This window comes from Rhinopithecus roxellana, chromosome 14 (assembly GCF_007565055.1).
Source record: "Rhinopithecus roxellana isolate Shanxi Qingling chromosome 14, ASM756505v1, whole genome shotgun sequence".
In the NCBI taxonomy this organism is placed as follows: Eukaryota; Metazoa; Chordata; class Mammalia; order Primates; family Cercopithecidae; genus Rhinopithecus; species Rhinopithecus roxellana.
The window spans coordinates 65,120,200-65,247,248 of record NC_044562.1 but is presented as its reverse complement, the minus strand read 5'-3'; the positions used below and the strand labels follow the sequence as shown (position 1 = coordinate 65,247,248).

General features: G+C 40.2%; 1 protein-coding gene across 1 annotated transcript; it reads right to left on the bottom strand.

Annotated features, from left to right (window-relative positions):
• Positions 1–5,892: 5,892 nt before the first annotated feature.
• Positions 5,893–106,723, bottom strand: USP40 (ubiquitin specific peptidase 40). Its single transcript, XM_030916697.1, has 32 exons — positions 106,566–106,723; positions 105,233–105,450; positions 102,582–102,649; positions 101,240–101,353; positions 98,311–98,475; positions 96,170–96,316; positions 87,046–87,189; positions 84,772–84,900; positions 77,746–77,841; positions 75,831–75,938; positions 68,324–68,624; positions 64,263–64,344; positions 61,963–62,134; positions 60,039–60,123; positions 59,044–59,114; positions 57,725–58,044; positions 55,290–55,413; positions 53,957–54,014; positions 47,101–47,154; positions 46,231–46,319; positions 44,256–44,342; positions 33,441–33,477; positions 30,322–30,386; positions 28,137–28,211; positions 24,510–24,636; positions 22,294–22,388; positions 20,520–20,638; positions 18,992–19,057; positions 15,909–16,119; positions 15,673–15,768; positions 11,077–11,171; positions 5,893–7,817 (listed from the first exon to the last, which is right to left on the bottom strand). Exons 2-32 carry the CDS (start codon positions 105,429–105,431, stop codon positions 7,706–7,708), a joined length of 3,711 nt encoding a protein of 1,236 aa, XP_030772557.1. The 5' UTR covers positions 105,432–105,450; positions 106,566–106,723; the 3' UTR covers positions 5,893–7,705.
• Between the last annotated feature and the right edge of the window lie 20,326 nt (positions 106,724–127,049).

The window sequence follows — 127,049 nt, the reverse complement described above, 5'->3', positions numbered from 1 at the left end:
CCACTTTTTGATGGGGTTGTTTTTTTCTTGTAAATTTGAGTTCTTTGTAGGTTCTGGATATCAGCCCTTTGTCAGATGAGTAGATTGCAAAAATTTTCTCCCATTCTGTAGGTTGCCTGTTCACTCTGATGGTAGTTTCTTTTGCTGTGCAGAAGCTCTTTAGTTTAATTAGATCCCATTTGTCAAGTTTGGCTTTTGCTGCCATTGCTTTTGGTGTTTTAGACATGAAGTCCTTGGCCATGTCTATGTCCTGAATGGTACTACCTAGGTTTTCTTCTAAGGTTTTTATGGTATTAGGTCTAACATTTAAGTCTCTAATCCATCTTGAGTTAATTTTTGTATAAGGAGTAAGGAAAGGATCCAGTTTCAGCTTTCTACTTATGGCTAGCCAATTTTCCCAGCACCATTTATTAAATAGGGAATCCTTTCCCCATTTCTTGTTTCTCTCAGGTTTGTCAAAGATCAGATGGCTGTAGATGTGTGGTATTATTTCTGAGGACTCTGTTCTGTTCCATTGGTCTATATCTCTGTTTTGGTACCAGTACCATGCTGTTTTGGTTACTGTAGCCTTGTAGTATAGTTTGAAGTCAGGCAGCGTGATGCCTCCAGCTTTGTTCTTTTGACTTAGGATTGTCTTGACAATGCGGGCTCTTTTTTGGTTCCATATTAACTTTAAAACAGTTTTTTCCAATTCTGTGAAGAAACTCATTGGTAGCTTGATGGGGATGGCATTGAATCTATAAATAACCTTGGGCAGTATGGTGAATCTGGCAATTATGTGTCTTGGAGTTGCTCTTCTCGAGGAGTATCTTTGTGGTGTTCTCTGTATTTCCTGAATTTGAATGTTGGCCTGCCCTACTAGGTTGGGGAAGTTCTCCTGGATGATATCCTGAAGAGTGTTTTCCAACTTGGTTCCATTTTCCCCCTCACTTTCAGGCACCCCAATCAGACGTAGATTTGGTCTTTTTACATAATCCCATACTTCTTGCAGGCTTTGTTCATTTCTTTTCCTTCTTTTTTCTTTTGGTTTCTCTTCTCGCTTCGTTTCATTCATTTGATCCTCAATCGCTGATACTCTTTCTTCCAGTTGATCGAGTCGGTTACTGAAGCTTGTGCATCTGTCACGTATTTCTCGTGTCATGGTTTTCATCTCTGTCATTTCGTTTATGACCTTCTCTGCATTAATTATTCTAGCTGTCAATTCTTCCACTCTTTTTTCAAGATTTTTAGTTTCTTTGCGCTGGGTATGTAATTCCTCCTTTAGCTCTGAGAAGTTTGATGGACTGAAGCCTTCTTCTCTCATCTCGTCAAAGTCATTCTCTGACCAGCTTTGATCCGTTGCTGGCGATGAGCTGCGCTTCTTTGCAGGGGGAGATGCGCTCTTATTTTTTGAATTTCCAGCTTTTCTGCCCTGCTTCTTCCCCATCTTTGTGGTTTTACCTGCCTCTGGTCGTTGATGATGGTGACGTACTGATGGGGTTTTGGTGTGGGTGTCCTTCCTGTTTGATAGTTTTCCTTCTAACAGTCAGGACCCTCAGCTGCAGGTCTGTTGGAGAGTGCTTGAGGTTCACTCCAGACCCTGTTTGCCTGGGTATCAGCAGCAGAGGCTGCAGAAGATAGAATATTGCTGAACAGCGAGTGTACCTGTCTGATTCTTACTTTGGAAGCTTCCTCTCAGGGGTGTACTCCACCCTGTGAGGTGTGGGGTGTCAGACTGCCCCTAGTGGGGGATGTCTCCCAGCTAGGCTACTCAGGGGTTAGGGACCTACTTGAGCAGGCAGTCTGTCCCTTCTCAGATCTCAACCTCCGTGTGGGGAGATCCACTGCTCCCTTCAAAGCTGTCAGACAGAGTCGTTTGCATCTGCAGAGGTTTCTGCTGCTTTTTTTGTTGTTGTTTAGCTGTGCCCTGTCCCCAGAGGTGGAGTCTACAGAGACAGGCAGGTTTCCTTGAGCTGCTGTGAGCTCCACCCAGTTCGAGCTTCCCAGCGGCTTTGTTTACCTACTTAAGCCTCAGCAATTGTGGGCGCCCCTCCCCCAGCCTCGCTGCTGCCTTGCGGTTAGGTCGCAGACTGCTGTGCTAGCAATGAGGGAGGCTCCGTGGCCGTGGGACCTTCCCGGCCAGGTGTGGGATATAATCTCCTGGTGTGCCCGTTTGCTTAAAGCGCAGTATCGGGGTGGGAGTTACCCGATTTTCCAGGTGTTGTGTGTCTCAGTTCCCCTGGCTAGGAAAAGGGATTCCCTTCCCCCTTGCCCTTCCCAGGTGAGGCGATGCCTCGCCCTGCTTCAGCTCTTGCTGGTCGGGCTGCAGCAGCTGACCAGCACCGATTGTCTGGCACTCCCTACTGAGATGACCCCAGTACCTCAATTGAAAATGCAGAAATCACCAGTCTTCTGTGTCGCTCGCGCTGGGAGTTGGAGACTGGAGCTGTACCTATTTTAATGAATATTTTAACTCTCTTAAATCTTTTCCATAGAACTGCAAACCTGAAGCTCTCCGACTTCTCTGCTTAGTCTTGGTACTTTTATTCCATGGGAACTAAGATCAGGGCCACTTGAACTGTTTTTCCCAGTTTCCTGGAATGAGGGACGGGGACTGGGTTCATGGAAGACGCACTTGGGCTGGTCGGGTACAGAAGGGCTGCATGTGCTCCGGGAGTGTTGGCTGCCTCCCTAGCAGCTCTTCCCTGCTCCTTCCATGCTAACAAATCCCAAATCCCCTCTTTTTTTTTTTTTCCTGGTGTGTTCTCTCTGGCCATTCAGGACCTCAGGCCTCATGGTTGCAGGATGGCCAGCACAGCTCCAGGCATCACACCAGTGTAAGGTGTTTGGAGACAGATGGCTGCCTCTTTAATGGGTCACTCGCTCTTTTTTTTTTTTTTTTTGGAAGATGTCTTGTTCTGCCTTCTGGGCTGGAGTACTGTGGCATAATCATAGATGACTGCAGCCTCCAACTCCTGGGCTCAAGTGATCCTCCCACCTCAGCCTCCCTAGTAGCTGAGAGCACAGATGCATGACAACACACCCAGCTAGTTTGTAAAATTTTTTGTAGAGACTGGGTCTTGCTTCCTAAGCTGGTTTTGAACTCCTGGCTTTAAGCAATCCTATGTGTCTCTTTTTAAGATAAAGAGAGACCTTTCCGAAGCCCTGGCTTCAGCTGGCCTCCTCTAATGTCTTGGCTAGAACTGCCTCACACGCTCATGACTAAACCAATCAGTGCGAGGGGTACGAGCTATGACGGTGATGGGGATGCTGATGGCTGACACTTTTTAATTTGTGCCAGGTGCTGGTCTAAGTGCCTTGCACGTACGAACTCCTCTCATTCCCCTGACAGCCTTACATGGGGGGTTATCTGCATTTCACAGGCGAGGGACAGGCTCAGAGAGGGGACATAACTTGCCCCATGAGGCACAGCCAGCACGTGGCTGACACGGGAGGCAGAGGGCATATCTTTTTGACAGCCGTGCTCTCCTGTGTCCCAAGCCTCATAGCAAGCCCAGCCTACATGACAGGTGAGGAAATTAGACCCAAGTGACAGGCATGATTTCCAGCACAGCAGCCGGGGCGTCTCACTTGCTGGGGGCACCAGATGTTGGGGCAGTGGCAGACCTCGGGGGGGAGGCTGGTGTGTGCTGCGCCTGTCTCACTCCTGCGCTCGCATGGCCCATCTCACATGGGGCATGGCTCCATTGTGTCCGAAAGCAGTGAGGAGGGGGCTTCTCACAGAGATGGCATCTGACAGTGGTGGGAGGCTGGACGGCGATCTGAAGTGGAGAGGGCTGCTCAGGTGTAGATGGCAAGACGGGACAGTAGAGTCGAGTGGAGAAAATGCAGCGGTCTATATTGTTTTTAAACTGATCCTCTTCAGAACTCCCCCACCAGTTAGAAAAACAAACTGGGTGCTTGGTCCAGTAATGTTAACTGACCCCTGGATTTGTGGCCTCTGTTGTTTGCCAGAACAGTTTTGCTGTGGTCCCTCCACTCCTTTGTGCCCTGGCTCCAGGTGGGCTCACACGCATCCCTTGGCTGTAGGTTGCTAGACCCCACCCAGAGCTCTTAGACCTGGGCTAGGAGCAGATGCAACTCGGAGTCGCCCCTCTGGGGTGGGGGCGGCGTGGCTGGGAGGGAGGTGCAACAGCCACACCAACACTAGGTGCTACCATCTTTGAAGCACATGCGTGTGAAGGGCATGGGCACCTGGAAGCTCTGGACAACGCGCCTTCCCCTCTCCCCCAACTGTCATTCCATCCTGGAGTCCACGCACATCACCCACTTAGAGCCCAGGGCTTTCACTGGCTCATAGGAAGAGGCACTTGGTGGCTGCCTGGTGTGATGGAGCTGCTGGTGGCGTCTCAGCACCTGGGGAGGTGCCTGCGGAGACAGAACCACTTCGGAGAGAAGCACACTGGGGCCTGGCAGAGGCACCACTGTGCCCTGAGCACTGGCCTGGCCCTGCCCCGGCCTGGTGTGAGCCCATTGGTGGGCTCTTGTTTCGTGAACCGGGAGATTGCCATGTCTGCTCCTGCCACCCCGAGTGGGGGCAAGAACCTGCAGATGAAGGGCCCTGTCTGCCACTCTGCAGCCATTGCCACGGGGACCTGGACGCATGGCAGCGCACCTGCCACGTGTGGGCATGTGTGGTGGGGGTGGGGGAGGGCAGAGGCCGGAGGGAGCTGGAAGCAGTCTCTCTTTACTTGGATATTGAGGTCACCGCTTCACTTTCCTCTCAAGTGCAGTGAATCTCCAGAATGTAAATGCACCCAGAATGCGTTGGTTATGGACTTTATTGAAGCCTAGTATGGCCGTGCTTTGGGTGGGTGCATTAGCCAGAATGAAGGATGGCCTGTAGGGTGAAGGGGCTGTGGTAAGTTGGCCCCTCACTGGTGAGTCTGTTCTGCAGGTAAACTCACATAGATGGCGCCAAAATGATTTGCAAGATAATTCTTGCCCTTCCCTTTTTTTGCCTAGAAAAAGTCACTGTTGAATAAGTATGTTTTCTGCGATGCCACCACCATTACCTATTTCCATAGAAGGAAAATAAAACCAGATTACATCCAGTTTCTTCCAGTGCATTTTTTCCCATGAGTCTGAACTTTTTAAAACCAAAGCAAACTTCTGTTATTTCTAAAGCAGCACTGCTGCAGTATTTCTAAATAGAAACTCTGTTTATTTAGCATCCGAAGTAGGCTTGGGGAAAAGGGCCACAAAAGTGCCTTATTTTATTTATTTGTTTGTTTATTTGAAACGGAGTCTCGCTGTGTCGCCCAGGCTGGAGTGCAATGGCATGATCTTGGCGCACTGCAACCTCCACTTCCCAGGTTCAAACGATTGATTCTTGTGCCTCAGCCTCCCGAGTGACTAGGACTACAGGCGCCTGCCACCACACCCAGATAATTTTTTGTACTTTTAGTAGAGACAGGGTTTCACCATGTCAGCCAGGCTGGTTTCACACTCCTGACCTCAAATGATCCACCTGCCTTGGCCTCCCAAAGTGCTGGGATTACAGGCATGAGCCACTGAGCCCAGCCAGAAGTTCCTTTTCCTTTTTTTTTTTGAGCCAGAGTCTTACTCCGTCACCCAGGCTGGAGTGCAACGGTACGATCTTGGCTCACTGCAACCTCCAGCTCCCGGGTTCAAGCCATTCTGCCTCAGCCTCCCAAGTAGCTGGGATTACAGGCACGTGCTACCATGCTCAGCTTTTTTCTTTTTTTTTTTTTGGTAGAGACAGGGTTTCTCCATGTTGGTCAGCCTGGTCTCGAACTCCTGACCTCAGGTGATCCACCAACTTCGACCTCCCAGAGTGCTGGGATTACAGGTGTTGAGCCACTGTGCCCAGCCAAAAGTTCCTCTCTGAAGCAAGCTGGACATGAAGTAGCCAGCAACCAAAAGAAGCTAAGGGCTACAACTTTAAAAAATGGTTTATTTCTCCTTTAACAAAATCATACAGCTTTCTCAATCCCCAAATTAAAAAAACAGAAAACAGGAAGAAAGGGAAGAAGGCAAAGGCCAGACGCACCTGCTGGACTTAAAGGCACATCAACCCACAGGCGTCTTTGGACTTGCGAGACATTCTGCGAGGCTTCTGGCCTCTCAAAGGCAAAGCTTTCCAGCGATTTCGTTAGTATTTCATCATGTGGAGATGAGATGAAGGGAGATGCTACGGAAATGTGTCAGGTAGAGCCACAGCAACAGAACAGCTTAAGAAGGGCTGGACACCCAGCTCCAGTCACGACACTTGCGGCTCTGGTGTCATCAGAAGCCTCTATCTCCCTCTATAAAGACGCCGTCTACACCCAGGGTGAGTCTCCTGAGTGGGGTCAGTGTTTGGGAGTGGGAGGCAGCTTGCTAGTCAGAGTCCAGTCCTTACGGCACAGTGCTTCACAGAAACGCACAGACATCTATGGCAGACGCTCGGACACGTGTGGAAGCGACGCGGCTCCTGTCTGGTAGTGGTTTGGACTGTTGGGAGGAGGATGCGGGGCAGAGCGGGCCGCTGGCTCAGCGTCAGCTTGTTGGAAAAGGGTCACAGGCAGGGAGCGCCTGACTCCAATGGTGTCGTTTCTGCCCTCACACTTCAGTGCCGCTTCCCATCAGTGACGGGGCGACGAGAAACCGTGAGGCCCAGGTGACAAGCAGGCTCAGAACATGTGACACCGTCTTCGGGATGCTGCTTTCCGCTAAGTTGCTGTCTGGGAAAGTCAACCATCTGTGTCCCAAATCAACTCAGTGACACAGGTGCTATTATTTCTCACAAATGCCAATTAAATCCTTTAAGATGAATAGAAATCTGGGTTGGATTAAGTGGAAAAACGCTTCCTTAGTTTACTTTTTTTTCTCAGGTGTTTTCATTGAGGCTACTCAGGAACCCAGTCAGGCTGCCCAGGACACCTGGGACCTGGGCTATGCCAGGCCTGTCTGCCACGGCCCTGCCTGCCCCACTTCCACAAAGGAAGAGAGGATGAGGCGCTGTGGACGGCAGTGGCCGCAGTTCTCGGGATCCAAGGACATTCTCATCACAGAGCACCTAGGGGAGGCTGGGCCTGTGGGCTGATGCGCAGCGGCCGTCCTTGCTTAGCAGAGCGGCTCACCCTTGGAGGCCGCTCTGTCTGCTTCCTCCTCGTGGAAAGAGCTCACACTTTTCAGCATTGCAGTTTTAACTCAGACCAAAGGGCAGACATGGAGCATGTGGGGCCAGAACGAGTGGGGTAAATGAAGTCCTGAAAGCAGACCCCACTTCTGCTCAGCACCAGCGCAGTGGCGCAGTGGCCTGAGACACTGTGAGAACCCGGTCAGGGCGAGTTGAGAGTCATCTGAACATGGAGGAGAGCGGCCAGGCTGACCCCACGCACCTCCCACAGCAGAGTGACAGCATGCCGCTGCCTCCATACCTGCGGTTCATGCACACATTGTGTATTTTCTGGTTAAAAGGAAAGCCAGCTGGGGCCAGGTGCTGTGAGAGAGAGCCCAGCACCTACTGGCAGCTGGATGGGTGTCATCCAGGGCTGTGCCAACCCCCGAGGCTGCCATGTGTTGCAGAGCTAAGTGACTACGTGCACTGGCCAGGCTGCAGAGGAGCTGTCCCTGTGCTCAAAGGAAGCAGAGGATTTGGGATTGGAGGCACCAGGCAGCCAGTCCCCATGCCCAGGAAGCCCACGTTTGTGGCCTCAGCTGGAGCGTTCATCAGGAGCGGAGCCGTGCAGTGGCGGGGTTATCCGAAACTCCCCACGTGGATGGAGAGAGAAGTTTCCGGCGCTCGGGGCCGGGCAGGCGTCTCTGCACTGGAGAGGATGCAGCTGCTCTGTTCACGGAGGGCTTCTCGGCTGTGGAGACACAGAGACTGTCACTGACTCATGGATGCAGTGGATGCCAGGGTGAGGGGTTCACAGAGACTCCAAAATACACTCCAATTTTATAGGCCACAGGGATATGCATTTGCAATTGGACAGACAGATCTCAGCCACCTGCCAGAGGGCCTCATTCTGCCCTGCCACTAGCCCTGTGCCAGGCCGGCAGCTGCCTTTCCCTGCTTTGCCTTTGCAGCACGGCATGGTTCAGGCTCTGGGGCTTTCTGAATCTGCTCAGTGAAAATGCCTCGCAGCTGAGAAGCCTTCCTTTCCTTTTTAACTGGAAGAGTAACATGCAGAGTGCGCGCACACGGCACACACGCGGGAAACATACTGCTGCATGACTCATCGCAATCACACACACCCGTGTGACATGATGCAGAGGCTGCCTCTGCCCCTTCAGTTTTGTTCTGATAGAAAGGCTACTCAGCATCCCACTCAAGAGACTGGCTTTTGCTGTGACCCCCTGGCCCATGGCACCGTGTGGCAGGTGCTCTGCGGCCGGGTGCGCTGGCCCAGCCTGATGTGTGTGGCCTGCCCACGCTGCACAGTCCCTGGCAGGAAGCCTCCACAGCCCACCCGCCATCCCACTGCTCAGCAGCCTTTCCTTCAATACGGCCAGAATCTGGCCTTGGTGAATGAAGCTGCCGTGTATTTTTGGGGACATCCTGGTGGGCACATGTCCATGTTTCTGAGGAGTAGAAGGCTGGGTACCGGGAAATGCACAGGAGGTGCAGCACGAGGCACTCCTGAGTTGCAAAGCGTCTGTGCCAAGTCCACACCCACACCCATGGGATGAGAGCCCCAGTGACTGAGTCCTCAACACACGGGTCTTTCCCGCTTTAGCGTTGCCGATGGGCGTGTGGCACTGTCTCGGGGTAGCTTGAATTTACATCTGTTTTATCATGAGTGAATGGCTGAGCATGTTTTTATATGTTGGCAAGCGAGCTGCAGTTCCTTTTCTATGGACTGTTCATATCCTCACCTCTATTTTTATTGGATTGGTTTTTTCTTATTTGCAGATAATGTTTACAGCCATACCCTCTGACCTAGCAATTCCACTTGCAGAAATCTGTCCTACAGATATATCCACATCTGTTCTGCAAAATGGGGAATATACAAGGTTATTCACTGTGATGCTGACAGATTGGCGACAACCTGGAAGTGTGTGAGGTGGGCATATGTCACCTAAGCTGTGGTCTACCCATGCATCAGGACACCATGCTCCCAGCATGAGATGGGGCAGCTGGGTACACACTGGTACATGAAAACAGCAAGGTTACCAAGAAAGTTCTGGCCAAAAGAGAAGGGAAAGCTCCTCTACCCCTATACACAGGTCTCTGAGAGGACACGCAGGTGGCCGCCATGCTGGCCCGTCTGGGAGAGGCTGTGTACCTGGGGATGGGGCTGCAGAGATTTCTCAGTGAACCTCTTTGATGGCTTTTGAAAGCATGTGACTCTATTAACTCCAAAAAATAGATCAATGAAAAACAATATGGTAAGTGGTTCCATCACGGTGTTCAGAAGACACCAGTGGTCTACTGTTGTGCAAACAGCACGCATGAGGCTTCAGATGAGGTTTTCAGTGACAGCAACACGAATCTTTAAAATGTGCTATCTCAAACACCACAGATGAAAATGGAGATACCAGGGCCTGGGAAACTGTTGGATGTCTCCAAATAACAGCCCTGGTGACAACTAAGGCTTTGACAGAGAGGATGCGTGGAGAAGTCTGACAAAGTCAGTGGCATCACATTTAAATGTGGAAAACAGGGCCAGGCGTGGTGGCTCATGCCTGTAATTCCAGTACTTTGGGAGGCCAAGGCAGGTGGATCACGAGGTCAAGAGATCGAGACCATCCTGGCCAACATGGTGAAACCCCGTCTCTACTAAAAATACAAAAATTAGCTGGGCGTGGTGGTGCACGCCTGTAGTATCAGCTACTTGGAAGGCTGAGTCAGGAGAATCACTTGAACCTGGGAGGTGGAGGTTGAAGTGGGTTGAGATCGTGCCACTGCACTCTAGCCTGGTGACAAAGTGGGACTCTGTCTCAAAAAAAAAAAAATGTGGAAAACAATATTTTAGTGTCTATGTATTAGACACGTATAGAATTTTGTGTGTGTGTGTGTGTATGTCTGGCCTTTAAATAGGAAAACCCTGGAGCAGCCAGCGCTGCAGACCCGCTCCCATATCCCCAGGTCTCTGAGGGCACCAGGACCTGAGGGCTACAGAACTGCTAATGGGGGTGAGGCTGGGCACAGGTCCTTTGCCATCCTGGGGCTCCCGGGGCCCTTAGGGAGTCAGGAAAGGCCACGGGACAGTGCTGTCCGGAAAGCAGCTCAGACCCTGGAGAACAGAGAGGAAGAGGAAGGCCCCCAGGTCCAGGGGCTATGCTGCTTGCGGAGCTCACACAGTCCCTACCCGCCGTCATCTTCACTCAGGGAGTCTCCTCCCTTGGCTCCCTGATTCTACTTCTACCTCCCAGAATCCACTCACCACAAAGCAGCCAGCGATCATGTCAACGCGTCCCCCTTCATACCCTCCAGCAGCTTCTAATCACGCTTGAACCCTCACCTCTGCCACGGTCACAAGGTCACGCCCGCCTGCCCTGCCACCTCCACCTGGGACCTCTCTTCCCCAGACACCCCCAGCGGCAGAGGGCATGCAGTCCCTGGCATACAGGCAGCCAAGATACTGAGGGGTGGGAGGAGAGGGGGATTAGGGTAAGCGGGGCCAGATCAAGCTCCTGCAGTCATTTGGGCAGGAAAAGAAAAGATGAAATCCACCAGGGCAGAAGCAGTCAGAACAGGATGAAAGGCAGATTTAGGAGAGACCCAGAGTCCCTGAGTCGGGGAGTGGGGGAAGATGAGGGTGCCTGGGGGCCTCTGGTGCGGCCTGCTCGGAGCTGATGCCATGGGCAGGTCCCAAGACTTGTGGTGGTGGTGAGCTGAGCATCGGGAACTGAGCCTCACACCGCAGTTCCGGGTGTGACCGTGGATCGCAGGCTCCTCATCGCGCCTCTGCAGTCCACGTGGACTTCACCTGTTCCATAGAAAGCTCCAGGAGGCACTCAAGGAGAGGAAAGAACTCGGGGGGCGGAGAAGGACCTGCCACACTGGCGTGCTTTATGTGCACCCTGAATGAACAAGAGTTTCCGGTCCCTATCAGTTTCCAAGCGGGAGTGAGTCAGAGAGGGCTCTGTCAGCTGCACGTCTGTGCAGACCCCAGCAATTACCTTTGCCTCCTCCCCAGGGCCCGTTGTTTCTGCTTTTCTTTTCCAATGTCATCTCTGATTGTACTGAAATCATCGTTGTCATCAACCAGGAGATTCTACATTTCAAAAGAAGTAATGAGCAGTGTTTTCTGACATCTTTTTAGCCTATATTTAAAAGAAGCATGTTTAAAAAACTACCTATATTGACAAAAGGACAGATTCAAATTTACATAAACTAGGTGAATAACTGATTTTAAAAAATCCTCTTGCTCGACGAAAACAAACTCGAGGGTGGCAAGAAGAGCTCCACAAGGGAAATTAATTTCCAGCCATCTGACCTTTCCCTTCAGCTCCAGAAGCTTCCACTGGGAGTGGCCACACAGGGGCGCTTTAAAGGGCTACCAGGCAAGAACATGAAGCACAGAGATCATCCGCATTGGCACACGGATCTCTCACCCATTGCTACGCCAGAAGCACTGCTGTTTGCTTTGTAGACACTGTCAGTCTGTTCTCGCCTCTATTTCTATAGTCAGCCCCAGCTTCTGAGAGGCATGAACTTGGCTTGACTTCCTTGGCATCTCCTGCAAGCCTTCACTGCAGGGTTTCACAAACACAGGCCGCTCCATGGGTTCTCGTGACTGGGCAAGCCTCCTCCCTTCCCAGGACTTGCAGGTCACTTTCCACACGCATGTTATTTCCATAAATGCGGCCCACAGGGAGGATGCTTCAGGGCGCACCCAGGAAGGGAAGTGCGTGCCAGGAAAGACGCAGTGCAGGGCCTGCGGGATTCGTGCTTGGGGTTGCCCAGGTTGCTGGCTGCATTCTCAGGTGTGGAGGTGGGGAGCTGGCTCTGGCTACACATCACAGTTAAACTCTTCAATGACTGAGATAGGAACCAAGCTCTGCAGGAGGGTCTGGCTACTTCTCAGTGCCCCACCTCTGCTAGGAACATGTTGTGTCAAATATGATAATCTCTATTCTAATACACTGATAAGCAAATATTATAATTTCTGTTCCAGCAAATTGCACATGACACAAGTTTTAAAAACTGTGGGGAGGCTGAGGCTGGGGAATGGGAGACTGAGGCAGGAGAATCGCTTGAACTCGGGAGGTGGAGGTTGCAGTGAGTCAAGATCACGCCACTGCACTCCAGCCTGGGCGACAGAGTGAGTCTCTGTCTCAAAAACAAACAAACAAACAGCAACAAAAAAACCATCAATTTCTTTCCACTTCATTCTATTCCTGTAATGCTTCAGTGAGCATAGCCACGTGTCTCCATATACCTATGGGTGAGTTTTTCTAGGGAATATAGCTAGGAGTGGGACTCCTTGGTTGTATCAATGGGCATCTGTGTATGAAAATAACACCAAACTGCTCTCCAGAGTAGCTGTACCAACTTGTGCTCCCACGGGAGTTTTTTTTTTTTTGACACAGGGTCTGACTCTGCCACCCTGGCTGGAGTGCAGTGGCATGATCTCAGCTCACTACAACCTCCACCTCCTGGGGTCAAGTGATCCTCCTGCCTTAGCCACTCAAGAAGTTGGGTTTTGCCACGTTGCCCTGGCTGGTCTCAAACTTCTGAGTGCAAGTGATCTGCCTGCCTTGGCTTCCAAGAGTGCTGGGATTACAGGCGTGAGCCACTGCGCCCGGCCATGTGTGTGGGAGTTTCCATGGTCTCATTAGCAAGGGCAGCTCCCTGCTGGATTCTGCAGTTCCCTGCTCACTTGGCAAGCTGATTCTCTTTTCATGTGTTTCCTGGCCATTCTGTTCTCCTCTGTGAACTGCCAGGTGATAACCTTGGCCCACTTCTCTATTGGGTTATTTTTTGATAACAGATTTACAGAAGATCTGCTGTCTATGCTGGAGAATAACCCTCTGCTGTCTTACTGCGTATGTCTCTCTCCCATTTGTGACTTCCCTTTTCACTGTTTTTTATGGTTTCCTTTGATGAACAAAAGTTCTCACTTCTAATGTAATGAAATTTATTGATTCTCTTATGGTTTGCACTTTTTGTTTTAAGAAATCCTTCTTGCCAGGAGTGGTGGCTCACGCCTGTAATCCCAGCTCTTTGGGAGGCTGAGGCAGGTGAACTGCCTGAACTCAGGAGTTCAAGACCAGCTTGGGCAACACTGCATAACCCTGTCTCTACCAAAAATACAAAAAATTAGCTGGGCGTAATGGCACGTGCCTGTGGTCCCAGCTATTTGGGAGGCTGAGGTGGGAGGATCGCTGGAGCCCATAAGGCAGACGTTACAGTGAGTGGAAATCGCGCTACTGCACTCCAACCTGGGTGACAGAGTGACACCCCATCTCAAAACATAAAAAATAGAAGACAAGATCGAAAATGAGTACTTTTCACATTTAAGTCTTCAACTGGATTGCCTGTTGACTATGGTGTGAGCAGAGGTAAGTACAGGTTTTATGGGGCCTGACGCTGATTCAAGTCAAGCATCCATCATCCAGAAATCCGAAACTCAATGGAGCATTAAAATAGATTTCAGTGTTTGGGATTAGGGAGGCTCAACCGTTAAGTATAATGCAAATATTCCAAAACCTGAAAAAACCTGAAATCTGAAACAGTTCTGGTCCCAAGCGTCTTGAATCATAGATACTCAACTTGTATAAAATTTATTTGATGGTTATGAAAATTCATGAATATGATTTTCCTACATAGATAACTAATTTTCCCAGCACCATTCATTGAATAACCCATTTTTAAATGTTGCCTCAAGTATCTGTCACGTTTCCTTACATCTGGGATTCTGTTTCTGGGCTTTCCACCCTGTCCATGAGCCTGCTTGTCTACCCGTGCCTGCCTGCTACACCGTCGTCACAGCTGTGACCGTCAACACTTGGTAAGGCAAGGACCCTGTCCTTTTCTTCTCACAGTGAGCCGAGATCATGCCCCTGCACTCCAGCCTGGGCAACAGAGCGAGATGCTGTCTCAAAAAAATAAAAATAAAATCTTAGCTCTTTGGTCCTTTGCTCTCATGTATGAATTTATGCTATTAGTTTTATTTGATCTAACCTATGTGGATTTTCGTTGGAATCTCAGTGAATTTACAGACTTGGGAAGAACTGATACCTTTACTATTGTGAGCTTTCCCTTCCAAGAACATGGCGTGGCTTAACAGAAGCTTCCTTTAACACTGCGAAGGAAGGTTTTGTATATTCTCCAGAAGGTTTAAACTCATCTTGGAACCTTTTGAACTCCTCTCTCAGATCTAATCATTTATCTGTGTAGTCTCTTGAGTTTCCTTTTTTTTCTCCTTTTTTTGGAGACAGGATCTCTGTTGCCTGGACTGCAGTGCAGTGGCACGATCTCGGCTCACTGCAACATCCACCTCCCTAGCTCAAGTGATCCTCCTAGCTCAGCCTCCCGAGTAACTGGGACTACAGGTGTGTGCTAACACGCCCGGCTAATTTTTGTATTTTTTTGTAGAGACCAGGTTTCACCACGTTGTCCAGGCTGGTCTTGAACTCCTGGGCTCAAGTGATTCACCCACCTCGGCCTCCCAGTGTTGGGATTACAGGCATGAGCCACTGTGCCCAGCCTTGAATCTTCTTTGTAAGAACAGTTTTATATTTTCCTTTTCACATTTCTTTTACTGCTCTTTCAATTTTTATTTACTTCTCTTTTGGCGAGGAGGGAGGTAACTCATTGCCTGTGTTGTTTAGTACAGTGTGAAACAGAAGGGGCGGCTAGGGGATCCTTACTTTGGGCCCCACTTTCATGAAAATGGAAGCTTCTGAAGCTGTCACAGTGCTGCTGCTAGAGGTTTTGGGTAGATCAGTGCATCCGGTTAAGGCATTTCCTTCTATTCCTAGTTTGCTCTAGTTCTTTTTTAAAGTCATGAACGAACATCGGGTTTTTAATAATAAATTTTATTTTATGCTTTTTCTGCATCTCTTGAGTCTGGCAGGATTATTTCTTACACAATCTATTCTTCATGCTGCCCTCCTCACATTCCTTGGATGACCTACTCTGACATCATGTCACACAGTAGCATTTATTTATTTATTTATTTTGAGACGCAGTCTCGCTCTGTCGCCCAGGCTGAGTGCAGTGGCGCCATCTCGGCTCATTGCAAGCTCCACCTCCCGGGTTCACGCAGTTCTCCTGCCTCAGGCTCCGGAGTACCTACAGGCGCCGCCACCACACCTGGCTAATTTTTTGTATTTTTAGTAGAGACGGGGTTTCACCATGTTAGCCAGGATGGTCTCAATCTCCTGACCTTGTGATCCGCCTGCTTTGGCCTCCCAAAGTGCTGGGATTACAGGCATGAGCCACCGTGCCTGGCCACACACAGTAAGTAGTTTTTTTAAAAACATACTTGCAGGGCTGAACTTGGTAGTATTTTACTTAGAATTTTATATTTATGGACAGACGTGAAACTGGTCTGTATCATATTTTACTGTCCTTGGCAGTTTGGATGCTGAGGCCCCAGTGGCCTTGGAAAGTCAGCTGTCCAGTTTTCCCTCTTTTTTATGCATTCTCTGAAACAATTTGTATAAAATGGGATTATCTGTGTCTTAAAGATTCAATAAAACATCTCTATAAAATCATGTGACCCTCGTGTCTTGTCAAAGTGGTAAATTTGCTGTTAAACAACTTACCTTAACACCAATAGTATCTCCGTCTTTCAAGTAATATGGTGCCCCTTGCAAATAATCTTGTTTTTTTTTCTTTTTCCTCTTGGTTATTTGTTGGTTCTATGGGAAAATCAAACATCTTAAATAAGCAAAACTCAACCTCAAGTTCTCACTCAATTCTCCATCACCGTAAAAAATTGCATAACCTCATTGCCAGGCCAGTAAGCCCCAATTTCTCTGAGTCAGCCCCACAACTTTACCCAGCTAGATATCGGAAGCCACTCGAACTTTTCGGGAAAGTATTTGGCAATTTCAATCTTCTCCACGGGAAGACAATAGAAATCTGCGACTCTCTGCCTCAGGGAGCCGGCAGTCCCGCCCTGGGCCGCATTCCACACCAGGTCCAGGGCAGGGGTGTAGGTCCTCTCACCAGGGATGCGCACCTGTGTCCTCAGCAGCACGTCCTGGGGGCTGCACCAGAAAACCGTCAAGTGCCAGATCCAAACAAACAAACAAACAAAACCACTTGAGGCATAGTGGGCAAAGCTTCCCCTCCAGCTTTTCTGGTTTTTATAAGGAGATATTTTTCCCTAATGCTGGATGCTAGTGGCAAACTCTTATTTCACAGTTCAATTTCCTTCAACCTTGATGAAGAGCGGAAGTGAAGATCCCACTCTTGGTCCACAGCAGAGCCCCCCAGACAGGGTAGGGAAACTTCCTCAGTGCGAGAGAAAAGGAAAGAGGCGGCGGCCTGAGCAGGGACGATGTGGCGGAGAGGAACAGGGTGAGAGGGGCCTGGCCTGATAGCCCGGCAGCCGGCAGGAGGAGAGCAGGCTCGAAGTAAGCAGTGATGCCCTTGACTTTGGGGGCTGTAAATGTGAGCTGCCGTGAGGTAGCCAGGGAGAAGAACCTGAGGGTTGGAATTGGGAAGAGAGACATGGGGCGGGTGAGAGACAAGACTGCCGCTGTGGGAGATGGGAAATCTTAGGAGGAGGAGCAGAAAGAACAACACTCAGCAAGGCAGGAGGAACAGAGACGTGCAGAGGTCAGCACAGGCCATGGAGGAAAAGCTATAGATAAGAACTGGAAGGCAGCAAGGGGAAATGAAGACTGGTTCTTAGGATGCTGAGACAATGAGTGGTTTCTCGATACTTCTGTTAAGTGTTTTTACCATCAAAAGAGGTGACACAATGAGAGAAATGAAATGACTGTAAGAAAGAGAGCTCATGGGAAGATGTGGGCCCATGGAATCAGGGGAGCGCAGAGTGCAAGAGCAGAGGCTGCACAGCCCCATGTCCCCATGGGGGAGGGGGCTGCTGACCACGGAGTGAGGCCGGAGCCCGGAGTCCAGCACAGTGCAGCCAGAGGACGGAAAGGGCATCGGCACAGATGCTGAAGTTGCCAAGAAGACAGAGGCTGCTGGAGAGAAACAGGAGGGACTAGAGGCCTCCTTGAGGCCTCCTTAAATATTAGACCTAAAACCATCAAAACCCTAGAAGAAAATGTAGGTAATACCATTCAGGACATAGGCATAGGCAAGGACTTCATGTCTAAAACACCAAAAGCAATGGCAACAAAAGCCAGAATCGACAAATGGAATCTAACTAAAATAAAGAGCTTCTGCACAGCAAAAGAAACTACCATCAGAGTGAACAGGCAACCTACAGAATGGGAGAAAATTTTTGCAATCTACTCATCTGACAAAGGGCTAATATCCAGAACCTATAAAGAACTCAATCAAATTTATAAGAAAACAAAAACAACCCCATCAAAAAGTGGGCAAAGGATATGAACAGACATTTCTCAAAAGAAGACATTCATACAGCCAACAGACACATGAAAAAATGCTCATCATCACTGGCCATCAAAGAAATGCAAATCAAAACCACAATGAGATACCATCTCACACCAGTTAGAATAGCAATCATTAAAATCAGGAAACAATAGGTGCTGGAGAGGATGTGGAGAAATAGGAACACTTTTACACTGTTGGTGGGACCGTAAACTAGTTCAACCATTGTGGAAAACAGTGTGGCGATTCCTCAAGGATCTAGAACTAGAAATACCATTTGACCCAGCCATCCCATTACTGGGGATATACCCAAAGGATTATAAGTCATGCTGCTATAAAGACACATGCACACGTATGTTTATTGTGGCACTATTCACAATAGCAAAGACTTGGAATCAACCCAAATGGCCATCAGTGACAGACTGGATTAAGAAAATGTGGCACATATACACCATGGAATACTATGTAGCCATAAAAAAAGGATGAGTTCGTGTCCTTTGTAGGGACATGGATGCAGCTGGAAACCATCATTCTCAGCAAACTATCACAAGAACAGAAAACCAAACACCGCATGTTCTCATTCATAGGTAGGAATTGAACAATGAGATCACCTGGACACAGGAAGGGGATCATCACACAGCGGGTCCTGTTGTTGGGGGGGTGGGGAGGGATAGCATTAGGAGATATACCTAATGTAAATGACGAGTTAATGGGTGCAGCACACCAACATGGCACATGTATACACATATGTAACAAACCTGCATGTTGTGCACGTGTACCCTAGAACTTCAAGTATAACAACAACAACAAAAAGAATGCATTTTATAGAAACACTAAAAGTAAACACAGGTTAGACATGGTTGAAAGAGAACTTTCTCATGTCACAAGCAGACCAAAAGAAGGATATTCACATCATAACAGGTAGAGCAAATCTTAATAGTTCATGATATTTACAAAAGGACTTGCAAAATATTTTCCTACAGCGAAAAAAGAACAAGATGGTTTGATTGTAGACAATTTTGGGTGCATCTTTACTTAATAAATAATTACTGACTATGACATGGGCACGATTACTATTCTAGGTATTGAGGATATAGCAATTAATAAATTAAGTTCTTATATTCTAGTAGTGGAAGACAGATACTAACAAATAAATCAATAAGTAGAGATACGTCAGGTGATACTAGGATGAAGAAAGTAGAATAAGGGGGCAGAGTGACGGGACGATGATAAATCTGTTGGACGGTGGACTGTCTGAGACACTGATGACAGCTGCGGGTGGGTCTCTTGCTGACACTTCAGGGTCATCATTGGCCAACATGCACCTGGTGGTTACTGAAAAATTAATTCTCCCTTACTGTTTTTATGGGAGAATAAGTTCCAAGTTTTACACGCCAGACATATATATTTCTAGAACACGCTCTGTTTGAAGTTGCTAGGCTACTTAGAAGCAGTGAAAAAATACTACACTATTAAGTTGTTAAACCTTAAAAAGGCAAACTATGTTAAGATATGTGTGTATCACTTTAGATGCAAAGTAGACTTTCTTACCCCAAGTTTTCTCCTTTCTGAAGGGGCTCTAAGCAGATCTCAATTCTCCGTCCTAGTTTATATTCCCTGATAATAAGTGAAACAAGATAGTATTGAGTGATATAACATTTAATTTTCTTGAATTTTTTTCCCCCAATTTTAAGCTTTGTTCTTTTTTTTTTTTTTTTTTTTTGAGACAGAGTCTTGCTCTGTCGCCCGGGCTAGAGTGCAGTGGCCGGATCTCAGCTCACTGCAAGCTCCGCCTCCCAAGTTTACGCCATTCTCCTGCCTCAGCCTCCGGAGTAGCTGGGACTACAGGCGCTCGCCACCTCGCCTGGCTAGTTTTTTTGTATTTTTAGTAGAGACAGGGTTTCACCGTATTAGCCAGGATGGTCTCGATCTCCTGACCTCGTGATCCGCCCGTCTAGGCCTCCCAAAGTGCTGGGATTACAGGCTTGAGCCACCGCGCCCGGCCTTAAGCTTTTTTCTTAAGCAAAGGATTGTTTTCTGAGTACTTATAAGAACGCCCAAACTTTTGGAAAAGAGAAAAAAATGAGAATCCTTGCTGTGGTGATTATTTAGATACTTGAGTCATTTCTTACTAAACATATAGGTCTGGCTCTGGGAAGATGGCCAGACTGCCAAAGAAATTTCCCTCTGTTCAGCCGGGGTTAAGATTCTCATGCCAGTCACTTTGGGGTGGTAATCAGAGCTGATTAAAAGCAGCCTTGGCCAGGCACAGTGGCTCATGCCAGTAGCCCCAGCACTTTGGGAGGCCGAGGTGGAAGGATTGCTTGAGGTTAGGAGTTCACGACCAGACTGGGCACACAGGGAGACCTCGTCATAATAAAAAATTAGCCTGGTGTCGTGGCACATGCCTGAGGTCCCAGTTACACAGGAGGTTGAGGTGGGAGCATCACTTGAGCCCAGGAAGTTGAGGCTGTAGTTGAGCCATGATCACGCCACGGCATTCCAGCCCAGGTGACAGAGCCAGACCCTGTCTATTAAAAAAAAGAAAGAAAAGGAAAGAAAAGGGAGAGAGAGATATAGAGAGAGAGAGAGAAAGAGAAAGAGAGGGAAGGAAGGGAGGGGAGAGAGAGAGAAAGAGAGAGAAAGAGGGAAAGAATAGAAAGAGAGAAAGAATAGAAAGAATAGAAAGAAAGCCTCAGGGCTGCTTTTTGCAAAGGAAATGACCCAAACCTGCTCTTTAAGTTCAAAGTTTCGGAAGGAGATCAGCTGAATCCAACATTTCTCAGTGAGAATCAGCTGCTCCTCCTTTCCATCTCACTCCAAATGCTTTTAAGTTATATAATGTCACAGTCACTGGAGCATAGAAAAAATACACAACACTACATTTATGCTTAACATGGAAAACTGAAGTCTTGCTGGAGTTTATGATGAAAAGTGCCACCCAAGTCATAAGCACGGTATGACCAGGAATGGGCTTTGTGTTCACTCAGCTCAGAAGACGGATTCCTCCTCCATCTCTTGCACCAGCCAGTGCGGCAGCAGCAGAGAGGGACGGTGTTGCATCCAGCAAGGAACCTACCTGAGCGGCTGCCGGTCAGTTCGTAAAAGCCTGCCTGGGCGCTTCCTCTCCACCACCCAGGCTCTGAGGTGGGCTGGGGACGGGACACCTAACTCCAGGAATGGGGGCAAGGTCATGGCCTAGAAAAAGAAACAGACATTTCTCCAGTGGTTTTAAAAAGCACTCTTCAAAACATACTGTTTTAGAAAAAAAAAGAAGCACTACACAGTGACATCTCAGGGAAAGAGTATCTCAAGTAATGAGAACATCATTTAAAAAGTCACAGGAATCTCTCTCTCTTAAATGACACTAACCCTGAGAGGTCTTCATATTCCTCTGCACTGAAATCAGCTTGAGAAAGAAGTGAGTTCCCTATCTCTAAAGCTGAGTCAAAAGGGTCTTTTTAATCATCATGTTTAAACAATGAAACTTTGGAATTAACTTCCATGTGAGTAGAATTCACCAGGGCAGAGCTAATAGTATAGCGAGGGACTCATCAGCCTTCCGTGCCAGTGCAGTTCTCCACCAGTGTTTGCCGATGACTCAGCTTCTGATTTTGAAATACTTCACAATCTTTGGCTGCAATCAGTAGGCCCAAACTGCTTGTTCTAATTCTGAAGGGATCACTTTAAGCCCCTACTGATATATTTAGGTTGGAGCCTCTAAAATTACCAATATTCATCCATTTTTTGACCTAAAAACAGCAACTTTATATCTTTCAACTTAATATGAGGAAAAAAAGTATCTTCCCACTTGTTCTCATGAGAATAAGGCTGTCTGCTTTTTCTTTTCTCCTTTCTTTTTTTTTTTTGAGACGGAGTCTCACTCTGTCACCCAACCTGAAGTGCAGTGGCGCCATCTCTGCTCACTGCAACCTCCCCCCACCCCCGGTTCAAGTGATTCTCCTGCTTCAGCCTCCCAAGTAGCTGGGATTACAGGTGCCTGCCACCATGCCAGGCTAATTTTTTTTTTGTACTTTTAGTAGAGATGGGGTTTTACCATGTTGGCCAGGTTAGTCCCAAACTCCTGACCTCAAGTAATCCACCTGTCTCAGACTCCTAAAGTGCTGGGATTACAGGCATGAGCCACCACACCCAGCCAATGTATGCTTTTTCTTGAGGAAGGGTATTTCATATACTGAGGGCGCACAAAAGCCAAACATCAACAACCACTAGTCATATACAGGCCCCTACATTTTCTCCTCTAAGAGAAGAAAGGAATGCTCATTTCAGTCCAATAGTAGGTGGATGCTTCTTCAACACTGCGTGGTACTTAATCCAGCCTTTCCATTTGGGTAAAACCCTCCTTGTCTGTGAATGTTAATGCATAAGAAACAACACAATATCTAGAATATCTAGTTTAGTATCCTAACATAAAAGCTGGGGTTCTAACCTCCTGGAAAACTGGTAACACAGCTTTTCGTAACAACATTTAACATATGGGTCACAATGGTACACAAACAATGTAAATAAAGGGATAAAGTGAATGCTTTACAAATGTTCCAAGAAACCATGTTTCCCTAAAAAAATAAAAATGAACAAAAGCCGCAAGTCACTGAGGACAGATTGAAACGAAAGCACAGCATGCCTGTCAGAGGAGGGACCAGTGAGGCCACGAGGAGCCGTCTGCACCACAGGCATGTGTTGCCTGCGGGTACTTACCACTGAACATGGCATATGACAAATGCCATATCAGAACCGACTGTAATTGAGGGAAAAGGAGATAGAGAATAGATTAATATCTCACTGGAAGAAGCCACATTACCACTCAGTTATGGTGCAGGGAGAAGTCTGACCTGAGACTTCAGCTCCGCCAGCGTGGCATCTTCTGAGATCTCCACATCTCCCAAGTAGAGGAGAGAAACTTGCGCAGGCTCGTTCACAGAAGCACCTAACAAAGGACACAGCGGGATGTTTACAAGGAACTTGAAACTTATTTTGTGTTTCTGAAATACGTCGCCATGTTTTGATGTCGTAAATAGGTTATTAAAATTCCACTCAAAAGCCTCTGCATCCAAGTCTTGTGAGGAGGCCCTGTCTGGCAGGTGAGCAGGCAGGGACATGTTGTCGGCAGAATCCCATGAAGTATTTGACACTTATGCTCCTACCTCGAATGTACTTTTCCACATTCTCTCCTTCCTCAAAAAGGACTTTTTGGGTAGGATACGCTGCCTGCATTCTGTATGTTAGCTTCCTGTTTCCCTCTCATAACACTCATCCCAACTTGTTCCTCGTGTGTGTGTCTGTCTATGTGCAAGTGTTTAATCTGCCCCCTCAAAACAACAGAATTTTCAAGAGGAGGCAGGCCATCTATCTTGTCTCCCCAGTTCCTGGTACAATGGATGTCACATAGTAAGTGTCCAATAAGTGTTCACTTATAAGGAAATTTTGACAATAAGAAGGCCTTTCCAAGTTTGTTAAAAAAAAAAAAAAGGGAAAAACACAATGCTTTCTCATCAAAAACAATATGAAAGCTGACAACTAAATTTAGACTGTCTTCACTTATTTTTGCTTTAATTGTCTTTACTGCTGAGCATGCCACTAATGCATGGCAAGAAATTACAGAGAGATTAGAAGTCAACTAAGTGCATGAGAAGTTCTTCTTGTGTCTTCAGGAAATTACAGGCTGACACTACCGGAAAGACAATTTTAGGAAATTCTAAAGAATGAAATATATAATCACATGCTACACAATGATTTGGTCAAAGACCACACATGTGATGTGATCCTATAAGATTATAATACCATATTTTCACTGTACCTTTTTCTGTTTAGATACATAAACACTTGCCACTGTGTTATGACTGTCTTCAGTATTCAGTACAATAAGCTGCTGTACAGGTCTGCAGCCTACGAGCAATAGGCTACACTACATAGCCTAGGTGTGTAGGAGGCTCTACCATCTAGGTTTGTGTAAATCACTCTACCACGTTCACACAATGAAGAAATCGTCTGACGATGCATTTCTCAAAACATATTCATGTTGTTAAGTGACACGAGTGTATTTCCCATGTGTTGTGTACAGATGTATTACCAAAAAAAAAAACTTTTATTTACTTTCATGTAGAAACATACTGATTAAACATGCTTTTACAATCTATATCCAATTCTATATGTAACTAGAATTCTATCACCAAAGCATTTTTAGCATTAACATGAACTAGTGTAACCCAACTAAAAAGTAACTTTATGCCAATTTTATAGCTCATTCAACATTACTCTATACATATAATCCTAACTTCAAAGCCAGGAGATAAGAATTTGACTCATTTATATTAATTTTATTACTGAGGCTGAAAAGATTAAAAAGAAATATAAGTAATATACTTCAAGGCACAGAAAAACTAAGTAAGCATGATAAAAAGAAAAACATAGCTAAAGAGTTGGGCCTATTAAAAACATACTCGCTCCATTTCTTTATAATGAAGTGGAACTCTTCTTTGTACAAGGGCAACTGAACTCACTGATAGTGACTTCTGCCCATCGTGATGTGTGTGGCTGAACGCTGAGTAAGACAACGTGCTTGTACTTGTCTGTGTTCCTTCTCAGAAGTCAGTGAGATGACGTCAAATGCCCTAGAAGCAGTTCCTGAGGGTTTTGAGGCAGAAAGATGGGAAGACATGTAGGATGTGGACTCCTGGTCTCTGCCCCTGTGGGCTAAAATGACATCACTAGAATTGGTTGAAGACTCAATATTCTGGTACATGGTGATAAATGGGGCCCCTGTTGCCCTGAGAATCTTGAGAGATGATATATAAAAGTCTTTGGAAAGTGTAATATATTGATATAATAATAAACAAGATATATAGTGCTTTACAGAGGTTACAGAGCATGTATAGAAATAGCCCGGTGTTATTGTGTGATGTCTGGAATGACTTATGAAATTAATAGGCCTTGATTTTCAAGACCTTACATTTTAAAAATAAATATTTCAATTGACTCTCAGAACACAGGCAGTCAATTTACTTCTCTTTATGATGCACTGGCTGCTGAAATCCCATTCTGTTCTCACCTTGGCTGAAAGCGGCTCTCCAAACTCCACCCCGAGAGGAAGTACAGTTGGTCTGGTCCTGATGACTCTTGCAGTGTCCTGAGGGACCCTGAAGCTGGTACCACCAGATGGGCACCTTCAGGAAACCCTGAAGAATGGAGCATGTTTAACTGCTGTGATTACAGAGATTAAGTGAAACTCCACTTTTACTTCCATAGAAAGAAACATCTTGATGACCTAAGATGTTCTTGAACTTACCATTTTTCCTCTTAGATTTATGAACTGTCATAAATTATACTTGCTGTTTTTACAATCAAAAATTTAAAATCATAAAAATCAGACTTTGGGATGACTGGACTAAATGTCCCTTGCTTAGAAGTATCTTAGTAGATAAAATAAATGAGAAGCATAAACAAGAACAATGCATTTGCTTGAACACACTATACCAGTGTTTCCAGTGCTGTCCAAGCACTGCTGACCCAGGATACCAATCCCAGCAGTGCCATTTATCACACAGATGCAAGAGCCCATTGATCTAAGTTTGGTTTCTGATATAAACTAAAGGAAATAAACCCATGGTCTTACACATACCCTGTAATTTCAGTTTTACTTATTGAGCTAGTTCTTCCCACCTCATTTTTTGTTAGTGAAGAATTTTAACAGGTTTATTAAGAGATAAAAGGTGCTATTGTTGCAGCACTTCATTTCCAACAACAGAAGATGAGAATGAAAATTAACCACCTAAAACATTTAAAATAGATAGTTCAAGAAATGTGCATTAGAATATTTTTCTGTTTATCAGATTAGTGAAGATTAACAAATATTTGACCTTCACTCGATTAAATAAATGTAAATCAGAACAACAAAATTCCATTTTTTTTCACCTAGCAGACTATCAAAAACCAGACAATTATGTGTGTGAAAATATGGGTAAACTTGAACACTTGTAAGTTGGTAGCAGGAATATAAACTGCTGAGAAGTTTCTGTAGAATAATTTGCCTATACCTGTCCCTGTCATATTTTAAAATGTACAAGTTCTTTGACCCAGCCATTCCATGTTTAGGAATTTACATTCTGATACACTAGTGCATGCATAGAAAGCCATATATGCAAGAATATTCTTGCAAATTATTTATGGGACCAAAAACCATGAACCAACTTCAAGGACCCTCTTTAAAACATTTTTTGCTGGGCTTGGTGGCTCACACCTGTAACCCCAGTACTTTGGGGAGGCTGAGGTGGGAGGACCGATTAAGCCCAGGAGTTCAAGACCAGTGTGGGCAACAAAGTGAGACAAAAATTTAAAAATGTTTAAAAACTAGCCAGGCACAGTGTGCCTGTATTCCTAGCGACTTAGGGGCTATGGTGGGAAGATCACTTTGAGCCCAGGGGATCGAGCTTGCAGGGAGCTGTGATCATGCCACTGTACTTCAGCCTGGGTGACAGAGTCAGACCCTGTTTAAAAAAAAAAAAAGACTGTGCAATTTCAGTTCTAGGAATTTATCCTGTAGATATACTCATATATACAAGCAAAATGGTGCATATATATATTATACATATGTGTATTATATATATGTATTTTATATATATTTTATATATTTTTTTACATTGTTACTTGCATCAACAAAAGACTGGAAACAGCCTAAATATTCTTCAAAAAGAGACTGGTTAAATAAATTATAGTCCTCCAAACAATGGAATATTATAAAGCTACTAAATTGAATGAGATAGCTTTACAGCATATACTTGGAGATAAAATATTAATGGAAAAAATCTAGGTAGAGAATAGGTTGCCTAGCAAATAATCTTTTGTGCAAATAAAAAGGAATAAATATATGTATGTGTGGATGTATATGCTATGTATATACACAGTGAACTATGTATTTAAAATATTTTACATGGTTAGTCTTCACATTCTCATTGTTTATTGTTTGAAATTAAGTGTTGTAACAATAACACCTTTTATCTCTCTTTTTGTTTTTTTTTTTTTTACTTTTTAAATCTTTATTGAAAAGAGACAGGGTTTCACCATGTTGCCCAGGCTGGTCTTGAACTTCTGAACTCAAGCGATTTGCCTGCCTTGGCCTCCCAAAGTACTGGAATTAGAGGCATGAGGCACCGCGCCTTGCCTACCTTTTATCTCTTAATAAACCTATTAAAAATCTTTAGTAACAAAAAAATGAGGTAGGAAAAGCTAGTACACTTCAGTGTGTGCAAGTATATGTGTATATCAAAAAGCACAGTCCTTTGGAAGGATGCAGAGAAAAGCAGCTGCCTGTTGGGGAGAGGATGCTGGGTGGCTGGAGCCAGAGACAGTAGGGACACTTTCTTTTCCTGGCCCAGCTTTTCTTTTTTTTTTTTTTTTTTTTTTTTGAGATGGAGTCTAGCTCTGTCGCCCAGGCTGGAGTGCAGTGGCCGGATCTCAGCTCACTGCAAGCTCCGCCTCCCGGGTCCACGCCATTCTCCTGCCTCAGCCTCCCGAGTAGCTGGGACTACAGGCGCCCGCCATCTTGCCCGGCTAGTTTTTTGTATTTTTTAGTAGAGACGGGGTTTCACCGTGTAGACCAGGATGGTCTCGATCTCCTGACCTCGTGATCCACCCGTCTCGGCCTCCCAAAGTGCTGGGATTACAGGCTTGAGCCACCGCGCCCGGCCCCAGCTTTTCATAACACTTGGAATTTTGTATCATGAGTACTGCCTATTCAAAAATTAACTTTAAAGACCACTGAACAAAATATAATAGAATTCTACAAAGTTGTGAAAAATAATAAGGTAGGTGTGTATGTGCTGTGAGGAGCTTCGCAAGATACAGTAAGTGAATAAAAGCAAACAAAACAAGTGTAAAACAATGTAGAGAATACTTAAAAAGGATATGCACATATTTGCCTTCAGCAAACAAATACGTGTATTTATGTTTTTCTCAGAAGAATACACGAGGAAAAATCAGCTAACTGTGGCTCTCTCTGGAGAGAAAAGGTGTAGGACTGATTTCTGCTTTTCATTTCATAGCCTTCTGTACTGTCTGAATTTTCTAATCATAAGCAAATAGTTATCTGAGTCTTGCAATTTGGGGCCATTTGTTTCTCTTTTGGGTTCACCTTTGTGTTCATCCTCAGTTTAAAAGAAACGATACAGGTTTTAGAAAGTAGTGCTATGCAATGCTTACTAAATGGCAGTGAAATGAGCCTTCTCATATGCTACTGCATATAACATCAAGGCTTTAAAGAGGTCACACCTCTGGACTTAGGAATTCTACATTTAGAACTCTTTTCAGAAGGACTTATTTCAGTACTATTTATAAAAACAAAGTATTAAAAACAAAGTTTCCAACAATGAGGATATAGATGAATTAAATTAGTAAAACATTACCTTGGATATGATGATTATTTTTGGATTTTATGAGAAGGTTAAAATGTCAAACATAAAAAGCAGGAAATAAAAATGTTATATATAATTGATTTTAATTTTGTGTGAGAATATTTATAAGTTAGGAAACATATCTGATTGACAGCATTTGGGGAAAGTTCTCTATTCTCTTTATGACTGTCTGAATTTCCCCGTTTTCCCTAAATGAGGCAATATCATCTCTGTAATCAGGTAACAATAATTATTACTTATGAGATGTCTATGCAGAAGTAAAATCTTACCGGAGGAGGAAGTTGTCCTTCAATTAAAAGCAAAGTATCTCCAGAACATATCAGAAGTTCTTTCAGTGTTGCATCCTGGGAAGACAGAAATGCTTTTTTGTCACTTACGACTTCTGAAAGGAACAGATCATTGGATCTGTTTAAAACCCCATGCCTCTATTATATTTTCAAAAATTAAATGAATAATAAAGCAGATATTGAAGACACAGGAAATAAGCTAAGACTATAACATCAGTACAGCACTATTTGTTAAACTGTGGGGCATAAGCTGTAAGTATGACAAAAGATCTGAGGTGAGGAAGCTAGATGAGATGAGAAATGAGAGGCTGATTTACAGAAGATGAAATTTTAATTAATCCTAAAAAGATGGGTTGGATTTGGAAAGCTAGAGAAAATAAGAAAAGGAATTTCTCATTAAAAAAAGGACAAGGGCCAAGTTAAGGTTGATAGTAAATATGGCTTGTTTTGGTAAAGCGCTGAGGCCACACTGATTCGAGTGGAAAGTACCAGGAGGTCACACCGGACTGGAAGGGCAGGCACTAACTACAGGACACGGAATAGAAATAAAGGAGCCACACAAGATTTCTGAGGAGATTTTCCAGATCCATTTGGCAGAAATATGCATGACACTGAAGAGGGAATACCTGGGCCCAGGAAAGCCATAATAATTTAGGTGAGAGGCATACGAACGCTTGGACCTGGAGCCAAGCATGGGAATGGTCAAGGAAGGGGTGCAAAAGATGACAGTTTGGAGGCTGAGAGGAAACATGAAGAACGAAAGATAAGGAGGGTAAACCATATTTTACTCTTAAAGATTAGGATGGGAAAGATACCTGGCAAGGCTGGAATGAGAAGCCAGTTCCAAGGGTAATGAGTTGGCTTCTGGCTGAATTCTTTGATGCCAATTTGGGAATTAATAGAGAAGAACCTGCTGAAGCTATTTGGGTAAATATATTCTTCTGACATCCAAATTTTATGTCCTAAAGATGCTTTGAGGTCCACTTCTTACTCCAGGCAGTCAAACTCTTGGCCAGGCCCCAAGAGGGGCCTCTCGCTATTGACTTACTGACTGCTAAACAGCAAAGGGCATTCCAGTGCAAGGACCCAGCATACCTGCCTAAATCAACCTTCTGCTGGCATTCCGTGGCCCTTCTTACAGAACAGGAAGCAGGCAGCTGAAGACTGGGGATAGGGCGGCTGACCACAGCTCCCGAAGACTCGCCAGAGAGCTTTATTTTGGGTCTACTTCTAAGGCTACGCGTTTGAACCGGGAAATATAATGCTATGTGGACCAACAAGATGACTAACCAGATTCCAACTATCCTGTGATAAAATTATTCCTAAGCCTACCCTAAGAGTTTGGCTGGATCAAGAATTTGGACCAAAGCCTAACTTAGGAATGGTTGGTAAGACAAATTCTGCCACCATTACCTTACAGAGAAACTCTGAGATCAAAACATTCAGGGGCCAAAACTTCAGAGTGTATCTATAAAACTCCTTCATGAACTCAAATGTCATTTGTTCTGTGGCGTTCTCTGCCTTCTCATGAACTACGCCTCCTAGAGGCGTACTCTCGTGGCAAGGGAGTTTACCACAGATCTGCCGTCTCATGAACTACGCCTCCTAGAGGCGTACTCTCGTGGCAAGGGAGTTTACCACAGATCTGCCGTCTCATGAACTACTCCTCCTAGAGGCGTACTCTCGTGGCAAGGGAGTTTACCACAGATCTGCCTTCTCATGAACTACTCCTCCTAGAGGCGTACTCTCGTGGCAAGGGAGTTTACCACAGATCTGCCGTCTCATGAAGTACTCCTCCTAGAGGCGTACTCTCGTGGCAAGGGAGTTTACCACAGATCTGCCGTCTCATGAACTACTCCTCCTAGAGGCGTACTCTCGTGGCAAGGGAGTTTACCACAGATCTGCCGTCTCATGAAGTACTCCTCCTAGAGGCGTACTCTCGTGGCAAGGGAGTTTACCATAGATGTCAGAAATGTTCCCACTGCACTGAGACTTCCCCTTTATCAAAAAACTACAGTAAGAAAAAAGTAAAATAGGCCCATTCATAGATAACTGTATCCTATAGAAAGTAACTAAAGCTTTCTCATGAGTGGAATGGGTACCTTGTACGAAAATATGACACAAATAGAATCATATGCAAGAGTACAATGTATAGAAATCATCTTACTTCTTCACATAAAGGCTCCCCAGCTTCATAGCACCAATCCATTTTTCGTAAATGCCAGGCATCTCCTATAAAGGAGTCAAAATTGGGATTAAAAAAATTCAGAATATGCTTTAAGAGTGTCAGGAATGGCCCTTCTGGAAAAGTGAATATCAAAAGGGGTTAATCTGCTGATAATTGTTCATTCGTTTTTAAGTAAATTGTCTCTTCCAGAGCATGAAAGAAATTACATTTCTTCAATCTGATTTTCTCTCTCTCCCACGAAGAACTGTATACTCATGAATAAAAACAACACTTGCTACTATTATATCAGGTTGGTGCAAAAGTAACTGTAGTTTCTGCCTTTATTTTATTTTATTTTATTTTTTTGAGACAGATTCTCACTCTTGTCACCCAGGCTGGAGTACGGTGGCGCCATCTCGGCTCACCACAACTTCCGCCTCCCGGGTTAAGGCGATTCTTCTGCCTGCCTCAGCCTCCTGAGTAGCTGAGACCACAGGCACACACCACCATGCCCGGCCAATTTTTTTGTATTTTTAGTAGAGACAGGGTTTCATCATGTTGGCCAGGCTGGTCTCAAACTCCTGACTTCAGGTGATCTACCTGCCTCAGCCTCCCAAAGTGCTAGGATTACAGGCATGAGCCACCACGCCTGGCCTGCCTTTACTTTTGATGGCAAAAACTGCAATTACTTTTGCACCAGCTTAATACAATATTTACTTTATACCTTTATTTGTGTGTACCCACATACATACATCATGTATCAGTATACATATATGAACATACATACATAAGTATAGAATCCCTTCTCAAAGCATTATTGAGTTTTATTTCAGTGTCTTGGCTGAAAATAGATGCTAACATTGCCCAGCAACTGTTAATATGTACAAGAAAATTATTCCTATATACTTAGAAGTTAATCTAACGAAAACATAACGCTAGTGCTTTCTGAATAGCATTTTAATAGAGTTGGTATAAGTTAATATTTATACATGTTAAATTGACTTTAATCGAAGAGTTGTTTTTCAGTATACTTGCTGCACTAGTGAAATGAGAAGATAATTTTTTGCTTTTTTAATCCTAATAGGCAAGCCCAGAGACTTTTTTGGGGTTGGGAAGAAAGTTAAATGCAGTAAAAGAAAGAAATCCTGCTTATTAAAAATAATAGCAATGTTTATGAACACAAAACTCCCCCTACTCACCAAAAACATGAAATAGCCAAAGAATAAAACAGATCTCATATTTATCGGCACAGGCCACAGTTTTTGAATCCCTATACTCTTGTTTGCAGACCTTCTTTATCATTAGTTCTAGTTTTTTTCTTCTTTCTTTTTTTTTTTTCTGAGACAGGATTTTACTCCTGTCTGGAGTGCGATGATGCGATCTCAGCTCCCTGCAACCTCCGCCTTTCAGGCTCAAGTGATTCTCCTGTTTTAGCCTCCTGAGTAGCTGGGACTACAGGTGCACACCACTGTATCCTGCTAATTTTTGTATTTTTTGTAGAGGTGGGGTTTCGCCATGTTGCCCAAGCTGGTCTTGAACTCCTGGGCTCAAGTGATCCACCCTCCTCAGCCTCCCAAATTGTTGGGATTACAGGCATGAGCCACTGCGCCCAGCCAAGTTCTAGCTTTAAATACAGAAAAATTTACATTAATTAAAAAACTCAATTTAAGTACCTTTAAGAAGCCACCAGTAAGTTAAAAGTGAACACTATTACTTCACGGTACAGCATGGTAAAAAGAACTTGGGTTGTGAAAGCAGAATGACCTAGATACTTGCTGTACAACTCTGGGGAAACCATTTCACCTTTCTTAGCCTTTGCTTCCTCATCTATAAAGTGGGCATGTGTGATAACCCCTGCATGGTAGGACTGTTGTCAAGGTTAAGTGAGACGTTGCGTGTAACTTCTAGAAGAATGTCCTGCGTCCAGAGCATCTTAACTTCCTTTCCAGATAACAAAGCTACGGGCCTCCAAGTTAATGAAGTCGGAGAACAGCAAAGTGCTCTACTGAAATCCGAATGAGGTCTCATCCAGCTCATTGACATGATATCACCTGGAAAGCTGCTTCAGTTATCTTAGGTTTATTTTTTTCGTTCATTTTACATTCCCTCACCTATACCACAAAAATACTGATATGAAACAGAATGCACTGAAATTTAGAATCAATGAAATTGAAAGGAATCAGTGGAAGACCTGTGTAGCTCCAGGTGGTATACATCTTAGTGTTATTTCTTTTTACTTTTTATTTTAAGTTCTGGGGTACATGTGCAGGATGTGCAGGTCTGTTACATAGGTAAACGTGTGCCATGGTGGTTTGCTGCACCTATCGACCCATCACCTAGGTATTAAGCCTAGAATGTATTAGCAATTTTTCCTGATGCTCTCCCTCCCCAACCCCCACACCCCCCCTACACCAGCAGGCGCCGATGTGTGTTATTCCCTTCCCTATGTCATTGTGTTCTCATTGTTTGGCTCCCACTTATAGTAAGTGAGAACATGTGGTGTCTAGTTTTCTGTTCCTTCATTAGTGTGCTGAGGATAATGGCTTCCAGCTCCATCCATGACCCTGCAAAGGACATGATCTCATTCCTTTCTATAGCTGCATAGTATTCCATGGTGTATATGTACTACATTTTCTTTATCCAGTCTATTATTGATGGGCATTTGTGTTGATTCCATGTCTTTGCTATTGTGAATAGTGCTGCAATGAACATACACGTGCATGTATCTTTATAATAGAATGATTTATATTCCTTTGGGTATATACCCAGTAATGGGATGGCTGGATCAATGGCATTTCTGGTTTTAGGTCTTTGAGGAGTTGCCACACTGTCTTCCACAATGGTTGGCCTAATTTACACTCCCACCAACACTGTAAAACATTCCTACTTTGTACCTTGGCTGGATCCTATCTAAGTTCTCTACTCAGGGCTATACCACTAGTTTTCTTTCAGCATGCCAGCAAGAACCAGGAGAATTCATTATGTACATATGGAAGTGTAAACTACTTTTCATTTCTCCACACCCTGTAAATTTTTTTTCCTATAACCCTGGAGAAAAAAATAGTCAAAAAATTTTTATCAGGCTTTTAAGTAATATGTCATCATGGTAAGTAACTTACCCTGTAAGCCAGATTTCTCCAGCATTAACTTTAAACACTGTAAAGAAAAACAATGTCCAATGTTAGTTTTCTGTTTCTGAATTACAGTTCTAGGACAAATACCCTTTTTGGACCCTAGATCTATTTAAGTCTGACTATATTTAATGATTCTTGAATAGGTAAAGATAGACATAGTTAAGAAGATAATACACGAGTCAGCTTTCCTTTCTAAGGGCTAGATGGGGCCAATTCAGGACGAGGAAAAAACAATTTCCAGTGTTTGCAAGCAGGACTTAGTTCAAAGTTTCATCCACCAACTCCCAGATTCGAACCATGACTTTCTTCCTATAAGGATTAACTGTGTGTCTTTGGCCAGATATGATTAATCAAGCTAATTTCATAGACATTAAACTCTGAATCCTATAAAAGTAGATTAGCCTTTATTTAGCATCCATGAAACACAACTGATCATAGCATCCATGACACACAACTGACCATATAAAAACTCACAAGAATCGTGCAAGCTGTGATGTCATGGCATAATGCAAAATTGAGACAATATTAACAAAAGTTTAACTGAAACAAAAATAGTAATTAAAACAATTTCTTGGCTGGGCGCGGTGGCTCAAGCTTGTAATCCCAGCACTTTGGGAGGCCGAGACGGGCGGATCTCGAGGTCAGGAGATCGAGACCATCCTGGCTAACATGGTGAAACCCTGTCTCTACTAAAAAATACAAAAAAAAAAAAAACCTAGCCAGGCGAGGTGGCGGGCACCTGTAGTCCCAGCTACTCGGGAGGCTGAGGCAGGAGAATGGCGTGAACCCGGGAGGCGGAGCTTGCAGTGAGCTGAGATCTGGCTACTGTACTCCAGCCCAGGTGACAGAGCGAGACTCCGTCTCAAAAAAAAAAAAAAAAACAATTTCTTGAGGGAAAAACATTGCTAGTTAAATCTCGGATTTAAGTGATAACAAGTGAGCAAATACAGTTTGATTTCTATTACACTAGAGCAAAAGAGAGCAAAAATAAGGATAGTCATTGCTGTACTGTTTGTAATAAGAGAAAATGGCAAAAAAAGAAAAAAACCCACCAAAATACTCATTAATGGGAGATTTTTTAAAAAGTAGGAAATGTCTTAAAGCAGTTCAAAGAAAAAACCAGATTCATATATATTGATCTTAAAAGATCTTGAAAATATTGTAAGTGAAACAAAGTTATAGTATAATACATGCAAAGTGAGCCCATTTATAATTTAAAAGAAATCACAGAAGCAAAGCACACTCCGCAATTCTGTATGTACGTATATAGACACATGCTGGTAAAGGCACAGCAAAGGTCTGGAGGGACACACACTCTACTGATGTGAATAAGATGATGTTATCTGATTGCAACAGTGACTTCTAGACAAAGGCCTAGAATAGAGTGGTAACCAAGGGGGACTGTTAATCCCCTAGAAGTTTAAAAAGTGAGAAGAAATCCATGATTACTTATATGATAAAAAATAAAAGAAGGCTTTAAAATGTAATTATAGATTGTTTAGAAAATGACAATAAAACACAGTATACTAAAATATGGTGGGTGAATGAAAGCAAGCTTATTATTCTAAGAAAACTGAAAGTCTTAAACATTGTATTTAAGAAAAACAATCAAATAATGGAGCAATCAACTTAATTGTGTTTTAGGAAGGGGAAACAGAGAGCATAAAGGCCTTATTTCAGAAACAGCAAGGAGGCCAGTGTGGCTGGAGCAGAGTAAGTAAGAGGGGGAAATGGTTGGAGGTTTGAAAATAAAACAAAAATGATACCAGAGAACCAGATGACACAGGCCCTTGTGCAGACATTCTCTTTCTTTCAGGTATGTTTCAGGGAGAAGAGGAGTTTTCCTGTGAATATGTTCTAGGTTTGGATGATTGTTAGACAATCAAGTGGCAGCTGGATGTTCTGGGGCGAGATCCAGTCTAAGAACTGGGCAGCAGAATGCTCAAAGATAGAGAAGGAGACAGCAAACTGAGAAGGGTAGGCCAGTGGGATATAAGAAAAACCTGGAGTTGTGGTCTTCTGGAGCCCAGTGACAAAAGTGTTTCAAAGAATACAGTCATCAGCTACATTGAATGTTGCTGAGAGAGCAAGTAAGATGAAGAGTAAAAACTGCTCACTGGACTATGTGGAGGCCACTAATGACCCTGACATAAGCTATTTCAGTGACATAGCAAGGAACAAGTCTGCCTGCAAGGGGTTCAACGGAGTACGGAAAGGAAGATATATAACTTTTGAAAAGTTTTGTGGCTTCTTTCCTTGAAATTAAAAAATGTAAAGTTAAAAATTCCAGTGAAAATCTGGGAAAATACCTGCAGAAAATAGTAAAATGATCCTCAAATACCCATCATCCAGTCCCAATTATAGGTTGAGTATCCCTTATTTGAAATACTTAGGACTAGAAGTGTTTCAAATTTTGGATTTAAAAATTTTTTTTGGAATATCTGCATTATACTTACCAGCTAAGCAAACTTAATCCAAAAATCTAAATCTGAAATGCTCCAATGAGCATTTTTTTTAAGTGTCATGTCAAAGGGTCAAAAAGTGCTCAAAAAGTTTTGGATTTTGCAATCTGGCAGTGGCCCTGCCTCCCCAGAGAGAGGGCTGCACAGCTGCCTGGCCCATACACGCCTGCACCCAGCCCAATAGCAAGCATGGCAGTATCCCCCTCCCCAGAGAGACCAACACACAGCTATGCTCAGGTTGTGCTAGGTCTCAGCACAAACCAGCACCCTTTCCTCCACCAAACCATGTCACCTCTTCCACAAACACCCATAACCTAAGCAATTGAGGCAATTGCACACATCATTAATGAGGATTACAGCTGAAGAACTGGTGTAGGGATCATGCTACTGACCCCACCAAGAACCAAAGCCAACAACACATCATTTCCAACAGACACCCTAGAATCCATCTATAGGAAAAAGCTCCTCCCCACAAAAGGTACTCTATAAAATTGGAAAAAATACATGCTCAAATAAATGTGAAGATATCAACATAAGACAAGAAACATGAAGGGCCAAGGAAAGATGATATTCTGAAAGGAACACAATAAGTCTCCAGTAACAAACCCTGAAGAAAAGTATATATGAAATGCCTGAAGAGCAATTCAAAACAATGATCTTAAGGAGATTCATAAACAAGAGAATACAAACAATCTAAAATTCCACAAAATCAGAAAAAATAATTAATAATCTGAATCAGAAATTCATCAGAGAAAGAATTTCTGAACTTCAAGACAGGTCTTTTAAAATGACCCAGTCAGAAGAATAAAAAGAATTAACAATTTAAAAAGAATGAAGGAAACCTACAGGACCAACAAGACACCATTAAATAAACAAATTTCCTCATCATAGAAGTGCCAGGGAGAGAATGACAAAAGACACAGAAAATCTATTTAATTAAATAATAGGTGAAAAATTCCCAAGTTCGGGAGAGATATGGACATCCAGATCCAGAAAACTCATAGGTTCCCCGATTAGATTCAGCACAAAAGGATCCACTTTGGGAACTTTATAATAAGACTCTCAAAAGTTAAAGACAAAAAGAAAATTCTGAAAGCTACAAGAGAAAAGTATTAAGTCACATATAAGGGAATCCCCAGTAGACCATCAGTGGATTTCTTAGCAGAAACCTTGCAGGCCAAAAGAAAATAGGGGTAATATAGGAAAGAAAAAACACCGTCAGCCAAGAATATTATATCCAGAAAAGCTATCCTTCAGAAATGAAGGTGAGATAAAAATCTCAGATAAGCAAAAGCTAAAGGAATTATCACCACTAGACCAATCTTACAAGAAAATACTTAAGGGAGTGCTACAACTGGAAACAAAAGGATGACAATTACTATCATGAAAAAACAAGAAAATATAAAACTCACAAGTATAGGTAAATTCATAATCATACTCAGAATACCCCAGTGTTGGCCGGGCGCGGTGGCTCAAGCCTGTAATCCCAGCACTTTGGGAGGCCGAGACGGGCGGATCACGAGGTCAGGAGATCGAGACCATCCTGGCTAACATGGTGAAACCTCGTCTCTACTAAAAATACAAAAAAACTAGCCGGGCGAGGTGGCAGGCGCCTGTAGTCCCAGCTACTCGGGAGGCTGAGGCAGGAGAATGGCGTAAACCCAGGAGGCGGAGCTTGCAGTGAGCTGAGATCCAGCCACTGCACTCCAGCCCGGGCGACAGAGTGAGACTCCGCCTCAAAAAAAAAAAAAAAAGAGTAACCCAGTGTTGCAATGGTGCTGTATAAATCGATCAATCCTCTTTCATGAAGGTTTAAAGTCAAAACAATCAACAACAACATCAGTTACAACTAGTGGCTAAGGACACAATAAAGATGTAAACTAAGGCAATAAAAATATAAATTGTAGAGGGAAGGGAAAAAATTCTAGAATATTTTTATAAGACCAAAGTTGAGTTGGATACAGCTTAAAATAGTCTTATTATAAGTACAAGACTGTTTATCTTAGCACCACAGTAACCACAAAGAAAGAAATGACAGCAAATACACAAATAAGAAAGAGAAAAGAAACAAAGCTTAGCACCATAGACAACCATCAAACCACAGAAGTAAACAACCAGAAAGGAAGAAAAAGATCTACAAAACAACCAGAAAACCATTAACAAAATGGCAGGAGTAAGTTCTTACTTATCAACAATAATCTTGATTAAATTCTTCAATTAAAAGATATACAGTAACAGAATGGGTTAAAAAAAAAGAAGACCCAACTATTTATGTTTCCTGAAAAAGACTCACACTGTTAAAGACAAACACAGACTGAAAGTGAAGGGATGGAAAAAGATAGTCCATGCAAATAGAAACCAAAAGTGACCAAGAGTAGCCACATTTATGTCAGATAAAATAGACTTTAACTCAAAAACTGTGAAAGGTCATTATAATTGATAATGGTCACTGTAGAAGAAGGTCATTATATAATAACTTACTATATAATCTATAATGAAAAAAGGGATTCAACAAGAGGATATAATAATTGTAAATATATATGCAAACACTACCAGAACACCCAAATATATAAAGCAAATATTATTAGACCTCTAGGGGGACAAGACTGCAATACAATAATAGTAGGGACTTCAACACCCCACTTTCAATAATGCAAAGATCATCGAGACAGAAAACCAACAAAGAAACATTAAACTTACACTGTACCATAGACCAAATGAAGCTAACAGATATTTATAGAACATTCCATCAACAGCTGCAGGATACACATTCTTGTCAACTGTACAGAGAATATTATCCATGACAGATCATACATTAGACCACAAAACAAGTCTTAATACATTTAAGAAGACAGAGATCATATCAAGTGTCTTCTCTAACCATAATGGTATAAAACTAGAAATCAAAAAGAAAAACTTTAAAACTTTAGAAATACATGGAAATTAAACATAACCAGTAATAATAATAATAACCAATGAGTCAATGAAGAAAGTAAAAGGGAAATTTTAAAATGCCTTGAGACTAAAATAGAAATGTATTATACCAAAACCTATGGGATACAGCAAAAACAGTTCTAAGAGGGAAGTTCACAGTAATAGATGCCTAGATCAAAAATGAAGAAAGATTTCTAATAAACAACCTAATCATGAACCTCAAGGAACTGAAAACATAAGAACAAGCTAAACCCAAAAGAAGTAGAAGGGAATAATAAAGCTCAGCGCAGAAATAAACAAAGTAGGAACTAATAAAACAATTCAAAAGAGCAACGAAATTAAAAACTGGTTCTTTTAATAGATAAGATTGGCAAACCTTTAGCTAGACTAAGAAAAAAAGAGTGAAGACTCAAAGTCAGAGATGAAAATCAGACATTACAATTGATACCATAGAAATACAAAGGATCATAAGACACTATTATGAACAACTACTTGCCAATAAATTTAAAAACATAGAAGAAATGGATAAATTCCTGGACATATACAATATACTAAGATTAAATGATGAAGAAATAGAAAATCTGAACAGGCCAACAAGTGAGAAAATGCTTTCAGTAATAAACTCTTTCACCAAAGAAAAGCTGAGGACCTAATGGCTTCACTGCTGAATTCTACCAAACATTTAAAGAATACCAATTCTCCTCAAACTACTCCAGAAAATTGAAAAGTTGTGGATATTTAAAAGTCATTTTACGAGGCCAGCATTATCCTGATTCCAAAACCAGATGTAGATTCAACAACAACAACAAAAAAGAAAACTATAGGCCAATATCCCTGATGAACACAGATGTAAAAACTGTCAACAAGATATTAGCAAACTGAATTTAACAAGCACATTAAAAAGACCATGCACAATCATCAAGTGGTATTCATCCCAAAGATGAAAAAATTCATATGGAACCATAAAAAAAACCCAAATAGTCAAAGCAATTCTGAGCAAAAAGAACAGAGCTGGAGGAACCATACTACCTTACTTCAAAATATACTACAAAGCAACAGTAACCAAAACAGCATGGTACTGGCAAAAAGTCTGACACATAGGACAATGCACCAGAATAAAGAGTCCAGAAATAAATTCACATACTTAACAGCCAACTGATTTTTGACAGATGTGCCAAGAACACACATTGGGAAAAGGATAGTCTCTTCAACAAATGGTTCTGGGAAAACTGGATCTCCATATCTAGAAAAATGAGACTAGATTCCCTAACTCTCACTAAATATAAAAATCAATTTAAATGATTTAAATACTTAAATGTAAAACCCCAAACAATGAAACTACTAAAGGAAAACATAGGAGGAACACTTTATGACGCTGGGTTAGGCAAGAATTTTTAAAATAAGCTTTTGTTGCCTCAAAAGCATAGGCAACAAAAGAACATAGACAAATGGGATTACATCAAACTAAAAAGCTTTTGTAGAGCAAAAGAAACAACAGAGTAAAGAGACAACCTACAGACTGGGAGAATATGTTTGCAAAGTATAAATCTAACAAAGGGGGCTAGGCATGGTGGCTCACACCTGTTATTCTAGCACTTTGGGAGGCCAAGACGGGCAGATCACTTGAGTTCAAGAGTTCAAGAACAGCCTGGGCGACATGGTGAGACACTATCTCTACTGAAAATACCAAAAAAAAAAAGAAAAAGAAAAAATAAAAAAAATAGCTGGGCATTGTGGCATATGCCTGCCATCCCAGCTACTTGGGAGGCTGAGATGGAAGGATCACTTGAGCCCTGGGGGTGGAGGTTGTAGTGAGCTGAGATCACACCACTGCATGCCAGCCTAGGTGACAGAGCAAGACTGTCTTAAAAAAAAAAAAATCTAGCAAAGAGTTAATATCCAGAATATATTATATAAGGAACTTAAACAATTAAACAGCAAAAAAAAAAAAAAAAAAAAAAAAAAAAAAAATTCTGATTTAAAAATTGGCAAAAGACTTTAGTAAACATTTCTCAAAAGACACACAAATGGCTAACAGGTAATCATGCAAAAAATGCTCAACATCACTAATCATAAAGGAAATATAAATCAAAACCACAATGAGGTACCATCTTGCTCCAGTTAGAATGGCTACTATCAAAAAGAAAAAAAAAAGAAAGAAAATATGTATTTACAAGAATCCGGTGAAAAGGGAACATTTATGCACTGTTGGTGAGACTGTAAATTAGTACGGCCATTATAGAAAACAGTACGGAGGTTCCTCACAGAATTAAACATAGAACTATCATGTGATTCACCAATCCCACTACTGGGTATGTATCCAAAGGGTATGAAATCAGTACGTCAGAGAGATATCTGCACTGCCATGTTTACTGGAGCATTATTTACAATTGCCAAGATACCGAATCAACCTAAGCATCCAACAATGGATGAATAGGTAAGGAAAATGTGGTATATATACACAAACTAATAGAGTACTATTCAGCCATAAAAAAGAATAAAATCCTGTTATTTGTGACAACATGGATGAACCTGGAAGACATCACATTAAGTGAAAGAAGCCAGGCACAGAAAGGCCTATCCGTAATATGACCTCACACATATGTGGAATCCTAAAAAAAAAAAAAGAGTTGACATTATAGAAGCAGAAAGTAAAACAGTAGTTACTAGAGACTGAGGGGGAGATGTAAGGGGAGGATGTGAGAGGGTGGTCAACAGGTACAAAGTTACAATCTAATAGGAGGAATAAGCTCTACTGTTCTATTGCACGGTAGGGTGATGATGGTTAACAGTAAGGATTGTATATTAAAAAATAGTTAGAAAAGCTCTTGAATGTTCTCACCACCAAGAAATGCTAAATGCATGAGGTAATGAGTATGCTAAATACCCTGATTTAATCATTACACAACACATATATGTACCAGAATATTAAAATGTGCCTCATAAATCTGTGTCAATTTAATTTTTTAAAAAATAGTTTCAGACTGTGGAGCATTTTGAATTTTGGATTTTGGGATCAGGGATGCTCAGCTTGTATTGCCATGGCCAGTTTTATGTGTCAGTAACCCACTCACTTCCCCTGCCCTTGCCCCAGAATTTTTTGAAGCAAATGCCAGATATATAATTTCATTTGTAAATATTTATTATGCATCTCTAAAAGACAAAGAGTTTTAAAAACCTACAATGATTATGACAGCTAAAAAATTAAGAATTCTTTAATATCAACAAATATCCAACTAATGTTCAAATTTCTCTACTTTCTCTTAAATTATTACTAAAATTCCTTTGGCTTGAATTAGGGTCCCAATAAAGTCCATACGTTGCAACTGGTTGCTATGTCTTTTAAGCCTCTTTTGACCTATAGGTTGTCCTCATCTCCTGCAATTTATCTGTTGTAGAAGAGTTTTCTGATCTACATTTGGCTAATTGCAGACCTGTGATGAATTTAACCTGTTCCTATGCCTCCTGTATTGCCTATAAATTGGTAGTTAGACCTAGAGGCTTATTCAGACTCAGGTCCAGTTGTTTGGTTTTTTTGCAATAAAGGCATGGGGTATTGTTCTGAATTTCTATGTTGCCTAAGTGTTGCTCTTTTTTGGGTTAGCAATCTTTGAGGATCATTGCCTAGGTTCATTAATTTATTAGGAGTTGAAAAAATGTAAAATTCTAAAATGTCTTCTTCATTTATTAGTTGGAATATGTTTATAAATAAAACTTATTATCTGCTTAGCTACCCTGGGACATAGTTTGCAAGGGAAAAACAGGAAAAAAAATGCTTTATTTTTTACCTTTATGGTTGCCTAGCATCCATTATAGGTAACAGTGCATATTTTTGTGTAGGATCATTATGAACTCACAGATTTTATGTACTTGTTTCAATTAATTTTTGTTATTTTTCTCACTGACATTCAAATTGTCTCATCTTTGACTAGTGAGCTCCTCAATCTCTTTGATAATTCCAATAGTCTTTGTTAGCGGCTTCACTGCTTTCTGTGATGGTAAGATGTTTCAGGCTCATCTTAGACATTTCCTGACCTAGATATATAACCAGCCATTATTCTAAGTTCGTAGAATTATTAGGTTCCTGTTCGTAGAAAATGGTATTTGGCAGCCATAATCTGGGCGCCAGGGGTACTCTGCTGCTACCAGGTTGGTCACTCTTTCTAACTTGTATCAACGGACAGAGCTGGAAAATTTTTTTTTTATTTATTTATTTATTTATTTATTTATTTATTTATTTATTTATTTATTTGAGACGGAGTCTCGCTCTGTCGCCCAGGCTGGAGTGCAGTGGCCGGATCTCAGCTCACTGCAAGCTCCGCCTCCCGGGTTCACGCCATTCTCCTGCCTCAGCCTCCCAAGTAGCTGGGACTACAGGCGCCCGCCACCTCGCCCGGCTAGTTTTTTGTATTTTTTAGTAGAGACGGGGTTTCACCATGTTAGCCAGGATGGTCTCGATCTCCTGACCTCATGATCCGCCCGTCTCGGCCTCCCAAAGTGCTGGGATTACAGGCTTGAGCCACCGCGCCTGGCTGAAAAAAAATTTTTTAAGAAAAAATATATGAAGTTCATTCAGACTTTTCTATTTCAAATTCAGGAGAACAGGTTTTTTTTTTAAACCACATTGATTTTATTTGTCTCTCTGTTTTCCAATACTAAAGTCTAAGTTCTCAATAACAGCAATATAATTATTCACTTTATCACATACACACATATATACAAACATTCATACCCCTGTGTGTGTATATAAATACTAGAAAAAATATGCCAACATGTTAATATTGGTAGCATAAAGGATAATGAGAGGTTTTCATTTTTTTCTTTTAATCAATTCCTGCATATTCAACATTTCTGTTAATAAAAGTATTATTGATAAAAAGAAAAAAATTATAATCATTTAAAATTTCCAGTAGAGGCTGAATGGAGTGGCTCACGCCTGTAATCACAGCACTTTGGGAGGCCGAGGCGGGTGGATCACTTGAGGTCGGGAGTTTGAGACCAGCCTGGCCAACATGGAGAAACTCCATCTCTGCTAAAAATACAAAAATTAGTCAAGTGTGGTAGCAGGTAACTGTAATCCCAGCTACTCAGGAGGCTGAGGCAGGAGAATCACTTGAACCCGGGAGGCAGAGGTTGCAGTGAGCTGAGATCATGCCACTGTACTACAGCCTGGGTGACAGAGTTCAAACTCTGTCTAACAACAACAACAAAAAATCCAGTTAGTTCACCAATTTTCAAGCCCCCAAAATAAAATAATTCCTCTAGTGAGTACATATAATTCTCTGAAGTATATCATATTAGGCCTAGTTTAGGACCTCCAAATCTTAACACAGGATACCACTGTTCCTCACAGCAAACATGCAAACACACACAGCCTCTGAAAACAAAAGGTAAAATTACTTACATCTCTCACAGATATTGTTTCTTCTACTATAATTTCCATTTCTGTCCCAGGTTGAACGTCACTCCCCATTGCAAAAAACAGGAACAACTAACATCAAGACAGACGTGTAAATGCAATTTAATCTGAACTTAAAAATCCAATAAATGTATTATTTACTTTCAAAAACGTAAAGCCAAGGGCCCATGAAACTTTAACAAAAAATCCCAATTTATATGAAAATATGACTATGATTAGTAACTTAATGTTACAATTTAAGCAATAATTTTGCCTTACCCAGAAGTATAAACTTGCTTCATCATCAATGTTTTTTACTCCTAATAAATGTCTCTCACATACACTACTTATTTTTCTTTCTTTTTTTTTTTGAGATGGAGTTTTGCTCTTGTTGCTCAGGCTGGAGTGCAGTGGAGTGATCTTGGCTCACTGCAACCTCTGCCTCCCAAGTTCAAGTGATTCTCCTGCCTCAGCCACCCATGTAGCTGGGATTCCGGGTGCGCGCCACTAGGCCTGGCTAATTTTTTGTATTTTTAGTAGAGGCAGGGTTTCACCATGTTGGCCAGGCTGGTCTTGAACTCCTGACTTCAGGTGATCCACCCGCCTCAGCCTCCCAAAGGGTTGGGATTACAGATGTGAGCCACCATGCCCAGCCAACATACACTATTTCTTCCACTATGATCTTCATCTCTGTCTTGATCACTCCCAAAAGGAATTTGTAATTACTATACACAATTAGCATTAATAAGCTTTTTCTGAGTCACTTGGTTATGATTTTATTTTCTGCCAAGCAATTCAAATATTACAAACCTCAAGACTCCAAAGGAAAAATACAAATCTGATCTCATTCCGTTCCTTATAGCCCTGCTTTTCCCTTCTAACTCAGCCTCACTTGTCATGTGTTCCCTCCTATCAGCCTGTCATGCACTACTATTTGCTAGAGTTCAGGGGAAAGCAAATTAAGGGGGAATTGGTTGGGAAAGTAATGAAGGGAATTTGGGAACCACAGACAACCTGATTTGAGTCCACATTACCCTGCTACAGGGTATTTACAATAAGAATATCCTTATGATTTCTGCACTGTAATAAGCTGATTAGCTTCTTACAAATGGCTTCTGGCAAAGGTCAAACCTGATGGTGTTTTATACTGAAAATGGACACTGATAAAGACAAGGGGAAAGGGAGGCTGCTCTCAGACTATTATATTAGTGCGGAGAGCAATTAAGTCCAAAATTAATAAACTGTGTTTCATTAAACCTAAAATGCTACTGACTGTTATACTTACTATTTTCTGTACCAGTGCTAGCTATAACTACAGAACGCCCCTGACTGTAAGATGCAACCTAATCTCACAGATGTTAAAACATGGGAAAAAGAAGGTGTATCTTAGAACTTAGGAAATATAATAGTTGAAAGTGGTGGCCACTCAACATTAAAGATTCCTTTTAACCACAAAATCTTCATAGAAAAAGAAACATGGCCGGGCGCGATGGCTCGAGCCTGTAATCCCAGCACTTTGCGAGGCCGAGACGGGCGGATCACGAGGTCAGGAGATCAAGACCATCCTGGCTAACACGGTGAAACCCCGTCTCTACTAAAAAAATACAAAAATCTAGCCGGGCGAGGAGGCGGGCGCCTGTAGTCCCAGCTACTCGGGAGGCTGAGGCAGGAGAATGGCTTAAACTCGGGAGGCGGAGCTTGCAGTGAGCTGAGATCCGGCCACTGCACTCCAGCCTGGGCGACAGAGTGAGACTTTGTCTCAAAAAAAAAAAAAAAAGAACAAGAAAAAGAAATAGGCTTTGGCGTAATATTTTATATTTAAACATCTAGAACTATAAGGATGTAATCCTAAAATAAAATGTATCATTTAAGGAAAAAAACTTTTAGAGAAAAACAATATTACTGGAGTAGTTAAGGTACTAGTTATAATTCTGGTTATGGAAGTGTTGATTTTGTTTTGAAACAGGTGACCTTATTTTACCTGACAGGAACTTGGTGCTTTTCCAAGACACAGTCCCAATGAACTTCCCATCTTCAATTCTGCTTCCTTCAAAGTATAGCTGTCCGGCACTTAAAAAAATTTTGATAACATGATGATAATTAGGAATTATTAATTCCTAGCTCTCTAAGAAAAATAAAATATTCAAATCAGTATTTCTCTGAAAATCAAGAATATCAAGAAAGAAGAAAAACGAGTTGCACTTCAGGCAAAAAGATTACATGCACTATGATTAGGTTTGATTTTCAATTTCCATACTCTAGGACATTTTGTTCCTGTTTTCTACATAACAATGCTAAAAGGAAGCTATAAATGTCTAGTTTCCTACTTATTAAAAATGACTTGCTCAAAGAGCTGTTGTTTATATGGATTAAAAGCCAGATAATCCAAATCAATCCATAAATGAAGAACCAGCTTCTTCGAAGTTTAAAGTTGAGATTGTTATTACCATCAATAATTAGGCTCATCCATGACTAAATTAAATCTAAGGTAAGAGCTGATAGAGATGAGAACTGAAGATTTTATTTCATAATTGGTATCACAATAAAATTAGCAAAGCAAATGGAAAAACTTTGAAAATAAAGCTGGAAAAAATATAACTAGATCAAACCCACGACTAAAATGAGAATCAGATAGTCAGAAAGAACAATGTTTCATTTAGAAAACACAAGTGTTTGTTTCTGGTTAAGATTTTCTGTAATACAAGGGTAAGATACCGGGATGAAAATACGTCCTATAAATCAGTTTCCAACAGGCAATTTTTAAATATTAGGTATTGGAGGCCACTATTTAAAGTATCAAGAAAGACAGATGAGTATAAGCCACCTTTTGAAAGTTATCAAAAAGATTTACCTGGACAAAGAAGTTTCCCATTTCTATCAATAGGTCTCAAACAGCTGTTGTCAGCTATAAATAAAAGGAATATTATTTTTCTTAGTATATTATTTTTCTTAGAGAGCTAGGAATTAATAACCTTCATCATGTTATCAAAATAAAAGGAAGCTGGTTACAGCATCAAATACAGAAAACAAAAGAGAGATGCTCTATTGTGTTAATTAGCAGAAAACTACAGAAAGCTAAAAACAAAAACAAACCAAAAACCCCCCAACAACCAAAGAAAAACCCCCAAAATAAGTACAGGCAGCCTTTGTTTTACACAGTAGTGCAAGACTAACAGTACCAGGTGAAACTGTGCAAAACAATCTTGATAATCAATGGAAAAATTATAATCGTTCCATGACACTTAAAAATTTTTGTTGTAACATTTAAAACCCTCTTTGTTGTTAATATTATACATATATTAGGAAAGGAAAAAACAGTAAAACCAATATTTATACTATAATTTAAAATACTAGAATCTTTGAGAATTAAAATGTTTTCTGTGTTTGTAAATTACATGTGAAGAGTAGTTTAAACAGGGCTTGGTTTCTTCTCATTGTATAGCTTATAACATGGAGTGACATCTTTCCTGTCCTGTAGCAAACTGTCATATTCCTTTCTAAGTTTGGATCAGCTTCTAATATCTAGAGTCGCTTGAATGACAGCAGGGTCAACATTCCCACAGGTTGCTGCTGCTTCTATAACTCCGTGTACTTTTGTTTCTTTGTGTACTTTCTTCTCTGTTGGCCAATTCCCTCTTTTGATTATGTATTCTTGTAAAATGTCATGGTGGGTTTAGCACTGGGAGAAAGGGAGGCAACACAACGACATGCTTTGCTGTCTGTGTAGTGACGTGAAGTGAAGCGTACATGCAGCGACAAACCACTAACAGACTTGAAAGAAGTGACCGGTTACTGCTTGTGGTGCACATGTGTTATTTATGTGATGAATTGTGCCCTGAAGAGCTGGCAGTCAAGTGTGTACTTTATTCAGTTACAGTTAACATACCATACACCATGGTTGCTGAAATTTTAACCATCTTGCTGGGAGACTGATGTTATCTAACTAAATGATAGCAAGGAAATTTCTGCATATCAGAACAGTACAAGCGGACTGCCTATATTTAAAATATGTTGGGTGATTTTATGCTTATTAAATGGGCCAGCATGCACTATGTTTGAGGACACAGATTCTTGCTTTAGAAGATCCCCTGGTGCTTGGAAGGGGCAAACCACGTTTTCAGTTCAAACAAAATTCTTAAAAAGTAGGGCGTACATTGGAGGGTGGGGGAAGGTTGAGTGTTCTGAAGAGACAACAGTGCGAGCCTTAGAAGTTCTAACTTTATTAGACCTCAGCAGAATCTCTTCCTGCGATTCCTGAGTTAAATATCTTGTATTCCAGTAATACGAGGCCAGCATACAATTCTCACATAAACCTCCTGTCAACGGAAACAATTTACTTAAAGAGTTCCCCAACTTAAAAAGTGCTTTTAAAATACTGTCTCTTTAAAATCTGTTGGTTTTCACTGAACAGGTACTTACCGTGTATTGTCTATGTGCCAGACACTGTACCAGAAACTGGAAATACAATGGTAAGCAAAGCAGTGTAAACTCAGCCCTCACAGAACCTTGTCTAATGGGGGAGGTGGATGTTAATAACAGAAATAAAAGGGCAGCTACAGTAATAAATGCTGTGAAGGTAAAGTACAGGGTGTTAGGAGAGTACATTAGCAAAATTAACCGGGATTGTGTGGTCAGGGATGGAAGGAGAAGGAACATTTCAGATGAGACCAAATAAATAGCTGAAGTTAAAAGCAAAGGGAACCGAGTGGAAAGAGAGACTGAGCACTAAGAAGTCTTGGGGGTCAAAGAGAGCTTGTGCACTGAGAAACGCAGAAAAGTCAGCATGGTAAGTGAGTTGTGAGTACGCATAAAAGCAGATCACAACAAAATTACAGTTAAGCAGGGGTCAAATTGTGCAGGTTCTTGTTAAGGACAAGGCTAGGTTAAGGAATTAACTTAAGTGCAATGGAAAGCACTAAAGGGCTTTGTGTGGAGGAGTGACAGGATCTAATTCACATGTATTGATGATGATCAAATGGTTTGGAGGGGGGCAAGAGTGGAAGAAGGGAGACAAGTTACAGGGGATGACAGTAAACTATGCATTTTAATAAACCAATGACTTTTAATAATGGACTTTACTGAGTTATAATTTTCTTATAATAAAATACATGTTTTAAGCATATAGTTAATAGTTTGGTAAGTACATAAACATCTGGTAACCATCAGCAAACTGAGGTATAATTTGCATCATCCTCCTTAAAACTCCCTGTGCCAATTTGCAGCCAATCCCTCTTCCTCTCTCCCAATCCTGATCTGCCTTCTGTAACTACAGCTTAGATTTTATTTGTCTCAAGTGTCTTATGTATGGAACCACACAATATGTACTCTTTTGCATCTACTTTCTTTCTCTTGGCATAATGACTTTGAGATTCATCCATGCGTTGCATGTGGTGGAACTAGCAGTGCCCTGCTCTTCAGTGATGAACAGTACCCCATTGCTTAAATACACCATCATTTGTCCGTCCCTTTACCTGCTCATGGGCATTAGGATTGCTTCCAGTTTGGGGCTAGGAACATTTATATCTTTATGAGGATATATGTTTTAACTCTTATTCAGTAAATACCTAGACGTAGAATTGGTAAGTGGATGTTTAAATTTATAAGAAATAAGCTAACTTTTCCAAAGTGGCTGTACCCATTTTATCCTCCCACCAGCAACATATGGGAGTTGCAGTTGCTCTACATCCTTGCTAACACGTGGTTGACTTAACATTTTAAGTTTTATTTATTCTGCAGGGTGCACAGTAGGATGTCATTATGGTTTTAATTTGATGGCTAACGATTCTGAGCATTTTTCCCTGTATTTACTGGTCATTCATAGATAGGTCTTCCTTTGTAAAGTGTCTGTTCAAGCTTCTAAACCTGGGTTAGGTTACACATTTTATTTTTTTAATATTCTGAATGTAAGTTGATCGTCAAATATGTGTTTCACAAATATTTTCTCCCAGTTTAAGGCTTGCCTTTTCAAATACCTTTTGAAGAGTAGAAGTTTTAAATTTTAATGTAAATTAATTAGGCTTTTCTTCCATGGTTTGTGCTTTTTGAGTCCCATTTTTAAGAATACAAAAACCTTTCCTTATGATAAAGTAACAAAGATTTCCTCGTATGTTTTCTCCCAGGAATTTTATAGTTTTAGGTTTTAACTTTTAGTTGTATGATCCATTTAATTTTTGTATCAGCCGAAGTAAAGCTTGAGGTTCATTTCTGCATATACAAATATCCAAATGGCCCAGCACTATTTGTTGAAAAAAATACTATCTCTCTGCTTGAAAAAATACTATCTCTCTGCATGAAAATACCTCAGCACCTTTGTTAAAAGTCAACTGACTATGCACCTATGTCTCGATTCTCTATTTAAGTTCCACTGTAAATATTTTAGGCTTCACGGGTCACGTGTGATCTCTGTTGCACATTCTTCTTCTTTAAAAAGCCCTTTACTAGTGCGAAAAACTATTCTTTGCCCACTGGCTGAGCAAAAACAGGTTGTAGGCCACAGTTTGCTGACCTCCTCTCTATATGTCTACCTGTATGCCAATATATACTGTCTACAGTGAGCCTGGACATCAGATACTATAATTCTTTCAACTTTGTTCTCTTGTTTTCAAATGTGTTACAGCTATTTTAAGTTCTTTGCATTTCCATAAAAATTGTAGAGTCAGCTTGTCAATTTCTTTAAAAAATGTTAAGATTCTGAGTAAGAATATATCAAATCCACAAACCAATTTGGGAAGAATTATCCTCTTAAGAATATTATATCATCTGGCCAGGTGCAGTGGCTCACACCTGTAAACCCAGCACTTTGGAAGGCCGAGGCAGGTGGATTATGTGATCAGGAGACAGAGACTATCCTGGCTAACACGGTGAAACCCCGTCTCCACTAACAATACAAAAAATTAGCCGGGCGTGGTGGTGGGCACCTGTAGTCCCAGGTACTCAGGAGGCTGAGGGAGAAGAATGGCGGGAACCTGGGAGGCGGAGGTTGCAGTGAGCCGAGATCACACCACTGTACTCTAGCCTAGGCAACAGAAATAAACAAATTAATTAATTAATTAATTAATTAGCTGGGCGTGGTGGCAGGTGCCCATAACCCAGATATTCATGGGGCTGAGGCAGGATAATCGTTTGAATCCAGGAGACAGACACTGCAGTGAGCCAAGATTGCCCCCCTGTACTCCAGCCTTGGGGACACAGCAAGACTCTGTCTCAAATTAAAAAAAAAAAAAAAAAAAAGAATATTGTGTTGTCCGATTCGTGAATGTGGTATATTGTTTTATTTATTCAGGTCTTCTTAAATATCACACAGCAATATTTTCTAGTTTTCAGTGTACAGGTCTTGTACATATTTTGTTCATTTATGTCTAAGTATTCCGTAATATTTTATGCTATTATAAACGTTTTCTTAATTTTGATGTCAATTTTGTTGTTGTTGTTGCTGGTAGGTAAAAAGGCAATGAATTTCTGTATATGACTTTGAGTTCTTGCTAAATTTGCATGCATTAAGATACTAATTCACATTCAGTAGAATGGCCATGTTGGTGTGGATATGGTGATTAGGGAACGCTTCTACACTCCTGGTGGTAATGTAAACTAGTACAGCCACTATGGAACACAGTGTGGAGATTTCTTAAGAACTAAAAGTAGAGCTACCATTTGATCCAGCAATCCCACTAGTTGGTATCTACCCAGAAGAAAAGAAGTCATTATATGAAAAAGATACTTGCACGTGCATGTTTATAGCAGCACAGTTTGCAACTGCAAAATCGTGGAACCAACCCAAATGCCCATCAATGAGTGAATAAAGAAACTGTGTGTGTGTATATATATACGTATATATATACGTGTATATATACCTATAGGTATATACGTATATATGTGTATATATAGGCATATGCATATATATGTGTGTGTATATATAGGTGTATATATATGATGGAATACTCCTCGGTCATGAAAGGGAATGAATGAATGGCATTTGCCGCGACCTGGATGAGATTGGAGACTATTATTATACGTGAAGTAACTCAGGAATGGAAAACCAAACACCGTATGTTCTCACTGATATGTGGGAGCTAAGCTGTGAAGACACAAAGGCATAAGAACGATACAGTGGACTTTGGGGACTTGCAGGGGAAGGGTGGGAGGGGGACGAGGGATAAAAGACTACAAATAGGGTGTAGTGTATACTGCTCGGGTGACTGGTGCACCAGAATCTCACAAAGCACCACTAAACAATGTACTCATGTAACCAAATACCACCTGTATCCAATAACCTATGGAAAAAATAATAATAAAAGCTGTGCTCAAAACATGTTAAAAAAAAAAAAAGTCAAAACCAAACCAGTAACAGCTGATTCTAAAAAAAAAAAAAAAAAAAAAAAAAAAAGATGGCTAGGCTTGGTGTCTCATGCCTGTAATCCCAGCACTTTGGGAGGTCAAGGCGAGCGGATTACCTGAGGTCAGGAGTTTCAGACCAGCCTGGCCAACATGGTGAAACCCTGTCTCTACTAAAAATACAAAAATTAGCCGGGCGTGGTAGCACACACTTGTAATCCCAGCTACTTGGGAGGCTGAGACAGGAAAATTGCTTGAGCCTGGGAGACGGAGGTTACAGCGAGCCGATTTCGTGCCACTGCACTCCAGCCTGGCTGACAGAGTAAGACTCTGTCTCCAAAAAAAAAAAAAAAAAAAAAAAAAGATAATCACAGTTAATCACAGATTGACAAGGACATGTAGAAACTGCAACCGTGACACATTGCTAGTGGGAATATAAATGGTTCAGTCACTTTGGAAAATAGCATGGCAGTTTCTTACAAAGTTAAACACAAATTTGCATATGACCCAGCAATTCCAATACTGTATATCTACCCAAGAGAAATGAAAACATATCTCCACATGAAGACTTACGTGTAAAAGTTTATAGTGGCATTATTCATAAAAGTACAAAAGTAGAAACAATCCAAATGTCTATGAACTCATGTTTGTCCAGGATAAACAAAATGTGATATTATCCATATAATAGAATACTAGACTAGTCAGCAATACAAAGGAACAAGCTATTGATACATGTGAAATCATGGATGAACCTCAAAAATGATATGCTACGTGAAAGAAGCCAGACACAAAAGACTGTATGTTTTATGATCCCAATTATATTAAATATTAAGAAAATAAAGTCTATAGAGACAGAAAGTAGATTAGTGGTTGCCAGGGGCTTCGACTACAAATGGGTACAGGGATCTTTTTGGAGTAATGGAAGTATTCTGAAACTGGATTGTGGTGATGGTTACAGAACTCTACACATTTACTGATGATTACTGAATTATACACTTAAACTGAGTGGATTTTATGGTATGTAGATTTTATCTTCATAAAGTTGTCACAGAAAGCCTAATGGTAAGTGAACAGTGAGTTTGCAGAATGTACATGCAGAATAGTTCAACATGAATACATGGTCTAGATACACATCCACATCAGATATACTCATTGTATCTGGGGAAGGAGAGAAAGAATAGGTCTGAGGAGGAGAACATAGGGGACTTTAACTTCATTTATAATGCTTCAAACAAAAACAAACATAAGACAAAAAGTTAACATTTGTCCATTTTGGGTGGTAGGTATATGAGTTTTCCCTAAATTATTTTTTGTATTCTCCTATATTTTCTTCAAGACCAAAATTAAAGAACCAAAAAGCAAATGTAAATGATTACCTAGTTCCTTCATTAATTTTAATTCCTTTATGGCTTTAATTCGAATATCAAATACCATCTGAAATAGAGAAATAAAATAATGACTAAGTTGTAAAAAATGGGAGGAGATGAAGATGAGGATTGTCACTGTGTGCATAAACAAATTATTTGAGATATTAATTACCTGACATTTAGTAGTTTTTGCCTACTTAAAATTTTTCCATCCCTGAAATTTTTTTATAAGATCAAAAGCAAAAACTTAGATCTTCACAGTTAAGTTTTTACCAAATGGATGTTAATTGGAACAGAAAGGACACCTACAGAAAACTAAAGAAACAATTGTAGCTGAAAGGCAATAAGCTGACAAACCACTAACTTTTCTCATGAAAGCAAACAAAATAAACTCAGGGCAATCACATTTCTCTATGTCAGGAATGATGAATGTGGGGCCAGTAAGCATAAATAAAAATGTATACTATCAGCCCGAGAGCACTATTTAAAATTGCTGTTTAAATGACTTTATTTTAGATTCTTTCCCTTTTTCAGTTTAACCTAATTTTCTCCAGGATATAAAATCTTGGAAATTTAGGAGTGAAACTGATGTCAGACAATCTATCCTCCCACAGTACCCCACATTGTAAAAAGAAGAAACAGAACGAGTCATAAAGGACTTCACCAAAGTCTCTCACTTAGGATCAAGGTACTAGATCTTCTGAACTTTAGTGTATTCATCTTAGTGTATAAATATTAACACACTTTAAGATATTATAATATTTATATAAAAGAAAACAATATTCTAGTAAGTTTCAACTTGTTATAGAAAAAAAACCCATAATGAATTGAGACTACATAAATATAAAAAGGTATTTCCTGAGATGATGTTTAAGGAAACTAGTCTTCAAATGGAGAACTAAAAGAGTTCCTTTTAAGAACACCTGGCTTTACAGAAAAACAGAGTATAATGTAAAACCATTTAAGATAAATTTTAAAAACAGAAGTCCACAACACAAAACCAAAACACATGTATACTTGGTTTAAAAAAATACAGAAAAGACCCTTGAAAATAGCATTTTCAAGGAAGCCAGAGAAGTCCATGAACTAACTAAATAAGTAACTCCCACATTCTAATTCTAGGCTTTGGAGGAAACTTTAAAAGGCACGTATTTTCTTGAAATATGCTAACAGCCAACTAACATAGGTAAACAAGCAATAATCAAATGTTAAATAAAAAGCTAACTTCCTACGATTTGAAGTCTCTTGAGACAACTGTTCTGAAAGAGTAAGGTATTGTTTTCTAAATAAAATTCTGTTAACTGAAAATCTATCAGCCAACCTTTAATTATATTCTACTCACTGTGTTAACAGTTGCTGATATTTTAACCTGCTTCTCTTCAGAGTCTAACTGGCATAAATTTTTAACATGGAGCCAGTCAATCTCATTCATACTAGTGACCCATTTCTCTTCCTTGGTCAACAAGCTGTAGGTAAAGAAAAGATCAGAAATTAATACCTTTCCTTAGGCATCACTTCCAAAGCTCTGCATGTGTCACTTAATGTGACTAATTAGAGGTGACCAGTTCTACTGAGTCGTCTCTATGGTAAGTGGGCTATCTTGGCAGGGTAATGTTAGGCAGTAGTCTACAGGGTCTATATTCATGACTCCATTTATTCTTGGATTTTCTCACATAATTTGTTGCCACATTTTTCCACAGAGAACTTCCATAAGTAAACAATCAGTTGCTGACTTCTGCCTGCACCCTGTAATCACTAGGGGAGCTTTAAAACAGCGCCTATGCCAGGAGCCTACCCCACCTGATCTAGATTTCGTTTAACAACAGGGCAGCCATGTGTAGTCTGTAGACTGACACTGCACAAAAGGGCCACGTCTAAGGAGTGTCACACATGGCACATACATCGTATACTGAATTTTTGAGAGTTTTGTTTTATAAAAGCAGCCGGCAGTAGAGTATCTTGTTCTAACATTTTCCTACAGATAGTAGTAAAGGGTCCTGAAGAGGTGCCTTCTTTCTAATTCACACAGAAGCACTAATGGGCTTGCAGAAGTCCTCTTCGGGAATGTGTCTCCGAGCTCTGAAACATAATTCTACTCTTTATTGCAGTTATTCCATTCTGAGCTCCCACCTTAAGCTAGCAATCCCAAATACAAAGTTTGAAGCACAAGATGTTCCATGAAGACTACCTTAAAAGAGTGAAAAACCGTATGATAATCATGACAATGACTGCATTAACTAAAAAACATTTAGCACTTACTGTGTGTACTTTGTAAGCACTTAACTCTTTCAATCCTCTCAACTCTATGAAGCTGGCACTAGTTATTATCCCCATTTTACAGACAAGAAGACTGAGCAGAGAAAGACGAAATACCTTGCCCAAGGTCCCATTACATCCTACTGACTTGCCTAGGAGCACAGTTAGGCAAACTACATAGATTACTATGTAGCCATTCAAGGCAGTTTATAAAGAGTCTACAAATCTCAAGGTTGGGCAGGGGGGATGGAAAGCAAGATACATCTACAAAATAATCATTATTAGGTTTAAAAAGAAAGGCACCCAAATGCTAACAGTGATTAACAGTGCATGGTGAGAAGAGGGATTTCCCCAGTCCCAGTAAATGTATACTGCCTTTTATAAAGGAAATACAGTTCTTATAAACAAGGTGGAGAATGTCTGAGAAACCCCTGTCCAAAAGAGTAACAGTGGTAAGTGCACTACGAAATAAACAGTCCGTAAGTGCTCTGCGTCAAAGCCACTATAAATAATGATACAGAGGTCCTGCAATCTAAGTAAATTTGTAGCACTGAGAAAACAGGGAACTTGAAATCTTCAATATATGGAAATATTGCAGCTACAGTGTATGACACATTGACTACAGCAAAGTACTATCACAGACACAGATGACAAAAAGACAGATGTAGCTTTAAATGTGACCGCAGGATTCATGGGGGTAATTCGCCAGGTAACTGCTCTATTTGGGCAACTGGGCTCTCAAGAGTCACAGAAGGGATTATAAGGAAACCATGAGGCCGGACGCGGTGGCTCAAGCCTGTAATCCCAGCACTTTGGGAGGCCGAGACGGGCGGATCACGAGGTCAGGAGATCGAGACCATCCTGGCTAACATGGTGAAACCCCATCTCTACTAAAAAATACAAAAAACTAGCCGGGTGAGGTGGCGGGCGCCTGTAGTCCCAGCTACTCGGGAGGCTGAGGCAGGAGAATGGCGTAAACCCGGGAGGCGGAGCTTGCAGGGAGCTGAGATCCAGCCACTGCACTCCAGCCTGGGCGACAGAGTGAGACTCCGTCTCAAAAAAAAAAAAAAAAAAAAAAAAAGGACACCGTGAGTCATCTTATGGGTCTCCTGAAACAAAATATCCAGAAACAATTTAGCCATAATGTTTATACCTTCTTCAGGAAGATTTTCAGGAATTTTCTCTGCGAGAATGTTCCTTCGGTTTTATAACCAGCGCTAATCAGAATTCACTTGATAACTTGCATTATAGCCAACTAATTGATACTCTATATAGTCTAGAAAATCAGGGATACTTACATTATTTTCTCACCACATTTACCGAAAGTCCCTTTACAAAACATCATTTTTTTCTCTAAGTTATATAACCTACAACATTCGTGTATACAGTATTTAGAACATAATGTCTAGAAATAAAGAAACATTCAACCCTTGTCACTAAAATAAAGCTTTAGAGTTCTGCTGGGTGGTATTGTAATTAAAATGACTTTTAGAAATCCTTTTTCTCCTGTTAGCGAGTTACCTGTTATCATCATGAGAATCCTGAATTAAAACTGAGCTTCCATTTCCGAGCCCTTGCTCCCTGAACGTCTTCCTCATGTCTTCCTTGGAGATGGCCATCCAACCCTCCCCACCTGGGCATCCAGCACTGTTGATGAAGATGACACCTGCTGGGATTGCTAAGGCTGTGAGGACAGTGCCCACTTCTGCATTAGATGGAAAGACATGTGGAGATTCTATCACCTGGCAACACTTTTCTCCTTCACTGCTTGTGTCCAGATGAAGAACATTTAAAAGCAGAGGTTCGCAGTCAATACCTGTTTGAATGTGGACTCCACCAACCTGCAATCATATCAAGAAAACCATTAGTACAGTTGATACTTGCCAACATTGTCAACATAACATGGTAAAAGATTACTCTTAGAGAACAACCCTCATTTTTTCCAAGTAAAATAAAATTTTCACAAATGTCTGTTAAGCATCAAAGGAACAACTTCAGATCTTTTGAAACTTTCTTATCTACCTTTTATTTTTTTAGAAGTAATCTATGATAGACTGGAGATAGAGATTTATGAGTTATCATGGGTGGTGATGAAGCCAGATTGGCCAAGGTCAGTTCACAGAGTGGCTGAAGTGTTCCTGACCGCCTCCTAGAGATGGAAAATTCACTGTCCACCTCCAAACCACCCCAACGACTCCCCAAGTCAGTATAGATCCTCACTCTTCTAAATTCCCATAGGCACTATGCACAGACCCCTACTCCAGCATGTATGGTGCAGTTCTTCACACAATGAGGGCCTAAAAGGACACAGATCAACTGACTGGCCTTTGACCTAGCATCTGACACACAACCTGGTTAACGGAGGCACTCAAGAAATGTCTCCTTGACGTACAACTAGCACTGATTGTCTAACATTTATCAAGCATTTCAGTAGTTTTCTAATATCTAATTGCCCTCACATAGGCTGAATAAAATTTCATTACAATGACTTTTTTTTTGAGATAGAGTCTTGCCCTGTCACCCAGGCTGGAGTCCAGTGGTATAATCTCAGCTCACTGCAACCTCTACTTTCCGGGTTCAAGCGATTCTCCTGCCTCAACCTCCCAAGTCACTGGGACTACAGGCATACGCCACCATGCCCGGCTAATTTTTGTATTTTTCGTAGAGATGGGGTTTCACCATGTTGGCCAGGCTGGTCTTGAATTCCTGACCTCAGGTGATCTGCCTGCCTCACCCTCCCAAAGTACTGGGATTACAGGCATGAGCCACTGTGCCCAGCCATTACAACTTTTAAAACATCCAAAATTATCACAAATATTTCTTCAGCAATTTTTTTTTACCTCCACCCCATTCCACACAAAGATGTCTTCTCCATCAGCAATTTCAGTTTCACACAGTGTCAGTTCATCCCCTAGAAAGAGATCACCAGTGAGACCATTCATCACGACCATCAGAAATGACTGAGCTAAAGAAAGAGCTGAGACAAATATTTGTTTGAAAAAATATTTTCACTAAGGAAAAATTTAAAAAGTAGTAATTATTTTTATTCTATTGATATGATTTCATTTCGTAATTTTTCTTTAAAATGTTGTTACAAAAGCTTTGTGAGCATGGTGGCAGGACAAAAGAGATAATCCAAAGGTCAAGTGTACTTGAGGCGCATGACACTGGAAACAGGAGTTAGGCTTAGGTATGGAATGGTCCCAGCTCCACTGATACGTCCATAACAACAAGCTGTATGTCTTTGTGAGCTTCAAGTCTCTCAGCTCAGTTTTTTCATTTATGAAATGGGGATAAAAGAATTTTATGAAAATCAAGTGAGATAATTAACATAAAACACTTATTACAGATTTTAGCCCAAATCAGACGTTACTGCCGCTACTGTTAATTCTCACTGTTTTGCTGCTATTTAAAGGAAGTAAATGCTTTCAAACTCCCAAAGTATTTCTTGTTTTACTACAAAATCTGAAGCTGAGAGTTGGGCAGAAAATCAAGTCATATAAATATGATTCAGATGGTTTGAAACCATGTTGCTCAACAATATGTGTCAATATAAAAATTCTAAAGCTTTTCAAGAAATTTTTAGTAGGGTAGCCTTAATTTGAGAAAAAATAAAATGTTTCCATGTTAGAAGAATTTCACACATTATATAAACTGTATACATTAAAACTCGGATATGTTATTTCTTTTGGAAAACTTACAGTGTGAAGATAATCTACTTAGTTAAGCAAGTAGTAGGTGGGGAAGGACTGACAAGGAACAGAAAATCACAGATGAGCCAGACAAAAATGTAGATATATAAGAGTGAGTTGCTATGTTTTCATATTTATCTTACCGCCAAGTGTCTGGTAAATGTGAAGTCCTGCTGGTACAAGCTTTGCAACACTAAGAACCATGTCTCCTTCCCAAAATTCTAACAGCTGAAGAATATTAATGAAAGAAAAGAGAACATTGAAAAGTGACACATACATATCACCTTTCCAGGTTACTGTATCAACTTACATAAGAAGATGACACAAAGAGCTAGCAAATGAATACTCTCACCCCCAGCCAACACCGCAAACTTGAAAAGAAGGCATCACTTGTTAAATTAGTCAAATCCAAAGATGGCTAATCTCCTCCATTCCTGAGTGAAGAATTCCGGCATACACAAAGGGCACAACCACCATCTAAACAATTCTGCTTAATATATATGAAGAGCACTTTTCTCAGAAAGCAAGTTGATGAGCATGCCAGCCTAGGAATTTTAACTCAAAAGAGCAAGACTAATTTGTGGAATTAGCAATGTTGAGGGAAATGCAGTCCTGACTCTAGCACACACTCATCTTCTAGTTGCTTGAAAGGAATGTCTCCCATTGCAAATTTATAAAGGTGCATTACCAGTTTACTTAATAGATCACCAGGGCTTTGTTCTTTACATTTCTAGATCTGAGAGTCTGAGCACTGTGGCAAGATCACCAAAATAATATCACCATAAAAATCATTCCTATCTAGTCATTCTCTACAATACTATAAGGTATTTTCTTAAAAAGAAATTTCTTATTTACAAGCTATTAGTTTGCTGTGAACTAAGTTTCCTAGCCTCTTGTCAGTAGCTTCCTTGTAAGAGAATAGTTAGTAGGGATATACATTTAAAACACCAAAAAGCACAGACTGGAGTGTACCTCACACTTACAAAGTAAATAAGATCCTTTCCATTTAAAATATCCCCCTAGATAGGTTCAGATTCCCACATCCACCTGTATCAACAATGCTAGAATTGGCTCAGAAATAAATTTCTAATGAAAAAGTTCAGAAAGATTAGACAATTTTAGAAATCCTGACACTGATCTCGTGTTTAAGTAACTTCAAATCAACTAAGGTTAAAAGGGAAATTGCTTTGCTTTTCTTAGCAGAAGAAAATTGAAAGAAAGCTAACAGTTTTGGTGAGTAATAGGATTTTTCAGAAAATTCATTAAACTAATTTCTGGGAAAAAACACAAAAAGCTAACATTTTCTATCTCCCTTTTCCTTGATCAGAAAGTAGTGTGGAGCAGGAGTGTGATTAGGAGGAAAACACCCTAGACGAAGAGTAAGGAGACCAGGGATGGAGTCCCAGCTCCATCAACTAGGTTTAGGACCATAGGCAAGACATCGAGTCTCTTTAAATCACACTGCCTCGTCTTCAAAATGGGGCTAATGTGTCTTCATGAGATTAAAGAACCAAATCACATAATTTATATGAAAGCAGTGTAAGTAAAATAAAGAACACTGCTGTTACTATTATCATCATTAAAACATACCTTGAAAATGACTTGGAGACTACAGCACTGTTTTTACTCTAGACTAATAGATACTTTCCTTCACTTAAGAGTATTATTAATAAATACTGTTCTACACTACAGGGTACAAAGTTAGTTGCTTTTACTTGTTCAGTAGTTCTCAGTTTTAAACAACATGCTCATCTTTCTTTTCGCTCTCTTTGAAAGGCAATTTGCTTTCACTTATTTTCTAAAAAAGAGACAACTTCATACTCTTTCTTCCCCTCAAATAAAATGTACCAGCCTGATGGTCCACCTGAAAAGCTGCTGGTAGGGGCTGTGGAGAAAAGCCTCCTAAAAGACTTAGAAGATCTGGGTCACCCCTCTGTGAAGTGGCAGATGTCAGGTCTTCCTAAGCAGCTTTGAAAAATAAAGTTGTATCCTAAACAGAATGAAATAGACAGTCTAGCTGGAAATGGTCCTTGATGTCTAAATTAAGAGGAAGTAAGGCTGTATTACCTGAAATATTGACTGCCGGAGATCTCCTAAAGTTTTTCTTTTATCAAAGGTCAAATCCCACACGCTTTCTGTTTGAGAGACTACTGGGTGCAGAGCCCCATTGAAGAAATGGTACTGAGGGCCCAGGTGAAGATGCAATTCCAAAGTATTGTTTGCAGAATCACATTCTGCCCTTTAAAGAGGCACAAAAATACATAAATACTGTGTTTTTGTAACAGACACTGTGTTTATCTCAAACCAAAGATATCTGGCTTACAATACAATTAAGTTCTCCATCCCACCTAAGTAACAATTTTTCTTCTATGAGCCACAATTAGTCACTTTAGTTTTTCAGTCAACAGCAAAAATTCAGTTCTGTCACCATGAATTCCAAGAGAAAACCGTTTTAACGTGGGCGGCAATGTTAAATCCATTTCTCTGAACAAAGGCTGACACCTGAAATCTTGTAATTCTGAGATTATATTATAGTTATGAACAAAATGCTAGAGACCTGCTTACATAATTGTGTTAAGTAGCAGATTTACTTCTATGTCATCTATCATCCTTATTTCCACTAGATTTTGCACACTTTTTTTTTAGACAGAGTCTCACTGTGTTACCCATGCTGGAGTGCAGTGGTGCCATCCTGGCTCACTGCAACCTCCACCTCCTAGGTTCAAGCAATTCTCCTGCCTCAGTCTCCTGAGTAGCTGGGATTACATGTGTGTGCCACCACACCTGGCTAATTTTTATATTTTTCGTAGAGATGGGGTTTCATCATGTTGACCAGGCTCGTCTTGAACTCCTGACCTCAGGTGATCCGCCTGCCTCAGCCTCCTAAAGTGCTGGGATTGCAGGTGTGAGGCACTACGACTGGTCCCACGACATATTTGAAGCCAGTAGCATGAACCTCCTGAGACCACGTTATCCAGGCTAAAAGTCCTTGGCAGCAGCCTGGTGTCGGCTGCTCTTCTCTGAATGCATTCAGCTGACTCGAAGCCAGCACAAAACACAGGTAGGGTCTGACCAATGTGGAGCTGGAACGAAGCTTATCACACAACTCAGGTACTTCAGGACACTTCAGTGAACATGGTCAGAGAGCACAACCACATGAAAGACCTTACTGCGGGCTGACGACAACCCCTCGGGCTTTTTTTTTTTTTTTTAAATAACAACTGCTGGCCGGGCGCGGTGGCTCAAGCCTGTAATCCCAGCACTTTGGGAGGCCGAGACGGGCGGATCATGAGGTCAGGAGTTTGAGACCATCCTGGCTAACACGGTGAAACCCCGTCTCTACTAAAAAATACAAAAAGCTAGCCGGGTGAGGTGGCGGGCACCTGTAGTCCCAGCTACTCGAGAGGCTGAGGCAGGAGAATGGCGTAAACCCAGGAGGTGGAGCTTGCAGTGAGCTGAGATCCGGCCACTGCACTCCAGCCCGGGCGACAGAGCAAGACTCCGTCTCAAAAAAAAAAAAAACCAAAAAAATACAAAAAAAAACAACTGCTAGTCCAGACCACAGACCACTCATGCAGGTTATTTTTTAGACTTACGATATTTCACTCTGTTAAGTTTTAATCTTTTTGGTATCTTGGTTTTTGTTGTTTCTTTGCTCTTGTGTCATTCACTGTACTTTTCTCCCCCCAGCTCCAAGCCAGTGATAAAAATGTCAAATATACCCTGTCATATAATTAGGCATTTGGGTCCACAAGGAGATCATGGGAACATCTATTTTCCTAACCCAATACCCAATTTACTCTAACAGAGCACAAATAAAGAAGCAGCTCTTCAGAGTCAAATGGTTCTCGCAAACCATCTCTTAAAGTAAGAATCCATTATAGGCTTTTCCCCAAGATCAGCATTCGATTCAATAGGTTATAGAATCCATATTTCCATCCTTTTGAAAATCTGCCCACCTCTGAGCCTCTCTCACTACATGCCAGTTCGCTACAACTACTTACCCATGAGGGGTGATTTTCATGGCAGGCTCTCTTTGGACCCAAGGAAATAATCTGGCCAGGCTAGGATACAATTCATTTAGCCCAACTATGTGCTCACTGATTTCTCTAGTCGTCTTAGGCTTCAATCCCTACCTAGCAATGGCCGTTTTATATGTCACTGTTTAATTCATTCTCACACATAAGGGATCATTTCAAAGTTAAAGCTACCCTCACTATAAAAATTCAGCAGCCAGCCAGACACTTGCATTAACTAGTTGACTATTTCTTTTTCTTGTTAATTTTCATTATTGAATGCTTAAGGCCTAAATTAGATCTTTATTCTCCAGAAATACTAGTCAAACTCTAAAAGCAATTTATAATTACCTTTTGGTTTGCAGTTCAATGTTAGCTGCATCCATTTCATTCAGTAAATGACATGGAACCCCGTATCTTGGATTAGCTCGAGCTGTGAACAAAATTTTTCATTAACTTGTGTTGGCTAAATGAAATCTGGTTGCTGGAAGAGGTAGCATGAAGACTAGAAAGGACTGTCCTGGGAGCTAGGAAAGTTGCTAATAATTTGCTGTGTGAGTACGAATTTTCTCAGGATCTCAGTTTTCCCATCTGAAACATGAAAAAGTTAGAACAAATGAAAAGTAAATAGTTCTTTAAGATAAGCTAGAAGAATTCAATTTTTTTTCAACTCTTTTAAGTATACTTTTCAAAAAGAACACCCAGATTTTCATCTTTTTCTTTTTTCTTCTTCTTTTCTTTATTTTTTTGAGACACAGTCTCACTTTGTCGCCCAGGCTGGAGGGCAGTGGCGTAATCTCAGCTCACTGCAACCTCTGCCTCCCAGGTTCAAGCAAGTCTCGTGCCTCAGCCTCCGAGTAGCTGTGATTACAGGCTTGTGCCACCATGCCTGGCTAATTTTTGTATTTTTAGCAGAGACAGGATTGCAGCATGTTGCCCTGGCTGGTTTTGAACTCCTGGCCTCAAGTGATCCGCCCGCCTCAGCCTCCCAATGTGCTGAGATTACAGGCGTGATCCACCATGCCTGGCCTCAGATTTTCATCTTGATTACAAATACAACAACTGACTACTGTAAAAATTCTGGAATTTTTTTAAGTGTAAAAGAAATAGATGCTGCTCATAATTTCACTCCCAAGACAGACAGACAGACACACACACACCCCCACACACAAACACAATTTCAAAAACTGGGATCATATTCAACAAATCTGTTTTCATTTCATACACTGTATTTTCCAAAGTCTTAAATAAATGATTGCATAGTAGTCCATTCAATAAGTAGCATAATTAACCTAACCAATCTTTTTCTGTTAGACATTAAGGTGATTTCCAATTAATCACTACTTTAAAATAGTAGGAACAATAAACATCTTTGAGCATCAATATTCATAGACAGTTCTGATTACTTCAAGACAAACTTGTGAAAGTAGATTACTAGTTTAAAGGGTATGACATTTTCTAGGCTTTTAAATACACGTACTCAAACTGATCATATTCCATACTTACCAACTCTGGAAGAAATGTCAACTATTGAGACCCAAGAGTCACGGAAATAGTATCTGACTTGGTGGGGCATCTCACTAATGTTCACCTCATTGCCATTCTTCTTCTTCTTCTTCTTTTTCGATTACAGGTTAAATTGAAAATTTTTGAAACATAGGAATCTTTCTTTTATAAATTACTTATTTATATTCTTTCCCCAACTTACTACTGAGCACAATGAAATATATGTAAGCGCACTCTACAGATAGGGGAAATTAATTTGTCATATATTTTACTGTTTTCCATTAGCTTGTCATTTGCCTTTTAATTCTGTTTAAGGGTTATATAGCATCACTTTTCCCTAGTTTTTTTCTTTCTTTGCTTTTATGCTCAGAAAGGTTTTCTTTACCTTAAAATATTTATATTTTACACATTTTACGATTCCTTAACATAAATATTAAAGGAACTATAATTTCATTTAAGTGATTTGTATAACAAAGAAAAATGGCTTAATTATTTCCCTAGCAAATAACCAACTTCCCAGTTGTATTTATCGAGTAATTCACGCCCTTCCTTCCCCAAAATATCTGAAGAGCTACCTTACCATGGATTAAAACACAAATATGCTTAGATCAACTCCTGGGTTTACTGCTCTTTTTCAATGATCTGTCTACCTTTTTGCATTACCACTACACTGTCTACATCGCTATAACTTTATAAATACGTTTTTACTGATACAGCAAATTCTCCCTCAGTCATCTCTTCTTCAGTTTTTATTACTTTATTTCTCTAGGTGAATTTTAGAATCATTTCATAAAGTTCTATCCCTTCATTCCCAAAAAAGTACATCGAGATCTTTGTTCAATTCCTAAGCTAACAAGAGAACTGTCACTGAGTACATATTCCAATTATGTACACACTAAAATTAAATTCTATGAAAAAGACTAATACTCCATTTGAAGATATTCTTTTTCTGATAATATATATTTCTATAACTGTGAATTCTGATACACAATATTTTTACCAGAACCATTTCCGTATCTTTTTTTCCTCCCAGAAAAATACAAAGCCTTTTTGATTAACAGCATAGTTATGTAACTGTTTTCGATCTGGAAAGTTAATTTCCTTTGATTCACATGCAAATTAGTAACTGCTTTATTTTTATTCTTTATAAAAACGACAGTTATTCTCATTCTCTAAGAACAATATTCTCATCTCTAATAATAGATATGTCTCAATCTATAAAGCTTTCCTCATTAGAGTTTTTAACTTTTGAGCAGACTTTGAGAAGTGATCAAAAAATCTTACTAGGCCTTATGCCTGTAATCCTAGCGAGGCAGGAGAATAAGGTCTGGAGACAGGGAACCTAAGGCTGTTTCACCGACTTCCTAGAAATAAATTGAAAGGAAAACCCTAACTTTCCATGCCTAAGTAACAAAAGGACCAGAGGCTACTCCCTTTGATCTTTTCTGCGCACACATAGGAAATTGGGTGACCCCAACAAATCAGACTGTGGGTGGAGTCTTTGTTTGCAACTTTTGCAACCACTTCAGCCTCTGAATGTTTGCGGTTGGCAACTAATAAGACAGAAACAAATCGGACTGATTGCCCGTAGGGTCTTCGTTTGCAAGTTTGCAACTTCCCTCCAGCCTTTGAATGGGTGTTGCCCCCAACCAATCAGACTGATAGCCGACTATGTCTTTGTTTGCATGGAAGTAGAACTTTGTAACTTCACCCTAGCCTCTGATTGGTTGCAGAAAGCAACCAATCAGATGTTTGCACATGAGAGTGACTTTTGTAACTTCACTTCAGCCTCTGGTTAGCTGCTTTCTGCAACCAATCAGACTGACTGTGGGTTACCAATTCATTTACATGAGATGAGCATGAAGTGGCCAATGGGAAACTTCTAGGAGGCATTTGGACCCAAGAAGATTCTGTATCTGGGTCCTTGAGCCGCTGCTCAGGCTGCTCCCACACTGTGGAGTGTAGTTTCGTTTTCAATACATTCCTGCTTTTGTTCTTTCGTTGCTTCATTCTTTGCATTGCTGTGTGTTTTGTCCAATTCTTTGTTAGAAATGCCAAGAACCTGGACAACTTGCAGTCATGACCCTCTACCAATGACATCAGCACTTTGGGAGGCTGAGGTGTGAGCATCATTTGAGGCCAGGAGTTTGAGACCAACCTGGGCAACATAGCAAGACCCTGTCTCTAAAAAAATGAAAAAATTAGCCAGGTGTGGCAGCATGTGCTTGTAGGCCTAGCTACTTGTAGGCCTAGCTTGTAGGCCTAGCTACTAAGGGAAGAGAATCACTTGAGCCCAGGAATTAGAGGCTACAGTGAACAATCATGCCACTGCACTCCAGCCTGGATGACAGAGTGAGGTTGCATCTCTAAAAATAAATAAATGAATAAACACACAAAAGGTCTTATTGAGAAACAGGAAAATAAAGGAGAAAATATGAAAATATATAAATAAAGGATAAATAATAGAAATAAAATATATAAATAAACATAAAGGAGAAGATATAAAAGAATCAGGAAAATAAAGAAGATATAAAAATAAGACCAAGGCCACTTAAAATTCAAAGGCAACATATGGCTGAATGACAGAGCCAAGCCTGAGTACATGGCAATCGCGCTCAAGTTTGCCAACACAAGAAGGTTTTATGCTATCCAAGGAAATCCAATTCTGAAAATGTAATGATGAGCTTACATTATTACAGGGTAGAAAATTAAAGAGAAGTATATAATCTTTATAAAATGACAAATTGTTAGATTTCATTTGGCATAATGTTCTTGTTAGCTTTAAAATATTTTAAGTTGTTCCAAGAGTAAACCTTTTTTTAAAAGAATAAAAACTCAAATAGCATTCCATGTTTATCTTCTAAAGCCATTAACTGAAATAAATAGGAACATTTTTCTTTCCATACCTTCAGGGGGTCTCTGCAACTGGGATTTCCGATAAAACAACATGTAGGCACTTTCTTTACCCTGAAATTGCTGTTCAATATCCTTTTCCCTGATTGGCTGGACTTTAGAATCATTTATATCAAACCAGTGGGGACAGGAGATGCTACTGTTTAAACCTGGGGATTCTGGAGGAAGCGTCTCGAAAATTTGCTGGTCATTCCTTTGGAAATCAGACTCAGCCTGGAGAGAACCATTCTTCAAGAGACGAACTATACTTTCATCTGAACTGAGTAGAAATATCTGAGAATGGAGCTGTAAGAACTACACAGAAAAAAACAAACAAACAAAAAATGCGAAGTTAATTATTCAAACAAAAATTAGACGTGATTAAAAAATGTTTTCTTCCCTTCTGTGATTAGATCGTTTAACTTCATCTTTATTTTTGACCTGGCCAGCTAGGGAGGAAAACCCATCTAGGTATAATAAAACATTTAATAAAACCACAGTGCTCTGTTAAATAGTCTGATAGTTACACGAAGGGAGGAAGTTGCTATGCTACAATCTAAAAAGCATTTTAATTATACCTCACTAGTGCTGTTTAAAAAAGTATTTAAGTGGAACAGATTAGGTAGAACAAACACTTTTGAAATATTTAAAAGCAATCTAAACAAGGCACAAAACAAAAGCAGTCACACAGTGTACCACCATAAAAGATAATTTGAAAACCCAGACAGACTTTGTTGGGATAAGGTAGTAATTATCAACGTAAATTATCTTTTAACCCGAACTAAAGCGAATGTTGTCTGTTCTAAAAGCTGGCAGACAAGCTCAGAAAATCAAAGCAAAGTAAGGGTTAAGTCACAATCCCAAAGTTCTTGCTAAAGGATTAGGAAGAAAAAAGTCTCTTTCTCCATTGCCTGTCTCTTACCTCCCCATCCCCTACGCCTCTATCCTCTCACTTTCTAACCTCTGTCTGGCCTTGCATCTCTTCCTTTTCTCTCAGCCTAATTTACTTATATAGAAAATTACTTGGGAGTTAAATTTAACACTTGGGTACTTCATCAATCACCCTGGAAAGGTGATTTGTGCATTTTTCTCTTGGAAAGAAAGTAATCTGTGGTAATGTCAACTCTCTAATCAAAAGTATTATTTTATCAACAAACAGAAGAGTGTAGGGCATAACCCAAAGACAACACTGTTAACACTGTGTATGAGAAAAGAGAGTAAAATATCGTTGTAGCTAATTTGTTTTAAGGTACAAAAAAGTGTCAACAACTTGAAAGCTTTGAGTAATGAACTTTCTTTTCATTTTTTTTCGGTTCTTTGGGTTTTTAAGTAATGAACTTTCTATATAGCCAAGTTTTTCTTTGTTTGATAGTTGAGAATTAACTCTTTTAAGCCTCAAACATCAATGCAGTCTTTCCCAGTAATGACAAAGAAATTTTCTTAGACTAATATTCCTAATAAAAATGATAAACTCTACGCAAAACAAGGAAAACAACTGTTGGGAAAGGAACCCAAAGTAGGCATAAAGTGAAGACATAATTCTTTAAAGAAGGGAAGCAAACCAGGTGAGTTCTGCACTCACCTACTACTACCCAGTTTGTAGCAGTGCATGGTGGAACAGATTTCAAGAAAAGGCAAGAGTCTTACTGGGCTGAGGGGACAGAATCTGAGAATAGCAGAGATGCGAGATCGCACGAAACAGCCCCAGTTCTGTATCAAATCCTCCTAAATCCTTGGCTAACTCCTAAATGGTAGAATGGACAGCTCAAAGAGCCCAGCAGAGAGTATCAGTCAGGAGGTTCGACATCTGAGCAGGGTTGCCTGCTGCCAAGAAGAAAGAACAAGGAGTTCAAGTCCTGCCAAATTAGAAAGAGATAGCAAACTTTTTCTTAAAAGAGCCAGATGGGAAATATTTCAGAAGCAAAACTGAGAACATTACTTAGTACTCACTTCACCTTTTAAAAAGTAACCATTTAAAAATGTAAGGCATGTTCTTAGCTCAAGACTATAAGAACAGGCAGCAGGCCACATTTTGCCCACAGGCCATAGTTAGCTGAGCCCTACTATAAGAGGAAGGACCATGACCCAGGGCTAAACTCTTCCCTAGAACTAAAGGCAAAATTGTAACAGACCCACCCTAAAGCCCAAAATTTAACTTCCACGGACTCTAAAAGATTCAAAGGTAATTTGAGGCCTTATTAGAATGCAATGCAAAGCTCTTTAGAGAAAAATAACATAATCCAGAGTCTCCACAACACATCATCCACAATATGAGATTATATGGACCAGGGGGGCAAGACATGGGGAGATGACAGTCAAAGGATACAAAGCCTCAATTCAATGGTAGGAATAAGTTGTTTTTCTTAAAAATCTATTGCACAGCATGGTAAATACAGAAAATAATAACATACTGTAGATTTCAAAATCGCTGAGAGTAAATTTCACCACAAAAAATAAGTATTTGAGATGATGGATATGTTCATTGTTTAATTATTCTGTATTGTATTTGCAAATGAAAACATCAATCTGTACCCCTACAAATATATACAACTAAAATTTATCAATTTGTAATTAAAAAATAAAAATTTATATTGAAAAGATTATATGACATGCAAAGAAACGGGACAATGTTATTCATAATCAAGAGATGGAATGGTCAATTCAAAAGAGAATAAAAGAGTCAACAGAATCAAATTCAGAATTAATCTAGCTATAATAGCAAACAACTATTATAAATATGTTTAAAAATTTAAAGGAAAAGATGACTAGAATGGGTAAAGAGAAGGGGAATTTCAGCAGAGAAATGTACACTTTGAATAAGAACTAAGTGGAAAGACTACAACTAGAAAGTATAATATCTGAAATGTATAGCTCACTTGTTGGTCTTAACAGAAGAGTGGCTCAGTGGAAGAAAACATTAGCAAAGCTGAGGACAGGACAGATCAATGGAAACTGTCCAAATTGAAGCAGGAGAAGAAAAACATGAAAGAACAAAACACCAGTCTGGCCAACACGGCAAAACCCTCATCTCTACAAAAAACACAAAAAATTAGCTGGGCATGGTGACACATGCCAGTAATCTCAGCTACTCGGGCAGCTGAGGCTGGAGGATTGCTTGAGCCTGGTAGGCAGAGGTTGCAGCGAGCCGAGATTGCGCCTCTTCACTTCAGCCTGAGCAACAGAGTGAGACCCTGTCTCAAACAAAACAAAACAAAACAAAAGCCCCCAGAACATCTAAGACCTGAGAGGAATTATCAAATGGTCGAATATATACAGTTGGTCCTCAGTATCTGCAGTTTCCAAATCCACAGATTCAACCAACCATGAATCAAAAACATTAAAATAAATAACAGTATAATAGTGAAAAATAATAAAAATTTAAAATACAGTACAACAACTACTTACATAACATTTATATTGTATTAGGTTTGTTTCCTTTTTTTTTCTTTTGGAGACAGGGTCTCATTCTATTGCCCAGTCTGCAGTGCGGTGCATGATCATAGCTCACTGCAGCCTCGGACTCTTGGGCTTAAGCAATCCCCTCACCCTAGCTTCCCGAATAGCTGGGACTACATGTGCGTACCACCGTATCCAGCTAATTTTTAAATTTTTTGTACAGATGGGGTCTTGCTACGTTGCCAGGACTGGTCTTAAAATCCTGGGCTCAAGCGATCCTCTTGCCTAGACCTCCCTTTTGCTGGGATTACAGGTGTGAGCCACCACGCCCAGCCTATGTTAGGTATTACACATAATCTAGAGATAGCTCAAAGTATACAGGAGGATGTGACTAGGCCATATGCAAATACTATGCCATTTCATGAAAGAGACTTGAGCATCTGCAGATTTTGGTGTCATCTGGGGGTTCTAGAACCAATCCCCTATAGATATGGAAGGATGACTGTATATAGTTAGACTCCCAGAAAGAGAAAGAGAGATGAGGCAGAAAAAGAAATTGAAGAAATAATGGCCAAAATTTTTTCCAAAATTTTAAAAAAGACTTTGGACCACAGATGTTAAAAATACTTAGCAATAAAATGTAAATAAACACAAGGAACACAATACCTAAATACATTATTGTCAAACTGCTGAAAACCAAAGATTAAAAGAAAATCTTAAAAGCAGACCAAGAAAAAGAAACATTACATTCAAGAGAATGAAATAAAAAATGACAGTTGGCTTCTCATCCAACATACTGGAAGCCAGAACACAATGGGCCTCTCTAAAACACTGAGAAAAACACAAAAGTGATTAACCTAGAATTCTGTATCTATCAAAAATATCACTAAAAAATGAAGGTAAAATAAACATTTTCAGACAAAATCTGAAAGCACTTTTCACCTGCAATTCTGAACTTCAAGAAATGCTAAAGGAAACTCTCTAGGTTGAAGGGAAATGATATTAAATGCAAACCTGGATAAACAATGAGCAATAAACTCCAGAAAAGATAAATATAAAACACTATTCTTTCCTTAATTTACTTAAAAGTCACTAAAGTGTTTAAGCAGAGGTAGTAAAGTATAGTGGAATTTACATTATATGTAATGGTAAAATAGAAGGCAATAGTAGGAAAAATGGGAAAGAGAAAATGAAATTATACTATTGTAAGCATCTTACAGTATACATAAAGTGGTATAATATTAATTTGTAATTTACCATATTAATTTATACAGTGTAATCACTACATAAAATTAAATACATAGATTAAAAAGCCAACAAAAGAGATAAAAATGGGACACTAAAAATTTATTAATTAATCCAAAAGAAGGCAGGAAAGGAACAAGAAAATAACAAAGAATAGAGGAGAAATAGAAAACAAATAGTAAGAGAGATTAAAACCCAGCTATACAAATTATATTAATGTAAACAACTAAACATTCTAATAAAAAGGAAAAGATTGTCAAACTCTCTGTCATCTGATAGAAAATAGAATAGCAGAGAAAATCAACACAGGCAAAGTTGTTTTCTTGAAAAGTTTAATAAACTTGATAAACCCCAGCAATGAAAAAGAAAGCTAAAAAAGACAAATTATCAATATCAGAAATGAAAAAGGAAACATAAGTTCCTATGCTACAGACACTGAAATGATAATATGGTGAGATTTTAAACAACTTTATGCCAACAAATTTGACACCTCAGATAAATGAACCAATTCCTCAAAAACCATAATTTTCCAAAATAAACAAGAACCAACTTCATACTGAGACACACATGCATAAGAAAGCTTATATGGCTACATTAATACCAGACAAGGTAGATTTCAAGGCAAGGAATATTAGCAGAGATAAAGACAAGCATTTCTGGTGTGGCGGCTCATGCCTATAATCCCAGCACTTTGGGAGGCCAAGGTGGGAGGATCTCTTGAGCCCAGAAGTTTGAGACCAGCCTGGGCAACATACGGAGACACCATCTCTACAAAATAAAAAATATAAAAAAGAATACATAGCCCAGTGTGGCCAGGTGTGCCTCAACTACTCAGGAGGTTGAGCTAGGAGGATCACGTGGGCCCAGGAGATCGAGACTGCAGTGAGCTGTGATTGTGCTCCTACACTTCAGTCTGAGTGACAGAGCAAAACTCTGTCTCAAAAAAAAGGCAAGTGTTTCACATCAGGAGGCAGTAACAATACTAAGTGTGTACGCACCTAATAATATAGCTTCAGGAAGATACATGAAGCAAAAACTGTCAAAACTTTCTTTTAGCCGGGCGCGGTGGCTCAAGCCTGTAATCCCAGCACTTTGGGAGGCCGAGGCGGGCGGATCACGAGGTCAGGAGATCGAGACCATCCTGGCTAACAAGGTGAAACCCCGTCTCTACTAAAAAACACAAAAAAACTATCCGGGCGAGGTGGCGGGCATCTGTAGTCCCAGCTACTCGGGAGGCTGAGGCAGGAGAATGGCGTAAACTCGGGAGGCGGAGCTTGCAGTGAGCTGAGATCCGGCCACTGCACTCCAGCCTGGGTGACAAAAGCGAGACTCCGTCTCAAAAAAAAAAACTTTCCTTTAAAAAAATGAGACAAATCCACAATTATAGTTGGGAGATTTAAAAATTCCTCAGTAATTAATAGAAAAGGCAAAACCATATATAATAAGAATAGAGAGGAAACAAAGAACACAATCAATTTGATCTAGTTGTCACTTGTGAAATGTTACTTCCAATAACGCAGAAAACAACTTCTTTAGTGAACACAGAACATTAAGCAGGATAGACAACACTCTGAACTGTAAAACAAGTCCTAATAATTTCAAAAGAACTGAACTCATAGAGTATGTTCTCAAAGTACAACGGCATTAATTAGAAATCAATTTACTGACATAACGAAAAGATAACTAGAAACCCCCTAAATATTAGGAAATTAACCAATATACCTCCAAAGAACCCAAGGGCCAAAGAAAAAATAAGAGAAATTAGAAAATATTTCAAACTGAATGAAAATGAAAGCTCATTGAATATAACTGTCTGACTATATTCAGCAATATAACTATATTCAACAATATAACTTGTTGAATATAACTAGTGCTTAGAATAAAATTTAGAGCTTTAAAAGTGTGTATTAGAAGGTTTAAAAAAAAAAACTGAGTTACCAACCCAAGCAGCTAGAAAAAGATGATCAAATTAAGTCCCAAGAAGTAGAAGAAAGAAAATACTTTAAAATAAGAACAGATATCTATGAAATAGAAAAATAGAAAAGCAATAGAGAAAATCAATAGCATTACATCAAATTATATCTAAGGCAAAATTTGGTTTCTTGAAAAGGTTTTTAAAAAATTAACTTGATGGCTGGGCAGATCACTTGAGTCCAGGAGTTTGAGACCAGCCTGGGTGACATGGCAAAACCTCGTCTCTACAAAAATTAGCTAGGTGTGGTGGCACATGCCTGTAGTACTAGCTAGCTACTCAGGAGGCTGAGGCAGGAGAATCACTGGCGCCTGGGAGGCAGAGGTTAGAGTGAGCTAAGATCGTGCCACTGTACGCCAGCCTGGGCAACAGAGTGGACCTCAACTCAAAAAAACAAACAAAAAAACCTTGATAACCCCCAAGCAAGACTGTTGAAAAAACATGAGAAAATAAAAATTATTAAGATCAGAAATGAAAAATGGAACATAGCTTCAGGTTCTACAGACACTAAAAGGATAATGAGATATTTTCAACAAGTTTATGCCAATAAATTTGATACCATAGATAAAAAGGCAAATTCCTTTACTAGAATTTTGTGTAAAAAAATCAAGTGAAATCTGGTTGAATACCTGAAGACATTTCTACAAGTAAAATGATAAGCTTTAGGGTATGAACTCTGACATTTTTTAGGAGTTGCTCCCCACTATTTTTGCTTACTTCTTGTTTCTATGATAAGTAACTCAGTAAATAATACTTAATAAGAAACTTAGTTGGATTCTAGCCATTATACAAATATGGTGACTTTATTTTCACCTATTTTAAATATCCTTCTGCAAGGAATTCATGTTGTTGGGATCATAATGAAATTTCTTAGGACTAGAACTTCCGAAAACGATGCCATGTATTACCTTCCGCAGTGGTCCATGCTGTTTTCTGTACTTCTTGTTCCAAGATATTCCTATCTTTTTCAAGAGTTTCTGGCCCAGCTGATCAACAGGAATTAGATTATTCTCCTCCTTACGAAAGAAACACAGTCACTTAAGCAAATCTGATGAGAAATAATTGCATACTTACAAATTCAAAGAGACCAACAGGATTACGCCTAATTAAACATGCCTAGAACAGCAAACATGTAAGTTGATTCAATCACAATTATTATAAAAAGTTTTTTAAAAACTGGTTGAGCCTCAGTTGAGAAAACTTGGATTTTTGCTATTTTCCATGTGTCACAGTTTAACCATTTGAAGAGCAATATCAAAAGTAGCCCAAGGTTTGGTAAATTCCCAACATTAAAAAGGAATTTGTCATTTAAATATGTAAATTACTGATATTAAACAAGAATTTTGGAAGAAATACGTAAGTGCAAAAACAAAGATGATTAATGTCTTATCTAAATGTTTTGAAGTATAAACAAGTTCTAAAAGGGGGTGAGATGTAGCTGTGACAGGCTGAATTGTATCTCCCCAAAATTCATATGTTGCATTTTTAACCTACAGTATTTCAGAATGTGACTACATTTGGAGATTAGACCTTTAAAGAGGTGATTAAGGAGGCCGGGCGTGGTGGCTCAAGCCTGTAATCCCAGCACTTTGGGAAGCCAAGACGGGCGGATCATGAGGTCAGGAGATGGAGACCATCCTGGCAAACACAGTGAAACCCCGTCTCTACTAAAAAATACAAAAAACTAGCCGGGCAAGGTGGCAGGCGCCTGTAGTCCCAGCTACTCGGGAGGCTGAGGCAGGAAAATGGCGTAAACCCGGGAGGCGGAGCTTGCAGTGAGCCGAGATCCAGCCACTGTGCTCCAGCCTGGGCAACACAGCCAGACTCCGTCTCAAAAAAAAAAAAAAACAGAGGTGATTAAGGTAAAACGAGGCTGTTTTCCATTTTAGAGTAGGCCCTAAGTAAACCTGACTGGCATTCTCAGAAGAAGACGAAGTTTGGACAAAGTAACACCGGGAAGCACACACACAGAAGAAACACCATGTGAGGACACAGGAAGAAGACAGCCATCTGCAAGCCAAGGAGAGAGGTCTCAGAAGAAACCTAAACTGCCAACACCTTGATCTTGAACTTTAGCCTTCAAAACTATCAGAAGATACATTTCTATCATCTAAGCCATGCAGTCTGTGGCATTTTGTCATGGCAGCCCTAGCAAATTCATACAGTCACCATAGATCAATATAATTAAAGTATTCAGCCCAGGTCCCTAGCAGGAAGTATAACAAATCATTTATTAAGGATGAATGAATAAATGAAAGAAGACCTCACATATTTAAAACAGCATATTAAACAAACTTTAAAAGTCATATACTTGAGATATTATCAGTGACTACTAGGAATGAAAAAGGGGACATAATTTCAGGTCACATAGACATTAAAAGGATAATATAGAAATGCAACAAATTGCAAACAGCATTTAGTAAAGCTCAATTTGGTTTAAAATGACAATAACAGCCAAAAAAATCATAACCCAATTCCAATATATGTAAATAAACATAAAGAAAACAGAATGCAAAGAATATATATCAAAGTGCTTACAGTAACTGTATCTGGCCTATTTATACTTTTCATCTTTTTTATATATTTTCTGTCTTTTTTTCTTGAATTTTCTACCATGAATATGTATTTCATTCATAACTAGAAAATCCCCACAAAAATCATTAAAATACAGATACAGAGAATGTCCTTAAGGAAAAAGACTATGAATGGTAATAATATCACATCTAGCAACTAAACCGCACATATTCTTACATATATACACACATGCACACATACACACAATACATACATACACACAATTACTTACACACACACATACTCTACCTCTAATAAGATTGCTTTTAGAATCATCAGTGGATGATCAATCTCTTCTTCACTCTGGAGATCTTTCAGATTCACATCTGGTTTCCCTTTTTCCTCCTAGGAAGGAAAACAACATGAGTTTCTATCACTGACCACTCAAAAAGTAACAAAATAGGAATGTTAGCTAGGCACAGATCACACCTATAATCCCAGCAATTTGGGAGGCCGAGGCAGAGGGACTGCTTGAGCCCAAGAGTTCAAGACCAGCCTGGGCAACATAGACCAGGACACTCTACAAAAAATAAAAAAAAAAAATTAGCCAGGAGGTTAAGGTGGGAAGATTGCTTGAGCCCAGGAAGTCAAGGCTGCAGTGAGCTGTGATCACATCACTGCACTCCAGCATGGGTGACAGAGCAAGAAGTTAACAAAAAAAAAAAGAAAAAGGTTTCAAGATGATGAAACGGCGGTAAAAACATCACAGTAATCTGCATATGCTTGGAATCAGGCAGACCTTGCTTTGAATTCCAGCTCCTCGTTGAATATTTTCCAGCTTAGCACTACTTTATAGCTACATTTTACATAATTTGATATGTGGAGTTTTCATTAAAATTCAGTTCAAAGTATTTTCTGGCCTTCGTCCCATACGGTCTCATTCACTTGTGCTGACCTAAGGAAATTCTACTCATCTTTGCAGGCCAGGCTCAGCTTAAATACTCCTTTCTATTTTCTGATCATCCAAGTTTTCACCCCATTTTACGAAGGTATTGGGGAATATGTCAAAATCCCCCTGGTAAGTTATTTTCATTGCCTTTTTTTTCCATACATGCCATCTTGCAAAAGTATTTTAAATTGACTTAAAACCAGAAATACAGAGAGTCATAAACAATGCAAGCCAAAAATAAATAATCAATAAGTGATGGAAAAATATGGCAGGCCAGATACAATCATCCTGCTACAAAATTACTAAAAATGGTAGATAAAGTAAAACCAAAACAAATAAAAACATCTTAAACACACTATGGCTTGCAAGAACATCAGGGAAAACTCTTCCGAGGTCAAAAAGTGAAATGGGAATGTGGGGAAGAAATCCAGAGACGAGGCCTCTGGCTCTGCAACTGCTATAGCCAGAGTAGTTAGGTTCCCCCCAAATTCATATGTTGAAATCTAATCACCAGTGCAATAGTATTATGAGGTGGGGTCTTCAGGAGATAATTAGGTCACAAAAGATGAGCCCTCGTGAATGGGATTAGTGCCTTTATAAAAAAGGCCTGAAGGAGTTTTGTTTGACCTTTCTGCCATGTGAGGACACAGCAAGAAAGTGTCATCTACGGCCGGGTGCGGTGGCTCAAGCCTGTAATCCCAGCACTTTGGGAGGCCAAGACAGGCGGATCACAAGGTCAGGAGATTGAGACCATCCTGGCTAACACGGTGAAACCCCGTCTCTACTAAAAAATACAAAAAACTAGCCGGGCGAGGTGGCGGGCGCCTGTAGTCCCAGCTACTCGGGAGGCTGAGGCAGGAGAATGGCGTAAACCCGGGAGGCGGAGCTTGCAGTGAGCTGAGATCCGGCCACTGCACTCCAGCCTGGGCGACAGAGCGAGACTCCGTCTCAAAAAAAAAAAAAAAGAAAAAAGAAAGTGTCATCTATGAAGCACAGCAAGTCCTCACAGACACAAAATCTGCTGGTACCTTAATCTTGACTTCCCAGCCTCCAGAACTGTGAGCAATAAATTTCTGTTGTTTATAAATTACCCAGTCTAAGTGTTGTGATAGAGCAGCCTAAGCCTGAATGGACTAAGACACTGATCTTGCTGACACTGAACTTCCATTGTGATGCCCATACAGGACAGAGTTGGGGAGAGAAAGCCTAGGCCTACCCAAAGGGGGGAGTCGAGGGACTCATCTTTCAAACAACAATCAATTCTCCAATTCTCTGACATCAACTAGGTGTCACACAATTGTATTCAATTCTGACACTATCTGGTGATAGCACAGACTCCATAAGTTGAGGACTCAGTCCCATAAGACTGTCCCCTACTTCAAACACCAACCACATACGGGGTCCTTAGGGTACTCACATTTCTGCCTGGCTGAACACAAATTCTAGGGTTCCCTTCACCCCAACTCAGGTTCATAATTTTCTGGAATAACAGTAAGAACTCAGGAACTTATACTACACTTTATTATAAAGGATATAAATGAATAGCCAGATGGAGACAGACATAGGGCAAGGTCCAGAAGGGCCCAGGGTTCAGGAAACTCTGTTTCCGTGGAGTCGTGGTGGCCACCCTCCCAGCATGAAAATGTGTTCACCAACCCAGAAATGCCCCAAACCTCATTTTTCAAGAGGTTTCACTGAAGTTTCATTACAGAGGCATGACCGATTAAACAAATCACTGGTCACTGGTGACTGAACTCAATTTCCTGTCTCTCTCCCCTCCCCAAGGTCAGGGAAGCAGGGTTAAAAGTTTCAACCCTCTAATAATGGGACTGACTTCTCTGGCAACCAGCCTCCATCCTGAGGCATCTAAGAGTGACTTCATTAACATCAGCTCAGGTATGGTGGAAAGGGCCCATTATGAATAACAAAAGACACTCCAATCACTCAGGAAATTCCAAGGAGCTCTGTGCTAGGAACAGGAACTGGAAAGGATGACCAAATATATACTTTTTAATATATCACAATGATAAAATGCAGCAAAAAGCTGGAATCCCTAAATGGTTATACCTTCAATATAAGCACAACCTAGAGAAAAATCCACCTTACAATAAAGGACAATGTGGAACTGGCTTGCCTTGACCTTGATACTGGATGAAGAAGGAAAAATGTCCTTAAATCACAAGTAGGTCCTCATGTGGGTTTGTGTCCCAAATTCCTACTGGTTGTTTTGCTCTAAAACCATCAAGTTGATTTTAATGTTGTTAAGGGCTAGTAGTGATCCCAGGCTTGTGTTAGAGACAAACACAAATCTTTCTTGGAAGAAGGCACTTTTAACTCAGTCCTCAAATTACTCCCGTCAATCAAGTTCTTAAAAAGCAAACAAACAAACAAAGCAAGAAGCCTACAGTCCACAATACCAAAATCACAAGGAAATAGAATCAGCAACATCAGAAGATAACCAAGTCAGACCTACAAAGTCTTCAGATGCTGCAATTATCAGAGAGAAAATAAGAAAATAAGTATGTTTAACGTGCTTGAAGAAATTTATGACAATGGAGTAAGAGATTTAAAAATGACAGGAGGGAAGAGGCAAATCGGCATTGTAGGGATGATGCTTGAGCCTATGAGCCCAACACATGACAAGTTGATCCAGGTGACATATAGGCTGGGCCCAGTCCTCCTCCACTCTGCCAGTGTCTGACCCTGGCCATGTTGGGACAGGTTGGTCCAGTCATAGAGCTGCCAACTGGGTGCTGTCATGGAGCCTTCTTTGTCCCACTTCCTCAAATGTGCAAGATGATGTTCCAAATGATGCCAACCATCTGTGAAGCCGAAGTCCCCCCAGGAAGTTGGAGGCATGGATCAGGCTCCTCTTTATAGCCCCATCTACATTTATGTTTTGCAGTTAGTAGCCTCCATGCTAGAAGAAAGGGATCATCTTCTAGGCACACTAAGAGAGACTAAAATGTTGGCTTTAACCCAGGGAAAATTACATGAGGTTGGTCCTGACAACTACTCCTTACAGGCAGTACCTACTAAAAGAACTCCATGTACGCAGAGCACAGTTCCTTGAAAGGGAAGAAGTAATTGCTGAACTGTAAGTAGAAAGAACACTACCTGGCTACGATTAGAATATTTGGGACCCTTCGTGGGCACAGGGGATCTGTCAGAATAATGGTAGTAAAGAGACAAACACAGTGTCCACCAGATATATCTACTGCAGGTGAAATTCTTAAAGCATAAAATCATTATCTGAACACCATGAAGCTCTGGATGAAAAGCTAGTGATTCTTAAAGAACAGAACAATAAGAAAAAGAATTAAATGGGATGCTTGACAGCCATTAACAAGAAAACATACCAAGCACAATATTCTATTGTTCTCTAAACCCCGAGAAAGACCTTGCTAAGGTGTTAGAGCTTCAAAAACTGGACAGGCAGTGCAGAGACTGAAGCCAAATGAAGGAATGCCTGCCTGCCCTTCGAGTCATGTCACAGAACTGTGAAGAGATCCTGATGCTGCTAAAAAGAAGCTGATCAATTCTGAAGAAATGAGCACAAAACTGCACAAAAGATGTCCAGGAAACCACAACCCAAAAGAAAGTCAAGGAAGAGAGAATCACTACTCTGAAAACATGCTGTCTCACCAGTGTGAAGCTGCCTTTGTGCATGACCTCAAAGATAAATGTGAAGATGAAATTGCAAACAGATACTTTATGCATCAAAAAACTGAGGATAAATATTGCCAGCTAGAAAAATACCTCAAATCTTCAAACTGGCTGAGCAAAAACTGTAGCAGCCATTGAGGTGGCTGGGCTGACAGAGAGGCTGGGAGCACTTCCTAAAACTGAAGAGAGACACAGCAATATTGAAAAAAGTCACAACAGTTGGAGGCACAACTGGAAGAAAAGAGCCACAAACTGCAATGGGAATGGGCAAGGCAAAAAAAATGAACACCATAATAAACATTTACCTGACCTGGTGACAAGCTTCGATCAGAATCTAACGAAAGCCTTCATCTTAGAGAGCAAAATAAAGCCTATTTGATAATTAAGGGGAGTTTAAGGCAGAGTGAGAAGGCCACTTTCTTAAGGATTCTCTACTACGGGAAACTAAAAATACAAGAAGGTAGTTCAAGGGAAGGTATAGTATCACAATACAGATCAGCTCAAATTAAACATGGTAACGTTGAGGGCTGAAACACAGCTGATGAGGATAACGAGTGTCTCACTTCATCTAATTGGGAAGGTGCCCGACAAGATGGTGTCTTGGCAAATGTGGCACAAGCACTTGAGAGCAATGCTTGTACAGCTTTCCCAAGCCAGAACGGGAGTTCCATTCACTGCAGTAAGTAAAAGAAATGAAGGCAAAGGATTTGGACAGGTAAAACAAAACGGTCTTTTTCCATAGATGACTTCAATATAAGAGTATTTAGCAATATTATTGGTTGTTAGTATATACATTGTTTAATATTTTATATATTTTAGTATATAAAATCAACATACTAAAGAAAGCTGCATTTCAATATACCAGCCACAAACACTCCAGAAAACACAAAATTGAGGCATAGACCATCTCCCTGGAAAACACGTTCCTGGTAGAACACAGTTTGACTTTTTTCATATCCAAACTTTACAGAACATCTATCTCTCAATATGTTCCAAATACAACTGATAGAACGTCAGAAATACAGATGAACGTTTTGAAAAGCTGGCTGAGCGTCGTCAAAGCGACTGTGCATCTTGGATACTGCTGGCACCATGAGATGCCATATTACAACTACATGTGGAGCAAGTATTTGTCAACAACAGCATTCACTTTCTGATAACAGGAAGCTACGCTTTAAGCATTTTACATCCTAACATGACAGTTTGTGACTTACCTATAGACGTTTTACTGTGTTTGGGGTTGATGTGTAATAGATTATAATTTCCTAGGAACTAGACACCAGTTAGCACTTTCCCTCAGAACATTTGTAAATTTTTTTTTTGAGAAATATTATAAAACATTTTAGTAAGACATTAAAGGGACTTTAGAAAATGAAAAGGTATATCTTGTGTACATATGAAGACCGGAAATCCCATTGAGTATGTGTGTGTAAGTGTGTATGTGCACACACGTGTGCATCTGTGAGACTACTGACAAGGTGATTCTAGAAATGTACACAGAAGCATAAAAAATGAAGACAGGTCCCACACTCCTGAAGAATAACAGCATGTAGGGAGACTTGTCCTACCAGAGATCAAGATTATTATAAAGCTATGGAAATTGACAATGTGGTATTTGTCCAGGAATAGAAAAAAAATGAACAATGGAATAGAATAGAGAGCTGAAAAACAGACTCACACAAAAATGAACAGTAGACATAATAGAACTGGCATAGTAGATTGGTAGAGAAAAACTGATTACTCAATAAATAGAAATGGGTAATTTTTTCAAGTGGAAAAAAATCCTTCTTATACCTCACACAGGAAACCATTCTAGGAAAATCAAAGTTTTAAATGTAATTCAATCAGTGGTTATTGAGCACTGTTTCAAAGAGCAACCATGAAAGACATGACTACGCAGTCATATTATAAAATAGGACAAAATTCACCCTGGTCTTAAATCCTATTGTGCAAGCTATAGACACGGGATTTATTGTTTTTATCACATGTTCACCTACCATCTGCAGGATACAAAATTAATATTGTGTGTTATCTAAATCAATGCTCATTTTATTTTTCAGAAAAAATTCAATAATGGTCAGCTATAGGTATTGTGCTATGTCTTTATGATAATGGAGTAACTGTATAGGTAAGGAATGGTTCCAGATTAGAGGAGATATCAGAGATAACTAAATACCATGCTTGACACTGGATTTGACACTAGAGTGGGGGAAAGATTGCCATGAAGGATGTGAACTGGAAACTGGTGGAATCTGAACATAACTAAGTATTAGACAACAGTATTATATCCATGTTAGAAGATCCCGATTTTAATCAATGTTCATGTAAGATAATATCCTTGGTATTAAAAGATAAACACTGAAGTATTTAGTAGTAAAGGGACCTGGTGTCTTCAACTTAATTTCAAACGGTTCGCATTAATAATGATAATGTTAATAATGTGTCTGTGTATACACATGCACAAATGTGGCAAAATGCTCATCAGAGAATCTAGGTAAAGGGTATACAGGAGGGGTTTTTACTATTCTGGTAATTTTTCTGTATGTGTGAAATTATTTAGAAATAGAAATTTAAAACTTGTATCTGTATTAACTTTCAGTGCCTATCAAAGTTTTCTACAGAGTGGATATAAAACAAATGGTAAACAAAATATCCTCAACAAAATAATAGGAATAGAAAAGAAATTGCAAAGATATTTCTAAATCAATTTCTATACGTACTTGAAATTGCCAGTTTCCCAAATGATCAACATCTTTAATATATACATGGTAATGGCCTCCGTAGCAGCCACCTTTGTGTATAATAACTGAGAAGAGGTCATACATATATTCTAAGTCATCCAATTCATTCTAAAAGAAAAAAGAAGATAAATATTGATACAGTTTTCCTAAAATGCTAAGATAATAATCAAAAGAAAAAATAATTTCAACTACTGAAACTAATAAGAAACTTCACTGTTGTTGTTAAGAGTAAAGATGAATTCAAGTAATTGGCTTTAAATTTAAAATTAATTAATTTTAAATTAATTGATCTAATGGCCAGTCACACTACACCAATCAAATTCTGCCTCTTAGCTGACCATGAACACATGTACCTGAAAAATACGTTACTTTTATGTACTTTGGCTAAGACTATGTAAGCCAATAAAACAATGAAACATGTTACCCTATCAGTGAGTCTGTTGCAGAAATTTTTAGCAAGAGAAACCCATCTTCGTACAATACCTATTTATGCTATTTTATAGATGCACTCTTCTTTTAAAATGCATCACCTTTTTTAAAATTGATACATATCTAGTTTAAATTGTCCTCTATTTCAACTAGGTTGTCATGTGCCTCAAAGTCAAAGCCAGATTAACTATCACCCCTCCTGACACTAGAGTCCTCTGTATAGAATAGGAACTTAGTAATTATGACTATCATTTGGTTTTGTTTAGAGGCAGTTTAGCGGAAGAGGTTCTTTCTTGTTTTATTATAACATTTTCTACAATTAATATGCTCCATAATCATGAGTGATCTAACAGAGGTACTTCTACACTAGCAATTAAAAACAAAATAAAATAAAAAGCTACTTTAGATTAAGGGGTACTTTAAAGATGTTTGTTTAAATTTCTGATGTAGAAGAAAAAAGAAGCCTTTTTCACATCTGAGGGATCTAAAACTACATGATATAAGCTCTCTTCTGGCTTTGACATCTAAACTCACTCAGCGCTCATCTGTGATGTTCAGATGTACATATGGTGGCCCCTTGATGGGTATCAGTTATTTTAAGAATTTATTTGCTTAAAATATTAAACTTTTTAAGTGGGCAGTTTAAAATGTCTAGTACAGGCAAAAGACAAGGTGTATACAAAGATGCACAGTGACTTTTTTCCATTAATACAGAAATCCAAAAGTAAAATTAATGTGGACTTCCTAGATAAGTGCTCAATTTCTTCACTTATTTCAGTTTTGTTACATCAAAGTATGTTAAAATCATGTGACAAACTATCTTTTATAAAACAAGAAACAATTATATTAACTAACTCTGGGAAAATTATTTATTTGGGTATGTCAATAATAGCCTCAGGGGCACAGAATATTAGAACCTTTGAGTGGTAATTCAAACAACAACAACAACAACAACAAAAAATCCAAAAAGCTCAATAATTTGGCTTGAAGTAAAGGAAGGCCCATGTGTGAAGATCCTGAATTTAAGAAATGTTTATAAAAAGATTACTTTTTTTACACAGAAACTCAATAGCTAGCTAATAAATGTTCTATTCTGAAAAAACATATAAGAATGATTTGTGATAAAAAATAATTACTCATTTCACCCAGACCTTGGCATGTACAGCAATGTTATAAAAAACATTTTTAAATGGCTCATAAAGTAGGTTGGTTTTGTAATTAATTTGTTTTCAAAACCTCTTCTTTCCCTATATCTTAAGGATTACAAATTCTAGACTAGTGAATTTCCATTTGCCTCTTGACTTTCTAGATGCATAAATTCATTATTACATGTAAAATAAACTAAATCCAAATCAGTGGTACCAATTAATCGAAGTTTTCTAAATGCAGGGTAACTTCTAATTTTGTTCTTAAATTTTTATTTCAAATATTTTAAAGAAGGGTTTAATAAAAAGAAGGGAACAAATCTATACTTTGGAAATTCAAAATGACTGTAAATAAATCAGTGGTTCTTGAGCAGGGTCAATCTTGCCCACGCTGTCCTCCCAGAAGACATATTTGGCTTTGTCTGAAGACAGTTTTGGTTGTCACAACTGAGGGAGGGGGAGTTAGGATGCTACTGTCATCCAATAGGTAGAGGGCAGGGACGCTGCTAAACACCCTAATGCATAAGACAGTCTCCCTCAACATAGAATAATTTAACTCAAAATGTCAATAGTGCCAAGGTTTAGAGATTCTCACAATAAACCAACTGAAAATCAGGTCAATAATAGATTCAGTCTTGAGAGGGGAAAAGAAAGAATTTAAAAATAAAATAGTTCAAACCTGTTCACAAAAGGGCTTGAGATTGATCCGGAGAGGGAATGTATAACAGCTAGTTTCCTTGTAGCGTTCGCATTTCACAAAATCAAAATTAAATCTTAGTAATGAAACAGTAAGAAAAGGAGGCAGCTTACGTAATTTGGCCGACTGTTAAAAGAAAAATTTACAAAGCTTTTTAAAAACAGGGTTATATAAAAGGATACATAATGTTTCTTAAGGTCTGAAAAAACAACATATGACACAGGTCTAAGAGAAATATTACATCAACTCATTACCATGGATTCAACACAACCCGATATCAACTCATCTATTTTATGGGTCTAAAGGTAAAGCCACTCATTTGTGCTTAGAATTAATAATTTATAAGCTAGTTTTATCTTTAGTGTTCATATCCTGAAATAGTATTTGATGACTGGTGCCTATTTCCTGCCCAATTTCTGACCTTTTACTTTCATACTTGGTATGAAAGTACCAAGTAACCAAGTATACAAGGTTACTTGTATACCTGCCACTTTACCTGGCAGGTCTACAGTTCTTCCTAATCAGTGAAGAACTGGAGCTCTCAACCTGAGACCTATGAACCTGTTTTAAAGGATCTGAAATGATAAAAAATTCTATGTGCATATGTATTTTTTTCTGAGGAGAAGACTCATAGCTTTCATGAGACTTGCAGAAGGACTCTAACTTCCCCAAGGGCTAAGATCTATTGATTGGGATTAAGCTGCTTTTTAAGAGTATCAGCTGTGCCCAACCTCTGGGATTATTGGTCTGTGAGGAGAAAAAAATCCTCCCTGATATATAAAATTACCCATAATCATATATCTCTAACAGTGCTAAAAATATATTTTAAAAAACAGTTCTATGGGCGGAGCAAGATGGCCAAATAGGAAGAGTTCCAGTCTCCAACTCCCGGCGCAAGTGACACAGAAGACCGGTGATTTCTGCATTTTCATCTGAGACTCCACCTCTGGGGACAGGGCACTGCTAAAAAACAACAGGGGAAGCAGCAGAGGCCTGTGCAGACCCGAACGACTCTGTCTGACAGCTTTGAAGAGAGCAGTGGATCTCCCAACACGGAGGTTGAGATCTGAGAAGGGACAGACTGCCTGCTCAAGTGGGTCCCTGACCCCTGAGTAGCCTAACTGGGAGACATCCCCCACTAAGGGCAGTCTGACACCCCACACCTCACACGGTGGAGTACACCCCTGAGAGGAAGCTTCCAAAGTAAGAATCAGACAGGTACACTTGCTGTTCAGCAATATTCTATCTTCTGCAACCTCTGCTGCTGATACCCAGGCAAACAGGGTCTGGAGTGGACCTCAAGCAATTTCCAACAGACCTACAGCTGAGGGTCCTGACTATTAGAAGGAAAACTATCAAACAGGAAGAACACCTATACCAAAACGCCATCAGTACGTCACCATCATCAAAGACCAGAGGCAGATAAAACCACGAAGATGGGGAAGAAGCAGGGCAGAAAAGCTGGAAATTCAAAAAATAAGAGCGCATCTCCCCCTGCAAAGGAGCGTAGCTCATCGCCAGCAACGGATCAAAGCTGGTCAGAGAATGACTTTGACGAAATGAGAGAAGAAGGCTTCAGTCCATCAAACTTCTCAGAGCTAAAGGAGGAATTACATACCCAGCACAAAGAAACTAAAAATCTTGAAAAAAGAGTGGAAGAATTGATAGCTAGAATAATTAATGCAGAGAAGGTCAGAAATGAAATGACAGAGATGAAAACCATGACACGAGAAATATGTGACATATCCACAAGCTTCAGTAACCGACTTGATCAACTGGAAGAAAGAGTATCAGCGATTGAGGATCAAATGAATGAAATGAAGCGAGAAGAGAAACCAAAAGAAAAAAGAAGAAAAAGAAATGAACAAAACCTGCAAGAAGTATGGGATTATGTAAAAAGACCAAATCTACGTCTGATTGGGGTGCCTGAAAGTGAGGGGGAAAATGGAACCAAGTTGGAAAACACTCTTCAGGATATCATCCAGGAGAACTTCCCCAACCTAGTAGGGCAGGCCAACATTCAAATTCAGGAAATACAGAGAACACCACAAAGATACTCCTCGAGAAGAGCAACTCCAAGACACATAATTGCCAGATTCACCAAAGTTGAAATGAAGGAAAAAATCTTAAGGGCAGCCAGAGAGAAAGGTTGGGTTACCCACAAAGGGAAGCCCATCAAACTAACAGCAGACCTCTCGGCAGAAATTCTACAAGCCAGAAGACAGTGGGGGCCAATATTCAACATTCTTAAAGAAAAGAATTTTCAACCCAGAATTTCATATCCAGCCAAACTAAGTTTCATCAGTGAAGGAGAAATAAAATCCTTTACAGATAAGCAAATGCTTAGAGATTTTGTCACCACCAGGCCTGCCTTACAAGAGGCCCTGAAGGAAGCCCTAAACATGGAAAGGAACAACCGGTACCAGCCATTGCAAAAACATGCCAAAATGTAAAGACCATCGAGGCTAGGAAGAAACTGCATCAACTAACGAGCAAAATAACCAGTTAATATCATAATGGCAGGATCAAGTTCACACATAACAATATTAACCTTAAATGTAAATGGACTAAATGCTCCAATTAAAAGACACAGACTGGCAAACTGGATAAAGAGTCAAGACCCATCAGTCTGCTGTATTCAGGAGACCCATCTCACATGCAGAGACATACATAGGCTCAAAATAAAGGGATGGAGGAAGATCTACCAAGCAAATGGAGAACAAAAAAAAGCAGGGGTTGCAATCCTAGTCTCTGATAAAATAGACTTTAAACCATCAAAGATCAAAAGAGACAAAGAAGGCCATTACATAATGGTAAAGGGAGCAATTCAACAGGAAGAGCTAACTATCCTAAATATATATGCACCCAATACAGGAGCACCCAGATTCATAAAGCAAGTCCTTAGAGACTTACACAGAGACTTAGACTCCCATACAATAATAATGGGAGACTTCAACACTCCACTGTCAACATTAGACAGATCAACGAGACAGAAAGTTAACAAGGATATCCAGGAATTGAACACATCTCTGCACCAAGCGGACCTAATAGACATCTATAGAACTCCCCACCCCAAATCAACAGAATATACATTCTTCTCAGCACCACATCGCACTTAGTCCAAAATTGACCACATAATTGGAAGTAAAGCACTCCTTAGCAAATGTAAAAGAACAGAAATTATAACAAACTGTCTCTCAGACCACAGTGCAATCAAACTAGAACTCAGGACTAAGAAACTCAATCAAAACCGCTCAACTACATGGAAACTGAACAACCTGCTCCTGAATGACTACTGGGTACATAACGAAATGAAGGAAGCAATAAAGATGTTCTTTGAAACCAATGAGAACAAAGATACAACATACCATAATCGCTGGGACACATTTAAAGCAGTGTGGAGAGGGAAATTTATAGCACTAAATGCCCACAAGAGACAGCTGGAAAGATCTAAAATGGACACTCTAACATCACAATTAAAAGAACTGGAGAAGCAAGAGCAAACACATTCAAAAGCTAGCAGAAGGCAAGAAATAACTAAGATCAGAGCAGAACTGAAGGAGATAGAGACACAAAAAACACTCCAAAAAATCAATGAATCCAGGAGTTGGTTTTTTGAAAAGATCAACAAAATTGACAGACCGCTAGCAAGACTAATAAAGAAGAAAAGAGAGAAGAATCAAATAGACGCAATAAAAAATGATAAAGGGGATATCACCACTGACCCCACAGAAATACAAACTACCATCAGAGAATACTATAAACACCTCTACGCAAATAAACTAGAAAATCTAGAAGAAATGGATAATTTCCTGGACACTTACACTCTTCCAAGACTAAACCAGGAAGAAGTTGAATCCCTGAATAGACCAATAGCAGGCTCTGAAATTGAGGCAATAATTCATAGCCTACCAACCAAAAAAAGTCCAGGACCAGATGGATTCACAGCTGAATTCTACCAGACGTACAAAGAGGAGTTGGTACCATTCCTTCTGAAACTATTCCAATCAATTGAAAAAGAGGGAATCCTCCCTAACTCATTTTATGAGGCCAACATCATCCTGATACCAAAGCCTGGCAGAGACACAACAAAAAAAGAAAATTTTAGACCAATATCCCTGATGAACATCGAAGCAAAAATCCTCAATAAAATACTGGCAAACTGGATTCAGCAGCACATCAAAAAGCTTACCCACCATGATCAAGTGGGCTTCATCCCTGGGATGCAAGGCTGGTTCAACATTCGCAAATCAATAAACATAATCCAGCATATAAACAGAACCAAAGACAAGAACCACATGATTATCTCAATAGATGCAGAAAAGGCTTTTGACAAAATTCAACAGCCCTTCATGCTAAAAACGCTCAATAAATTCGGTATTGATGGAACGTACCTCAAAATAATAAGAGCTATTTATGACAAACCCAAAGCCAACATCATACTGAATGGGCAAAAACTGGAAAAATTCCCTTTGAAAACTGGCACAAGACAGGGATGCCCTCTCTCACCACTCCTATTCAACATAGTGTTGGAAGTTCTGCCTAGGGCAATCAGGCAAGAGAAAGAAATCAAGGGTATTCAGTTAGGAAAAGAAGAAGTCAAATTGTCCCTGTTTGCAGATGACATGATTGTATATTTAGAAAACCCCATTGTCTCAGCCCAAAATCTCCTTAAGCTGATAAGCAACTTCAGCAAAGTCTCAGGATACAAAATTAATGTGCAAAAATCACAAGCATTCTTATACACCAGTAACAGACAAACAGAGAGCCAAATCATGAATGAACTTCCATTCACAATTGCTTCAAAGAGAATAAAATACCTAGGAATCAAACTTACAAGGGATGTAAAGGACCTCTTCAAGGAGAACTACAAACCACTGCTCAGTGAAATAAAAGAGGACACTAACAAATGGAAGAACATACCATGCTCATGGATAGGAAGAGTCAATTTCGTGAAAATGGCCATACTGCCCAAGGTTATTTATAGATTCAATGCCATCCCCATCAAGCTACCAAGGAGTTTCTTCACAGAATTGGAAAAAACGGCTTTAAAGTTCATATGGAACCAAAAAAGAGCCCGCATTGCCAAGACAATCCTAAGTCAAAAGAACAAAGCTGGAGGCATCACGCTACCTGACTTCAAAGTATACTCCAAGGCTACAGTAACCAAAACAGCATGGTACTGGTACCAAAACAGAGATATAGACCAATGGAACAGAACAGAGTCCTCAGAAATAATACCACACATCTACAGCCATCTGATCTTTGACAAACCTGAGAGAAACAAGAAATGGGGAAAGGATTCCCTATTTAATAAACGGTACTGGGAAAATTGGCTAGCCATAAGTAGAAAGCTGAAACTGGATCCTTTCCTTACTCCTTATACGAAAATTAATTCAAGATGGATTAGAGACTTAAATGTTAGACCTAATACCATACAAATCCTAGAAGAAAACCTAGGTAGTACCATTCAGGACATAGGCATGGGCAAGGACTTCATGTCTAAAACACCAAAAGCAACAGCAACAAAAGCCAAAATTGACAAATGGGATCTCATTAAACTAAAGAGCTTCTGCACAGCAAAAGAAACTACCATCAGAGTGAACAGGCAACCTACAGAATGGGAGAAAATTTTTGCAATCTACTCATCTGACAAAGGGCTAATATCCAGAATCTACAAAGAACTCAAACAAATTTACAAGAAAAAAACAAACAACCCCATCAAAAAGTGGGCAAACGATATGAACAGACATTTCTCAAAAGAAGACATTCATATAGTCAACAGACACATGAAGAAATGCTCATCATCACTGGCCATCAGAGAAATGCAAATCAAAACCACAATGAGATACCATCTCACACCAGTTAGAATGGCAATCATTCAAAAGTCAGGAAACAACAGGTGCTGGAGAGGATGTGGAGAAATAGGAACACTTTTACACTGTTGGTGGGATTGTAACTAGTTCAACCGTTATGGAAAACAGTATGGCGATTCCTCAAGGATCTAGAACTAGATGTACCATATGTCCCAGCCATCCCACTACTGGGTATATACCCAAAGGATTATAAATCATGCTGCTATAAAGACACATGCACACGTATGTTTATTGCGGCACTATTCATAATAGCAAAGACTTGGAATCAACCCAAATGTCCATCTGTGACAGACTGGATTAAGAAAATGTGGGCCGGGCGCGGTGGCTCAAGCCTGTAATCCCAGCACTTTGGGAGGCCGAGACGGGCGGATCACGAGGTCAGGAGATCGAGACCATCCTGGCTAACACGGTGAAACCCCGTCTCTACTAAAAATACAAAAACTAGCCGGGCGAAGTGGCGGGCGCCTGTAGTCCCAGCTACTCGGGAGGCTGAGGCAAGAGAATGGCGTAAACCCGGGAGGCGGAGCTTGCAGTGAGCTGAGATCCGGCCACTGCACTCCAGCCTGGGCGACAGAGCGAGACTCTGCCTCAAAAAAAAAAAAAAAAAAAAAAAAAAAAAAGAAAATGTGGCACATATACACCATGGAATATTATGCAGCCATAAAAAAGGATGAGTTTGCATCCTTTGTAGGGACATGGATGCAGCTGGAAACCATCATTCTTAGCAAACTATCACAAGAACAGAAAACCAAACACCGCATGTTCCCACCTGGGAACTGAACAATGAGATCACCTGGACTCGGGAAGGGGAACATCACACATCGGGGCCTATCACGGGGAGGGGGGAGGGGGGAGGGGGAGGGATTGCATTTGGAGTTACACCTGATATAAATGACAAATTGATGGGTGCTGACGAGTTGATGGGTGCAGCACACCAACATGGCACAAGTATACATATGTAACAAACCTGCACGTTATGCACATATTCCCTAGAACTTAAAATATAAAAAAAAAAAAAAAAACAAAAACAAAAACAAAAAACAGTTCTACAAATCTAGTGGGTAAAAAGCAAGTTGAATGAAAAAAAAAAAACCCAGCAATATAACAACATGGTAGATTTTCAAGCAAGCTCTAAAAATGCATCTAAAAAAAGTAACTCAACTATAGACTGCTTAAGACAAGAAAATCTGCATTTATTTAGCAGTATGGTCAGACATAAAACTTAGAATGCAACAAATCCAATGCATAGAATATAAATTTAAAAGTATCAAGATCAAAAAACTTCTACTGAAAGAGATTAAAGAAATACAATAAAAGGTATATTTAAAAACCACATTTGTTTAGCAAAAGGTTCTTATTTGTTAATGTGAACATGAAGTCTAACCAAAAGCTGAATGTGTAGGTCTCTTTCTAACACTATTCCAAACTCTGAACTTTATACACCAAAGATGAAATACAAAATAAGCAAATGATGAACCTCTCTCTTTGGGTTTGATAAAGGGGCAAAAACTGGATGGAAATACATGTGAAACAGTATAAAGTTCAATCTTCCTGTGAAAGCTATAGGCATAGGGTGTAAGGTTTTATTACTGTTTCATCTATAATCTCCAGGATACAAAATCAGTATTGTGTATTATCTAAATCAATGCTCATTTTATTTGTTGGAAAAATTCAATAATTGTCAGCTGTAGGAATAATGCTATCTCTGTCATAATGAAATGACCACATAACATAAATATGTCTCTTGTGGTAGCTGTTTAAGACAATGTTCAGTAACCACTGAGTGAACTGAGCTCAAGTTGATGATGTTTATGAACAGCTCATCACATCACCCACGGCAGTGGGAATGTCACCACGGCAGATAATAATGACAGTAGCAGGGTTGATGCCATGTTAGCCATAGGTACAAGAAGCTGAGAAGGAAGGCCAGAGAAGGTTAGAGACAGCACATCCAGACCAGAGGAAATGGTATTAATATACATACATAGATATAGATACATTTATCTATAATAATCATTTTTATATTAATGTTAATGAATTACTAGTACTTAGCAATTAACTAGCATTGGTAATGCTTTTGGTGGAAATTCAGTGTGTGAAAAATACATTAAAGAACAATTCCATAGTGAGAAATCACAGGGAATTGTGAAAAGGAAATATAAATGAATGGCTGCTAGAAGATAAAGTGGGAAAAAAAACCCACAAAACATTTTTTAAAAATCTGTCCTCCAAAAAGAGTTATTCAGATGTCAGTCTCCCTTAGAACAAATAGATATCCTGGACCCAAAAGGGTTGGCCAGTAAAGCACAGAGAGACCTCACATCAGTACTGGGATAAAACACCAATACGTGGCACAGGGATTTTCAGAAATGCCAAAGTGCTGATATAATAAATCCCTGCCATATCAGAAAGGAGCTGGAATGTGCAAAACTTAGGATGCATGAAAAGAACACCAGGGAGGTGTTCCACTAAGCTAAACAGTAGTTGTCTCTCATTTCTCCTCTTATCAAAGTGTCTCTTCTTTCCTGGAATGGAAAATAACTATGAATTATACTACAGGAATGGCTACTGATATATGAATGTGATGAATAAATTTGAGAAATGTCAGAATTCTATATTTATTGGTTTGTTTTACTTTTCTCTCTTAGCTCTCACATGGCAAAAGATATCAGTTGCTTTAGTCCTGACCTTCTTTCGTCTTATATTTTGCTTGACTGTACAGAAAGAAAACCAGAAGCATTCTGTTAAATTCCTTAATTAGCAAGTTAAGTACTCCTATCTGGCAGAGGAGGTAAGGCTATATTGGATTTGCCAGAGTGAGGAAGAACGTATGTCAAGATTATAAAATAACTGTACATTAAGAAAATGAAGAAAGCCATCTATTTTCGTAGTAGTAAACAAAGAAAGGAAAGCTCAACAAGCTTCTCAGTGGCAGAAATAAAAATATATACATCTCTTTTCACAACAGTAATTGCAAAAAGGAGGGATACTTACGAAACACTGAGGTACAAATAAACTTTTCCCCGGAGAGAAGGAAGTTGGGTGTACTGTTGGGCTGAAAGCCTTAAAAATTCTTTATTGTAAAAAATTAAAATACAGATAATGATGTAAATATCTTTTCAATCCTTAGTGTCAATAGCTTCAAGTATATCCTCGAGACGTTTTCATACAAGTTGACTATATTAAGTACAAAGTGGGGACCCTGGGAAAAAGCAGGTATCTGTCTTTACCTTTGCTGCTTTAACCAGCCTGTCACAAGTTCCACAGTGGTATAAGTTGTCACAATCAAAAACTTCCTCTTCTACATACATGTTCCAGAGAGCATCTTCCAAACCAGATACATTTTTGACTGCTACTGTTAGATCTAAAAAGTCTTCCTGAAATAGACATGAATAATAATATTGAAAAACAATTTCAGAGGTTTACAAACACATCACCAACTCACACATATATTGGGAATAATCAGATATATGTTTTCTAAAACACTACAAATAAAGATGTAGATCTCCTGATTAGATGTTGTAAAGTTCATAACGCTAAATATCCTTCTTTTGAAATAGAACTATAATTTAGCTTAAAATATATCAGAAAATAATTGATAAGAAAAGTTTATGAATTTACTGCAGATGCAATAAAATCTATTTTATGAGGAAATATAAACCACAATAAAACACATATCTGAATTCAGAAGTGCATATATACAAGGTACACAGTACTGTTTTAGACTTTAGACTAGACTATAAGAGCAAGGGCAGGGTTGAATTTTCTAACGTAAACTCCATTTCTTTATCTTCTTTTGCTAGGGTTGCCTTAAGATATACTGAAGAAGTTATAAGGAAAGAAATTATATGACCAGCCTGGTCAATATGGTGAAACCCCATATCTAAAAATACAAAAAAGTTAGCTGGGTGTGGTGGTGCATGCCTGTAGTCCCAGCTACTTGGGAGGCTGAGGCAGGAGAAGTGCTTGAACCTGGGAGGCAGAGGTCGCAGTGAGTCGAGATTGCGCCACTGCACTCCAGCCTGGGCAACAGAGTGGGACTCCATCTCAAAAAAAAGAATTACATTAAGCTAGGATAAGAAGGTCTTCCTATGAAAATTCAAGAGAATATTTTGTAAAAAGAGGGTTTATGAAACCTGCTATAACTACATTTGAATCACAATATTTCTAGTAATAAGCACTTACAATTCGGCAAATTTAATTCATATTTATAGTTCTGTATGTGTGTGCAACAGCTTTATTTTAAGAGATTTTGGGGAATGAAAATGATTAACTCATGGTGAAAATTTTAAGTACTAAAAATAACATTTATACAGTATATGGTTTATAATATATATGTGAAAAGTTAACGTCTTTAATTTATAATGGTCTTAGATATATTGTTTTGAAAATACTGATTTACTACATCATAGCTAAGTCAAGCATGCAGTAATTCAAAAACACACACAACATCTTAATTATTTCCAAACTTAAAAAATCACTTTTTTTTTTTTGAGATGGAGTCTTGCTCTGTCGCCAGGCTGGAGTGCAGTGGCGCAATCTTGGGTCACTGCAACCTCCGCCTCCTGGGTTCAAGCAATTCTCCTGCCTCAGCCTCCTGAAAATCACATATTTTTATATACATATCTATTTTCAAAAAAGCAGTTAACACTTTGAAAATGGTAATTTTGTCCTCATACAAATACACAAACTTTCTTGGCATAAATAACAAAAGCAGCCTTTTATTAAAGGATCAGTGATGAATTCAGTGACAAAAATCATTGACTATATAAGATTTGTAGGGCAAACAGAATTATATTTACATGAGGAAATTTCCAATTAGATTAAATGGGCAATATGTGTCATTACAAAGAACTGAAGGTTATACTAATTAACACAGGATTACAATAGCTTTATATATAATATATAAACAGAAGCACACATATATAATTGAACGTTCTGAAGAATATTAATAAACTAAATCCAATATTTAATTATAGATGTTTGTCAAATTAAACACTCCTCAGTCCTCAGCATTATCTATTTTTATTACCTCCCTAATTAACTTTCTTTACAATATTCCAACCATGATGACATTGTCTTCTCACATGAGGCCACAGTCTTCTATTTGTAAATATCCCTAAATCTATTTTCCAAATATTAGGGTACTGAATAAAAGATTAAGTTTCAAGATATTTGCTTCTTTCAATCCAGATGGAGAAATCTGGATTATAGACTCATGATTTAGGTGCAGTTAGAAGAAAAAAAACTCACTAAATTACTTTTAGTAATAAACACTTTAATCCTTGTGTGGTATTATAGATCATACATTTAATGACATGAATTATAATTTACAACATAACTTATTACTAAAATACTCTGGCATATTTACCTGCCTCTCACTGACGTTCTTACACTCTTTACAAACAATCTGGTTAACAATGGTTCCATGATACAGACGATTGATGAGGTCATGACCGGAGGTCCCAACTAAAGAAGTTTCCAAAGCGCTGAAGAGGATTCGATTCAGTTCCTGCACATCATGTTGCCTCATTTCCTACACAACAGGTAACTTTTAGATGTAATTCTGGGCTTCAGATTTTTTAAAACATTAAAAAAAAAAAAAACCCTAGTCAATAAAAACTCAAGATTTATCAAGCAATCCGAAGATCAAACATAAGAATGACTCAGCAAAACAAGCTGTAATCTGGTTAAGACATTACCACCTATCTTTATTTACACTAAAAAATGAAAATATGAACAGGCAGTGTTCACTGTGTACATATAACTAATTCCTTTGACACCCAGAATGTGCATTTATTCTTGTGGGAAACCATACACATGGCATGCCACAGTAAGGAGAGAGGGATACACTAGGCACAGACCAGTGTCTAAGAGCTGGCAGTGTCTGCACAGGAACACCTCACTGAAATCAGGGCACATGCTGAATAGTCTGAATTATCAACAATAGAAAAGAACTAGAATGTACTGCTTTGAAGTAAAAACAACTAAAACAAGACTCAGTGCTACTGAGAAAAAAATCCTGATGGAACTTGCTTTAATCCATTATCAGTCACGCAGCTATGTGTGAACTTCTCCTTAAGAAAAATTTATAAGCAAACCAAGGGGCACGCCAAGACTTAGAAGTGGAGAAGAGGAGGAAGAGCAGTTGCGGGGAGAGCCAGGAGAGTGAGACCCCAGGAAGCAGGAAGACCTGGGGCTTTAAGGAGGGTGGTGAGTGCTACTGAGAGCTCCTTCTGCTGAGAACAGAGAAGTGTCTTCTGGACTTGGCACAGGGATGTCACTGTTGACTTCAACAAAAAAAAGTAGAAAGGAAGGAGAGGAACAAATGGAGAATTCAGAAGCAGAGGCAATAAAGGAAGACAATTTCAAAAATAAGTTTCAACCAAGAGCAATAGCTCATGCCTAAAATCTTAGCTACCTAGGAGGCCGAGGCAGTAGGATGCCTTGAACCCAGGGCTGCAGTGAGCTATGATCATGCCATTGCATCCCAGGCTGGTGACAGAGTGAGACCTCAACTCAAAAAAAAAAAAAAGTTTCGTGTGAAGAGCAGCAGATAAAGTGGATGAAAGCTGGAGGATTCCTATCTTGCCTTTTAAAATAGAAGACCCTCAAGGATGTAAATTTATCTAATATCACTAGCTCTGATGGGATAGAAAACTTGTGGAAGTTTTCAAGCTCTGTTCCTAAACAATCCTACACTTGGCAAAGGTACCACAGAGACCTTCTCCTACCACTGCAGGTCCAGTCCTAGAGGGTTTTCTACAAGACCTTATTTAGAAAAAAAAAAAAAAAATTCACAGCATTAAGAAGTATGAAATCAGCAACTTAGTGAAGCTCATTATCAAAAACAAAGAAAAATCTATCAACCAACGACTAAATTAAAAAAAAAAAACAAAAACCATGCGGCATATCTATCCAATAGAATCTCATTTGGCAATAAAATGGAATGAAGTTATCGACACATACTACAACATGAATGAACCCTGAGAACAGTACCTTAAGTGAAAGAAGACAGTTACGAGACCACCTACTGGATCACTCCATTTCTATGAAATGTCCAGAATAGGCAAATCTATAGAGACAGAAAGGAGGTCAGTGGTTGCCAGTGTCTGAGTTGAGGGGGATGGAAAGTTACTGCTAATGGGTATGGAGTTTCTTTTTGGGGTGGTAAAAATTTTCTAAAATTGATTTTAGTGATGGTTGAACAACTCTGTGAATACACTAAAAAAAAAAACCCTTTAATAGAGTGAATTTTGTGGCATGTAAATTATATCTCAATATAGTGGTTTTTTTTTTAAAGGGATTAACCCCAAGTACCAGCCCTACACCAGAAATTTAACATACTTGTTTAGGGAATGTATTATTTCCCCATTTTGCTTCAAAGTCCATGCCTTACCTCCTTAATCACATAGTTAGTATCACCTAGTTAAGGAGTGTTCCTGGTTAGAGAGACCCCCCTGCAGAGTTTACCGTTAAAGTCAATATAACACTATTCCAATTGTTTGCTCTTTAAATTCTATGATAGTTGCCTATACCTGTCATTGCAGGAATACATCCATCTATTCCATGTAAAAATGGTAGATTGGGATTTGTTTGGATTTGTATAGCTAACAGCTCATCAATATTTGCAACAAGCACCTTTACTCATTGCTGACAAGTGTGTAGTGTTTGTACACAGTAGAATTCCTTTTAGAACTCAAACAGGAACGTGAGAGAAAGCCCACATATACAACAAGATTCATAAAGAAAATGGAGAAGGTCAGGAGAAAGTCAGGACAGGAAGAATAAAAAGATTTGCCAAGAACCATTTCACTTTTTTGACTGAAGCAAACATTCAAATCAGAACATGTGGATTCAAACACAAAGCACACAACACAGAATTTTTAAAAATTTACTTACAATGTAATTGATCCATTACATCCAGTTGGTCAAAGACTAAAAAACTGATCAACAGTTTTCTATATAAATGGTAGGTAATCTCCATGTAATAGGTGTTGTGTCTCAACCAGACTACATAGAGACTCTTAGGGTAGAAATTGTAAAAATCAGCTCTTGTACTTCTCCCTGTTTTTCTAATCTTCTCCCCAGCCCCAAATCATAGCTATTCATAAAATACTGTATACAGCAAGTGTCTAAAAATATATATTTCTGGCTTGTAATTTTGTAATGTGAGAAGAAAACATTCAAACAGTATGTTGAGACCCTACGACAAAATTAAAGGAAGTTAGATAACATTGAAGCAGCCTTATTCCTTCCTCTACTGCTGGAACTCTTCCTTAGAGAGCTGACCCTCATACCTCATTGCTGGTCCACCCAAAGCTGTCAGTGAGGTCTGCTGTGGATGCAGCTTCCTGGTCTAAGAGCAGAAGCTGGGCAAACAAGCGCTGTAACTGTAAAGGGATGATTCGAACCTGAATGAGAAACAAACACATTTCTAAATGAATTCTTTAAGTGTTGACTGAGGCTTTTGAAAACAACTGCATACTAGCTTTTTTGTATCTCCCAGTTCATTCAGAAGAAAGTTTATGAATATCCTATTATAAGGGAAAAACTAACTATGATTCAGTTCTTCTGTGAAAATTCTAATTCAATCCAAAATATAATAGTTATTTGGAGTTTTCTACCTTGATATGGTTCAGATAAACATTAAAACTCAAATAGGTCCTAATAAACCACTCAATTGATTACAGATTGACAGTAGTTTGAATCTCTTCTAATAGTCCATTATTTCTCTAAAATATCTCTGATACACATAATTTCCCCCTCTGTAGAAATTTTCCAGGCACAATACTGTATCTCACTCTGGAGTTCTCAGCACACCCTGCCTCACTTTCTTCTGGCTCCAAGTGAGTTCCTGCCTTACTTGATGTGGTGAGGGCTGGGGCAGACTGAGCAATGTTGCTTGGACTCTTGTCTGTAGGCCAGACTTTATTGAAAGGAGAATAAGTATTTAGAAATCGTAATGGCAATTTGACATTCCCATGGCATTTTTATCATATACTATAAAAGTGCTAATCTGCAATAGATTGGGAATAAAAAGAAATACACAAAAACAGGTCCTCTGCCATACAGGTAGCCTGAGAAGCACTGGGCTAGATCATGAAAGACTCCTAAGAAGTACAAATTTGGGCCTGAACGTGGTAAGAAACTTTTGAGTTATGTTTAAGCAGAGAGGAACATGATTAGATCTGCACTTTAATATCAACACAGTAACAAACAAAATAATAAATTAACTCATTACTCAATTTATTTCCAGAGTACCAAATGAAAAGAATACCAGTCTCTGTTTTTTTGGGGGGGGTGGGGTGGCTATTGTTGCAAAAAAAAGTGCTTTAAATAGATTTCTGGGGGAAGCTAATGTGGATGTTCTGCAAATATTTCCTTCACTAGAAGAAAGAATAAGCATAGTAAAGAGAGCTACATGTTTATAAAGTAGTAGCAGTATTGTACTTGGAAAAGTGATTATTTCTCGGAAGTAAAATTCCATTACCCATAAGGTATAAGCCAAATCACTTTCTGAAAAGATCATATTTGATAATTAATAAAATTACTATTTTATAAACAAGTCACTTAATTCCTTCTTTAAAAAAAATGTCCTGAATATTCTAAAACACCCCCAGTAAACCATAGATGTAATACCTTTGCATCAGGTTTATCCTTATCTTCAAATAAACCAAGCTCCTCCGGGCCAAGAGAAAACAGAGCTTCTAAACAAAAAGGTAGAATCAGAGATGCAAATGACATTATTTCATTTTAAAAAATTGTTTTAGAAAGCCAAGACCACCTTTAAGTAAAATCAAGTAGATTCAGAAATATGACTGTGGCAATATTTATACCTTTACTCTATACACTTTACTTTCTTGTAACATTTTTAAGCAGTGACTCTAAGAAAATAAAGTGGCATGCTAAGGCTTCAGCATTTCCTAATTCTAGGAAAGGAAAATAATCTTTATGCATAAAACTAAAAACAGTAACATCAGAAATCTTTCATGGCTTCCCACTGTCTATGGCATCAGGTCCCAAAAGCCAAAAGGAATCTTGGGAAATACAGTAGTGTTGCAGTTTTCCTGCCACATGTAAGGCTAACAACCATCCTTTCGTGGGAAGGATCCCCTTTTACTCTGAGATGCCCTTTTTTTTTTGGTGTGAAAATGTCTTTTCCGTATTGAAGGTAATAACAGATGACAGTGGTCTTAGCTGGAAAAAGAAGAAGTTGGCAACCCCATGTGCTTAAATTTCAGAATTTCTTTATCACCCAATATCTAGGTGATGTGCCACCCAATGGGGCACATTTGAATCTTTTGAGAAGTCTGTATCTGAGCCCAGGTAGGAACTCTTACTGCGGAACTCTGATATACTCCAGGGATACAAGGAATGGAATAAATGTGTCTCCTATTGAAAAACTACTGCTGCCCTAGTGCTTACTGTTAATGAACGTTATATTCTTTCTAAGTGCTGGGACTGGGCAAAAATGAACTACAAACCTACAAGTTAAAGCACAAAACCATACAAGAACTTTTATGATAATCTCCCAGTACTCTCAGCTACATTGTAATGGAGTACAATGGAACCCAATCTAGTCCTATTATTTAAAATACTATTCCAAAATTTTTCTCCCCCAGTTCTCTGACAGTCCTTATCCTTTCCAAATTATACCTCCCTGTCAATCAGCATCAGGATTCTGGCTAAGCTATAAAAGCAGTGTACATTGTGCACTAAGATGTCAAATCATGTGCTTAATCCCCTTCGCCGGAGAGGAAGCTGGCCTGTGACTCTCAGTACTATTCTTGCCTAATGGTACTCTCCATGACCCGCCCTACACTTGACCATCTTCCTCAGTCCCTTTGAGGCTACGTTTCTACTTCAAGTTGTCCTTTAACTTCAACTATATTAAAACCTGGAAAAGTGTTATCCCTATTAGGAATCTACTTATTAGTGTTGGAAATTTCTAGTGGTGGAATTACTGATTGCATCAGGGAGATATTTTTATGGAGGGGATTGAGTCAAGGCTAAGAGGTACCACTTAAATCTCACATGCAATCCAATCCATTAAATTGCTCCTGGGAAGGTAACAGTGGTAAATATTTACTAAATATCTGGAGGCAGGAAGTCTAAGCTTAGAAGCAACAGAAGAACCACAAAGATTTGATAAATGTGGTGGTAGTACAGAAGAGGAACATGGCAAACCAGATACAGGATGAGTCAGGCTGTCTGTCCTCCTAATATGGAGACACTGTGGAAAGCTGAGCTACAAAGCCATGTAGTGCTGGGGACCCCCATCAGGGCCAGGTGAAGGCAAAGTAATGTTCACACTGAGGCCATGGGAACACAGCTCCTAGGACCCTTGTGGAGGAAGCTGGTTTGCAGAGATGGGATATGGGAGAAATATATAGAGAGAAACAGGGGCAAGAAATCAAGGGTCCAATAAGGTCAGGCTAGCTTCTTGCAGTTGATTTCTGAGATCCCCTATATTCTTATAATAATCCCCCTTTCAAATTTAGCTAATTTGAGTTGTGGGTCTGTTTCTTGGATACAATCCCTTACCTAAAATCTCTGGGTCTTTGGAATTCAGAATTTCCAGACTTTATAAAGATAATATGAAAAAAGTGTTTTTTATATATACACATATATATATGTCTATATACATATATAAAATGTTACATTCCCAGCAGGGTCTGGGACAGTTTCCATTAATCAAACAGATTAATATTCCTGTAATGAATGTATGAATATTCACCCACATGAGACAACTAAAAACTGTACATAGCCTCACACCAGGTCTGGTTCTGAAGCCAAACAAGTTCAGATGAGATCAGATAAGGGTGTAAGCTTTCCAGATTTCAGAAATGCATATGTATGAACGACTGTGGACCCATATAAATAATATGATACCCTTCCCCACTCCAAAAGGTAGATATAATTGTTTGGATAACTCTGGCTTAACTATTTGCTGTTCTGGAGAAATTTTAAAACTCAAACAGTGTGACAATAATGAAGACTGATACTTTATGACAATTGTCGTTATGTTGTACTTCAAATTATAGGAATTAAAAAGAAATATATTGCTTTTTTATTTTTCTACTAAACATTATTGTAATCACCCAGGATATATTTAAGTTTCACATTTCTCTGCAGAGGGAATTACCAATTTATATCTTACATTTGCAACAATAAACACATACTGTAGAATATAGCTTTAAGATAACTGGTCCATTTGTGATTTTGCATAATTAATTACATGTAAAGAAGATGGTACATATTGCTAGTCAAACGTATGTAAGATAGCATACCTCTGAATTCAGGTGTGAAATGAAGAGTCTGAAGAAGGGAATTGAGGTAACAGGTTCCACCCTGATTTCTGATTCCGCTTAAATTGGTGAATTCTCTAGGAGCAGGAGGCTCCAAAGCTTTAGTCTTTAATTTCTTCCCTTTTCCATACTGATTATTAGACACAGTGGAATACTCCTCTTCAAATAGGTCCCCAAACATTGTGAAACTAAATACTACCCTTAAAATAAAAGTGACATATAAATGCTTTTATTTTTAAAATAAATTTTCCACAAATCCCCCTACCTTACACTTGGGAGTCCATTCTGTTGTTTCTTAGAACACAGGACTACTGTTTCTATGTACAGTAGTTGGGTTTTGGAGGCAGCAAGATCTAGACTTTTTTCATCCCTGTCAGGATCCTAAGTACCTGTGTGACCCTGGATATGTTAATCTGTTTTCTTATGTGTAAAATGGGATACCATCTGTCTCCTCGGGTCATTTAAACTGTCAAATGACATAACGAAAGAAGGGCACTTAATGTACAGGGTTTGGCCCAAAATAAGTAACAGCTCTTTTTAAAAAGGCACGTTCACATCACTAATTTTTTTAAAAAAGAAAACCTGTCACAACTAATCCACTGCTGGAATGGCCAAGTCAACCCTAGATTCTTAGACTCACTCACTAAAATCTGTTTGTCACACTCTTCAGTACTATATACCAGATTATGACATTTAAATTAAACGGATCAAGTTAACTTTTTTTAAGAGCAGTTTAGTACATAGTCCCGAAGCTGTTAGGCCGGAAGAAGTTCACTGGCAGGGGAGGGGGAAAGGGGGGCGGAGGGCGGGGAAGACTGCAGTTAAAATTATCGAGCCTAAAGGCCTTCCAATATGTATCCACTAATCCCATCGTTAGGGGTGGGGGCCTAGGTGACTTCCCCAAGGTTTCACATAGGGTGTGGCGGAGGGTCACTTGGAGATGAGAAACGTCAAGCGCCTAGCATAGTTGCCAAGTGACAGGAAGCGCTGAAATGCAATTATTTTTCTTTTCCTCAGAAGAAAACTATAAAAAACACAACTCGAGAGTCTGGCCTCGAGCTCGCTGTCTGCATTCCTGAATTCCCAACTCCTACGGCCGGCCGAGGCCGGGGCCTTCCAAGCCATCAAAGGCCCAGGGGCGCGAAAAGGCAGAGGTGCCCGCGGCCGGAGACCACTGTCCCGACTCCAGGAGAGCGCCGCGTCCTCGGGCAGGCCTGGGCCGCCTCTCGCCTCGCCCTCCTCAGGCTGTGCCACCAACACTGTCCCTACGCTTCCCACGTCCCTCCCAGGATCCCCGGCCGCCAGCCGCACTTACTGCCTAAAGCCCAGACCCCCGCCCTGGCCAAAACGCGAAGCGAACCAACCCGCCCCAACTGGGCGCCGCCATGTTGGCGAGGGCGGGTCTCCAGAAAGTGATTTATGGATCGTGGACTATGCTTCCCAGGATGCCCCGCTGGAGCGCCGGCCCCTCGCGCGGGGCCTTATGGGAAATGTAGCTCCTCTGCTCCAAGAGTTTGGAAACTGGAACGGGAGCGGGAAAGGTGAGCTCCCTTACAAGTCGGCTGGTGAGTTCGCGGGTCCACTCGAGCAGGGGAGCACTCATTCGTTCACATTTTTAAGATTATTAAAAATTAACCCTTTAGATCAAGGAGTCATAAGGAACTTTAAGGCTCATTACATACGATTTTCTAGGGAAAGGGGTGTCAACACTATGGAAGAGCATCTCAGCAGGGAGAATATCGTGAAAGCCCGGAAGGATTACACCATTGAAGAGGCCCATGTTGTTACAGAAAAACTGTGAAAGCCATCAAGCCCCAAACAATACATTAGTGCCGAAGAAAACTGTGTCTCGATGTTGTGTATGAGTTAACAGGATTTACAACAGAGCCTATCAAGGAAGTCATGGAAGAGATTGTGGATATGGCACAAAAAAAAAAAAAAAAAAAAAGCGTAAAGTGTTTGAAGATCTAGATCTTGGAGAAATTCAAGAGTTAATAGATACCACATCTGAGAAATTAACAGAAGATGATTTGATGGAGATGAGTGCTTTTGAATCAGTACTAGATAATGAGGAAGAAGATATAGAAGAAGCACTGTCAGAAAATGAATTGACATTAGACAGTCTTGCAGAAGGATTCTGATAATTTAAGACTGCTTTTGACTTCTTTGACAACTTGGACCCTTCTATGATATGGGCATTGAAAGTAAAGCAAATAGTAGAAGAAGGATTAGTACTGTATGCAAGCATTTTTATTTATTTATTTATTTTTATTTTTTTGAGACAGAGTCTTGCACTGTTGCCTGGGCTGGAGCACAGTGGCATGATCTCGGCTTACTGCAACCTCTGCCTCCCAGGTTCAAGCAATTCTCCTGCCTCAGCCTCTTAAGTAGCTGGGATTACAGGTGCCCGCCATCAGGCCCGGCTAACTTTTTGTAGTTGTTAGTAGAGATGGGGTTTCACTATGTTGACCAGGCTGGTCTCCAACCCCTGACGTCATGATCCACCCGCCTCAACTTCCCAAAGTGCTGGGATTACAGGCGTGAGCCACTGTGCCCAGCTCAAGCATTTTTGAAGAATTGAAAAAGCAAAACTATCAGACAATAATTATGATGTGTTTCCATAAAGTTAAACTGAGTGTGCCTGTCTCTCCTGCTTCCCCTTCCACTTCCTCCAACAATTCCCCCTCTGCCACTCCTGAAACAGCAAGACCAACCCCCCCCACCCCACCCCTCCTCAACAGCCCAGTCAATGGGAGGCAGTGAGCATGGTGACCTTTATGGTGATGCACTTTCACTTAATGAATAGTAAAGATCTTTCCTCTTCCTTATGACTTTTAACATTTTCTTTTCTCTAGCAGACTTTATTGTAAGAAAAATACAGCATATAATACATATATTACACAATATTTATTAATTGACTGTTTATGTTATTGGCAAGGCTTCCAGCAAACAGTAGGCTACTAGTAGTTATGTTTTAGGGGAGTCAAAAGTTCTGTACTCATTTTTGACTGCACGAAGTTGGTGCCCCTAATCCTCGCTTTATTCAAGGGTCAGCTGTAGTAGCAATGAACAATTGAAAATTGGAATGAAAATACCACTTAAAATAGCATAAAAAATATGAAATACTTAGGGCTAAATCTGACAAAAGATGTGAAAGACTGTACACTAAAAACTACAAAACTTCAGTGAGTGACCTAAATAAACAGACATGTTCATGAATTGGAAAACTCAAAATTTTTAAGATGTCAGTTCTCCCAGTTCATCTATAAATTCAATACAATCCCAACCAAATCCCAGCAGGCTTTTTTTGTGCAAATTGGCAAACTGATTCTAAAATTCTTACGGAAATGTAAAGGATCTACAATAGCAAAAACAACAATGAAAAACAAGAAAAAATAGCGAACACTGACTCATTTCAAGACGTCCTACAAAGGGTAGTAATCAAATATTTCATAAATATATCAATGGAACAGAATGAAAAGTCCAGAAATAGATACACAGTTGTATGAATAAAGTGTTTACAAAGGTGCAAAGGCAATTCAGTGGAGAGAATAGTCTTCAGCAATTGGATATCCATACCCAAGAAAAGATGTTACATCTGTGGTGTTCTTTCCAAAAACCTATAACCCCAGTCTATGATGAAAACATTAGACAAACTCAAACTGAGGAACGTTCTACAGAAAAACTGACCAGAACTTCTCAAAACTGTCAAAGTCATCAAAAACAAGGGAAGTCTAAGAAACTGTCACAGGCTAGAGGAGGTGAAGGAGACATATGATTAAATGATTAAATGTCATGTGGTATCCTGGATGGGATCCCAGAAATGAAAAAGGACATTAGGTAAAAATTAATGATATCTGAAGAAAACATAGACTTTAGTTCATCGTAATGTATCAAATATTGGTTAATGAGTTGTGATAAATATACTACAGTAACATTTAACAATAGGAGAAACTGGTACAGGATATATGGGGATTTTCTGTGCTATTTGTTGCAAACTTGCTGTAAATCTAAATTTATTCCAAAATAAAAAGTTGGATGGAAAAAAAGAAAGTCCACAGACTCGGAAGAAATATTTGCAGCGCATGTATGTGATAAAGGAGAAATATCCAAAATGTATAAAGAACGTTTAAAATTCAATGAAGAGAAAATGAAAATAAACCAATTTTTTTTTTTATGTGCAAAGATTTGAACAGACATTTACCAAATAAGGTATACAGCTGGGAAACAGGCACATGTAAAGACATTCAACATCATTAGTGATTAGAGAAATCAAATTAAAACCACAGTTTAATTTACACACCCATTAGAATGGCTGAGAGGAAAAAGACTGACAATACCAAATGATACAGTTTAGGTATTTGTCCCTTCCAAATCTCATGATGAAATTGAATCCCCGGTGTTGGAGGTCAGACTTAGTGGGAGGTGTTTGGGTCATGGGGGGTGAATCCTGCTTTAATGTCTTGGTGCGTTCCTCTTGGTAATGCATGAGTTCTCCCTCTATTACTTTCAGTAAGAGCTGATTGTTTAAAAGAGCCTGGCACCTCCCTCCTTTTTCTCTTGCTTCTCTCTCACCGTGTGTCGGCACCTTCTGCCTTCACCTTCTGCCATGAGTGGAAGTAGCCCAAGCGTCTCACCAGAGGCAGATGCTAGTGCCATGTGTCTTGTTCAACCTCTAGGACCATGAGTCAAGGAACATGTTTTCTTTGTAGATTACCTAGCCTCAGGTATTCCTTTATAGCAACACAAACAAAGACACCAGGTACTGGTGAGTGTGAAGAGATCCTGGTGGTGGGAGGGGACATGGGTCCAGCCACTTTGGAATATTATTTGGCAGATTCTTTAAAAGGTGAACATACACTGATCTGGTGCAGTGGCTCCTGCCTGCAATCCCAGCACTTTGGGAGGCCAAGGCAAGTGGATCGTGAGGTCAAGAGATTGAGACCATCTTGGCCAACATGGTGAAACCCCGTCTCTACTAAAAATACAAAAATTAGCTGGGTGTGGTATCACATGCCTGTAGTCCCAGCTATTCAGGAGGCTGAGGCAGGAGAATCACTTGTACCCAGGAGGCAGAGGTTGCAGTGAGCCGAGATTTGTGCCACAGCACTCCAGCCTGGCGACAGAGTGAGACTCCATCTCAAAAAAAAAAAAAAAAAAAAAAAAAAAAAGGTAAACATACACCCAGCATAGAACACAGCTATTCCATTGCGAGGTATTTAGTCATGAGACAAGAAAGCATACTTGCTATATTGATTGTATTTTTACATTTTCTGTATGTTATAATGTTTCTGCATCTTAAAGTCACTTTCTTGCTGGGGATGCAGTGTCCCTCTGCAGGTCAGTTAATTCTTAGAGATAGCAAAGGGCCACCCATGTAGCTCAGAACCCACTGAAATTATTCAAACTAGCCAGTCCTAAACTGTTTCTCCTGCCCTATCTATCTTTCCTGCAGAAACTGCAATAGAGCTGTGGTCTAGACTCTACCCTTTCCCCTCTCCCTTCTGCCTCTTGTATTTCAAGTCAAGAAGTGTACAAGGTGTTACTTTGCCACAGGCCCCTGCTTGCAGTCTATAGCAGTCAGGGTTCAGCGAGAGAAGCAGAGCCGCTATGCATATACATGGTGAGGGATTGGCCAGAGGCATGGTGGGAGCTGGCTGGACAATCCATGCAAACGGCCTTGGTGTCTGATGCTGGAGCTTAAGGACCCCAGTGTGGGTCTTCAGGCAGGGTAGATGGATGTAAAGTGGGGACAATGAGGATAATCCAGGACCCACAGAAGGGACGGAACTCAGACAGTTCTCAATGCCTCCTACCTTGACAATGTGGATGGCCTTCAGAAGAAGCTGGCACCCTTCCTTTCAGAGCTAATCACATCCCTGTCTCAGGTATGGGAGAAGCTGACAGAGGAGCATGAGGAAGGTGGAGCAGCTGTAGGTTCAGCTACTGCCTTGTGCGTATGAGGGTCATGAAGCAGAGAGGTGACATGAGACAGGTGACAACATTTATGAGCTCCAAAAGGGCCTGTCCTGAACTTCCGCATTCAAAACAAAACAAAACAAGAATAAGCTGGGCACAGCAGCTCATGCCTATAATCCCAGAACTTTGGGAGGCTGAGGCAGGAGGATCACTTGAGACCAGGAGTTACAGACCAGCCTGGACATCATGGTGAGACCCCCTATCTACAAAACATTTTAAAAATCAGCTGTACATGGTGTCACACACCTGTAGTCCCAGCTACTTGTGAGGCTCAAGTGGGAGGATTGCTTGAGTCCAGAAGCCAAGGCTGCGGTGAGTTGTGATTGTGCCACTGCACTCTAGCCTGGATGACAGAGTGAGACCCTGTCTCAAAAAAAAAAAAAAAAAGAAAAAAAGAAAAAAATATAGAATGGATGTTGAATTTGGTCAAACACTTGTCCTATGCCTATTGAGATGATTACATGGTTTTCGTTTTTAATTTATTTAGTGTATTACATTGATTGATTTTTTGTTATATTTATGTATGTATGTATGTATATTTTTGAGACAGGGTCTTGCTCTGTCACCCAGGCTGGAGTCCAGTGGGGCAATCATGGCTCACTGCAGTCTAGACCTCATGGACTCAATCAGTCCTCCCACCTCAGCTTCCCTAGTAGCTGGGATTACAGGCACAGATCACCATACCCAGCTAATTTTTGTATTTTTGGTAGAGATGGGGGTTCACCACATTCCCCAGGCTAGTCTCGAACTCCTGGACTCAAGCTATCCAACCACCTTGGCCTCCCAAAGTGTGGGATTACAGGTATGAGCCACCATGCCTGATCAATTATTACAAAAATTCTTTATCTTATCATTAATTGTGGCAAAATACACATAACATAAAATTTATCATGTTAACCATTTTAAGTGCACAGTGCAGTATTGAGGACATTCACATTGCTGTGCAACCGATACCACCATTTATCTCTAGAACTCTTTTCATCTTCCTAGACTGAAGCTTGGGGTCTATTAAACAATAATTCCTCATTCTCCCTCCTCCCTGCCCTTGCAACTACCGTTCCTCTCTCTGCTTCTATGAATTTGACTCTTTTAGGTGCCTTATACAAGTAGAATGATTAAACCAGTTGTCATTTTGTGACTGGCTTATTTAACTTAGCACAAAGTTCCCTAGGCTTATCTATGTTGTAGCATGTGTCAGAATTTCCTTCTCTAAGACTGAATTTTATTCCATTGTTACCAGATTTTGCTTATGCACTCATCTGGAGATGGCACTTGGGTTGCATTCACCTCTTGGCTGTTGTGAGTTAAGCTTCTGTGAGCATGACTCTACAACCTTGATTAATTTTCTAAAGTTAAAACCAGCTTTACATCTCAGGGATAAATCTCATTTGCTTGTAGTTTATGATTTTTTATGTATTACGTATTTTAAAATATTATTTGTATTAGTCTGTATTCATGCTGCTTATAAAGACCTACCAGAGACTGGGCAATTTACAAAAGAAAGAGGTTTAAGGTACTTACAGTTCCACATGGCTGGGAAGGCATTACAATCATGGCAGAAGGCAAGGAGGAACAAGTAACATGTTATGTGGATGACAGCAGGAAAAGAAAGAGAGCGTGTTCAGGGAAACTCCTGTTTTAAAACCATCAGACCCTGTGAGACTTACTGTCAAGACAACAGCATGAGAAAGACCTGCTCCCATGATTCAATTACCTCCCACCAGGATCCTCCCATAACTTGTGGGAATTGTGGGAGTTATAATTCAAGATGAGATTTGGGTGGGGATGCAGCCAAACCATCTGATTCCACCCTGACCCCTCCCAAATCTCATGTCCTCACATTTCAAAACCAAGCATGCCCTCACAACAGTCCTGCAAAGTCTCAGCATTAACTCAAAAGTCCACAGTTCAAATCTGAGACAAGGCAAGTCCCTTCCACCTATGGGCCTGTAAAGTCAAAAACAAGTTAGTGACTTCCTAGGTACAATGAGGGTACAGATATTGGGTAAATACAGCCATTTCAACTTGGAGAAATTGGCCAAAATAATGGGACTACATACCCCATGCAAGTCCAAAATCCAGTGGGGCAGTCGAATCTTAAAACTCCAAAATGCTTTCCTTTGAATCCATGTCTCACATCCAGGTTATGCTGTTGCAAGAGGTGGGTTCCCATGGTATTGGGCAACTCCGCCCCTGTGGCTTTGTAGGGTACAGCCTCCCTCCTGGCTGCTTTTACAGGCTGGCATTGAGTGTCTGTGGCTTTTCCAGGTGCACGGTGCAAACTACTGGTGGACTTAACATTCTGGGGTGGAGGGATGGTAGCCCTTTTCTCACAGTTTCAATAGGCAGTCCTCCAGTCGTTACTCTTTGTGGGGGCTTCAAACCCACATTTCCCTTCTGTACTGTCCTAGCAGAGGTTCTCTGTGAGGGTCCTGCCCCTGCAGGAAACTTCATCCTGGACATCCAGGCATATCCATACAGCCTCTAAAATCTAGGCAGAGGTTACCAAACCTCAATTCTTGACTTCTGTGCACCCGCAGGCTCAACCCCCCATGGAAGCTGCCAAGGCTTGGCACTTGCACTTTCTGAAGCCATGGCATGAAGTGTACTTTGGCTCCTTTTAGACACGGCTGAAACAGTTGGGATGCAAGGCACCGAGTCCCTAGGCTGCACACAGCAGGGGGCCCTGAGCCTGGCACATGAAACCATTGTTTCCTCCTAGGCCTCCAGGCCTATGGTGGGAGGAACTGCCATGAAGACCTCTGACATGCCCTGGAGACATTTTCCCCATGGTTTTCGAGATTAACATTCAGCTCCTCATTACTTATGGAAATTTCTGCAGCCAGCTTGAATATCTCCTTAGAAAATGGGATTTTCTTTTCTATCACATAGTCAGACTGCAAATTTTCCAAACTTTTATGCTCTGTTTCCCTTTTAAAACTGAATGCCTTTAGCAGCACCTGTGTCACCTCTTCAGTTCTTTGCTGCTTAGAAATTTCTCACACCAGATACCCTAAATCATCTCTCTAAGGTTCAAGTTACATGAATCCCTAGGTCAGGGGCAAAATGCTGCCAGTCTCTTTGCTAAAACATAACAAGAGTCACCTTTCCTCCAGTTCCCAACAAGTTCCTCATCTCCATCTGAAACCACCTCCGACTGGTCTTTATTGTCCATGTTGCTATCAGCATTTTGGGCAAAGCTATTCAACAAATCTCTAGGGAGTTGCAAACTTTCCCACATTTTTCTGTCTTCTTCTGAGCCCTCCAAACTGTTCCCATCTCTGTCTGTTACCCAGTTCCAAAGTCATTTCCACATTTTCAGGTATCTTTTCAGTAGCAACCCACTCTACTGGTACCAATTTACTGTATTAGTCTGTTTTCATGCTGCTGATAAACACATGCCTGAGACTGGGGAATTTACAAAAGAAAGAGGTTTAATTGACTTAGAGTTCCACATGGCTGGGGAGACCTCACAATCATGGCAGAAGGCAAGGAGGAGCAAGTCACATCTTACATGGATGGCAGCAGGCAAAGAAAGAGAGCTTGTGCAGGAGAAACTCATTCTCAGGGGGCATGAGGTGGTCGTAGTCATGCCAGAGGTGAGTTGGCAACTGAGAAGATCACTGAATTGCACAGTGAAGACTTATTCTACCTCACACACCCTTGAGGATCTGGACTTTTGCCAATGCTCAATGGGAAGCAGAAGTACGAAGCTTATTAAAACTACCAGATCTCGTGAGACTTACTCACCATCATGAGAACAGCATGGGAAAGACCCACCCCCATGATTCAATTACCTCCCTCCAGGTTCCTCCCATAATATGTGGGAATTGTGGGAGTTCCAATTCAAAATGAGATTTGGGTGGGGACACAGCCAAACCATATTATTATTGAATTTGATTTGCTAAAATATTGTTTTAAATTTTTGTATCTAAGGTCATGAGGGTCTGTAGTTTTACTGTCTTGTCACATCTTTATCTGGTTTTGGTATTGTGGTAATGTTGGTCTCACAGAATGAATTAGGACATTTCACATGCTTCTGTTTTCTGGACTAGATTGTGAGAAATTGGTATTATTTCTTCCTTCAGTGTTTGGCAGAATTTATCAGTGAAGTCATCTGAACTTTACCTTTTTGTTTGTGGGAACATTTGAATTCAAAATTCAATTTAAATTTAAAAGGTACAGATTATGTCATTTGTGTTATTAATTTATTTTTGTGTAAAGTCTGACAGCTTGTGTCTTCTAAGAAATTTGTCCATTTCATCTAAATTGTAGATTTTATTGGCATGAATTTGTTCATGTTCTCTTATCATTTTAATACCTGTAGAATCTATGGTGATACTACCTCTCCCATTCCGGGTATTGGTAATTTATATCTTCTGTCTTTTTTTTCTAATCAGCCTGGCTAGAAATTTGTCAGGTTAATTGGTCTGCCCAAAAAGTCATCTTTGGTGTCATTGGTTTTCTCCATTGTTTTTCTATTTTCTATTTCATTAATTTCTACACTGAAGTAAACCTCCAGGGAAGGTAGATCACTCACTGTCATGTTTGTTTTTCAAGGACAGTCATCTGCCAGTGCCCCAGTCACCAAGGGACAGGTGACTAAGCAATGTCTAGTACCCATTAACGCATCCTGGAGGGAGCCATCTTGTGCTCCTATAAGGATTATGCCCTGAGGTTGGCTGCTGATTCCCTCACTAAATGTTCCTCAGGGTGTTACCTGACACACTGGGCTAATTCATGCAAATCTGCATGATGTAATTCAGCCCAATGCAACAAGAATTCCGTGAACTTCCTCTGTGCCAGGTATAGCATGGGTGCTGTGGAAGGAGGATGAAAATAGGAAGAAGACATAACCTCTGTCTTCAAGGGGTTTTCAGGATACTGTGGGTGACCAATACATATTCCTGAAAGAAGGCACCAGACCGATGGGATAAGCCCACAGCAGAGGCCTACAGCTCTGTTCAGAACGAGGAAGCAGAGCGGGCTGAGAGAGGCAGCTCAGCAGAGTGCTTAGGAAAGGATAGGGCCACGACTCCCCACTGCAGGCAACATATCTGAGGAAAGCCATTTACAATAGGTGATGGTCACATTCCATCAAATCTCTGGAAGGGTTCATGGAGGTGGGGTTGTCAATCTTATTTCAGCCTATCAAAGGCCTCTCAGGGTTTGGAAATGGAAGCAACAATGCCTGTGCATTGCAGAGACGCAGGTGAGCCCCCATTTCCTGCCAGTTAGGAAGTTAGTGCTGAGGGCCTTACTGTCTTTCCTTGGCACATGAGATGCCAGTTCCTTTCTGGGCATAGAGTTTTTTGTTGTCTGAGGATAACATCCAAATTTTGCTTTGAAACACTTTTCAAAAATATGAGCTTTATTCAAATTTACTTTCCTTTTTATCTTTCTGAATTGTTAAGGTCCAAAAGCATTGCTGAATAATTCTGCTTCTAAACACCCATTGCAACACAGGGCATGATCTATCCCCAAGGCAAAGAACATAAGGTACGTTTGTCTGGAAAACGTGCAAGCAGGTATCTCAGCAAATGCTACTCATGTGTTATTATGAGTAATGCATTGGCAGTGATTGTGACTTTTTTTTTTTTTTAAATGAACAAATAACTACATGCCCTCTACTGGGGTCAGGTTTTGTGCCTTTACTTCTGCCACCTACTGTATCATAGCAGCTTAGAATCCCAGCTGCTCACTCTGGGGTGAAGTTCTCTTATGGCTTTTGCAGGATGGAACGGCCTCCTTCCCCTATCTGTGTGTCTGCTGCTGACCTGTGGCTTTGCCAAGGCAGGGAAGCTGCTGGTAGTGCCCATGGATGGGAGCCACTGGTTCACCATGCGGTCGGTGGTGGAGAAACTCATTCTCAGGGGGCATGAGGTGGTCGTAGTCATGCCAGAGGTGAGTTGGCAACTGAGAAGATCACTGAATTGCACAGTGAAGACTTATTCTACCTCGCACACCCTTGAGGATCTGGACCGGGAGTTCATGGCTTTTGCCAATGCTCAATGGGAAGCAGAAGTACGAAGCTTATTTTCTCTATTAATGAGTTCATCTAAATGTTTGGAATTTAGTTTTTCACATTGCAAGAGTTTGTTTAATGACCAAAAATTAGTAGAATACTTAAAGGAGAGGTCTTTTGATGCAGTGTTTCTGGATCCTTTCGATCTGTGTGGCTTAATTGTTGCCAAATATTTCTCCCTCCCCTCTGTGGTCTTCACCAGAGGAATATTTTGTCATTATCTTGAAGAAGGTACACAGCGCCCTGCTTCTCTTTCCCACAGCCCTAGATATGTCTCAGAGTTTTCATATGCCATGACTTTTAAGGAGAGAGTATGGAACCACATCTTCTACTTAGGGGAACATTTATTTTGCCCGTATTTTTTCAAAAATGCCCTAGAAATAGCCTCTGAAATTCTCCAAACACCTGTCACGGCATATGATCTCTACAGCCACACATCAATTTGGCTGTTGCGAACGGGCTTTGTTTTGGACTATCCCAAACCCGTGATGCCCAACATGGTCTTCATTGGTGGTATCAACTACCATCAGGGAAAGCCAGTGCCTAAGGTAAGTCATTGCTCCTTTAGCACATTAAAAGTATTCTGGCTTCGAATATTTAAAAGAATTCCTTATTGAACTGGGATTTGACATTTGTGTTTGTTGCATCTCAAATTTCTTTTCTGTGTAAAAAATTATTTTGTGCCATCCACATGCTTGTTGGTTAGCAACTTTTATGTAATGGCCTCGTTAATATGTATCTGTGTACAACTGGTTAATTGTTCATAATTTCCACTGCATTTTTAAAATTTTTATTTTATTTTTAGAAACATGGTTTTACTATCATGCCCTGGCTAGACTCAAACTCCTGGGCTCAAGTGATCCCCCTATGTAAGCCTTCCAAGCAATTATGACTTTTTTAGTATTTTTGGAAAAATACTTAAAAACACAATAAGAAATGAAACTTTCATTTTAGCTAATCCTGTAGTCCCTGCTACAGTAAAATGCTCTTTGCGATTGTGTACGCATGTCTTTCCATTTATTGACATTACTTTATATATAAACATGTATGTAAATGTTTACACTTATTTTATTAAAATCAAATCTACTATCAGGCTGGACATGTTGTTCTTTACCATGAATTTTTACTTGCCAGTAAATCAGAGACAACTTTACAGATTTGACATGTTCTTTTAATAATTGCATAAAAGTCTTTACTTTGGATGCAACATAGTTGCAAGCTTTCCCAGGTGTTTTTCTGCTAAAGATTTGGCTAACTTCTTCAAAACAATAATAATAAGCCGATGATATCTTTCTTTGACCCTGAAGAAAGTATAAAGCAGAATGCGTTTAGCCACCCAAAACAGTGTTACCATGACGTTTGGTCTCGTCCTGTCTGCTTTTTATTTGACTGGATCACTTTCATCTCCTGGTAGCCATTTCTTTGATTGTGCTCTGTCTTCAGGGTCTTACTGGTGAAGCTGTGTTTCATCTCTGCTTACAATTCTTTGAAGAGATGCTTCAAGGTCTTGATCCCACTTGTTTATAATTTCCTGTGAAGGGTCTATTCTTGTCTGCAGCTGATCTGGCTGCAACGGTTTTGGCACCCATCAAGTGGAAAGTTTGTTCAACTGAAATTTTTGTCAGAATTGTGTAAACTGTCCTGATTGAAATTTCTATTGTGTTGGCTATTGTTTCTGCTGTTAATTGTCAGTCCTCTTCAGTTAGCGCATGAGCAAGTTTAATTGTTTCCTTGCAAATTGATGTGTGGATGGTCTGCTGGTGTGGGCTTCATCTTCACCATCATCTTGTCCCTTCTCAAAAGGAATTACTCACTTGTAAACTGCTAATTTTTTGGAGCATTTTCCCCATTAACTTTCTGTAAAGCATCAGTGATTTCACCATTTTTCCCTCATGTCTCAGCATAAATTTTAGGCTATTGCTTCAATTGTAGCAGAATTCATGCTGTTCTGATGGGGACTTCTTTCCAACTGATGTCTTATCCTTCTTAGTGCCTCAAACTAGATCCTACTCAGACAGGTTTTAACAACTTAGTGTAAGTTTGTTTTGGTGCAAAGAAATTTGAAATCCATGCATAAGTTTTCATAATATGCATTTTCATTAATTGTGTGATGATCCCTCATCTATTACTTTTATAGGGATGGACCATGAATTTTTGTTTATTGTTCTGGCTTCTTACAGGGTTCAGTATAGTTTGTAACACAATTGTGTCTCTCACAGATTGGCAGATATTTGGTAAAGGATTGACTTTTCAGCCAACTCATGGGAAAGTGAAATAATGTAAAAAACAGGAAGACTACAGTTTTAGGCCTTTCAAGTGAGGCATGGCTTTCAGCTCTTGGCAAGAACAGGTGAGGAGATGCAAGTTGTAGGATTCTAAGAGGCTAGGCTTTTCAAAGTGCTCCTCTCCCCCTTCACCCTCCTTCAGTTACAGCACCAAGCACCACCCAGGTGTTGCCTGCAGCCTCACCCTCTACCCGGTTGTGGGATCCTGCAACTTCCTGAACCCACGCTGAGTTCCTTGTGGCTCATAAGGTCATCCAGAAGGCTGTAAAGATACAGAAAGATATATGTGATTTTATATCACCTATCATATAAAGATAAATTTATAAAATAGGAAACATATTAACCATTTATCATTTTATGTATTTATGGTTTTATGTGTCTAAAAAGTTATTGTTTTATGTATGTATTAAAGGATAAGTATGTATAAGAGGTTTTAGAGACGTGGAAAATTACATATTTATATATATCTTTACAAATTTAAGAATAAAGGAAGGAAAATTCTCAAAGAGGAATTCAGATATCAAAGAGTGCCCTTTGACAAAGAGCCTTGGATACAACTTACCTGCAAAAGTGAATTGTCATTGAAAGACCTGTGGACACTGGATTTCTCTTTCCTTATTTTAGAAGGGCAGGCTGTGTCTTGGAAAAGCATACAGTTTGCTGAATCTTGCTGGACAACAGGAGTGGTAGTCTAAAGTGTCTGATAAGAAGGAAGCATCACTTGATGGTGGAGTGTGCATCTGTGCCCGTGTATGTGCATGTGTGTTTGTGTGTGTGCATGCACATGTGTCTGCATGCAGTGTCTCAGATCTTACATAGGGGTCTTTCCTGAAGGCCTCCAGTAGCAAAAACTCATTGAGTCTATCCAGGGGAGTTACATCCAATGCTGTAATTAAATACTTTAACAAAGATGGCAGATCATCATTCAAGAGAGTATCAAGATAGTTTTAATTAAAAAAAATAAATAAACAGAAATCACTCCCATGATTTTTAAGTTTTTGGTGAGTTCCAGCAGAATTGATGACTAGGTCCAGTAGGAAGGAATTCAGGATTACTCTGTACCATGCAGGGTGAGTGTAGCTCTGAAGAACTGGGGGTGGGAAGTGACTTCATAACAAGCAAAGATCTGGGCTTCCCCCATTGCTCTAAGATCTGGTTGCATTCCGAGATTCAAATTCAGAGTAAGCTGTTGGTAGGCAAGACCAAGTCCTCCCACCAAGATTATTCAATTCAACTTCTTTTTTTTTTTTAATCAAAATTTTCAAACATATGGCAAGGAGAGACTATAGTGTAATGAACACCTATATATCCATCTTTGTGTTACATAACTTTCAATATTTTATTATACTGATTCATGTATCTGCTCTTTCGTTTCTTTTTTTAAAATAACTTTTGGCTATGATTTTTTAGTGAAAATGCTGTACACAACATTCTATCCCCAAATACTTCACTAAATATGAAAAATAAGGAAAGTTTGTTACATAGCCACAATATCATTATCATTCCTCACAGAATCAGTAACTCTTTAATATTGTCTCACTCATAATCCATAATGAAATTTCCCCTAATTGTCTCAAAAATGTCTTTTACATGCAGATCAGTAGAATGGAGTTGAGAATCCAGAAATAAACCCATCCATCCTTGGCCAATTGGTTTTTACTGTGGTGCCAAGACTGTTGAAATGGGAAAGAATAATCTCTTCAACAGAGGTCGCTGCGACAGCTGCATATCCACATGCAAGATAATGAAGTTGCACCCTTATATGCAAAAACTAACTTGAAATGGATCAAATAACTAAATATAAAAGCTAGAAGTGTAATAGTTTAGAAGGTAACATTTGGGCAAATATTTATGACCTGGGTTTCTGAGATGTGACCCCAAAAGTATCAGAAACACCAACAAAAACAACACAGACATATTTGACATCAAAATAAAACACTTTTGTGCATCAAGGGACACTATCACGAGAGTGAAAAGACAACCCACATGACTTCCCTCACTGAGATGTACAAACAAACATGTACATGCTTGATGTGGAGGCTCCTGGGAGGCGATCACAATCCTCAACGACCTGAAATCCCCAAATCTGGAATGTTAAGATCCTGAAAGATCAAGGTCCCACAAATATAATTCCAGAAAAAATAACTTTAAAAATTATTTAAAAGATATCTGTTTACATTTTAAATGGGAATTTATTTGAAAAACATACGAAAACAGGACAGAGCACTTCATAGGCCACTTTACACCCTAAAATATGTAATAATAATAATACATATTTTTGCAAGTGTAAACCCTCAGGTGTACTAATGACTGTCACATAGCATAGGTATATCAGTTGTGATCAGATGATTCATAGAGTAATAGGTCAAGAAAATGATAAACGTATATCATTGTGATTGGTAATTGTGTGCACTCAGCTTTACAGCTTTGATCATCTGACACACCTTGAAAAATGAATAGAGACTTTTCATGAGGTCAGTCAAAAATCTCTATGGGTCCCCACCACATATACAGTTACTCAAAGTGCCCAAGTCTTGAGAAATTTTTTTGTTTGTTCGTTTTTTTGAGATGGAGTCTCAATTTGAAATGCAGCAAACGAAATGTCAAATCACAGTTCAGTAAGCAATCTTTTTTTAATTTCCAAAGCCAGATTATTCTTAATGTGCTAAAGGAGAGATAACTTACCATAGGCAATGGCTTTCCCTGCGGGCCCCCACCAGCTATCACAGTCCCCATCATCTTGCCTTCCCTGGCTCACAGGCTTTATTTTATGCCACTCTTCATCCCTCCTCTGTGCAGCTCCCCTGTTCCTTTTCCCTCCTTCTTCCTTTTCTCTGTTTCCTTCCCCACCAATTTCTTTCCCTCTGTCGCTTCCTCAGCGTGATCCCTGTTCCAGAGGTGTAGGATGATATGGTTTCGCTGTTTCCCCACCCAAATCTCATCTCGACTTCTAGCTCCCATAATTCCCACATGTTGTAGGAGGGACCCAGTGGGAGATAATTGAATCATGGGGGCAGTTTTCCCCATACTGTTCTCATGGTAATGAATTCATCTCATGAGATCTGAGGATTTTATGAGAGGTTTCCCCTTTTGCTTGGCTCTCATTCTCTCTCCTGCCTGCTGCCACATAGATATGCCTTTCGCCTTCCGCCTTGATTGTTAGGCCTCCCCAGCCATGTGGAACTGTGAGTCCATTAAACCTCTTTAAAAAAAATAATTTATCCAGTGTCATAACTCTTTATCAGCAGTGTGAAAACAGACTAATACAGTAAATTGATACCAGTAGAGTAGGGTGGTGCTGTAAAGATACCTGGAAATGTGGAAGCAACTTTGGTACTGGATAACAGGCAGAGGTTGGAAGAGTTTGGAGGGCTCAGAAGAAAACAGAAAAATGTGGGAAAGTTGGGAACTTTCTAGAGACTTGTTGAATGACTTTGACCAAAATGCTGATAATGATATGGACAATGGGATGATGAACTTGTTGTGACCTGGAGCAAAGGTGACTCTTGTTATGTTTTAGCAAAAAGATTGGCAGCATTTTGCTCCTGCCCCAGAGATCACTGGAACTTTGAACTTGAGGGAGATGACTTAAGGTATCTGGCAGAAGAAATTTCCGTTTTTCGTTTTTTTTTTTTTAGACAGAGTCTTGCTCTGTCCCCCAGGCTGGAGTGCAGTGGTGCAATCTCAGCTCACTGCAAGCTCCGCCTCCTGGGTTCACGCCATTCTCCTGCCTCAGCCTCCTGAGTAGCTGGAACTACAGGTGCCCGACACCATGCCCAGCTAATTTTTTTTTTTTGTATTTTTAGTAGAGACGGGGTTTCACCGTGTTAGCCAGGATGGTCTCGATCTCCTGACCTCGTGATCCGCGTGCCTCGGCCTCCCAAAGTGCTGGGATTACAGGCTTGAGCCACCGCGCCTGGCCTTTTTTTTTTTTTAAGATGGAGTGTCGCTCTGTCGGCCAGGTTGGAGTGCAGTGGCAGGATCTTGGCTCACTGCAACCTCTGCCTCCCAGGTTCAAGCGATTCTCCTGCCTCGGCCTCCTGAATAGCTGGGATTACAGGCATGTGCCACTGTGCCCTGCTAACTTTTGTATTTTTAGTAGAGATGGGGTTTCACTATGTTGGTCAAGCTGGTCTCAAACTCCTGACCTCATGATCTGCCCACCTCGGCCTCCCAAAGTGCTGGGATTACAGGCATGAGTCACTGCACCCAGACAGCAGAAGAAATTTCTGAGCAGCAAAGTATTCAAGAGGTGACTTGGGTGCTGTTAAACGCATTCAGTTTTAAAAGGGAAGCAGACATAAAGGTTCAGAAAGTTTGCAGTCAAGCAGGCTGCAGAAATTTGCATAAGTAATGAGGAGCCAAATGTTAATCCCTAAAACAATGGGGAAAATGTCTCCAGGGCATCTGTCCCATTGTCCCTGGGCTGGGCCCAGGACACCCCTGGTATGTGCAGCCTAGAGGCTTGGTGCCCTGGATCGCAGCCACTGGTACATCTCAGTCCCTGGCTTCAGAGGGTGCAAGTCCCTGGCAGCTTCCATGTGATGTTGAGCCTGTGGGTGCACAGAGGTTTGGGAAACTCTGCCTAGGTTTCAGAGGATGTATGGAAACACCTGAATATCCAGGCAGAAGTTTGCTGCAGGGGCAGCTCCCTCGTGGAGAACCTCTGCTAGGGCAGTGCAGAAGGGAAATGTGGGGTTGAAACCCCCACACAAAGTCCCCATTGGGGCAGTGCTTAGGAGCTGTGAGAAGAGGACCACCATCTTGCAGACCCCAAAATTGGAGATCCAATGACTGCTTGTACCTGGAAAAGCCATAGACACTTAACACCAGCCTGTGAAAGCAGCCGGGAGGGAGGCTTGTACCCTGCAAAGCCACAGGGGTGGAGCTGCCCAAGACCATGGGAACCCACCTCTTGCATCAACATGACCTGGATGTGAGACATGGAGTCAGAGGAGATCATTTTGGAGCTTTAAGGTTTAATGACTGCCCTACTGGATTTCTGTCTTGCATGGGGCCTGTGGCCACTTTGTTTTGGCCAATTTCTCCCATTTAGAATGGGAGCATTTACCCAATGCCTGTACCCTCCTTGTATCCAGGAAATAACTGACTTGCTTTTGACTTTACAGGCTCATAGGCAAAAGGGACTTGCCTTGTCTCGAATGAGACTTTGAACTGTGGCCTTTTGAGTTAATGCTGAAATGAGTTAAGACTTCAGGGGACTGTTGGGAAGGCATGATTTGTTTTGAAATACGAGAACATGAGATTTGGGAGGGCCAGAGGTAGAATGATGTGGTTTGGCTGTGTCCCCACCCAAATCTCATCTTTAATTTGAGCTCCCCAATTCCCATGTGTTGTGGGAGGGACCGGTGGGAGGTAACTGAATCATGGGGGTGGCTTTCCCCATACTGTTCTCCTGGTAGTGAATATGTCTCACAGGATCTGATGATTTTATAAGGGGTTTCCCCTTTCACTTGGCTCTCATTCTCTCTCTTGCCTGCCACCACGTAAGATACGCCTTTTGCCTTCTGCCAGGATTGTGAGGTCTCCCCAGCCACATGGAGCTGTGAGTCCATTAAATCTCTTTAAAAAAAATAATTTACCCAGCCTCTAGTATGTCTTTATTAGCAGTGTGAAGATGAACTAATACAGGGGTCATCAAGAAAGGTCAGCTTCTTCTTCAAGGTTGGAGGCAGTGAGAATGACCTGAGTTCCCGTCCCTTCTGTGGGACCTCGCTTCTCCTCGCTGTCCCCACTTTACATCCATCTGCCCTGCCTGAAGACCCACCCTGGGGTCCTTAAGCTCCAGCATCAGACACCAAGGCTGTTTGCAGAGATCGTCCAGTCAGCTACCACCACGCATCTGGCCAATCCCTCACCATGGGTATGCACAGAGGCTCTGCTTCTCTCACTGAACCCTGACTGCTATAGGTTGGAAGTAAGGGCTGTGGTACGGTGGCACCTTGTACACTTTTTGACTTGAAATGCAAGAGGCAGGAGGGACAGCAGCAAGAGGAAAGCCTAGATCATGGCCTATTACAGTTTTTGTAGGAAAGACAGGCAGGGCAGGAGAAACAGTTTAGGACTGGCTGGTTTGGATAATTTCAGTGGGCTCTGCGCTATAAGGCTGGGCCCTTTGCTCTCTCTAATAATTGGCTGGCTTGGGGAAGGACTCCATTCTCAGCCAGAAAGGGATTTTAAGATGTGGAAACATCATAATATACAGAACATTAAGAAATACATACAATACAGGAAGTATGCCCTTTTTTTTTTCTCATGGATAAATACCTAGCAATAGAAAAGCTGTGCTCTCTGATAGGTATATGTTTACCTTTTTAAGAAACTGGCAAACAATATTCTCAAGTAGCTGAACCAATGTGCCACCCCACCACCAGGATATGAAAGGACTAGCTCTTCCTGCTCATAAGCACCTGGTGTTTTAGTCTGTTTGTGTTACTATAAATGAATGCCTGAGGCTGGGTAATGTATAAAGAAGAGATGTTTAGCCCTCAGTTCTGCAGGCTGTACAAGAAGCATGGAACCAACATCTGCATAAGACAATAGAGTTAGCCTATCCCTTCCTGGCTTAAACGCTGGTGCCCACTTCTCTTCCTTACTAATAAATGTCCTTTGTGGCCTTCTTTTTCTAGATAGGGCACTTCTTCATGAATTAAAAACCAGTTTGGGCAGATATTCTTTCCCCTCGAAGCTTTTTTTCATGAATTCTGGGAACTCATCTGCTGCCTATTGCTTGGCAGAAGTTGCTTCTGTTATCTTCACATTTTTAAAAGCCAAACCTCTTTCTGAAATTAGCAAACCATTCTTTGCTGCCATTAAATTCTCCTACTTTATATCCTTCATCTTTATTTAGCTTTGTGTTGTCATATAATGACTCTGTTTTTCTCAGGTAATAGTAGAGAATATAGGTATGCCTTTCTTGTAACAATCCTGCGCCCACATAAAAGCTGCATTTTTTAAATAATAAGATTGTATTTAGATAAGCATGGTACAGAATTACTCTTTGACAGCTTATCTATGGATATAATGACTCTAGTTTCAGACTTTTCCTTCTGAAATATGTGAGCTTTTCACAACAGTCTGGTCTCTTTTCCTACCTCAATTTTCTACTTTTGCTCTTGGATTTGTTGATTGGGCACAGAGGACTTCCCATGGGGCTGTAAAGGACTTACTCCTCCGTGTGGACTGTGCACACCATGGTGCTGTCATTACTGTTACCACCAGGAGACTCCTTAAACGCTTAGGATATACGATAGTTTTCACTTGGTTAAAAAAATCTGCCAGTTTCTCAGAAAGACCTTTCTCACTATTAATCTTTAACCTATGGATGGAATCCTAGATCTTTTTATCCATTGACTCTTTGAATATCCTTGTTTCTACCTTGGCAGTGGAGTCCACTGATATTGAAAAGCTGCATTTTTAATATGAGATAAAAAGGTATTTTGGAAAAAGTGCGAGATTTGAAGCCTGCTGGCATCACTGCAATGATGGC

What these genes read in the sequence shown, in the direction of transcription:
- USP40 (XM_030916697.1), bottom strand. Translation starts at nt 105,431, where the DNA reads ATGTTTGGGGACCTATTTGAAGAGGAGTATTCCACTGTGTCTAATAAT. An exon ending in AAGCACCAAGTTCCTGTCAG is followed by an intron (nt 44,343 to 46,230) that starts GTAAAATAAGGT and finishes TCTTGATGTTAG; the next exon opens with TTGTTCCTGTTTTTTGCAAT. An exon ending in GCCCTGGGGAGGAGGCAAAG is followed by an intron (nt 7,818 to 11,076) that starts GTAATTGCTGGG and finishes GTGTCTCCACAG; the next exon opens with CCGAGAAGCCCTCCGTGAAC.